The sequence below is a fragment of the Elephas maximus genome, chromosome 1, assembly GCF_024166365.1.
Source record: "Elephas maximus indicus isolate mEleMax1 chromosome 1, mEleMax1 primary haplotype, whole genome shotgun sequence".
Taxonomy (NCBI): Eukaryota; Metazoa; Chordata; class Mammalia; order Proboscidea; family Elephantidae; genus Elephas; species Elephas maximus.
This window is the reverse complement of record NC_064819.1, coordinates 189,801,088-189,945,266: the sequence shown is the minus strand read 5'-3', so window position 1 is coordinate 189,945,266 and position 144,179 is coordinate 189,801,088. Positions and strand designations below refer to the sequence as shown.

General features: G+C 38.2%; 2 protein-coding genes across 3 annotated transcripts; one reads left to right on the top strand and one right to left on the bottom strand.

Annotated features, from left to right (window-relative positions):
* The first annotated feature begins 38,550 nt into the window (after positions 1-38,550).
* On the top strand, positions 38,551-55,510 carry SERINC1 (serine incorporator 1). Its single transcript, XM_049900092.1, has 10 exons — positions 38,551-38,669; positions 43,073-43,234; positions 46,809-46,978; positions 48,036-48,115; positions 48,329-48,466; positions 50,219-50,388; positions 50,500-50,590; positions 52,033-52,177; positions 52,293-52,523; positions 53,902-55,510. The coding sequence occupies exons 1-10, from the start codon at positions 38,631-38,633 to the stop codon at positions 54,035-54,037; spliced, it is 1,362 nt and encodes a 453-aa protein (XP_049756049.1). The 5' UTR covers positions 38,551-38,630; the 3' UTR covers positions 54,038-55,510.
* Positions 55,511-70,145: 14,635 nt separating this feature from the next.
* On the bottom strand, positions 70,146-109,510 carry HSF2 (heat shock transcription factor 2). Of its 2 annotated transcripts, XM_049900067.1 has the most exons (13): positions 109,315-109,510; positions 92,449-92,557; positions 92,171-92,298; positions 91,215-91,339; positions 87,700-87,775; positions 83,476-83,537; positions 82,482-82,569; positions 81,414-81,562; positions 80,760-80,999; positions 80,020-80,125; positions 75,790-75,843; positions 72,944-73,028; positions 70,146-72,490 (listed from the first exon to the last, which is right to left on the bottom strand). In XM_049900067.1, the coding sequence occupies exons 1-13, from the start codon at positions 109,405-109,407 to the stop codon at positions 72,198-72,200; spliced, it is 1,608 nt and encodes a 535-aa protein (XP_049756024.1). In that variant the 5' UTR covers positions 109,408-109,510; the 3' UTR covers positions 70,146-72,197. The 2 variants fall into 2 exon arrangements, with proteins under 2 accessions (XP_049756024.1, XP_049756034.1); XM_049900077.1 differs by lacking the exon at positions 75,790-75,843.
* Between the last annotated feature and the right edge of the window lie 34,669 nt (positions 109,511-144,179).

Here is a 144,179-nt window from a genome sequence, read left to right as displayed (position 1 = left end):
GTATAAGATGTGGCAAAGCTATATTCTGGCAAATTTATAACCTATTATACTTAAATTATGTAATAATGATAATAATAAAAAGATGAACCCATTGCTATGGAGTCAATTTTGATTCATGAAAAAAGAACAATCACTGTAACAGTCACTGAACAATCACTGTAAAACATAAAATGTTAGAGCAATAAAAATAATAAAAGTCAAACTAGAAACTAAGGGGAAAAGGTAGTTTGATAAAAACAAAAGCTAGTTCTTTGAGGGGAAAATTTTTTGAAAGAATTTCTCTTAGATCCCTTATCTGGCCTAGGCATCAGTGGAAGAGCCATATAAATATACTCCTGGAAAAGTTACTGAGGTCATCTTTGGGTCCATATTGTTCCATGGATCCTCAAGGGTAAGGCTGATTTTAAGTACAGAGAAGCGACTCTAGGTCATACATCCAGAAGAAGCACACATTCCCCCGCAAGCCTATGGCTCCCCTATAATCTATACATATACTTATCTTCTTACTACTATCTATAAATATAAATTTTTTTTTATATTTTACTATCTATAAATATACTTATCTTCCCCATAAATAGATAAACTTAGGGAGTCAGGGATCTCCAAGTCCAGATTAGAATCACCGTCCTTCTAACTGACTTGTATCTACATATCCTGGGTACCAGGAAAGCCTCGTGGTATAGCGATTAAAAGCTAAGGCTGCTAACCAAGAGGTCCGCAGTTCGGATCCACCTGGCCCTCCTTGGAAACTATGAGGCAGTTCTACGCTGTTGTATAGGGTCGCTGTGAGTTGCGAGTTGACTCCACCTCAAGTGTAATCCAGGATGTTGCTTTAGCGGCCCTCTGCTGCCCCCTCTTGGTTCTAGGCAGTACTCTTTCAGGCAACGGTACAACTCAAGTATTCAGAAATACCATTGCACACTTGGTGGGTATTAGCTTTTATTAACATAACAGAATTGCAAAGGGGTCTTGGTACTCATAATCTTCACATACAACGGAACAAAATTTGCCATCAGCTGTATAAACAGCATATTTATTTTTTACTAGTTTTAGAAATTAACTTCAGTTCAAATCTTTCTAGATTAACACTGCTTTTTTAGGTAAAAAGTTAAAGTACTTTCTGAAGTAATGAACTTTCCTAATAATTCATAAGTTCTTGACATTTTTGAGTCATGAACAGCTTTGAAGTCTGATGAAAACTACATCCCAGAAAAAAAGCATATTCAGAGGACATCCACCAGGACACGATGATGATCCCTTTTCAAGGAAGGACTTGTTTCCCTAGCTGTGGGAATTGCTGTCTGCACACTGGCTTCAGCTGTTGGCCCCACCGGAAAGCCTTGGCTTGCTCCAGGTCTGTACACTCCTTCCGTAAGTCTACATCTGTGTCTGATCAATGCAGGGGTATAAAAACCTGGCCATCTCAGCCTCACTCAGGCAACTCTACAGGGTCATATTAGCTCAAGTTTCCCTGTGAGATCTACTGAGGCTGCAGTTGGGACTGCATCACAGCACAACTTCTCCCTCTATCCACCCCTATTTCCTTCTCCCCCCTGCTGCAGATATTCATCCCAAGGGTATTCCTTAACAAACATCCTCATGCTAAGCTCCACCTCATGGTCTCCTTCCTGGATAACTCAACATGTGATAACTATGAACGTGGCTGCCTAAAGCAGCATTTCCCTTTCTCCCGAAAATTATTCAAAAACTACAGTAAATTTTTGTAGGCTCACAAACCATTCTTGATGAATTTAGAGACAGGTATAACTCAGACTGAATTTTACATCAAACACTGCCAAAAGCAGATGACAGTCATTGAGAGCATTTTAAAAAAGAAGAAGAAAGAAAAGAAAAAGAAATGGAAAGAAGAAGCCCTAGAGAGAAATCTCAACAGCAAGGAGCCCAATGAAAACAGATCTCAAAAAGCACCAGCAAAAATATACTTCCTGAAAGTGGGGGCACACCCTGAAAAAATAAAAGTAATATTCCTTGTTCGTGATCCTTGGTGAAAGGACTGGATGAAATGAGTTGGCATGTTGTTTTCCCAAGAAAAGGTTAGGACTACAAAGTGAATTGTACAGAAAAGTCATATTTGCAGGAAGCAGCATGACTCTGTAACAGAAAAAGGAAAAAGCCTTTGCACTATAAAAATGTTAGCCTGGAACTTTACCTTGGCCCCTTCCCCCAAAAGGAACCTCTTACAAATGACTGGTCCAGGAAAACCTAACTTATCCAATGATTTGAACTATTTTAAAAAGACAGAATTGATTAAAATACAGGCAGTCCTCAGGTTGCAAATGAGATCCATTCCTAACTGTGTCTTTAAGTCGTTAAGTCAAATTTGTAGGTAAGTCAGAACAGGTGTATATGGTTCTTATTTAGCCTTGGGAAACCCTTGTGCTGTAATGGTGAAGAGTTTGGCTGCTAACCAAAAGGTTAGCGGTTTGAATCAACCAGCTCTACTCTGTCCGATAGGGTCACTGTGGGTCAGAATAGACTCTGTGGCAATGGGTTTGGTTTTTCAGGGTTTAGTGCAAGAAAAGTCTCAAAGCCTTTTCAGTGATGTGAAAGCTCACTGTGCAGCAAGTGAAGGTAATTGTGATGAAAAATTTGTTTCCAGTATGAGCTGGTTTAATCGTTTGAAATTAAGGGCAAATTTATAAAACATTAAAGCTCAAGTAAGAGTTATCCTTAAATTGGGATGTTTGTAACCTGGGGACTGCCTGTACATACCAAAAAAAAAAAAAACCCTGCTGTCGAGTCAGTTCCGACTCATAGCAATCCTATAGGACAGACTAGAACTGTCCCATAGAGATTCCAAAGAGCGCCTGGCAGATTTGAACTGCCAACCTCTTGGTTAGCAGCTGTAGCACTTAACCACTACATGTATATTTTAGAAGTTTCTTCCTCTTTCCCTTTCTTTTTCTCCCTTTAAAACATATTTATTGATTCCTTTCCCTTCCTTTCATTTGAGGCAGCCAAGGCCAGGAATCCTCTCGGGTAAAGGCTGTGGAGGTTGGCCAGGATTTAGAAGGCAACTAGCAGTCACAATATTAATTACATACAGGTGAGTGAACGAATAGGTAAATAAATTGAGAATAGTGGGAACCAGGTTTCTCACTATTGGATAAAGGAGTTGTAAATACAAAAGGAATACAGGCCAGAACCAGCCTTGTCGTGTTGAATAGCAATTTGAGTTTCAGTGTGAAAACATGATTTTTAATTTATAGAGATAGATGTAGATGTTTGTGTGTATAAATTTGTGTGTGGAGATCAGACCAGAAAGAGGGAGGTAGAAAGAGAGAGGGAATTTCCTAATTTCCTACCTCTGGCTTGTGGGATAGCCTAGAAGCAATTGCATCCCAAGATCGTAGAGCAGACTTAGCGCTCAGATCTTGATGTCTAAATACCATTCTCTGCTACATGGAACCAGAGCTCCTAGAAGGAACCAAAGAACAATATGGAAGATCTTAAGCTAAAAAGAAAGAAAGAGCTAAAAAATAATGGGGAAAAAAAAAAAAAAAAGACATGGGATCCAGCTTCGGGGTTTTCTCATTATCCAAAAGGGCAATTTGAACATCAAAATACATAATGATAACAATGGAATAAAATCTATTAAATAAAATAGACTTCCATCAGTCTGATATGATATAAATAAATAGATAGATAGATAGGAAGGTAAAACTATTACCTCCAATAGAATACAAATACAATGTAGAAAGAATGATGGAATTAGAAAAATCATGATTTGGCAACTATCATAAAAAAAAAATTTTTTTAATGTAATAATTTATTCAAGCAAGAATCTTTAATAGATACTGAAATAAGTGAGTAAATAACTACTGAGGAACAGAATATTTACAGTCTCAAAATATCTTCCTACAAAATAATTATAAATTACAAAAAGAAAAACAGAAACTATAATAGAGAGCTCTGGCAGATTCCACGTTAAACAAGTGATAAAATTTATTATCACCACAAGGGACAAATCAACATAACATGCTTAGTTGCTGTTGTTGTTGTTGTTAGGTGCCGTTGAGTTGGTTCCGACTCATAGTGACCCTACGCACAACAGAATGAAACACTACCCTGGCTACTAATATGGTACAAGAAGAAGAACAGAACTTCCCTTCCATTGTGATACATAAACTGAGCTGAATCCAATCACAAGGAATTAGATAAATTCCAACTGAGAGGCATTTTGCAGGATAACTGGCCTACATTTTTTAAAAATAACAAAGTCTTGAAAGAGAAGGAAAAGCTGAGGTCATGTTCCAAAACAATAAAGAAACATGACAATTAAATGAAATATCTAATCCTTGATCAGATTAAAAAATGTTATCTATCTAGCTAGCTATTTGTATAAAAGATATCATTGGGAAAACTGGCCAAATTTACAAAATCTATTGCCATTGAGTCAGTTCTGACTCATAACAACCCTATAGGACCGAGTAGAACTGCTCCATAGGGTTTCCAAGGCTGTAAATCTTTGTGGAAGTAGACTGCCACATCTTTCTCTCAGAGTGTCTGGTAGGTTTGAACCAATGACCTTTCAGTTAGCAGCTGGGTGCTTGAACCATTGTGCCACCAGGGCTCCTATTTATCTTAGGTGACTGAAATTTATCCTCCATTTCCTCCAAAATACTTCTTCAGAAACTCTTTAACAAAGGGCTAAAACAACACAAGAGATTTTTTGCTACAAAGCAGAAAGTGAATGCTATAAGTCTTAAAATGCAAAAATTGTGTAAAAAACAATGGGAAAAGATGGGGGCAGGTAATTTAAGTAATGTTAAGTGTGCCTATTTCCTCATCTTGCATAGTCAAAGCCAAAAAAGACAATTTAAAGTTTATAAACAAATCAGTAGGCATACACATGTAATGATAGCTACAGAAGTATTTACTGAAAAATGATATGATCTGTGAAAATCAGGAATAATCACAAATAGGAAATGAAAAGAAATATAAGAACTACTTTGTTCAACTGTATGTAAACATCTGAAAAAATTGTAAAATTGATGGTTTTCTATGAAATATTACAATTGGATATTAAAATGAAACTCTGTCTCAGTTTCAAGTGATGCACCAAGACAATAGTAACAAACGGCACGATATTCCAAAGTTGAGTGGTAAGTTTTAAGCAAGACTTCAGAAGAATTGGATTTTTTTTTTTTTTGGCTGAGCATGCATCTCAAACATGTAAATGGTTGAACTTAGAAACTTCAGAGTGAATATCTTTATAGAAATGTGTCAGTGTGCTGAGAGTACTATCCCCATGGGGAGAGAGGGGTCCTACTCCCTCAACTGAACCCTAATGAAGCGGGGCTTTAAAGAAACCACTTGCAGAGGTTGACAAGTGTATCAGGCATACCTTACATACATCTTACACGCTGTGGGCCTCATCTGACTCCTGGAACCTCAACTGCCTGCTCCACCTCAGCTGCTGCCTCCGTTAACCAAACTCTAGCAGGCTCAAGGGTTCCAGTTCCACCGCCTGAGGCGAATTGTCCTCTTTTCTGGAGATTCTGACTGCCTGCTCGTTCCAGACTTGGAAGAAAAGCCACATTTCTGGACAAGGGATTTGACTGCAAAAAAATGGTCAGATGGCACCACTTAGAAGCTCAATGGAGCTGTTATCTCTCTCTGCAAACTCTGATCAACAAAAGCAAAAGCTAAGATGGAACCAGGCAGATAAATTTCCTTTCCTCCTCCTTCCAATGGACTGTGTCAAGGCACAATTTCTCTGTATACCCCATCCAGAGAAGCCCCACAAGGTGGCTAAGACATCCTTTTTCTTTTCCTTTCATCATGACTGTTACAGCATCTTGTATGGCCTCTCATCCTTTCCTGCTTCACACTCCTCCTCCCTCCTTCTTACTGTCTGATACTGCACTTGTTAAACATACACAACTAGCAGCATATTGTCAGTTTTTAATCCTTGTTTCAGACTCTTTTCTCCCCTCCTAGGGATCTTGGCTATGACAATATGAATTCCCTAGAATTTTGAGGATGCAATGGATTAATGTCTGAGTCACACTTGAGAAATCTAAAGGTAAGAGGTTGGCTGAAGTAGCTTTTGGTGGCAGAATTGAAGTACGTTCAGCCCAGCGTAAGTGCGTTTCACATTATGCACAGGTAGGTCTTGCATAGCTATAGTGAAGAATGAAGAGAGGGAAGGAGGGAGGGAGACAGAGAGTCATATACTGCCATAGAAGAACTTTGCCCAAGAGGGACATCTAAAAGGATAAGGGGCTTCCAACAGAGAGAGTCTGTATAGAGATGGAACCTCAGAGAACCAGAAGCCAAAGAAGAAACATAAAGGCCCATCACAAAATAACAGCAAGTGGGTGATGCTTAGCAACTGGGTGGTCATGGAGAACCCATAATACAGTTGGCATGAGCATCTGCTAGCACAAAATGGAACCAGAGTCTAGATTAGTACAAGAAAAGAAAAGGAAAATTTCCCTACCCCCTTTACCTTTCCTCCTGCCCTGTGTTGCAATGCTGGATACATAAGAGTTGCAAATAGTATTTAGGGGGAGACAGGGAGAGCAAGGAGCAGGAAGGAACTGGCAGACTAAGGGGAACAGCTGAACATGACCCTTCCCCACTGCAGGTTTCCCACCAAGAGCAAATTCAAGTCAGGTAGGGAAGTGTTCATTATTATGCTGGAGTGAACATACTAATTACTGAAATGAGACTGAATTGTGGACTACAGTGACTTAGAGGAATTTTCATTATCTGGAACATAACCAGAAAAATGATGGGACCAGACCCAAGATTTCTTCCATTTCTGTAGGAAGAAATAGCCCTGCTAGTTTAAAGTAAGCCCACAAGTTTTGGCTGATGTGGTAAACAAAAATGAAGTTGTTTTATTTTGAAGTTTTACACATGTGCACTAAACAGGGGTATAATTGGCAAATCCCACTTTCATCGCCAACTCAGTGGTAAGGATCAACACGAACCCAATCCCCAAAATGTGGCTAAGAATTCAGTCCTCACCTTTCCACTTCTCCATCTTCATTGCCAGCTGCCAAGCAGCACTCTTTCTCTGACCCTAGCCACCTGGAGCTGGATTAAATTAGAGCTCACAAATTAAAAGGACACTGTCCTTCAGACTGACTGCCCATGCAGCCCTTCTACAACCCTGGCCTCCTGGAGCTAAGTCAGACCACACAAGTTAAAAGGACACAGTCTTCTAGACTCCCAAATAGACAGATGCCAGCTGTAAGCTTGGGGATTCCACCTGACACCTTAACCTTCTGCTCTGCTGGCTCCTACTGCCCCTTTTGTGTTTGATAATTCTCTGAACTGACTCAAAGAATTCACAGAGAGTATACTATACTTGTGGAGGCCTAGTGGTGCAATGGTTAAGAGCTTGGCTGCTAACCAAAAAGTCAGCAGTTCGAATCCACCAGTCGCTCCTTGGAAACCCTATGGGGCAGTTTTACTCTGCCCAAAGGGTTACTATGAGTCAGAATCAACTTGAAGGCAACAGGATTGTTTTGTTTTGTTTTGTTTTTTTAAATTCCATACTTACAGCTACCAATTTATTATAACTGAAAGGATACGAATGAAAAGATTCATAGGGCAAAACCTGGGAGGGGTCCTAGTGTGGAGCTTCTATGTCCCCAGGAGCACGCAGCCCTCTCCCACGCATGGATGTCTTTCACCAACCAGGAAGCCCAGGGAACTTATGTGTTCAGAGCCTTTTATTTGGCCTCATTGCATAGTCATGATTGGGGCCTCACTGAATATGATTCATGATTAAATCATGTCCCTGTCCCTTCTTAAGTTTAGCTGACTGGGTGGTCTGGGTAGCCTGGCCAGCACCCGACTCGTTTGCAGAAATTTTCAAGTGTTGCTTGGCGATTTTAGATTGCAAAGTCACTTTGATTACCCAGGAAATTCCAAGAATTCTCAGGAAACAAGGACAAATAGCCAACTTACTTCGGGTAAGGTAATTCATTACCCCACAGTGTGTCTATGGATTTGTTATCTCTAGGAGGAAACAATAAGGAGACTTGGTGGTGCAATGGTTAAGTGCTCCACTGCTAACTAAAAGGTTGGTGGTTTGAGCCCACCCAGCGACTCCTCAGGAGAAAAGGCTAGAGATCTGTTCCTATAAAGATTAAACCAAAAAAAAAACAAACCCATTGCCATCTAGGAAACCCTATGGGGCAGTTCTACCATCTCATAGGGTCACTATGAGTCACAATCGACTCTATGGGACACAACAGCAACAGGAGGAAACAATAAACCTCACCACAAGTTGCCTCTGGGGAAAGGAATTTGTTGGGGATCTGGGGGACAAAAGTGGAAGAAAGGCTTAGTTTTTGGTGACCAGCAGCTTGAATCATGGTGTTGGTGAAGAATATTGAATATACCATGGACTGCCAGAAGAACGAGCAAATCTGTCTCGGAGTAAGTACAGCCAGAATGCTCCTTAGAAGCAGGGATGGTAAGTCTTCGTCTCACTACCTTGGACATGTTATCAGGAGGGATCAGTCCCTGGAGAAGGACATCATGCTTGGTAAAATAGAGGGTCAGCGAAAAAGAGGAAGACCCTCAACAAGATGAATTGACACAGTAGCTGCAACAGTGGGCTCAAACACAGCAGTGATTGTGAGGACGGCAATGTTTTCATCTGTTGAACGCAAGATCACTATGAGTCAGAACTGACTTGACGGCACCTAACAACAGCAATCTTTACAGAGGCAGACTGCCACATTATCTCCCTTAGAGCGGCTGGTGGGTTCAAACTGTTGACCTTTCGATTAGCAGTGAGCACTTAACCACTGCACCACCAGGGCTCCAGGACCAACAATTACCACCATGTTAAAAGAGAAAAGGGCAATACCCAAATGTTACATTGAATCAAATCTTACTATTCCAGCACACTCATTGTAAATTCATGGTAAGGGAGACATCAACAAATGGACTTCAGTATTCATTCCTCAGGCACTTCTAAATCTGCTAACGATTTCTGTCACTACCCTTCAGGTTATAAACCCAAACTTCCTTATCTTCTACTCAAACACTACCTTTGATGCTTCTACTGTTAAACTAGCAATACTTGCCTGACTTTTGTGTCTTCTAGCTTTGACTTGAAAATGCATTTCCCACTCTCCCTTGTTGCTTAGCTTGTTCGCTGTTTGTAATGTGTGCTTCCTCTGGATCCTGGTTTCAGTATTCCAGTCACAGCCTACTGATCTCATCCTGACTTCTGGTTATCCCATCTGAGAATTTAATGTTGTTTTTATTGCTGATGTATCTGCCTTTTACCTAAAGAATGATGCTAATGTGAGACATTAATTCTAACATTTTAACACCAAAGCCCCCCAAAAAATACTTTATGGTTGACTGCCTGTTCTGTTTTTAAAATGAGAGTCTAATCGTCTTTCGGGAAATAATTTCGATGTATAAATTCTTACTTAGACTGCCTACCTATATCCCATGTAATAGATTAATTCCATTTTCTCATTTTGTCTTATTTTATTCTCAGGGGAAATGCAGACTACCTGGCTGCCACATTCTGAATAAGAATATATTTTAATAGTTCCTCAAGTGTGGGACATCTATGGAATGTGATATGTATCGATTGTTTTGTTTTGTTTCAGGGGAGAGAATGTCCTGAGTTCACATAAATTTAAGAAACACTGAATTAAACAAAGTAAATTGGTTTTTTGTTTTTCAATTACAGGTTTTCTCAGAGTCTTTAAGATGTAATGTGGTGGTGAATCTCTATAGGGAAAGTATCAAAGCTATTCAAAAACAGTTCCTTCACTTTGGAATGGCTTCTTTTGATTTCAAGATTTTCCTTCTTCTCACAGGGATAAGTGGTTCCCTTTCTGGTAGGAGTTCCTCATAGAATGTATTTCCAAAAATTAAATCACATTTATTCATTGTGGTTGTCCATGCCCCAAGAATTGATGTGAATAATTCTCAATTAAAATGCAAAATGGGCTCTGACTTCTAAGGCAAGACCCCACTTCAGATGAATGATGAGGTAATTTTGAGTGTCTCTGATGATTGGTTTGGGAAATGCTTGGCAAATAACTACCCACCAGAGAGAAGTCTTTGAATAAAATGAGAGGCCAAAGAGATCACAGAATGGTCAATGAGTCAGGTTGATTTTAGTATTATATAAAAAGCTAAGAAAGAAGGCAAAGAAAAATAGCTAAAGATTTGTGATGTCTCAGCACACATGAGTAAAATGCATGGTTTTTCTTACCTTTATTTTATGACATGTATTGAAGATATGGAAGCCCTGGTCATGTAGTGGTTAAGTGCTATGGCTGCAAACCAAGAGGTCAGCAGTTCAAATCCACCAGGCGCTCCTTGGAAACTCTATGGTGCAGTTCTACTCTGTCCTATAGGGTCGCTATGAGTCAGAATCGACTCAACGGCAGTGGGCTTGGTTTTTGGGTTTTATTAAAGATGTTGAGCCGGTCTGGCCAGAAAGAAAATCCTTGATTTTAATCGATAGAAATAAAGCATGTGCTTATAATACTATATGTTGTTCCTCTAGGTAATTCAATCAAGGGTAGGTTAGAAAGTAACTTTTATAACTTTCTCCTACTTGCCAACTCTTATTTTCTCAAAATTCTAATGCAGGCAGCGCCTTCCCTGGATCAGGGACAGAGAAGGGCATTTGGGGTGAAAGCTAGCTTTAGGGATTAAGATCTAAGGGTAAATAAAACGAGTACTATTATTATATGCAAGAATTTTCATAAAGCAAAATCAAGTTGTGTTAAACACCAAAGGCAAATTTTAGAGAGAAAAGAAACACAAAAAGGAAATGTGAGAGCTGTTCAAACCAAACGAGTAGGGGACTGCCGGAGTTGCATGACCCTCAGTTCCTTTTTGACACTCTTAGGGCACATCCTTTCTTTCCCCATTCATTGCTCAACAACTCTCTAGTTCTGTTCCTGTTAACATCATTTAGAGCCCTGTACAACAGTCAGGGTTCAGTTGTATATAACAGGAAACATTGTAGCTATTTTAAAGAAAGGAGGATTTAACACAAGAAATGTGGTGCTTTCAAAATCATTGGAAAAGTTTGGGTGGTACCTTAGGAATAGCAACCAGAGCACCATGCCATAACTAGCCTCCCAAGCAACTGCTAACCATGACACGATCAGAAAGCAGAAGGGTCGGGAAGTCCTCCCCTGCTGCTACCTCTAAGAATGTTGTTGTTGTTAGGTGCCTTCGAATCGGTTCCAACTCATAGCGACCCTATGCACAACAGAATGAAACACTGCCCAGTCCTGCACCATCCTCACAATTGTTGTTATCCTTGAGCTCATTGTTACAGCCACTGTGTCAATCCACCTCTTTGAGGGTCTTCCTCTTTTCTGCTAACCCTGTACTTTGCCAAGCATGATGTCCTTCTCCAGAGACTAATCCCTCCTGATAACATGTCCAAAGTATGTAAGACGCAGTCTCGCCATTCTTGCTTCTAAGGAGCATTCTGGCCGCACTTCTTCCAAGACAGATTTGTTCATTCTTCTGGCAGTCAATGGTATATTCAATATTCTTCGCCAACACCACAATTCAAAGGCATCAATTCTTCTTCTGTCTTCCTTATTCATTGTCCAGCTTTCACATGCATACGATGTGATTGAAAATACCATGGCTTGGGTCAGGCGCACCTTAGTCTTCAACCTGACATCTTTGCTCTTCAACACTTTAAAGAGGTCCTTTGCGGCAGATTTACCCAATTCAACGCATCTTTTGATTTCTTGACTGCTGCTTCCATGGCTGTTGATTGTAGATCCAAGTGAAATGAAATCCTTGACAACTTCAATATTTTCTCCATTTATTATGACGTTGCTCATTGGTCCAGTTGTGAGGATTTTTGTTTACTTTATGTTGAGGTGCAATCCGTACTGAAGGCTGTGGTCTTTGATCTTCATTAGTAAGTGCTTCAAGTTCTCTTCACTTTCAGCAAGCAAGGTTGTGTCATCTGCATAACACAGGTTGTTAATGAGTCTTCCTCCAATCTTGATGCCCTGTTCTTCATATAGTCCAGCTTCTTGGATTATTTGCTCAGCATACAGATTGAATAGGTATGGTGAAAGAATACAACCCTGATGCACACCTTTCCTGACTTTAAACCAATCAGTATCCCCTTGTTCTGTCCGAACAACTGCCTCTTGATCTATGTAAAGGTTCCTCATGAGCACAATTAAGTGTTCTGGAATTTCCATTCTTCGCAACGTTATCCATAGTTTTTTATGATCCACACAGTCGAATGACTTTGCATAGTCAATAAAACACAGGTAAACATCCTTCTGGTGTCCTCTGCTTTCAGCCAGGATCCATCTGACATTAGCAATGATATCCCTGCTTCCACATCCTCTTCTGAAACCAGCCCGAATTTCTGGCAGTTCCCTGTCAATACACTCCTGTAGCCGTTTTTGAATGATCAGCAAAATTTTGCTTGCATGTGATATTCATGATATTGTTCTGTAATTTCCACATTCAGTTGGATCACCTTTCTTGGGAGTAGGCATGAATATAGAATTCTTCCAGTCAGTTGGCCAGGAAGCTCTCTTCCCTATTTCTTGGCATAGACGAGTGAGCACCTCCAGTGCTGCATCCATTTGTTGAAATATCTCAATTGATATTCCGTCAATTCCTGGAGCCTTGTTTTTTGCCAATGCCTTCAGAGCAGCTTAGACTTCTTCCTTCAGTACCATCGGTTCCTGATCATATGCTACCTCTTGAAATGGTTGAACATCTACTAATTCTTTTTGGTGTAACGACTCTGTGTATTCCTTCCATCTTCTTTTGATGCTTCCTGCGTCATTTGATGTTTTCCCCATAGAATTCTTCACTATTGCAACTCGAGGCTTAAATTTTTTTTTCCAGTTCTTTCAGCTTGAGAAACACCAAGTGTGTCCTTCCCTTTTGGTTTTCCATTTCCAGCTCTTTGCACATGTCGTTATAATACTTTACTTTTTCTTCTCAAGCCACCCTTTGAAATCTTCTGTTCAGTTCTTTTACTTCCTCAATTCTTCCTTTTGCTTTAGCTGCTCGACATCCAAGAGCAAGTTTCAGAGTCTCCTCCAACATCCATCTTGGTCTTTTCTTTCTTTCCTGTCTTTTCAGTGACCTCTTGTTTTCTTCATTGATGATGTCCTCGATGTCATTCCACAATTCGCCCGGTCTTCAGTCACCAGTGTTCAGTTTGTCAAATCCATTCTTGAGTTGGTCTGTAAATTCACGTTGGATATACTCAAGGTCATGTTTTGGCTCTCGCGGACTTGCTCTGATTTTCTTCAGTTTCAGCTTGAACTTACATATGAGCAATTGATAGTCTGTTCCACTGTCAGCCCCTGGCCTTGAGCTTTTCCATCGTCTCTTTCCACAGATGTAGTCAATTTGATTTCTGTGTGTTCCATCTGGCGAGGTCCAGGTGTATAGTCGCTGTTTATGTTGGTTAAAGCAGGTATTTGCAATGAAGAAGTCATTGATCTTGCAAAGTTCTATCATTCGATCTCCAGCATTGTTTCTGTCACCAAGGCCATATTTTCCAACTACTGATCCTTCTTCTTTGTTTCCAACTTTCGCATTCCAATTGCCAGTAATTATCAGTGCATCTTGATTGCATATTCGATCAATTTCAGACTGCAGCAGCTGATAAAAATCTTCCATTTCTACTTCTTTGGCCCTAGTGGTTGGTGTGCATATTTGAATAATAGTCGTATTAACTGGTCTTCCTTGTAGGCGTATGGATATTACCCTATCACTGACAGCATTGTACTTCAGGGTAGATGTTGAAATGTTCTTTTTGACAATGAATGCAACACCATTCCTCTTCAAGTTGTCTGTCACTCCCTCATGTGTCTGTCAGTTTGTCATACTGTAGGTGCTTGCATATTGCTGTGATGCTGGAAGCTATGCCACCGGTATTCAGATACCAGCAGGGTCACCCATGGAGGACGGGTTTCAACTGAGCTTCCAGACTAAGACAGACTAGGAAGAAGGACCTGGCAGTCTACTTCTGAAAAGAATTAGCCTCTAGAAATACACTGCTTTATTTGTGATCCGGGATCAGAGAGTTCCTGTAGCAACTGTTGGCTTCAGGAATACCAAGTCTTACCTGTGATCTAGGGATCAGGAAGCTGCTAAAACTGTTAGTTCCTGGAACACAACATCTTAGCTGCAATTAGGGAATAGGATGTGGGGGCCCTATACTCACAGTGTCCTCTAATCTACAAATATGCCAAGACACAACCAGAACTCTTGGTTTCAAGGCTGTACTGCACCTGCTAGATATGCACCAATAAATGGATATCTTCCAAGCTCCACCTCTCTCCCCTCTTAAATTAGTTCTGAATTTAAGGCTCAACAGAGTGCATCAGAATGGTAGGACCTCAATCCTTTTTAGAACAACAGCTTCACTATTGTCTGGGAAACAGTTTTTAGTTTCCCAACCTTTGCAATATAGGAAGACAGACTAGAAGAAAGCTGGAATAGATGTTGAATGAAGCAATAAATAACGAATAAAGCAGAAGTGATGGTGTGGGGAAGACAACATACAATAAATAAGTAATTTTAATTATATGATTACCACTGTGACCTGCCGCCAAAGAAGAGTTCAATAAAAGTATGCATCCTAAAACAGGCAAGGAGGAAGCATTGTGTATCAAGGAGAAAAACTAGCACAAGGTAACGCCGTTAGATAGGAAAGAGCCAGCATCTCAGAAAAACTAAAAAAAAAAAAATTAATGAAAGGGAGAGCATCATGATTGGGGAAGGAGGTTTAAAACAAAGCTATAAGTCATGGCACAGTCCACCTTAATCATCGTTTTTTCTTAAATCTTAAATATTTACCTAAATCTGGCAACACTCAATAGGTCTCTTTACCTTTATGTCCTAAAACCCTTATAAGACTGGAGCTCCTTAAAGGTAGGAGCAATCTCTCACTCCTTTTAAATTCCCCCCAAGTATTTGAATCATAGGCTTTGAATATTCATGACATTGTCCCAAGCATATTCACAACCATATCCTCAATAGTCTAAGACTCACTCTTTTTGGCGTATTGTATATCAGAGGACACTGCAAGTAGAAGACACTCACGATTATGAATTTCAATGATAATAATAATAAATATGTCTGACACAAATACAGTCATCGAGAACTACTGAATCATTATGACAGCAGGGAAACACATAACACTGAATTCTCAAAATAGTAACACAAGGTTGATTGACAGGAAGTAGCTATGAGTGACTACCTAAAGTTCTGTCGCTTATTGGGTGGGTAGCCATGGGAAGTCACTCGATTTCTCCAGGCTTCAGATTCCTCATCTGTAAAACAGGAATACTAATGATATTTTCCACATAGCATTGTTCTGAGGGTTAAATGACTTAATACATCTAAATACTTGTAACAATGATTAGCACATAGTACATGACTTGGATTAACACAATAAAATTAGTAGTAGTAGCTTAGTAATAATCTTATTATTATTACTATTATTATGGTGATGGTCAGGTAGAGGAAAAGGGACTAGATGATTACTTTCACCACTCTGGAGTAAATGTCTGTGCCTCTAAATTAAAGACAAAGGGAATAACTTGGAAAATGAGCGTCAACTAAAATATTCTTATTGGTTTTGTTTCTGAAATAGAGTATCATCCAGGAGTATTGGATCTCTTAATTTGATACTCATGTTATAAAAGCAAATATAGGCTACAAAAAGATCAAAGTCGATAATGGACCCAAAAAAAAAAAAACCTCTATTAATTCAAGCACTACCTAGGTAAAGGAAACCTTAGTGGCGTAGTGGTTAAGAGCTACAGCTGCTAACCAAAGGGCCTGCAGTTCGAATCTACCAGGTGCTCCCTGGAAACTCCATGGAGCAGTTTTACTCTGTCCTTATATGGCCATCATGAGTCAAAATCCACTCGACAACAACGGGTATACCTACGTAAAGTATTAAGAAGAAAACAAATTTGGTTATAATTTTTAAAACCATGATTCATCTCACTATTGCAAGATTTTGAGAGAGCAGAGAGGAAGTATACACACTCTACACAACATAAGGAGCAACGATTAAACACCCAGCTGCTAACTGAAAGGTGGGTGGCTCAAATCCGCCAGCCATTCTGTGGGAGAAAGACGTGGCAGTCTGCTTCTGTAAAGATTTCAGCCTTGGAAACCCTATGGGGCAGTACTATCCTGTCCTGTAGGGTCACCGTGAGTTGGAATTGACCCAAAAGCAGTGGGTTTGGTTTTGGTCTACACAATCTCTGGAAGTACAGGCTATTTTGTACTCCATATATTTCTCTACTACGCCAAGATATAATCAACAATCTTATCAAATGAAATCAGGATTCTTAGACTTAAGCATTCTGACCCAAGTTCCAGGTGTTTGGAAGTAGTTTCAAGATAAAATCTGAACATTTATATAGAATAAAAACTCTTACCTGGAACTGAAATACCAATTCAAAGATAAATATATACAGATTCAACAAGCTATTTATAGAAGACAGTAAGTAGTTCTACTTTCTCTGACGAAACATTGGCTTTACTTATACAAAAAAAAAAAGCTACCATATTTATTTGTTGCCATAATTAATGCCTAACAAACCTCTCTAGCATTGTAATGCCAGCTACTTATGAAGCCTACCTTCTGACTTTAAATGTGAGAGGGAGGTCAAGCTGTGAAAGTCAAAAGAATTTATGACATTGTTCCAAGACCAGGGCCTAGAAAAGAGGGTGTTATGGAAGAAGCAATGAAGAAATATTAAAGAATCAAAAATCAGTCAATTTCCAACTAACATTTAGCTGCATTTTTTGAAGAGGTCTCAAATATACTAGAAAAAAGTCTTATTTTTACTTACAAATACATACCAAGTTAAAAATCCCCTGGGAGTTTCAGAACAACAAATGGCAAGATGCACCTGTAACAATGTAGCTATTTGCTATCGCACTATGGGTGTGGTGTTTATTTTTTTATTGTCTTATATAATATTCTTTTATTTATTGTCTTATATAATTATATATATAATATTCAAAAATAAGCTTTACCCTTTCAGTTCAGTTTATTTTTCTACTTCTGTCTTCAATGACTGAAAGCATCTTACTGGTTTTGTTGTTAAAAGCAGTCATACTTTCTATAAGACTTGCTTCTTCTGCTGTCTCTTTAGTTTCAACTTTCCAAGACAAGTCTGATTTTGAAATAGAGAATGATTTATATGCCCTGAAACTTTAAAATTAAGCTTGATACATATTTCTAAAAAGAGAAAAAAAATTAAATGCCATAAGATTGCAAGGTATTTCTTAGCTACGATTCATGGCAACTATACTTCTGCTTTTCTAAATTAAATTCTAAGACAAAACACAAATTCATGTTTCATTTCCAGGACAGTCAGTTGTTTTACTCACTTACATACAAAAGAAGGCAAATGTTTCAGGTCAATTCATTAGACAGGTAAGGTTTTGTTGAGATATTTGTGACAGAATACAACTACCAAAATAACCACACTTACCTTATTATTCTTTCTAACGTCAAGGAAGAAATAGAAAATGATATTTTGCTTTGTGAGACAGATAAATTTATTATTGTTTTGCCCCAAGCCCTTCTGTTTTGCTGGAATTTGGGGGTCAGCCACTGCCACTGCCGTCGAGTAGGAGGTAGAAAGAGTTTTCTGCAGTAGAGGAATGTCACAGATGGCTTTTCTTTAGACTTATTAATGTTATACAGTTCAGTAAGAGCTATTCATTTGGACTATCAACATACCTTCTCGGGATTTCTTTTCACAGAAAATAATAGTCAATCTAAAAAAAGAAAAACCAAACCCATTGCTGTCGAGTTGATTCTGACTCATAGTGACCCTATAGGACAGAGTAGAACTGCCCCATAGGGATTCCAAGGAGCGCCTGGTGGATTTGAACTGCTGACTTTTTGGTTAGCAGCCATAGCTCTTAATCACTATGCCACCAGGGTTTCCATAGTCAATTTAGGAAGACATAAATATGACTTTCAGATTTTTATATTTTCAATTATTTCCAAGAAAATAATTTTGAATGACATGAGAAATTTTGAGTTTCCTGAAGAAATCTCTTCATCTCTACAGGCTAGAAAGAAACTCTGGTGGTGTAGTGGTTAAGAGCTACGGCTGTTAACCAAAACTCGTCAATTTGAATCCACCAGCCATTCCTTGGAAATCCTATGGGGCATTCTACTCTGTTCTATAGGGTCGCAATGAATCAGAATCTACACAATGGGTAACAGGTAACAGTCTAGAAAAGGCAAACAGAGACACTAAGTAACTACTTAGTGTCCTCCAAAACCCTCCTTCACTTATCTCCTCTTGCCATCGAGCTCACTCTTACATTCATTCATTTATAAATATTTATTTAATGTATATTTTACGCAAAGGCATGCAAGTACTATCAGAAAATACAAAATAACCCATGACCTTATGGAATTTACACAGTAGTGGGCGATTCAAGTAGGGATGATTCAAAGAAACTGGACCAACAAGGAGAGTAAAGTTCATTACAGACTCTCTGTATAATTTATTAATCCATTTAATAAATATTTATTAATAAACATCTACTATGTAAAGCTCATGTTTTTGTTTTGCAAATATAGTAACTGCACAGGTGTGATGTGATTAGATGTTGAGTAAAGTGTTCTGGGTGTGTTGGAGACCACACATTTCCCAAGCGTGGTAGTGGTGTGCTTCTCCAAAGTAGACATTAGGGAAACAAACCATTAAAATTTTCAGGTAAGTACTTTGTAAATGAGTTTTATATTTTTGAATAATGTTAAAATATTTTTTAAATATTTTTATTTTCCACAGATAAAAATTATAGAAAGATGACAGATAATTAAAAAACCCATTAACTAAGCAATGCCAAACTCTGCAATTGTTGCCAAAATCACAGCACCTGTGATAGGCTGAATGATGGCCCTCGAAAGATGTTCACATCCTAATCCCCAGTGAGTATGCCACCTTATATGGCAAAAGAGACTTTTGCAGATTAAGTTAAGGATTTGGAGATGGGAAGATTATTTTGGATTATCCAAGTAGGCCGATGTAATCACAAGGGTCACTATAAGGTAAAGAGGGAAGAAGTCAGAGTAGGACAATCTGAAGGCAGAAGCGGAGATTGGAGTGACATGGGGCTGTGAGCCAAGGAATATAGGGAGCCTCTAGAAGTTGGAAAAGGTAAGGAAACAGATTCTCCCCAAGAATTTCCAGGAGAAAGTAACCCTGCCAACACCTTGATTTTAGCTCAGTGAGACCTACTATGAACTTCTGACATCTAGTACTGAAATATAATAAATTTGTGTTGCTTTAAGGTACTAAATTTGTGATAATTTATTGTATCAGCAATAAGAAAATAATACGGCACCTTTCCAAGCATTTACTTCGTGTCATTATACACTTAAAATGTATTATCTCATTTAATCATCATAAAAGCCCTACGAAGTAGATACTATTATTATTCCTATTTCACAAATGAGGAAACTGAACCAAAACACCTTAAGCAATGTGCTCAAGAAAGTAACCTCTTGATCATAACCAGATTTCCTCATGATCCAGCAAGTTACTGTGGACATGTGAAATAGAATGCCAACCTAGAAGCAATTTTGTTATTGGAGAGTTCCAGCAAAGTGCTCAGAGTTTTTCATGGATTTTATTTTCTAATTTGATGAAAACTTTGTAAGTTTACGCTACTGTAGATTTGAGTGATAGCTTGAATTTAGCAATAAATAAATGAAGTTGCTTTTGTTTACTCTTGATGGCTATATCCTAACAAGATGGATTGACACAGTAGCTACAACAATGTGCTCAAACACAGCAACGATTGTGAGAATGGTGGATGAACGAGCAGTGTATTATTCATTGTACATAGGGTTGTTACGACTCAGAACTGAGTCAGTGGCACCTAACAACAACAATACATCCCATTTTTAACAGTTTCCATTTGTTTTTTACTTCTGGGAATTTGATGGGATATATTCCACTGTTTCCCCCTCTCTCTGAATTATCCCAAGCCACCAACTACCACCATACACATCTCATATTTAAGCAACTTAAATTTAAGTGATTTAGTTACCAAGGGCTATTTAGGGGATGCTGGAACTGATATTATATGAAAATAACATAGAAGAGTGCTGGAGCGGAATATACACATCAATTTTATGTTACTGTAGAAGCCTTAATTGGCTTCTTTGATGAAAACTCAATCTTCCTGTAGGAGTGAAATATAGAAAAAAATATTCTACCAAATGTATTGACAAATTCCTGCTTAGGCGCACTACGTATTCAGCCAAATGTGTAAAAGACCTACATGTTTAGTTTCTATTTTTGCATGTATGAATGAAAATAAAGAAGGTGCTTGTAAGTATATTAGAACTTCTTATCATTTATAACTCATTATCATACAAACTAATTTTAATTATTCCTATTAAAAAGTAGTTCTCTGTATGATACAATTGTTTTGCATGATCAACAGGGAACTGTCAGAAATTTAAGCCAGATTCAGAAGAGGATGTGAAATCAGGGATATCATTGCTGGTGTCAGGTGGATCCTGGCTGAAAGCAGAGAATACCAGAGAGGTGTTTACGTGTATTTTATTGACTACGCAAAGGTCTTTGACTGTGTGAATCATAGCAAGTTATGAATAACATTGCAAAGAATAGGAATTCCAGAACACCAAGTTGTGCTCATGAGGAACATGTACAGGGATTAAGAGGCATTCGTTTGAACAGAGCAAGGGGATACTACATGGTTTAAAGTCAGGAAAGGTGTGCATCAGGGTTGTATCTTTCACCATACCTATTCAATCTGTATGCTGAGCAAATAAACGATGAAGCTGGACTATACAAAGAAGAACGAGGCATCAGGATTGGAGGAAGACTCATTAACAACCTGTGTTATACAGATGACACAACCTTGCTTGCTGAAAGTCAAGAGGATTTGAAGCACTTACTAATGAAGATCAAAGACCACAGCCTTCAGTATGAATTACAGCTCAACATAAAGAAAACAAAAATCCTCACAACTGGACCAATGAGCAACTTCATGATAAACAGAGAAAAGACTGAAGCTGTCAAGGATTTCATTTTACTTGGATCCACAATCAATACCCATGGAAGCAGCAGTCAAGAAATCAAAAGACACATTACATTGGGCAAATGTGCTGCAAAAGACCTCTTTAAAGTATTAAAAAGCACAGATGTCACCTGGAAGACTAAGGTGTGCCTGATTCAAGCCATGGTGTTTTAATCGCCTCATATGCATGCGAGAGCTGGAGGATGAATAAGGAAGACCAAAGAAGAACTGACACCTTTGAATTACGGTGTTGGAAAAAATATCGAATATACCATGGACTGCCAAAAGAGCAAACAAATCTGTCTTGGAAGAAGTACAACCAGAATGCTCCTTGGAGGCAAGGATGGCGAGACTGCTTCTCACATACTTTGGACACGTTATGAGGAAGGATCAGTCCCTGGAGAAGGACATCACGCTTGGTAAAGTAGAAGGTCAGCAAAAAAGAGGAAGACCTTCAACAAGATGGATTGACACAGTGGCTGCAACAATGGGCTCAAGCATAATAAGGATTGTAAGGATGGTGTAGGACCAGGCAGTGTTTTGTTCTATTGTACATAGAGTTGTTATGAGCCAGAGCAGACTGGACGGGACCTGACAAACAACAACAACAACATTAAAAAGTATGTACAGCGAAACATCTTAGAGCCGGAACTTGACAGAGTTGCCTTGATTTTCCTGGTCTTGCAAGTTTTCTGCCTTTGACAGGGTGCAGTCTTATCACTTTTCTATATCTTTCTATTAGTGGAAAACATTTGAGTTTTCCTTCTCCGACAGGTTTCTGCGTTATACGGTTTCTGGCTGTCATAGGTTTTACTGTATTTGATTTGTTTTGTTACACATTTTACTTGTTGTTGTTGTTAGGTGCCACTGAGTCGCTTCCGACTCATAGCGACCCTATGCACAACAGAACGAAACACTGCCTGGTCCTGCGTCATCCTTACAATCGTTGTTATGCTTGAGCTCATTGTTGCAGCCACTGTGTCAATCCACCTCGTTGAGGGTCTTCCTCTTTTCCGTTGACCCTGTACTCTGCCAAGCATGACGTCCTTCTCCAGGGACTGATCCCTCCTGACAACATGTCCAAAGTATGTAACATGCAGTCTCACCATCCTTGCCTCTAAGGAGCATTCTGGCCACTTCTTCCAAGACGGATTTGTTCGTTCTTTTGGCAGTCCATGGTATATTCAGTATTCTCCGCCAACACCACAATTCAAAGGCGTCAACTCTTCTTCAGTCTTCCGTATTCATTGTCCAGCTTTCACATGCATATGATGTGATTGAAAATACCGTGGCTTGGGTCAGGCGCTCCCTAGTCTTCAGGGTGACATCTTTGCTCTTCAACACTTTGAAGAGGTCCTTTGCAGCACATTTGCCCAATGCAATGCGTCTTTTGATTTCTTGACTGCTGCTTCCGTGGCTGTTGATTGTGGATCCAAGTAAAATGAAATCCTTGACAACTTCAATCTTTTCTCCATTTATCATGATGTTGCTCATTGGTCCAGTTGTGAGGATTTTTGTTTTCTTTATGTTGAGGTGCAGTCCATACTGAAGGCTGTGGTCTTTGATCTTCATTAGTAAGTGCTTCAAGTCTTCGTCACTTTCAGCAAGCAAGGTTGTGTCATCTGCATAACGCAGGTTGTTAATGAGTCTTCTTCCAACCCTGATGCCCCTTTCTTCTTCATATAGTCCAGCTTCTCAAATTATTTGTTCAGCATACAGATTAAATAGGTATGGTGAAAGAATACAACCTTGATGCACACCTTTCTTGACTTTAAACCAATCAGTATCCCTTGTTTTACTTAGTTAAACAATAAAATGTGTTTTTTTATACTTGCTGTTTTTTGAAAACAGTCCAGTTAGTAGTGCCTTCTGCTCAAAACAAAGCAAAACAAAAAAATAAAATACTATATGATGGTCTTCTTTCATCTTCTTGTTTTTATTTCCAAGAAACTTTAGATTGATTAAACAACTAAGCTCAGTGCATTTTTATTCATGCACAACTGAAGAATATATACGTCAGGGATATGTATTCTATATGTCAGGGATATATATTCTATATGTCAGGGATATATTTTCCAAGGTGTTAAAAGCAAAACATTGTACTCTTAAGCTTGATGTTAAGATATCTAGATTTTTTAATTGCTAAAAAGCTAATTTTTTTCAGTTATTTATTGCAGAAGGAATAATAGAATGTTTCTCTTACATTGCAGAGTAAGAATTGTCAGCTAAGGTCCAATTGCAATAATTATTGCTCATGAGAATGCAAAAGACAGAAATAGCACTACTTGCTGACAGATCACAGGGGTAGTGTGGATTACTGGCAGCTACAAAAATCACACGTCAACTTGAACAGCAAACAAACCTGCTTTGGAAATCTCTGAAAAATAAATAGATCTACTCATTGTAATCTTATTCACACAAACCTATTCTTTCTGAGCTGAATCATGATTTTTTATAGTTATATATAAATTATTATTTATCAAGCTTTCTGAAGACTTTAAACTATAAATTAGCATATCCTTTTATGTTTAGTAATGTGATGTTACTCATTTAAAACCAGTGTACCAATACTTTCAGTGTTTTTTTCTAGGCAATGTATTTATTATTCATTCAACTAGCTTTACGAGTCGTCTTTCACAGGCCCAACATTTTTCTAGCCTGAGAATACAAAAATGCATAAGACAATACAATGTCACTGTCCTCCACAAACCCAGACCAGTTTGAGAGGCAGAAACACAACAGAATAACAATACAATGAGGTAAGTGATGCAAACCTGTACAGGGCACACAGAAAGGGGAAAAGTAATGACACTTAATTTCAAGAGACCAAGGGGAGGCTATTAGGGAAGTTTCTTAAAGGAGATGCACCCAGGATGAGTATTAGTGGATGAATAGGTGTCAGCTAGATAAAAGCATTTATGGTGGATGGTGCTGGGAATATAGAAATGTATACATAAGCAAAGACAGGAAGAAAAAGAAAGATCATGGCATGTTGAGTAAACTCCATGCACTGTGGAATTAATTAAGCATAAAATGAAAGGCAAGTCACCACACTGGACTTCCAGCTCTAGGATGGAAATAGAAGTTGTTATTTTCCCTTTCCCGTCCTTGGAAATGTTCCAAATAGGATAAAGAGAAATAACACACACACACTATTTCATTATCAGCAAAATTAAAAAAAAAGGCAAAAACTATACCAAACATTATTGGAGAAAAAACAAAGGTACTTTCAGGAGAAAGCAAAAAGGAGATGCCTTGGCTATAGATCTCAGAAAGAACCAGCAAAATCTACCTCTTAAGGTGACAGGACACACTTTAAGGTAAAATCCTAAATTTCTCATTTGCAATGGTAAAAAACAATAGTAAGGACTAGTTACAAAGCATCTCTGGACCTGGTTTGGGTGTGAAAAGCAGAGGTGGGATTAATTCAATTATCACTCAAATAAGTCATATATAAAAGAAGGAAGCTGTCTATCTCTGTGGTAGCAGAAGAAAAGAGAAATCTTGGCAGTTAGTGTGGGATAGAGATGGGAATGATCTTGGCTGGCTAAGGAGAAATAAAATATGAATGACACCCACCTGCAAAAAATATTGTAGATCAAAATTAAAGTTTCAGATAGGATGGAACATTGTCCTGGTTATTTCTTCATATGAACTTTCTTTAATTACCAACTGCAGGAAAACTCAACAATCTAAAGATGAAAAATCAAAATATTATGAGCACAAGATCTATATAAAGATATCACAAAGAATAAATGAAAAAAACTAGAAGAAAAACAAATGGCAGATGATGATCATGTACCAAAAAAAAAAGTGCCATGAAACAGATAAAAATAGTTTACCATGACCTTAAACAAACAAATTAGTTTCTATGAAGCAAGATCAAAGCAAAGATAGTTATAAAAACATAGTGAAAAGATGAGGAAATAACAGGAAGAGAGGAAAAGTGAATTAGCAGAGGTCAGGCACTATGTGGAAGAAAATTAAGCAAAATAAGATGGAAAAAAAGAGTTAAAAAGGATTAGAAAGGAGATAATATGTATGGAAGAGAGCCAAAGGAGAGCCAACATATAAACAATTGCTGTTTCCATAAAAGAAAAGTAAAATAATGGAAAAGAACAATAATTAAAGATAAAATTCAATACAACATTCCAAAAAAACAAAACTTGAATCTAGTCATGAAAGGGTTCATTATGTTCCAGAAAAATTGTCTCAGAATGGTCAAGACCAAGATATACCCTACTAAAGTCACTGTACTTGAGGTTAAGTAAATAATCCTTTGGAGATACAGGTTAAAAAAGAAGTGGCTACTTATAAGGACAAGAAATTCAGACTGACCTCAGACTTCTCCACACAAACATTCAACATAAAAAAAAAAAAAAAAAGACAACAGAAAAACCCCTAACAAATCCTCAGGAAAAGAATCTTGTTATGGTTAGGTGCCGTCAGGTTGGTTCTGACTCATAGCAGCTCTGTGTACAACAGAACGAAACACTGCCCGGTCTTGGGCCATCCTCTTAATCAATACTGTGTTTGAGCCCATTGTTGCAGCCATTGTGACAAACCATCTCCTCAAGCATCTTCTTCTTTTTTGCTGACCTTCTACTTTACCAAGCATGATGTCCTTCTCCAGGGTCTGGTCCCTCCTGATAACATGTCCAAATTACATGAGACAGAGCCTCTCCATCCTTGCTTTAAGGAGCGTTCTTGCTCTACTTCTACCAAGACACATTTGTTTGTTCTTCTGGCAGTCCATGGTATATTCAATATTCTTTGCAAACACCATAATTGAAAGGTATCAATTCTTCTTCCGTCTTAGCTGCCATTGAGTCAGTTCTGATTCACTGCAATCTAATGTACAACAGAACAAAATGCTGAGTGGTGCTGATCCTTCTTCCTTTTTTGTCAGTATAACAGAAAACCCAACTAGACACTTGGTCACAAATTGACAAAGTAGGAGATTCTATGGCATTTCTCCAGTCATAAGCCAATAAAATTAGAAAAGTCTTTACTATTGGGAAGTTAGAAATGCACAGCTGCTAATGCTCAGATCAAAAACAGAATTTTAAAGGCAATTTTAATCTTTATAGAAAGCAATGAAAAGGAGAACTTTTCATACTAATTGCTACAGAAAATGAGAAAAGCTATTCATAGGAGAAAATCCATTGTTTAAATATCTTCTTTATTAAAATAAAATGATGAAAAATAAAGGAAGTATGTATTTGCATTAAGAAATTAAAAATATTTGTGAAAAGTGACTGAAAAACGAATAAATTGTTTATTAAGAATATCGATTGAAAAGGAGCAAACTATATACCTGAATTGTCACAGGTTTAAAACCACTTTTTACCAAAAAATTCAAAGAGTTCATGCAAAGAAAAATATGTTTGCTTGTCTGTTGAGCTTGAATCATGTGGACAATCGCCTCAATTTTCTACTTTAGCATTTAGACCCACAATGTTCAATGTGAGGGCCACTAGCCACATGTGGTTATTGTGATGTGGCTGATTTGAATTGTATTCTAAGTGTATAATACAAAGCAGATTTCAAGACTTAGTGACAAAAGAGTATAAAACATCTCATCAACAAGTTTTTATATTAATGCCATGTTGAAATGATAATAGTTAGGATACATTAAGTTAAATTAAATATAGTATTAAAACTAATTTCACCTGTTCCTCTTTTTAATGCTGTTGGGAGAAAATGTTAAATTCCATATGTGGCTCACATTGTATTTCTAATGAAAAGCACTGATTTAGATATTCCTTTATTAATGCATTTAATAAGAATTCCAAAGTCTGATGAGAGCCAACATAATAGTAGTTGGGTCCTTCCTATAGCATAAAAAATAACATTTTTGGTGAATAAGTATTTTATTTTACTAGGAGTTCATATACATATATGTGTTGTGGTATTTCCACCACATTTTATCAACTCTTGTGTCAGGTAAATAAACCTTAAACCTCAAACATATTCTAGCTAACTGCCCCTGAGATGCAAAATGTTTTAGAAATGCCATTAGCATTTCTCCAAGTCACTCCTTTATCAACTATTATAAAACAGTATACTAAATAGCAAAAACATATACAAATTTTCTACTGATTTCATTATTTTCATGGTGAATATTTGCTCTTTTTTTTTTCTAAGTTTATATGTTCTGCCTGAAAAAAATTTATGTTTTTGTAGTCATCTACTTCAGTGGTATAAACATACCTGGTTGTCATGGAAATTACTGGCTTAGACTTGGGCAAAAGAAGGAAATCTGTATGGAAATAAAATTTTTCACTTGATGTTTTATTATTAAGGTAATAATTTGTCAAAGACTTCATTTTACTTGGATCCAGAATCAATGTCTATGGAAGCAGCAGTCAAGAAATCAAACGAAGCATTGCATTGGGTAAATCTGCTGCAAAAGACTTCTTTAAAGTGGTAAAAAGCAAAGATGTTGTTTTGAGGACTAAGGTGTGCCTGAGCCAAGCCATGATGTTTTCAATTGCCTCAAATGCATGCAAAACCTGGACAACGAATAAGGAAGACCAAAGAAGAGTGACGCCTTTGAATTATGATGTTGGTGAAGAATTTTGAATGTACCATGGGCTTCCAAAAGAATGAACAAATCTGTCTTGGAAGAAGTACAGCCAGAATGCTCCTTAGAAGTGAGAATGGGGAGGCTTTGTCTCACTTGCTTTGGAGATGTTATCAGGAGGGACTGGTCCTTGGAGACAGACATCATGCTTGGTAGTGGGTCAGCGTCAGCGAAAAAGGGGAAGACCCTCAGTGAGACACAGTGGCTCCAACAGGTTCAAACATAGCAATATTTGTGAGACTGGCCCAAGACTGGGCTGTGTTTCATTCTATTGTACATAGGAACACTATGAGTCAGAACCAACTCAACAACAACAACAAATTTAGGAGATTTTTTTTGTATATTCATCTGGTATACCTTTAACCTTATATCTCATTCATGAATAACTTTTTAAAACACCAAAATCTTCACACACAAAAAAGTTTCAGTGAAACATCAGGAAATGGTCTCTTCCAATTCTAAGTTTATACTGACCCCTATGGGTTATTATATCCTAACCTATTTCTGGCTAATTCTCACAGAATATATGTTGAAAGATTTAGGCATTTTTACATTTAGGATTTAATTATTTCAGGCTTAAAGCCATATAATGCTTTTTACAGTCCCCTTTCCCTTTGGCTTGTGCAATATAAACTATGCAGAAATTTTATTCATTCTTTTAGACAATTTATCTTGGGGCCAAAAATGTTTTAACCCTCATTAGTTTCAGCATTTGTCTACTGAGACAGAGTAACCAAGCAGCCTAATTTCTAATTTCCAGCAATATGTAACCTGATTATATTCCTCAAAATCTGTTCCCTCCTCATAATGTTTCGTAGACATGGTCCATTAAAATTCACTTGAAAGTTTATACAGAAATGTGTATAAAGGTAGGAGTGACTTGGGACAGAGGATGAACCTGACTTCAGACAAGCTTGTGGTGAGACACTGATTCTGACTGGGAACCTTTTATGTGATGTACAAGATTCTAAACAATTTCCTTATGGATTTGAATGAGGAATTACAGGAGAGATGAAAGATTACAGAAGACTGACTTCTGGGCACAGGGGTCTCTAGCAACAAGTCATGGGGAAGGAATTGTCCGTGGGTGATCACTGGACAGTATAGAAAGGGACATGGCAGCAGCAACCAGCTGAGGTACCAATGAAAATTGTCCCACAGGTCATCATCAACAACCTGTAACAAGATCTCTACATATTCCATAAGCTTCCTCGACTGAATTGCCAGTCCCTTTAGGAGATACCGCACTAACTTCTTCTCAATCTATGCTTTGAAGAGATAATAAGAAAGGAAAAATTTCAGCCTCCTAAGAGTTTCAGCATTGCTAGTTCTCAGGGAGTAGAAACTGGAGAAGCTCAAGAGTAAGTCTGGGGTAACTCCAAATGCCTACAATGCCAGGAAGTTCAGAACGTTGCCTCCATATTACTCATTTAAAAACAAAACAAAAACAAAAACCCCAAACCTGCTGCCACTGAGTTGATTCCAATTCATAGCAAACCTACAGGACAGAGTAGAACTGCCCCTTAGGGTTTCCAAAGAGCACCTGGTGGATTTGAACTGTCGACCTTTTTGGTTAGCAGCTATAGCTCTTAGCCACTGTACCACCAGGGTTTCCTATTACTCATTATTAGTCTATAATTATAAAAATCAAACAAAAAAAGAAAGCCAACCTGTTGCTGAATCGATCTGACTCGTGGCAACTGCTTGCATTACAGAGCAGAACTGAGCTCTGTAGGGTTTTTCTCGGCTATAATTTTTATGAAAGCGGATCTCCAAGCCTTCCTTCTCTGCCACCGCTGGATGAGTTCAAACCACCAATCCTTAGGTTAGTAGTTGAGCACTGTGGGGTAAAGGACTTAGCTTTACCCTAAGTAAGGTGGCCTTTGTCCTTCTCTCTGGAGAAATACCCCTTGGAGTAAGTGAGTCACCTTGTTCTGGGACTTCCAGGGTGCACCTCTAAATTTGTGCGGGTGAGTGGGGGCTTATCAGACCAGAAAATACTCACTTGGGAGGCCACTATAAACTAGCCTCAGGAGAAGTGATTAAACCTATTATGCAGGACTTACCAATAAAAGTCCTGAACACGGAGGCTCAGAGAGCTTCCTGTTGATGATAATATCTGCTTTCTGGAGGGTAGTACATACCTCTTGATTTTTGGTAGATACTCTCCTTACAGAGCCCTGGTGGTGCAGTGGTTAAGAGCTTGGCTGCCAATCAAGAAGTTGGCAGTTTGAATCTACCAGGTGCTCCTTGGAAACCCTATGAAGCAGTTCTACTCTGTCCTATTGGGTCGCTATGAATCGGAATCAACTTGATGGCAACGTGTACTTTCCTTTCATTTAAATGACTGATATCCAGCAAGTCGATATTTCAGAGAAACATCTTTAGTTACATAAGGATAAATTTTGTAACTAAATCATCCTGAGGTTCATACTGGTTAAAAATTATTTTTATGAATGCATTATTAAAATTTTGACTATGACTAGGAGGAGCTTAAGGAGTCCCTGGGTGATGCAAATGTTTAAGTACTCAACTACTAGCTGAAAAGTTGGTGGTTTGATCCCACCCAGAAGTGCCTCAGAAGACAGTCCTGGCAATCTGCTTCCAAAAGACCACAGCCTTGAAAACCTTGTGGAGCAGTTCTGCTCTGCACACATGGGGTCGTCATGAGTTGGAACTGACTTGACAGCAAACAACAACAGAATGAGCTTGGTAAATTTGCCTTGCATTCTTCTTAGGCTAAGATGATCACAACCATGCTCTATTAGGGGCTTCATTTCTTCATTTATCCACGTGTTAGAATGAATCCACAGTTTTCTAAGGAAAACATTATGCCTGCCTGCAAGACTCCAGAATTCTCTCAGCCCACTTCTGTGCACGTCAATTCTGACACATATATTGATCATACTTCTGAACCTCCCTAAGAGACTATTAATTTTACATTGCATTTATTTGTTAAAGTTTATATTTTGTCCTTAATTGACAACATAGAGCATTTGTGCTTGAATTCTTACCAAGGAATATAACCTTGAGCTCTCTGAAGCCCACTCTGATCAAAAGCTCAGTTATGAAAAATCAAATTCTAGGAGGATTGCATTTTGGGTGGCTTCCTATTAATGTTTCAAAAAAATAATATTCTGTGAAACAGGATTTAGAAAATGCCCACTCATTTTCACATTGATCCCTGAATCAGATCAGCTGTAAGAGAACCAAGTAATTAGATGGTATTTTTCCTATGAACTTATTTTTACTAAGTTGTGCTTTAGCATTGTGACCTTGACTTACGTATAAAATTTAGTTTGGAGAAACAGTGCTCCTGCTGAGTAGTTGACATGTATTAGAAAAAAAACATGTTTTGGATTGTGTTTGGGTTCCAGTCTGAAAAGCCATCATTTAAATTTTCTTTCATAGTTTCATAGCTGGCAAGGAAAAACAAAACAAATAAAGTCTCCATAATTTATATATTATTGGGCCCAATTAATTCTATGTATTTTTTTTTTTTAACAACTTATGAGAACAAATTCTACTTGCTGTGGCGCAAATGGTTTGCACTTAGCTGCTAAACAAAAAGTAGGTGCTGCACCCAGCAGCACCATGAAAGAATGGCCTGGTGATCTGCTTTTGTAAAGATCACAGACAAGAAAACCCTACGGAGCAGTTCTACTTTGTAACGCATGCGGTTGCCATGGCAACAGATTCGGTTTTTTTGATTTAGTGGTTAAATTACTGGCTGCTAACCGAAAGGGGACTGATTCCAACCCACCAGCTGCTTGGTGGGGGAAAGATGTGGCAGTCTGCTTCCGTAGAGATTTACATCCTTGGAAACCCAATGGGGCAGTTATACTCTATTCTACAGGGTTGCTATGAATACAAATTGACTTGATGGCAATGAGTATTGGTTAAAATGTTTTATACGCTTCAAAGTTGAACGTAACATTCCATAGAATTAGTCATGACTTTATTATTTTTTTTTATTCACTGCATGAATATTCCATAAAAAAAATCTTCTCAAAAGGAGCCCTGGTGGCACAGTGGTTAAAGCAATCAACTGCTAATTAAAAGGTTAGAGGTTCGAAAGCACCAGTGGCTCCGTGGGAGAGAGATGTGGCAGCCTGCTTCCACAGAGATTTATCAGCCTCGGAAACCCTATGGGATCGCTATGAGTCAGAATCAACTCAGTGGCAGTGGGTTTGGTTTGATTTTACTGAATAGTGCAAGAAGAACTTCTGAATCTCTCAGGAACCATCTGAATGCAGCAAGTGACAAGATTCTATAAAAATTTAAATTTTAAAAGACCCATCGTCCATACATCTAGTTAACTTATTCCTTACCATACTAAAGTTATGAGCATATAAATGTTTTCTACTCCTCCTTATGGTATTTTGAAAATTTGAAGTATTTGACATAATAACATTCCTTTCTCCATGTTTAACAAATACCATTCATTTTAAGTTTAGCAGAACTAAATACACTGTTAGTTTTGTGTTATGGATTGAATTGTGTCCCTCCCCAAAATTGTCAATTTGGGTAGTCCATGATTTACAGTATTGTGTAATTGTCCACCATTTTGTGATCTGATATGATTTTCCTATGTGTTGTAAATCCTACTCTATGATGTTAATGAGGTGGGATTAGTGGCGGTTATGTTAACGAGGCAGAACTCAATCTACAAGATTAGGTTGCATCTTAAATCATTCTCTTTGGAGATATAAAAGAGAGAATCAGTAGAGAGACAAGGGGACCTCATACCACCAAGAAAGAAGCACCGGGAGCATAGCACATCCTTTGGACCTGGGATCCCTGCACAGAGAAGCTTCTAGTCCAGGGAAAGATTGATGACAAGGACCTTCCTCCAGAGCTGACGGAGAAAGAAAGCCTTCCCTTGGAGCTGACACCTTGGTTTTGGGCTTCTAGCCTACTATGCTGTGAGAGAATAAAATTCTGTTTATCGAAGCCATCCACTTGTGGTATTTCTATTATAGCAGCACCAGATAACTAAGAAAGTTTGTAATTTCCATTTCCATATTTTTTTTCCTTATGAACACCCTGTTAATTATAGCTAATAATTCCTTCTTCCTATGCTTTACCAGTGGTTTCTAATCAATGGTTCTTTTGTTCCATAGGAGTTACTATGGTAACTGGAAGGCGGGGGGTGATTCTGACATTTAGTGAGTGACAGATGCTAATCAATCTGCCTAGTCAGTTGTAATCCCATATAATAAAGAATTGTCCAACCTAAGATGCTAATAATGTCTTTATTGAAAAACACTGTAGCAATGAAGAAGCTTACAGTCAAATTTATGACATACCTCTAAAATCTGAATAGAGCTTTAAGGTTAGTGATCACATAATTTATTATCCAAACTTGACAATCTGACTCTAAAATACCTATGGAAGGCCAAAACACCAAGAATAGTCAACATAAGTTTGAAGAGAAGAATAAAGTAAGGAAGCTCACCCTACCAAATATCAAGGCTTATTTTAAAGCAGTTATAATTAAAACTGTGTATTAGAGATGCAAGGATAGACAATTCAATCCATAAAACAGGACGGAGTCCAGAAACAGACGCATGTGTTTATGGAAATGTGACATATGACATGATATTGCAGAGGAAAGAGAAGGATAGATTATCCTCTAATTCATCCTAGGACAATTGATTATCACATGAAAAACTAAAACACAATTGGAACAAGTGGTGTGCTGGGGCCTGGTCAAAATGTAAAATATTCAAGACTCTCACAATTGTGCTATTAAGCCATTATTGTTGTCAATTGCTGTCTAATCGATTCTGACTCATGGTGACCCCATGTGTCCAGAGTAGAACCCTTCCATTGGGCTTTCAAGGCTATGACCTTTTGGAAGCAGATCACCATGTGTTATTCCCAAGGTGCTTACCATTTGCAACACCTAGGGACTCCTGTTAAACCACTGGTAGCTTGAAATTGGCCATGATGGGAGTATTTACACATGGAAATTAACAAATGCTATGTATCATGGCTTCTCTTTTTTTCTTCTGGAGAGCCAGTTCACCAGCATATCACTGATTAGATCTCTACTTCACACAATATACAAAAATCACTTCTAGGTGGATTGAAAACCTAAGTGTGAGAAGCAAAACTGAAAACTTAAAATCTCTTTAAAAAAACACATAGAGAAAAATCTTTCAACTCTTGGGACTAGGAAAGAACTCTCATCAACAAATAAAATAATGTAACCTAAAGAATAAGTTTGCCGAGTTTGACATTATGATAATAAAACTACAGTGGCGTTTCACCAAAAACACCTTAAACAAGCAAAAGAATAAGACCAGACTGAGAGATGATAATTGCTACAAACTTAACAAGGGATTGGTATCCAAAAATATATTAAAACCATCTTCAAATCAATAAGGAAAAGATGGATAAGCCAAGAGATAAATGGGTTCTTTTATACAGATGAGGATATCCCAGTGGTCAATTGTCTTAGTTATGTAGTGCTGCTATAACAAAAAAACAACAAATGGGTGGCTTTAATGAACAGAAATTTATTTTCTCACAGTTTAGGAGACTAGAAGTCAGAATTCACAGTGCTGGCTCTAGGGAAAGGCTCTCTCTGTCCATTTTAGGGGAAAATCCTTGTCACAGCTTCTCTACTGATCTTCTCAGCTTTTCTTGGAGATCCCCATGTAACAACTATCTTTTCCCTTTTTGCCCTCTGTGCCTAATCTGCTTTTTTTTTTTTTTAGTATCTTGAAAAATGAGTAGGTTTAAGATACACACTACACTGATATGACCTCATTAACATAACAAAGAAAGCCCTAATCCCAAATGGGATTACATCCACAGGTATGTCCTTGTTGTTAGGTGCCCTTGAGTAAAGTAGGTTCCAACTCACAGCAATCCTACATATGACAGAATGAAACACTTCCAGGTTCTGTGCCATCCTCACTATTGTTGCTTTGCTTAAGTCCGTCATTATAGCCATCGTGTTAGTCCATCTCCTTGAGGGTTTTCCTCTTTTTCGCCAACCCTCTACTTTACCAAGCATGATGGCCTTCTCCTGGAAACCCTGGTGGCGTAGTGGTTAAGTGCTACAGCTGCTAACCTAAAGGTTGGCAGTTCAAATCCACCAGGCGCTCCTTGGAGACTCTATGGGGCAGTTCTACTCTGTCCTATAGGGTCGCTATGAGTCAGAATCGACTCAACAGCAATGGGTTTGGGGATGTCCTTCTCCAGGGACTTGCCCCTCCTGATAACATGTTCAAAGTAAGTGAGACGCAGTCTCACCACCCTCACTTCTAAGGAGCATCGGGCTGTACTTCTTCCAAGACAGATTGGTTTGTTCTGGCAGTCCATGGTATACGCAATATTCTCTACCAGCACCGTAATTCAAAGTCATCAATTCTTCTCTTTTTTTTTTTTTTAATTCATTGTCCAGCTTTTGCATGGATATGAGGTGCATAGGGGTTAGGTTTCCAACACACATTTTTGGAGGGCAAAAATTCAATCCATAACACCAGTAAAGAAGTTCTCAACCTTCTGGTTATCAGGGAAATGCAAACTGATGAGACATTTCATTTCTACCATGTTGGCTAAATTAAAATGTGGTAAACCCAGGAAAGGTGTGTGTCAGGGCTGCATCCTTTCACCACGCTTATTCAATCTGTATGCTGAGCAAATAATCCAAGAAGCTGTACTACATGAAGAAGAATGTGGCAACAGGATTGGTGGAAGACTAATTAACAACCTGCAATATACAGATGACACAACCTTACTCGCTGAACTTGAAGAGGACTTAATGCACTTACTGATGAAGATCAAGGACTACAGCCTTCAGTATGGATTACACCTTAACATAAAGAAAACAAAAATCCTCACAACTGGACCAATAAGCAACATCATGGTAAACAGAGAAAAGACTGAAGTTGTCAAGGATTTCATTTTTCTTGGATCCACAATCAACACCCCTGGAAGCAGCAGTCAGGAAATCAAAGGAGGCATTGCATTGGGCAAATCTGCTGCAAAAGACTTTTTAGAGTGTTAAAAAGCAAAGATGTCACTTTGAGGAATATGGTGCACCTGATCCAAGCCATTATATTTTCAAACACTTCATATGCATGTGAAAGCTGGACAGTGAATAAGGAAGACCAAAGAAGAATTGATGCCTTTCACTTAGAGTGTTGGCAGAGAATATTGAACATACATACCATGGACTGCCAGAAGAATGAACAAGTCTGTCCTGGAAGTACAGCTAGAGTCCTCCTTGAAAGCGAGGGTGGCAAAACATTGTCTCACGTACTCTGGACATGTTGTTAGGAAGGAGAAGGACATCATGTTCAGTAAGGTAGAGGGTCAGCGAAGAACTGGAGGACCCTCAACAAGATGGATTGACACACTGGCTGCAACAAGAGGCTTAAAAATAATGATTGTGAGGATGGTGCAGGACCAGGCAGTGTTTCGTTTTGTTGTACATAGGGTCGCTATGAGTTGAAATTGAGTTGACAGCACCTAACAACGACAACAAACCCAAGTGTTGACAGGATATGGAGCAACTCTCACACACTGCTGAAAAAAAGTGTACATTGGTAAAAACTACTTGAAGAGCAATTTTGGCAAGAATCAGTAATCGAAGGCCCTGTAGCACAGATTTGTTTCTAACATTCATTCACTATGATCATCTTTATGGGAGGAGGAGAAGCAATGCAATCAGGAGCATTTCGAATTGTAATGTTTCACTTCTTGATGACAGTGGAAAGTTCATGGTTATGACATTATTTGCTTCCTGTTTTTGTAGACCTAAAATATTTAAAATTTTAAAAATGTTTACAGGTTATTGGGTGATAGGTACTTCACTTTTAGACATCCTGCTTTGGACACAGGCATCCAGATGGATCCCAGTATGAAGATGAAGACATGGATCTGAATTCCTTTATTTACTCTATGCATACCACTCCTTCTTAATTGCCTTTGCTAGATTCTCTTATTTTCCTTCCTAAATCTTGTGATGGAACATACTTGTATAAAAGCTATGACCTTTATAGCTAGAATATTGTTAAATCTTAATTCAAGAGCTGGATCTCATTTCCTGCTTGAGGAAAAGACATGTCAGATCAGAAAATGTAACTGAATAGTTTGGTTTTAGATCTCTAGATGATGAACAAAACATAAAATGTTATATGGGCCTTACCAGTATCAAGGTGTCTGAGAAGCAAATATATCTTGTTGTGGGGCAGAAGATGATCCCTTCCCAAGGATGTAGACCAGGAAATGTTAGGGAACTTGGGGAAATATTCTGAGAAATTGAGTAGCCCTTTAGGTCTAGGCTATGTCTATTCTAGGCTAGCAAGTCACAGAAGCTAGTTAGTCTTGGCAGAGAAAAAGGGAAGGGAACTAACCTGTACTGATTGTCCACATCATGCATGGTGCTATGATTTATAAATGTCATACCATTTAATCCTCAAAACTTGTAAGGTAGATAAACTATGATGAGAATACTTAAGAGTCTGAAAATCCAAGTACTTTGCTGAAGTACTTATACTGACAACTCATACTGATAAAAGCAGAGTTTAAAACCTAGAGCTTGGGGTGGGGCAGGGGTGGGGGGTGGGGGGAGTGAGGAGGTTGGGGGGGATGGAGAGTGTGGAGAAGACATTAACAACCTAAGTGAGAAGGTAAAAGCTAAGTCAAATAGCTTCTCTCCATTTCACAACTCTTTGTGTGTTAAAAATTTTAGTTCCATACTAAGCCCTCTTGTAACTTTACATTTCTCTTTGGTTGCCTTCATCAATCCTGCATCTTCAACTATAACTTTAATGTAAATTACTTTAAATTTCCTATCTCATTAACTCCCAGTCTTTAAGCTTACCTTTTCAATTGCTGAGAAGTAGCATTTCAGAGACATGAAATTTAACATGTCCAAACTAAACCCCTTATCCTTTCTTTTACCCAAATCCATTCTTTCCTTTTTGTTCCCTATCAGTTAATAGTCTTAGTTTCCCCCGTTTCCTAGGCATTACTCCATCTCCACCCATTCAGTCTTCGCAGACTTTTACAAGACACTTTATTAGTATTTACGACAATGTCAGTTTTAGTCATTGAAAAAGTTACTTCTGTGTGCCAGATTTTTCTCCCACAGTATTTTCAGGGACCACTCACTATAAAAATAAAAATCATAACTTTTTTATGAACGCATTCCCAGGTGTCTGTTAGCACCTAAAAACAAGGGTTTCAAACATCTTAACATTCAATAAAAGCAATAATATGCTTCAGTTTTTATAATTAGCATGTCTTATCTACTCTAAAATTTTTGAACGTGCAAGCTTCTTGTAACATCTTAATACGACAAAAAATAAAAGCCTCTACACCAATTAGAAGTGATACAAAGAACGGAAAGCACCCACGTGAATGGAAATATCCCAATAAAACTAGGCCCGGGTATGAGACGGAGGAATCAACTGTGAATGTGGCAAAATAGATGTAAAAGGGGGAAAACGGGAAATATGTGGAGAAAGTGGGACAGACAACACCGAGAAAAAGAAAGCAATCCCCAAAGAGCTGTAAGAGAATAGAGGTTCTGATGGGGTCAAAGAAGACACCAACCACCATCTCAGCTTTATCTTCTATTAATGCCCAAATGCAAACAAATGGTGAGATGGGTTTTCCTCTGATCGTTTTCTTAATTTGTCAAACTGCGGCCAACCCGGCGGTAGCCAGACGCTTTGGGCTGGCGGTCGGCTTGGATACGATGCCCCATGGAAGGACCAGTCTAAGTGTCCTAGTACGCGCACGAGTAACCACAGCGCAACACCCTCCCCCACCCCTACCACACCCCATCCACGCCTCGAAGGAAGTGACGCGCCCACGGCGGCGGGGCGAGTTCTGCGCCGGAAGTGGCTCGCGTATAGTAAATAACCCCAAAAGGCAAGAAAGGCGCTGTCTCCATCTTGTCGGGTCCAGCTGTTGTTGCGACGTTGTGGAGATGGGGAGCGTCCTGGGGCTCTGCTCCATGGCGAGCTGGGTAAGGTTCCTTTTTGTGGCTTCCAGAGAGCTAGTTTGAGAGGAGGAAAAGAAAGGGATGCAAGGAAGATTGAGCAAGAACGGGCTCAGACCCCACCCAACAGGGAGTGCTGTTTCGTTTCTCCTACTCTCCCTTGATCACTTCGAGTCGGCTCTGGGAGTTGCGAAAAATTGGCCGGGGTGGCGGTAAGGTACAGTGAAGATGGGAAGATAACCCCGATGGAAGAGGTGAAGAGAGCTGCAGTCCCCTCCCCCCCGCCCCCGAGAGTGGCGCTCGCCATTCTCCCAGGCCCTTGTTCTTGTGTCTGACTAGGTCTTCTTTACAAATGTCTTCTGCCCCTTCCTTCTGGGGGGTAACCCATCTCTTTTCGTCGCATCTTCCCAACGGCCTCAGGCTGCAGCACTGTCATCCATGGAAGCCTGTCGGCCTCTTTGTTCTGTCGTGCTAGCAGTTTCGACTTATTTATTCATTATTTGGAAACCCTGGTGGCGTAGTGGTTAAGTGCTTTGGCTGCTAACCAAGAGATCGGCAGTTCGAATCCTCCGGGCGCTCCTTGGAAACCCTGTCGGTCAGTTCTGCTCTGCCCTATAGGGTCGCTATGAGTCGGAATCGACTCGACGGCAGTGGATTTGGTTTTTTTATTCGTTATTTGGACCAGTCTGGGAGTAATATTGATGTAGTAATACCGTTTTGAAGTAAAACATGCTTGCGTAATGTCCAATTTCATGCATATTAGTTGAATAGAGTTCTTAAAGTGAAACAATTTTTTATTACAGTGGCAAGATTTCTTGATTGGTGTAGCAGTTTATTTTAAGATAACCAGGAAACCCTGGTGGCATAGTGGTTAAGTGCTAGGGCTGCTAACCAAAAGGTCGGCGTTCAAATCCACCAGGAGCTCCTTGGAAACTATGGGGCAGTTCTACTCTGTCCTCTACAGTCGGAATAGACTTGACAGCAATAGATTTGGTTTGGTTTGGTATTCCCCCTTCCGTTATAGTTAATAAAGATATCTGTAATTTTGGGGCGAGTTATTTGGGTTCAAATCATGTTTCTTTAATCTGTGATTTCTGAATTCCATATCTAACATTTGCTTTTCTGATTTCCCAAATCCGTTATATATCTTAGCCACCGTTTTATTTTACATGCCTCCTCTTTTTTCAAAAAGATTTTGATGTAGCTTGAACTATTAATGTTAAAATTTAATAAAATAATGTGTGTAGGTTGTTATTCCAACCCCAGGCCATTCTCTCGATTATTATTATTATTATTTTGCAGCTGGGTGTGGAAACCTGATATATTTTATCTCAATAAAACATTAGTGCATCTACTTGAGTGGAACCGATAGGTCAAATTGACTGTTAATTGACTTTTTACAAAACAGGCGTCCTTAATATAAACCCTTTGCCCTTGAGTCATTTCCGACTCAGTGACCCTATATAGGACGGTGTAGAACTGCCCCATAGGGTTTCCAAGAAGAGGCTGGTAGATATAATAAATATAAAATTACCTCAAGATAATAAATGATTGTCATAAGATTAGTTTCATTGATTTTTCTGGAAGATTTTGTGTAATGGTTCATTTTTAATGTCAAGATTTTGTCCACTTATAAAGTGGACATGCTGCAGTGCTTTGTATGTAGTAGAAATTTATAAGGAGGAATACATATTTTCCATTTTATTTTCAACTTCCAGATCAGTGACGAGCAACCCTTTTTATTCCTTGACAATTACAATAAAATAGAAAATGTTTAAGGATTTTTGTTTATATGTTTTAAATCAGGAAGAAAATAGCTTTAATGAACACCATGGAGAAAATAATATCCCTACTAATGTTTTCACAACCTAAATTGCCACATTTATTGACTAGAAGAATGTTGGTGACACAGTTACCGCTGCTGTTTAGTCACTCTGTTAGTATCAAGGTATATTAGAAAATGAGAACAATCTTATGACAATCATGTGTTTTGTAATACTTGTATGTTTATTAAGGTTCCTTGGATGGTGCAAACAGTTAACAACCTCAGCTCAAGTCCGCCCAAAGGTACCTTGGAAGAAATGCCTGGTGATATGATAAAAATCAACTGTTGAAAACCCTGTGGAGCATAGTTCTACTCTTACACACGTGGGGTCACTATGAGTCGAAGGCAAGCGGTTTTTAGTAATAAGGGGCTGATCTTCTAATAATTAGACCTCTGGCAGATAGAGGCATAAGGATGGAAGGGGAAAAAGATGACCCAGATTGCATACTATGAAATCAATTCCTAGACTGGCCATAGTGATCTAGAGCAGTCATGAGCAACCTTGGCCTCCTAGCTTTTCTGTCTCTCTTTTCCTAAATTTTAGTACAGGTAGATAACAGGAGGAAGGAAAATTTGCCCTTTTGATATACAAATCAATTTCTCAAATTCTTAACAATCACTATGCTCATTTACTTAGAGGTTTCGGTGAATTTAAAATCTGTTCAAATTTTCAAAAGTAGCATTCAGATCATTAAGTTAGATCAGCCATGCTAAAATTATATATATTTAAAAAAAAAAGAACAAAAAAACTATCTCATTCTTCCCTTAGCTGAAGTGTCTACAGCTTGATCACTTATTGTAAAAGTTTTTGTTCTAATTTATAAAACAATCGTAGAAAATTTATGAACTATGAAAAAATGTAAAAGAGAAAGCAAAAATCACATGTCACACTACTGTGTAGAAATCGCAGTGTTAAATTGTCGAATTGTTTTTCTTTTTCTTTGGCTGTCAGGAGGTCCAGAATTAGGTTAATCATAATCCTTGACTTATGACACTATTGATACTGATTCTTTCATGGCTGTCTTTTTGATTGGTGATTAAACACTACCATAAACATCTGTGGCCCTCCCACCTCATGCCTGTAACTATATTTCCAGCAGCTTATATCTACTTACACGCTTTTCCCCCATTCCAGTCACAAAAATTGTTAGTGAATAGAATTGGTTTTTATTAATAATAATAATTAGATCTTTTATTAATAATGTCATGTACAATAACTATCATTTCTTTGCCCAAGATATTTAATGTAGTTAAGAAGAAAGAGTTAGTGATTACTGAGTACCTATTTTGTGCCAGCCTTTGGTAGATTTTATTTTTTAATACAATGCCTTTTTTTTTTGTAGAAGTGATTCATAGCAGCTATGAATAGTCAAGCAAGGCAGAGTGCTGAGAAAGTAAAAATGTCACACAGAATTCCACCACCAGTAACATTCTTTCTCTCTCAGTGCATGTATGTACAAATGGATGAATAAAACAAAAATACTTTTGTAGGAATGGTAAGATACTAAACGTACTTTTAAGCAAAGCCTTTAATTTTTCTTGCATTTAACAAAAGAAAAAGATAAAACTAAAAGAACTGCTAAATGTTAAATCAGTGTTTCTTCATCAGGAGAGATTCCTAAGAAGATTCCTCTAAAGAGGTGATCCCATAGCAGTGGTTGTCCACTAGGCACAGTTTTGCACCCCAGGGGATGTTTGGTAATGTCTGGAAACATTTGGGGTTGTCACTCTAGGGGTGGGAAGTGCTACTAGCATCTAATGAGTAGAGGCCAGGGATGCTGCTAAACATTCACAGTACATAGGACAGCCCCCCAATAAAGAAAAGAATTATTTGGCCCAAAATGTCGATAGTGCCACGGTTGAGATATCCTGCTCTGGATTTAAGAAAAAGATTGTATAAACATTGAAATTGGAGCAAGTTTTTAAGGGCATTTTAATTTTAGATTTACTATGAAAAATTAGGATTCACGCATCCTTTTATGTCACCCCCCCAAAAAAAATCACGGCTCTTGTTAATTTTGTAATTTTTCATTTTTTTAATAAAAAATTACATATGCGCATAGTTCTCTGTGGCTTATTATGAAAAACAGTATACCGCTCCATTTCTATTTCTGTGTCAGTGTGTCTTTAGTCCGTGTTTATTTACTTCTGTATTTCTAAACATGCTTCTACTGTTTATTATTTATTTGTTAATTATTAAAATTGACTCCATGGCAACTAATGACAGGAGTATTAGTTTTCACCATTATCACTACATCCATGTCAGAAGAGGGAAAAGATAAAGATAACAATGCACTTCTCCTCCTTGGGGGTATTTGAGAATTCTTAGTATTTTGTGGACTTGCCAATATGATTTCTGGAGGCTGGAGGTTGGCTTAGCAGCTTGCTATTCATGAATATTTTATTTCTCTTCTTAACTTTGATTGCTGCTGGTGATTTTTTTCCCCCTTTGTTTTAACTAATTTTATTTACTTTGGTTTATATAGAGCGCAAGAGCTTCTTTTTTTGACTATAATTTCAGTCCTTTTTTTTCCTTTTGTGAAAATTAAACTTTCATTGTATCATTTTAAACTGTACTGATTTTTAATAATACTGTTTTTCCTAGATACCATGTCTGTGTGGCAGTGCCCCATGTTTGCTGTGCCGATGCTGCCCTAGTGGAAACAATTCCACTGTAACTAGGTTGATCTATGCACTTTTCTTGCTGGTTGGAGTGTGTGTAGCTTGTGTAATGTTGATACCAGGAATGGAAGAACAGCTGAATAAGGTCAGTCTTTTTTCTTACTTAATGATTCCCTGAAGGTGTAGTATATATATGCATAAAATTGTATAGTTTGTATATTGGAAATAGAATAATGTGCAAAGTAAGAACATGTAAATCTCATTTTTAGTAGTTTATAATCTTTTAGGAAAAACCAGCAAAAACAGTATAAAGCAGCCTGTTAAGTTGTGTGATTTTGGTACAGAAAATGTACTATCATAGTATATGAGGAAAAAAGTAATTCTAACCAGGTAAACGTCAGAATTTCAGTGGGCTTATGGAGAAGGGGATACTAAGGGTGACTTATTAAGAATAAGTAAACTTCTCATATGTAGAGACTGAAAATGGGGAAGTAGAATGGATTGACAAAGTGGCTGCAACGATGGGCTCAAGTGTGGCAACTATTGTGAGGATGGCACAGGACTGGGCAGTGTTGCATTCGGTTGTGCATAGGGTTGCTATGAGTCAGAACTGACTCAACAGCACCTAACAATAACAATAATGGAGATAAAGCTAGAAAGTAAGGGGAGGATCAGATTGTGGAGGGCCTTGTATGTCTTGCTATGGATTTTCCCCTTTTTTAGACAATAGAGAGCTATCAGAGCTTTTTGAGCAGAGTATCAGTGCTTTAGGAAGATTGATCTGATAATTAAGAAAGACTAAAAGTCAAGTAGATAAGTATGGAGGCTGTTGCAGTGGTATACCAAGAAGTGTGGAGGGCCTGAAATAGGTTTTATGGACATAAGACTTGACTGTGTCTGACAATTAAATGTTAGCAGTAATGAAATCACAAATAAGCAGGTTCTGATCCTAGACAACTGGGGGGAGATTACTGCTGTTAACCCAGAAAGGAAAATAAGACTTTTTTTTGTTTGTTTGATTTGTTGGTTTGTTTTAATTTTTTTCCAGGGACTGAGAGGAGTGGAAGGAGATGGTGAAAATGGAATATATTTCATTTGTAGCATGTTGGCTTGGGGGGTACTGCATTACATATATACGTATCAAGCAGGAAGCAGACAATGTGAGTGTAACTCAAAAGAGATAGAGACTGTCTAGTGGGTTTATATTTAAATAAACATAAAGATGAAATTTGAAACCATGGCAGCATTTAGAGTGAGCGGAGCTGAAAGGGGTAAAGAAAGGGGAAGCTCCAAAAGCGCAGTGAGAAAAGGAGGAGAATAAAGAGAATGTTCTGTTGTGCAAGTCTTAAGAAGAGTTTTAAGAATGCCAGGAGAATGTGTATAAAAAGATACCAAGGAATATGAGGATTAAGAAGTAACCTTTGAATTTTGCAACTAGTGAATGACTGTTGTTGTTAGCTGCCATTGAGACGATTTTTGACTTATAGTAACCCCATGTGACAGTAGAACTGCCCTGTAGGGTTTTCTAGGCTGTAATCTTTATGGGAGCAGATCTCTAGATCTTTCTCCCATGGAGCCACCAACCTTTGATTTAGTAGCCAAGTGCTTAATCATTGTACCACCAGGGCTCCTTAGTATATGACTAGAGTACTGAACAAGAGGGTTTCTTTTTTTTTTTTTTTAAGAGTCCTGGGGCTGGAAGGAGTGGGAGGGAGAATCAAATGGCCATGAAGAAATGTATCCAATGGGTAAGAACTGCAAATTTGAAGAATTTTGTAATGAACATGGTAGCTTTAGAGGGAAACTGGGTTACGTAAGGAATTTTTCAGATGGGGAAGAATAAAGAGGTCTGTATTGTAAGAGTAGTCAATCAAAAAAGACAGAGATCTGATCTGTGAGAGAAGGTGATCAAGAGTAGAGAAGTTTTCCTTCAAGTAAATATGAATGATAAATACAGAGAACTTGAGGTTGGGAGAGTATTTATGTCAGATGATCTCATCTTATTAAAGTGGAAAGCATGATCATCTGCTTGTTCTTGGCCTAGGGATAAGTGGTAAAAGTTTGGGAACTGATTATTGTGATTGTGAAAGTAGTAACTTGGTACAGGGCATATGTAGGTGCTCAGTAAATGTTCTTCAAGTCCTAGGTTTAAGCAAAAGACATGCCAAAAGGTGTTAACATGGTTTTGTCATGAATCCAGTTGATCATGTTTATGAAAAATGTGATTGGTAGATGTTCTTATCATCAAGTATTTCTGCTTCTCTGCTTTCTGAGGTCATCAAAGAATTGCTGGTGATGTGTAGGGCCATGTCACTAGTTCTAGTCGGTGAGCTGTAAGTGAAATGATACACGTTAGCTTCTACTTCTGACGTAGGGCCTCTTTTTCTTTCTATCACAACCTAGACATCATCTCGAGATAGTAGCTTCTCCATCAGCCCAGATTCCTGAGTGACTACTCAGGATCAATGCTGTACATGTAACGTGCAAAAATACATCTTTACTGTCTTAAGCCATTGAAGTATGGGGTTTATTCATTACTGTACCAAGTTAACCTAACTGATACAGATGGTTGAATTAATTTAGTGTTTAGTACTGGGAGTTTGCAAGGTGGTGTGATGCCCACATACAAGCAAACAGGATAATTAAGGATGCTAGTGAGTACATGGAGACCCTGGTGGCATAGTGGTTAAGTGCCGCAGCTGCTAACCAAAGGGTCGGCGGTTTGGATCTGCCAGGCGCTCCTTGGAAACTCTATGGGGCAGTTCTACTCTGTCCTGTAGGGTCGCTATGAGTCGGAATCGACTTGACAGCACTCGGTTTGGTTTTTTGGTTTTAGTGAGTACATGTACAGGTGAGTATGGGTAAGTCCATATTGCCATGAGCTTGAAATTGGGTCAGGAAGGTAGATTTAAGTGAGATTGAGAAAGGGTTTATAGACTTTGTAGGAAGTAGCGGAAAAAAAAAAGTAACACTTAATGTTATACCTAAATACAGTTTAAATTCTTGGTTTTCAAAGAGCAAATTAAGTTATATGTTAGTATATTGGTTTGCTTCAATATTGCCTAAAAGAAATAATCCATTGTAATACATATCAAAATAATGTATGATGTTCTGACCAATACTGCCACTTACTTCACTTAAAAATAGGTTTTGCCCTCTGATTCCAGTGTGATTTTCTGAAATGTTTATCAGTCTCTTTCAAGACTGTGAGTTAAAAAACAAAACCATTGTTGGCTTGGTATGCCAAATCCATTCATGATTAAAAATAGCACTTTCAGAAGAAGGAGCTGAAACAGAAAAATGGGTTAAAGTAGCATTAGCTTTGAAAAGTCATTATTATTCTCTTTAATACTCAGGGACAGGCTTAATTACTCTGATTCTTTAAGCTTTTATTTTCGTTTTTCTCTCTTACACATGTAACTCAGTATATGACAGTAGAATGCAAGTTCTAAAAATTTAGAATAAGTTCCCAAGTCAAAATAAACATTTACATAAACAGTTTAGCAATGTCATTGGTAATTTATCATTTGCTCACATGGATGTTTAACTCTTTTTTTTTTTTTTTAGTTGATTAAAACTTACCAGACTTAACTTGATAACATATTTATTATAAAGCGAACTTCAATTTTCCAAATCTTTACTAAAAAAGATTTTATTGCACAGAATTTTAGTTTTTACTTGCTGAAAAAATTATGAATGATAAACTCTTGTTTTTCTAGATTCCTGGATTTTGTGAGAATGAGAAAGGTGTGGTCCCTTGTAATATTCTGGTTGGCTATAAAGCTGTATATCGTTTGTGCTTTGGCTTGGCTATGTTCTATCTTCTCCTCTCATTGCTAATGATCAAAGTGAAGAGCAGCAGTGATCCTAGAGCTGCAGTGCATAATGGGTAAGTTTTGAAGTCTGAGTAGCCTCTTCTCAGTAATTTTGAGTCTTATCTACAGAAACTTACAGTAAAGTAAACTTACATAATTTGCAGAATTATTTTGTCCATTAATGAATGCTAGGGTAAGAAAATCATCTTGTTTCTGCTAGAGAATGTCACACTTGGGAAATACAAATATTATTCAGTCATTTATTGGCATAATATCTGATTCAGAATGTTTTGTATTTTCATCCTAGGAAGATCTTCCACGTTTGTGACTATTAATTGTGACTGTTAATGAGGAGCTATTCCCCCTCCTCCTCCTCTCAACTTTAGGTGGACCAGCCCCACTACACAGAACTGAGTTCAGTTCCCTAGACCTTTAGTACAGCAAAATGAAAAACTGTATTACTAACCAGGGAGATTGATTTTCTAACTTGTTGGTTGTACTGGACAACCTAAAAAGAAACTTCAGGGTCCTATCGTCAGTCTCACTTAATACAAACACCACTTCTGATCCTGGTGATTGGAATGTTACCTAATTTTAAATTTTTTTCCCCACAAATAAGAAAATATTCTTAAGTTTTATCTGTTATGACTTATCTATTACATATGCTACCAAAGACGGGAAGAATGAACAAGTGGAATATAAATATCAATGAAAAAAATATCACTGGAACAGGTTGATTTCATGTGATTTTGTCCTTTCAGTCAATGATTGTTTTAAGTTTTTATCAGTTTTGAATGGAGGCATTTATCATGTGTTTTGTTTTTAAACAATATTTCAATATCTTTACATTATTCCTTATACTTTTACATATTACTCCATTTATTACGTAAAATAAACCGGCGCAATGGAATGTGTTTTTATTTTAACATCATATTGAATCAATGACAAGTCCATTTCTAAAAGTATCTCAAAAGCAGTTTACATAAGTCTTCCCGTCTTCAGGATAGATACCTTGAAAAAGAATAATCACGTAAAGTATAGCTGTCCTTTAAGATGCCCCTAAAAGATTTCATATATGAAATTGTTGAGTAATATTTATTAATTAAAAAATTGTATCTCTTTTTGTTTTAGATTCTGGTTCTTTAAATTTGCTGCAGCGATAGCGATTATTATTGGGGCATTCTTTATTCCAGAAGGAACTTTTACAACTGGTAAGAATTTTTTTTTTTTTAATTTGTGATGTTGATTTTTATAAGAAACTAAAATAATGTCTGCTTGGAATTATAACAATACTTGTTTTTTCTTTTTATTTCCTAGTTGGCAAAATTGTTTATATAAAATTTTGTTTTCCTTTTTGTGTACTGTGACTGAAAAGGAAATAAAAACTGAACCAGCCACTTGTATGTATGCCTTTTTTCTTTCAGTGTGGTTTTTTGTGGGTATGGCCGGTGCCTTTTGCTTCATCCTCATACAGCTAGTCTTACTTATTGATTTTGCCCATTCATGGAATGAATCCTGGGTTGAAAAAATGGAAGAAGGGAATTCGAGATGTTGGTATGCAGGTAAGCTTCTATCTCCCAGAATATCTTCAAGATACTTGAACTTTGAAGGTGAGAGCAGATATGTGGACTGTAGGGAAATCACTTAGAGTATGATCTAATTTCCTTTGAACAGGTTTTCAGTATAAAAGTTTGTGCGTGGCATTGTGTCACACTGTGTTAACAACTTGTTGAGAGATCTTTTGGCAGGCCTGTTAACATATTCAAGAACCAGGAAATCCAAAAAGAACCTGAATAGTTAAAATAGGTGTTCCAGAATCTATTGTTAAAAGTGTGTACATTTTATAGTTTTTCATTGCCCATTTTTATTTTGGATAAATTTCTTAAGTCTGATTACCTAGCCTAAAGTAGGTTAATTAACAGTAAAATATTAAAGGGACAAGCACTGCTAGAAATAGATAAACATGTAGTGATGTAGTTCATAAACACAAGCAGACAAAAAATATAAAAAGCAACTCTGAGACATCTTCTGTAAGTGCAAAGGATCTCTTTATGTTTATCAGTACCACCTAAGGCAATTCCTATAGTAGTATAATTATTTGTTTATAATGATAAGCTTGTGTCCTATGGTTATTTTCTAAAACAGGGATCAAAACTCAAATGTTTAATAGGGGTCAAGCACGTAACAAAAATGAGGGGAGGAGGACCAGGATTAAGTGTATATTTAGTCCTTGTGTAAGTAGTAAGGACTGTGATGAATTGGAGGGTGTGAATGGCCCATCTCAAGTGCACAGCTGCTGCTCAGCTCCACCTAATAGTTGCTTTGTGAGAATGTGGACCCTGTTTTGCTTGATTTTTCTGATTTTTTCATAAGAAGCTAGAAATCGGGACTTCATGTAAAATGTTCTGAGTTTCAGCTAAAACAAAATTTTTAAGTCAGAGTGTACTCCAAATCCAACATATCTGCTGGCCTTATATGTCTCATAAAAACCTAGTTAGTGATGTTTGGTCTCAGTGGTTGAAGTAAAAAGAGGTTGGTGCTCAGAGAAATAAGTTTCGTTGTTTAGAAAATTTACTTATATAGAATACATCATTCTTTAATGCAAGGTCTAACGCGGGGGCTTCTGTCTTGTTTTGCTTCCTGTTGTATCAACAGGGCTGGAACATTGTAGGAATTAACTATTTGTTAGATCTCCTCACTGAGGCAAGTCTAGATGTTATCAGATCTCTAAATCCAGATGTTACCACAAAGACTGAAACATATATGTTGGAATTTACATAGAAGGAGGTTAGGTTGTCTTATTAAGCAGTGATGACTTAGCCTTGCGTAATTTTAGTTGAGGAATAATAGCATTGTTTTGCAGGCTTAACATTTACCAATGAAAATCAAAATTTTATGTTTCTTAATTGCCCTTGTTTAATTGAATGATTGCTTCTTTATAAAAACCTTGAGTAATACTCCTAGTTATTTTTCCTTTTTTTAAATAATGGCTAATGTATGTGAAAGTGTTTTGTAAGCTATAACGTAGATTTTACTGGTAATGTAAGTCCTATTAGTATGTTACTAACTTACTTTTCTTGATAATACAGTAGTGAGCAATGTGTAAAGGCTATGAGATTCTTCAGTGATAAAGTTTAGAGTTAGTTTTCTTCCCTGCTTTTATAGCCTGTGTAATGCTGGTGATGTTAGTTGCTTAAAAAACATATATATATATATTTTAAATAAAATGACATTGTTTTTTAAAATAAGCTCTGTATGCCTAATTCCTAATATTTCTGACAAAGTCTAATTGTCCAATTATATTTTTTTCCCAGCGTTGTTATCAGCTACAGCTCTGAATTATCTGCTGTCTTTAGTTGCTGTAGTCCTGTTCTTTGTGTACTACACTCATCCAGACAGTTGTGCAGAGAATAAGGCATTCATCAGTGTGAACATGCTCCTCTGCATTGGTGCTTCTGTGATGTCTATCCTGCCCAAAATCCAAGTATGCTCTTTATATAGTTAGTTTTTTTTTGAAGCCTCTATGTTTGTAAATTTTTATAAATCTTAAATGATGGCAGAATATTTATCTGTGTTGCTTAATTTTTTTCTGTAGGAGTCACAACCAAGATCTGGTTTGTTACAGTCTTCGGTAATTACAGTCTACACAATGTATTTGACATGGTCTGCTATGACCAATGAACCAGGTATGCTCTTTGTTTTATTTCTTTTTCAGTGACTCCTGTGGTTTTCTTTTTCTTTTTTCAAAGATAATTGTTCATAAGGTTAAGGTATTTAAAAATTAAGCTCTTAAAAAAAAAAAAAATTTAGAGGATTAAAAAAGGTGGGAATAATACCGCTTTCATCTTTGATGTATTAACTATTTCATTTAGTGCTTTCCTTTGCTGGTAATTACAAGAAGGCTGTAAGAAGTTATTTGAAAATTACAAGAGTTATATCTGTTTTGCACACCGCATAAAATAGTTATATATAGAAAGAACTACAAGCTGTTCAAATGTTTGTTATTCAGTTATAAGCAGTATCATTTTGTCATTATTATTCTTTTTGTCTGTAACTGCCTTGCTGTTGTATAGGATAATTCGGCTTATTATAGGCCTGTTACATTGCATTCCATGGGAAGAGAAACCAAGTATGTCATTTGAGGGCAGAGAAATTCATGAGAAATTAATTACTATTTTTTAAAAATAAATTTATCTGAATCTAATATCATTGAGTTTATAAACTCTTCACATGCTGTATCACTAGTTGGAGAAAGATTTTAGTGTATTAGAGAAAGCTTCGTTAGTGTTTTTTCCCACTGAGTGTTTAGAAAAGAATTATTTTTAATTTGCTTTGGAGATTAGCTTTATCTGATTGGTTTTAAGATAAAAGGCATTTTCATTAATAAGATTGTGATTGACATATCTGCCTTTGTGGGAGGAAAAAATATTTTTTGGCCACTTTGGTGAATACCAACCCTATTTTAAGTCTTTCTTACAAATGAGTAAAGAAAACTGAATAAGCATTAGGTTTTTTTTTTTTTAATTATGCCTTACTTGGTTGTTTACAAAAAGCATTTGCTGGGATTCTGATAATTTTGGTTTTTTTGTGTGTAAGTTGTCTTGCTGCTTATAACCATGTACTTCGGCAAATTAGTAAACTTCACTAAGTATTGTAATCTCAGAATATGTAGTAGAAAAGCCAGCACATTGTGGTTTGGGGCATCTGAATTTTCATTCCTAACTCTATTAGAATTTTACCAACTTTATCTAAATTTCACCTGTTTTATCTGTTTCTGCCCACGTTTCAGTTAACTGCTGAGCACTTAACCACTGCACTATTAGGGTTCTTTCCTTATCTATGACGAGGTTATGTACTACTGCACAAGGTTGAAAATTAAATGATTTAACTTTTTCAAGCTCTGCTATAAGATTAGCACTGTAAAACTTTGAAAAGTTCTCATTATTAATAATTAAAAATTGTTTTCATATATTTTTTGTTACACTTGTGACCTTTCTTACAAAACTTTTTGGATGTGCAAGGTTATTTTTGGTAAAAAGTTAAAAAGAACTCCATTTATGCCCTGAAAAACAAATTATTTTCCATATTATTCTAACATTTTAATTTGATCTTAATTTTTTTGTCATAGAAACAACCTGCAACCCAAGTCTGCTAAGCATAATTGGCTACAATACAACAAGCACTATTCCAAAGGATGGGCAGTCTGTCCAGTGGTGGCATGCTCAAGGAATTATAGGACTAATCCTCTTTTTATTGTGTGTGTTTTATTCAAGGTAAGGAAAAGTATGAGATTTTTAAAAACTTTTAACAAGAAATCCAGCTGTTCATTTATGAATCGTTTAAGGAAATGTCTTTCTTCTTTCTTCCTAAACCCCCTCTTTCATACAGTATCCGTACTTCGAACAATAGTCAAGTTAATAAACTGACTTTGACAAGTGATGAATCAACATTAATAGAAGATGGTGGAGCTAGAAGTGATGGATCACTGGAGGATGGAGATGATGTTCACCGAGCTGTAGATAATGAAAGGGATGGTGTCACTTACAGCTACTCCTTCTTTCACTTCATGCTTTTCCTGGCTTCACTTTATATCATGATGACTCTTACCAACTGGTACAGGTACTGACATTTCATGAAAATTTGGATGCGGGAATTTTGATGACTTTTTCATCAAAACATGATGTGATACAAGTACTTTTTATTCTCTGATGAATTTCAAAACATACAGTTGAGTGAACAGTGAGGTCAGTGTGAGAAAAGGAAACTTTATTTCCTTGCTTTAATAATAACAGAAACATTGAAATAGTTCCAAATCTTGAAAAGATTAAAATAGAAAAATTTATGAAACACTTTTCTTACAGAAATGCATGTTGATCGTTTATCCAACACAACATGTTTAATTTTATGTTTTATTTATTTTTATTACCATAGCCAGTTCCTGACATAATGCTGTCAAAGATACCGCCTTTCTTCTATTTTGTTTGAACTTTGTCATTAAAGTTCTGGAGACTTTAAAATTGAGGTTTGAATACGGTAATGTAGATGTCTTCTTAGAGTTCTTCAAAACTGTAGTTGTATGCTTTTTTTTAATCACTTCAAAATTAATCTATAATCTTCTGACAAGAGGAAGGTAGCAATTTATATTTCATTTTTTAAAAACTTTGATTTTGTCCAAATGACTACTGAAAGATTTGGTTTAAGATTCACACTGAACTAAATGGTTTGGCCATTTTTGTTTTTAATAGTTTTTAATACATGATTACCCTGAAGTAAGGCTTTCAGTACTAGCAAAAGATGTAGGGGAGAAAAAAAATTATTTTTTACCTCATTTCTCTGAGATCAGCCTTTACTGATATTTGAAAACCTGTATTTTGGAAAGTCTCTACACTGGAGCATATTTAGCTATAAGAATCCAAATAGTTCTTAGTAAATTTAAGCCTCTGGCTGTTAGGTAATAGTAGATTTTAAGACTTCAGATTAAAAAGATTTTTGCCATGTTTTATTAACTAATCAGCCAAGTTTTGGGTGCATTTCTTTCCTATCTCATAAATCTGAGATGTTTGGGGAGGTGGGGTAAGGGTTATATACACTTTGAACAAGGTGGCTTTGGTAAGGGTTACATACACTTTGAACAAGTCTTTTAAACAAAGTAAGACTGGTAAGACTTAATAGTAACATTTTATTTATCCAGAGGCCACATTTCATTTCTCTGCTGTCTAGTAAATAAAAATTCATCTAGCAATACATAAAAAGCCTCTGAGTATTATGTAAAAGAGCTGTTTCAGAGGCCTGTGTACTTCATTCCAGTAAGGAAAATGATTGATTTTTTTACCTTCACATATGGAAAGCAAGGCTGCAGATTTGAATCAGGAGCTGTGTACCTGTTACCACAAATTGTATACATAGAATACTCCTGACATAATGAAGTTAAGTTTACTTAGCAGCTTGATGACAGATGACCACTACCCCTCCCCTTTTTGTTTTCCTTAAATATTAGGTATGAGCCTTCTCGTGAGATGAAAAGTCACTGGACAGCTGTCTGGGTGAAAATTTCTTCCAGTTGGATTGGCATCGTGCTCTATGTTTGGACACTGGTGGCACCACTTGTTCTTACAAATCGTGACTTTGACTGACGGGGACTTCTGGCATGAAAGTCCCACTTTGATCATTGCTTATTGGAAATTAGCAGTATTCCCAACTTTTGTAAAGAGTGTGTGTGTGTGTGCGTGCTTCCCATGCAACTTCTTCAGTGTTGGTCTGGCATGAATTAGATTTTATGGCTTGCCATTTTATTCATTATTTTCTTGCCAAGCCCATTGATATGTGTGTTTGAATGAATTGTAGGGGAGAGTTTTATGAATATGATGGTGAGTTAGGAAAGGTGTACATTCTTAGGTTTATCCACTGCTGTGTACCTCTGGAATTATACTAAAAGCGAAACTGCTTGCTTGACAGGTTGATTTTAAAACTATGTTAGAACTTAAGCTGTTTTAGAAAGTATTAGTGGAAACGTATGACTGCCTTTTGAAATTCTGATGCCTTGCCTTACAGGAGACTACAAATAACTTCGCTATTCCAAGATTGTATAACCAAGTCACTTAAATGCTGGCTGTCTGAAAATTCTTGTCAGGTTTTCCCCTTGATCTGAAGAAAAGAAACAAAGGTAGAGAATTGTTTGATGGACAGTGTAGGTTTTGCATGAAGGTTGAGGCACAGAGCCTTCAAAGAAAGTCGGATTGGCAATGGCGGGTACTAAGTTTAATACCAATTAGATTGTAATCTTCCCTGGGTAGGGCTGGCCTTTTTCCATACCTACACAGTGAACTTTGCTTTAGTCATTATAAACACATGCAAAAGGATTAGACAAAAATTTTGAAAAGGAAAATCATGGGTTAGAAGTAAGTTACTTAAAAAGACTTTGGAAGTTAGTTTTGAAAAACAAAGGTGGTAAACTTTTGACTGGGCAGGAAGAAACTGCAAAATACTGGGTTTCAGTAGGTATACTTAGGTAAAATTGAGTCCAGTTCTCTCACTTTAAAAATGAGAAAACTGAAGCAGACTTAAATAGCTAGTACAGCTAATGAGTGGTTAAGCTGGGAAATTCCAAGTCTGCCAGAAATAACTAGCATTCTTTCTGGCATTCAAAAATAATTTCTTTTCAAAACACATGCATATTAGACTTTGCACCTCATTAGTGGTGGGTAATTTATGTGATTTAGGTTGCTGGTGGCCAGCATGTTTTCTACCTGGAAACTCAGGCCAGGTGAATGATAAAGTGCTGTGGAATAAACTGCTTACAGTATGCTGTACAGTTTGAGTTTAAAATGTTTTTGTATTTGCTGCCATGTAAATGAAGTATGTGTTATTATAATCTTTCAGCCTGAAAATCAAGCAGTATGACAATTAACTTAGAAACTCTTAGTTACTTGTACGTGTTACTAGTCTTAATGAAGCTTTTAAAAACTACATTTGCCTCTTTTAAAATATTTATTATATAAGTGGAATATAACAATTGAACGTAATTCCCTAACCTTGTCTGTACTGATATTGTGTTCCAAGATTTTGAATGACTGTGTTCTATCTATAAATAAATGAATTCAGACAAAGTGTGTAGTGTGTTAATTTTTCAGCAACTCCAATTTAGGTGGCTATAATACTCAGACCTACTTTCCTCCTCAGTAAAAAAGAAGCTGGCACTAGAGGATTAACTAAGCCCATTTTCTGTCCTGAAAATTGAATTGTTTTGAAGGCAGTTTTCACCCTTTTGGTTGTTTCTAAGTGACTCCTGAGGTTAGATCCCAAAGGTAATTGAAGTGGTGTCTCTTACCCCCCCTACCCCCCCAGGCCTTCAGTCCATGGATCTTTAGCTCAGATAATGTTTTTCATGCAGTCAGTAAGGTAGTTTACACCTGCTGTGCCCTCCAAGCGTTTTTTTTTTTCTATTTCTGTTCACTGATTGATGCATTTTTTTTTCCTACCAAAATACTATATGAAAAAATTCCCTTTCTTAAAAAAATAGTAATACAATTCTGATAAAAATATTCTGCCCCATATAAGAATCACCATAGTCTTAGTACATTTTATTCAATGTTTCATTCAACGTGAGTTTCTTCAGTATTAAAGGTGGGACAATGCTAAATTTTTTTCCCATAAAATAACAAGTTCTCCAATTCCATGTTTGCTTCAAAGCAAAGGGAAAAATGAGTTCAAACACTTATATGTGTTACACAAAATATCAAGGATATTAATGCTGGGGACAATTACAGAGGCATAGGAAAAGGTTTTCTAAACGTGACTTCAGAAAAACGAACACAAATGTTTGGTTGCCTCATTCCTAGTTTCAATACTTGAGTCATACTATTTTTGCTTAGGGAAAAAAAAAGCAGCTGACCATGTTATCCTTCAAATATAGGTCAGTAGAAATGTCAGAAAGTTACTATTAAGAGGATTATGACACCTTAGGCTTCTTGAAATCTAAACTTTTGGCTTACTAGTTTATATGTCTACCTTTGTGTGGTAGTACATAAAGGGCATTTAAAATAGGGTCTGTTGCTACTCTAGCTGTAACCTTGTTTTGTCATATAAATATCTCATGGTTAAGAGTTTCTAGATTTACCTGATGAACAACTCTGAGTATATACTACATGAAAGATGAATAGTCCTATCCTTAAGAAATGTAACGGGACATAACATAACACAGTGAGAGAAATCACTTTTGGTCTGTGAAATTTTAAAATATTTCATGGAGGTACCTAAACCAGAGGGTTGGATTTTAACAGCTGCAATGAGAGGGTACTCAGTAAATGTCTGCTATAAGAAGGTACTGCGGGAGCTAAGGAGTGGAAGCAATGAGGTACTATTTAATGTCAGGTGGGGTGGGAACTATAAATTCTGGAAAAATAAAATGTTTGCTATGCTTGCAAGAAAGTAACAGACCAAGGGCAAATGGAAAGAAAAAAATCAGAGTGTGAAGTGGGTATTGGTAAGGTTGAAATCCTGGGGCCATTTTCTGGTTTTCATAATCAAAGGGCCTGGGCTCTTTTAAAAAAAAAAATGTAGGACAAGAATCAAAGTCTGTCATCCTATGAGGTGGCAAGTGCCAAGAAAATAAAGATAAGGGCTACCTCAGTGAAAGGGTACACTAGGAAGAAATATACAAAACCAGAAAAAGAGAGATGATAAGGAAATTTGTCTGGCTTTTTTTATGGTTGGAAAATAAGTCTCCACTCAAAATTTAACCAGACTTTTCCTCTCACACATTTGCGACTTGAATTTTTAATACCTGCATGATCTCCAAAGTTGAGATATTAAAGGTAATACTCTTGGAGCACAATAGTAGCATCAAAACAAATCTTTTGAACTCTGTACTCTCAACCCAAGTCACACACCATTCCCACCTCACAATCTAAAATTTTAAAAACCAACAAACAAAAAGTTACTGTGAGCAACTGCTAATAGAAATCAGAAAAAGCAGAATTGGAACCCAAAAACTTCAGACAGTAAAATTACTAGGTATAAATAAATGTAAAGTTTAAAATGATTAAGAAAGAGGAATATAAAGTGCCTGAAGCAAAAGGTTGAATATAAAATACAAAATATTTTCTTGGAAAAAGATCAAGCAGATTTGAAAAACATCCAAATAAAGCTAGAAGTAAAATGGTCACTGAAATTTAAAACTAATTAATGGAGAGGCTAAAGACCTAACTGAAGAAAGAATCAGTATAAATGACAGATCTCAGAAAATGATTAAGGATTCAAAGCATTACAAAGAATGCAAAGAATTCTTTGAGCAAAAACTACAAGGAAATAGACAGGGAAAATACGAAAGTTTTAAGAATCATGGGGGATAGAATGTAAACGTCTGCCCAGTTCTAACCAGCCAGAAGTCAGAGACAGGATGTGAGTTAATATTTTACAAAACTTCTAGAATTTAAGAAAAATATTTATTTTCAGATTTAGGAGTCACCTTGGATTGCAAGCAGATCCATACAAACAAATCCATATTTAGTCTTAAGATAGCAAACTTGAAGAACAAAGGGAAGATCTTAAAAGCAACCAGATTGCCAATTCTGGATATAGAAGGTCAAGCAGATAATTGCTCTTACTATAAAAAACAACAAAAAACAAAGAGAATAAGCCAGATAAACTGAAAAATAATTTTTTAAAAGTCAATCAAAGACTGGACGTCTAAAGGAAATTTCTAAAGAAGGAAGAACCCTTCCTAGTGAGCACAGATCAGTGACCACATTACTCCTGGAGGTGGTTTGCCTAGTCCAGGCATGGGCAGGTAGAGAATTTGACTTGCTGTAGACAACGGGACTCTGCAGGGGGCAGGAGAGACCAGCAGAGCTTTTCAGGTCATATGACCTAGAGTGATGGATTGGAGTCTGGAGGGGAGCCAAAAGCACATCTGATTTTTCTGCCCAGTTTTCCCCATTGAAATTTTGCTGAGTGATAGATAGTATGGGAAGTTGGAGACTGACTGGAAAAGCTTTTGCAATTTCAATATGTTTGATAGTGTCTTGCCAGAGGGAAGGACCAGCAGTTAACACTGGTATTGCCATCAAGATATTTGAAAGAAGAGGTGAACTGAAACTAAAGCTGGAATTCAGTTCATTTTCCAGTTGGAGCAAAATGATCAACTTCTCACCTTAGCATCCTGACAGACGATAAGGACTCAAATGTTATTGATTCCAGTTACCATGGTCCTTTCATTACAATGTCTGACACAAAATCAAAATTTACAAGATATGAGAAAAAGCAGGAAAATGTGACCCATTATTACGAGAAAAAAGTGAATAAAAAGAGTCCCGTAGAAAGCCCAGATACCAGTATTAGAAGGAAATGACCTCTTAATACCTAATATAAAATTTTTAAAGAAAATAGAAGAGGGTAAAATAAAAATACGGAAAAGTTCAACGAAGAAATTCAATAGGTAAAATAGGAACAAATGTACATTCTAGAACTGAAAAGCATATCTGAAATTAAAAACAGAAATGTAACAAGAATGTTTGCTATCACAATTTCTTTTGAATATAGTTCTGGAGGTCCTAGACAGAAGAGTAAAAAAAAAAAAAAGGGAAAATAAAGGTATAAGATTAGAAAGAAACTAATTCAAGAAAATATGCTTGCTTACACAAAAATTCAAATGCATTTACAGTCAAATTATTAATAAGTGTTCGTCAAACCGGCTGGGATAACAATAAGCCTAAAAAATAAGTAATATTAAGTATTTTACATGGATTTTCTCATTTAATCCTCAAAGCAAAATTAATATTATTACATCCATTATACAGAGAAGGAATCCAAACCACAAAATAGTGAGGTAATTTTTTTGCCCAAGGAACTGCAGGTGGGGCAGGAGGGCTGGGCAATCTGGCTTCTTTGCCAAAAATAAAATGTGTTTCTACACACCAATAGCAGAGTTAGAAAATGAATTAAAAAAAAAAAAGATAATTAAAATAGCATCAACAATAATAAATAAGGTACACAAAAATGTGGAAACCCTTTATGGGAAACAACATTGAAAGTCAGTAAGAAAAACCTTGGTAAATAGAACCCCACCATGTTCATGAATTGGAAGACGTAATATTTAGTTCTCCCCAAATTATAAATTCAGTGCAATTCCCAAAAAAATTCCATCAAAGATTTTTTTGGAAACTGAACCAGTTGAGCCTAAGATTTTGTATAAAAGACCTAACAGGCCAGGAATATTCAAGAAAATTTTGCATAAGATCTGATCAAGGTTCAGGGACTTACCACATCACGGCTTATTTCAAAGCTAAAATGGTAGGTGTAGGCATATCCTTTGCCCTTGAGTGGATTCCAACTCAGAGTGACCCTATAGCAGAGCTTCTTCCCAGTGTAGGCATAACAACAACAACAAAAATAGTTGCTGTAGAATCAAGTCTGACTCATAATCACCCTATGGGAGAAAGCAAAACTGCCCTATAGTTCCCAAGGCTGTAAATCTTTATGGAAGCAGGCTGCCACATCTTTTTCCCATGCAGCAGCTGGTGGGTTTGACCTTTCAGTTAGTAGCGAGGTTCTTAACCACTATGCCACCAAGGCTCCTTCAGTGTAGGCACGTTGCTGTTCTTAGTTGCCTTTGAGTCAGTTCCAACTCATAACAACCCTGTGTACAACAGAACCAAACACTGCCTGGTTCTGGGCCATCCTCACAATTGTTGCTATGTTAGAGCACATTGTTTTAGCCACTGTGTCAATCCATCTCCTTGAGGGTCGTCTTATTTTTTGCTGACCCTCTACTTTACCAAGCATGATGTTCTTCTCCAGGAACTTGTCCCTTATGATAATATGTCCAAAGTACATGAGATGAAGTTTTGCCATCCTCACTTCTAAGGAACACTCTGGCTGTACTTCCTCCCAGACGGATTTGTTCGGTCTTCTGGCAGTCCATGATATATTCAATATTCTTCACCAACACCATGATTCAAAGGCATCAATTCTTTGGTCTTCATTCTTCATCGTCCAACTTTCGCATGCATATGAGATTGAAAATATCATGGCTTGGGTCCTCAAACTGGTATTCTTACTTTTAACCACTTTAAAGAGATCTTTTGCAGCAGATTTGCCCAGTGCAATACATTGTTTGATTTCTTGACTGCTGCTTCCATGGGAAGTTTAGGCATAACCAATAACACCAATCCCACTGCCGTTGAGTCGATTCAGATTCACAGCGACCCTATAGGACAGAGTAGAATTGCCCCACCGAGTTTTCAAGGAGCACCTGGTGGATTTCAACTGCTGACCTGGTCAGCAGCTGCAGCTCTTAACCACTATGCCACCAGGGTAGGTAATAAAGTTATTCAGAACAATAAATTGCTGACAGATGTGGACTATTGGATTAGTAGGGAAAGGCTGTATGATTCAGGAGTGGTGTTGGCGTAACAGGTAGTTCAAGTTAAAAAAAATTGTAATTGAAGCATTTAATTCATTAAAAAAAAAATTGCCAGAGTAGACTCTGACTCACAGAGACCCCATGTACGTCAGAATAGAACTGTGCACCGTGAGGTTTTATTTTTGGTGAAAAACATATACAGTAAAACCTCCCATTCGAATTTCTAGACATAATGGTCAGTGACATTGGATACATTCTTCACATTGTGTCAACATTCTCATTGTTTTGCTTCCATTTACTTAATCTCCCTGTTCTCTCGACCTTCTCAGCTATGCTTTATCAAAGTTGTTGACACTTTGGTCTTTTATACATATATATATATATATATTTTAAACACAATACTCAAGGGTGACAATCTTTACTTTCTGGGCTGTGACTTAATTTAAAGGTGGCTTCAGGGAATAGTTTCAAGGTTTGAAGAGCAACTTAGGGCCAGTCCTGGGGGCTCTTCCAGTCTCAATAGGTCCAGTAAGTCTGGATTCTTTAAGAATTTCAAATTCTGTTCCACATTTTCCCCCCTATTTATCAGGATTCATCTATTGTGTTGCTGATCAGAACATTCAGTAGTGGTAGCTGGGCACCACCTAGTTCTTCTGGTCTCAGGGTATAGGAGGCAGTGGTTCATGCAGACAATTAGTCTTGTTGTCCAGTTCCTTCACTGATTGTTGGGTTGCCTTCTTTCTGTTTTGTTCCAGATGAATAAACACCATAGTTTTATCTCAGATGGCTGCTCATAAGCTTTAAGACCCCAGACACTAAACCTTAAACCAAAAATATCCCCTGAATTCTTCTTAAAACCAACCATTAAAAAAAAAAATAGTTTTTCTTAATTAGTAAAAAATGTCTGCCTTGAGCATTATGCTCTTTTAAGAACTATCTACATGGGTCCAAACTGACAAAAGCCAACTGGGGGGCAATGAGTTTATGTTAATGGAGAAAGAACAACTCAGAAAAGCAGGGTGAAATGTTTGCACAACTCATAGAATATAACCAACATCACTGAAGTGTACATGTAGAAACTGTTGAATTGGTGTGTTCTGCTGTGTATATTCTCAAAAAAAAAAAAAAAGACCTGGGACATTACTCACCATACCGAATGGCAGAACATAAACTTTAAGAATTATATGATGCCAGCTGACTGGACTGTCCCATAAGACCATGGTCCTAACTCCCGAAACCAAGAGAACTAATCCCACAAGGCAACGTTATGTCTCATTAATATTAGCATCTGTAGCACCTCCTTTTTTGTTGTTGTTATTGTTGTAAAACCATACACAACCTAGCGTTTGCCCATACATCCCCTTTCTCTATGTACAGCTTATTTTCATCGTTACATCAGTCATGCTGTAACTTCACCCATATTTGGTGCCACCTTTCCCATTTCTATAAAAAAGTGACCACTACAGAGACTGCTTCTCCCCTTTGCCCACTGCCCCCTAGCCCCTGAAAACCACTAATGAACATTAATTTTCTGTATATTTACCTATTCATGTCATTCAGAAAAGTGAGATCATATTTTTGGGTAGCTGACTTTTTATTTTGCTCAGCATAGTGTCCTCCTCTAGGTTTATATGTTCTGGGAACTCATTTTTCTTTATGGCTTAGTAGTATTCCATTGTATGTATGTACATTTTACTTACCCATTCATCTGCTGATGGGCACTTAAGTTGTTTCCAGTTTTTTGCTATTGTGAATACTGCTGCAAAGAAGATAGCTGTGCATATGTCTGTCTGTGTCACTTCTATTAGCTTCCTAGGGTATATACCTAGAAGTGGAACTGCTGGGTCATATGTCCATGGGGTTTTCAATGGCTGATTTTTTGGAATTAGATCTCTAGGTCTTTCTTGAAGCACCTCTGGATGGAGTCAAATCTCCACCCTTTTAGTTAGCAGCCAAGCTTGTGTTAACAGTTTGTGCCACCATCCATAGCTCTTAAAATATACTAAAATCAACTCCAAGTAGATTGAATACCTAAATGTGAAAAAGCAAACCTTAAAAACATATAGACAAAAACACAGGAGAGAATAAATGAATGACGAGATACAGAGTAAGAAATAATTGCTTCAACGACATATAAAAAAACACAAACCATAAAAGACTGATAAATTCTACCACATTAAAATAAAAAAATACATTTGTGCTTCAGAAGATACAATTAAAATATATTAAAATGCAAGCCAAATACTGGCAAAAAATATTGTGACACACATAACAAACATGTATTTTTATGGATATATATATTAGAATAATAATAATAAAAAAAAAGTTTAGGAGTAAAATGGACAAAAGATACAAACAGGGAATTCACAGAAAACACAAATTACACATAAAAAGATACTCGACCACATTGTTGTTAAGAACTGAAAATTAAAACAATGGGCCTTTTCTCTTCCTGTGTAACAATTTGTCCAAAAGCCATTAGGTGGAGCCAAGCAAGGTAGATGCCTGTACCAAAGTGGATGGAGAACTGCAGTGTCCAGAGTGAGATGCCAAAACCTGACTGGTGTGAGGAGGGTCTGATGTCCACACTGGGGAGGGGGTGGCAGCCTGGAGTGAAGTGGAGCCTGAAAAGGCTGATGAAGGTATTCGGGCATGGGGTGTTGAAAACCAAGAAGTGAAACGGATATTTGTATCAGGGGCGGGGTAATCAGGCACACGATTTCAGAGCCTGAATGAACTGAAGTCATTCGTACAGGAGAGGGTTCTTGTGGATGAAGGGGCCTGATGCAGGATGTTGGCATATAAGCAAGGTAAAGAAGGCATCACCATGGAGAGGCAGCTCAGCAAGCGGTAATGGGAGCCCAAATGAATTAAAGAGGGCAGCCACACAGGGCACAAGTGGCACTGATGGAGGATTGGCAACATACAGATTAATAACTAAAGACAATGGGATCAAGGTTTCTCACTGTCAGAAAAGGGGGTTACATATTTGGACATGGAGAAAACTACAAAGAACTGTGTGATGCTGGACTGGATTTAGAGGCATTTTGTGTGAACTGAGGAGTTTTCAAAATACACAGATGCAGAAATAAATACAGGAGTGTGTTCCCTAGTTCTGGCCTCTTTTACTCCCTCTAGGCAGAGCAGATGCAGTGAAGCTGAAGAGCAAAACATTGCATAGAGAAAAAGTACCTTTCAAGAAAGCCCTAGCCATCAAGTTTCTATTATCTTATTGGCCAGATAAGGGTCACAAGTCAACCCTATCTGCACAGAATCTGGGAAAGTTTAAGTATTTTTAACTGGGCACACAGCCACTCGAAATAAAATTAGACTCTACTAATAAAGAAGAGCGGCTATTAGGCAGGCAAAGAACCTTCTCTGCCACTGATGCAAAAAGCCAACTTTCAACAAAACTGTACTTGAAACTGTACCTCATTAACTAGAGCTTTCCAAGTAAAGAGCTAATAAGTAACTGAACACTTGGAAGTGTTTGTTAAGTATAAGTATTTTGGGAGAAATCTTTATCTCCTGGTAGTTAAAAATCTAGACCTTTAAAAGTATAAAGCTTAAAATGTGTTGTTCTTTTTCCATAGAACAGAAACATAAAGACATCCTTAACAAATGATGAGGAATTTATTAACTCAAATATAGGTATAGGAATTTCATATCTCTATTGCCAAATAGAAAATGGCATTACAAAGCCATTTTCTAAAGGCTCACTTACATTGAAATAATTTTAAGGTCACTGGAAAGTATATTTGTCTAAGAGTTATTTCTAACTTAATTTCCACCGGGATTCTTAATGAATGGCATTTGATGTCAAAGGAGCCCCATTAGTAAAAAAATAAACAAGTGGTGTTATTTTTCCTTGGAAATTATTACATTATTTCTAAGCATGCCTTCTAACAACTGAACATAATAACAATACACAGGCACAGTTAACAATCAGGGTTCCAAGATAATAGATATCTCACTGAAGGTACAGAAACTCATGGTTTTTAAAGTGAGCAGCTGACAAGCCAGCTATTAACACAAGATTTCACCTCAAACGCACTTCGGAAGTTTTTCAATGAAGTTATTACTCTAAGATTTACAACAACTTGAAAATGGCATTACTGGGATTTGTGCTTCCAAATGAGAAGGAACAGCTGCAAACATCCATTAATAATCGGAACCTGGAATGTATGAAGTATGAATCTAGGAAAAATGGAAATTGTCAAAAATGAAATGGAATGCATAAACATCGATATCCTAGGCATTAGTAAGCTGAAATGGACTGGTATTGGCCATTTTGTATCAGACAATCATATAGTCTACTATGCTGGGAATGACACCTTGAAAAGAAATGGTGTTGCAATCATTGTCAAAAAGAACATTTCAAGATCTATCTTGAAGTACAATGCTGTCAGTGATAGGATAATATCCATCCGCCTACAAGGAAGACCAGTTAATATGACTGTTATTCAAATATACACACCAACCACTACAGCCAAAGAAGAAGAAATGGAAGATTTTTATCAGCTGCTGCAGTCTGAAATTGATCGAACATGCAATCAAGATGCATTGATAATTACTGGTGATTGGAATGCAAAAGTTGGAAACAAAGAAGAAGGATCAGTAGTTGGAAAATATGGCCTTGGTGATAGAAACAATGCCGGAGATTGAATGACAGAATTTTGCAAGACCAACGACTTCTTCGATGCAAATACCTTCTTTCACCAACATAAACGGCGACTTTTTTTTTTATACACATGGACCTTGCCAGATGAACACACAGAAATCAAACTGACTACATCTGTGGAAAGAAATGACGGAAAAGCTCAATATCATCAGTCAGAACAAGGCCATGGGCGGACTATGGAAGAGACCATCAATTGCTCATAGGCAAGTTCAAGGTGAAACTGAAGAAAATCAGAGCAAGTCCACAAGAGCCAAAATACAACCTTGAGTACATTTCAACTGAAATTAGAGATCATTTGAAGAATAGATTTGACGCATTGAACACTAGTGACCGAAGACCAGACGAGTTGTGGAATGACATCAAGGACATCATACACGAACAAAGCAAGAACTCATTGAAGACAGGAAAGAAAAGACCAAGATGGATGTCAGAGGAGACTCTGAAACTTGCTCTCTAATGTCGAGTAGCTAAAGCAAAAAGAAGAATTGACTGAAGTAAAAGAACTGAACAGAAGATTTCAAAAGGCCTCTTGAGAAGACAAAGTATTATAATGACGTGTGCAAAGAGCTGGAGATGGAAAACCAAAAGGGAAGAGCACGCTTGGCGTTTCTCAAGCTGAAAGAACGGAAATAAAAATTCAAGCCTCGAGTTGCAATAGTGAAGGATTCTATGGGGAAAATATTAGACAACACAGGAAACATCAAAAGAAGATGGAAGGAATACACAGTCATTATACCAAAAAGAATTAGTTGATGTTCAACGATTTCAAGAGGTGGCATATGATCAGGAACCGATGATACTGAAGAAGAAGTCCAAGCTGCTCTGAAGGCATTGGCGAAAAACAAGGCTCCAGGAATTGATGGAATATCAATCGAGATGTTTCAACAAACAGATGCAGTGCTGGAGGTACTCATTCATCTATGCCAAGAAATATGGAAGACAGCTTCCTGGCCAACTGACTGGAAGAGATCCTTATTTATGCCTATCCCCAAGAAAGGTGAGCCAACTGAATGCTGAAATTATAGGACAATATCATGAATATCACATGCAAGCAAAATTTTGCTGAAGATCATTCAAAAATGGCTGCAGCAGTACATCAACAGGGAACTGCCAGAAATTCAGGCCGGTTTCAGAAGAGGATGTGGAAGCAGGGATATCATTCCTGATGTGAGATGGATCCTGGTGAAAGTAGAGAATACCAGAAGGATGTTTACCTGTGTTTTATTGACTATGGAAAGGCAATCGACTGTGTGGATCATAACAAATTATGGATAACAATGGGAAGAATGGGAATTCCAGAACACTTAATTGTGCTCACGAGGAACCTTTACATAGATCAAGAGGCAGTTGTTTGGACAGAACAAGGGGATACTGATTGGTTTAAAGTCAGGAAAGGTGTGCATCAGGGTTGTATCCTTTCACCATACCTATTCAATCTGTATGCTGAGCAAATAATACGAGAAGCTGGACTATATGAAGAACAGGGCATCAGGACTGGAGGAAGACATTAACTACCTGCGTTATGCCGATGACAGAACCTTGCTTGCTGAAAGTGAAGAGGACTTGAAGCACTTACTAATGAAGATCAAAGGACACAGCCTTCAGTATGGATTGCACCTCAACATAAAGAAAACAAAAATCCTCACAACTGGACCAATGAGCAACATCATGATAAACGGAGAAAAGATTGAAGTTGTCAGGGATTTCATTTTACTTGGATCCACAATCCACAGCCACGGAAGCAGCAGTCAAGAAATCAAAAGATGCGTTGCATTGGGTAAATCTGCTGCAAAGGACCTCTTCAAAGTGTTGAAGAGCAAAAATGTCACCTTGAAGACTAAGGTGTGTCTGACCCAAGCCATGGTATTTTCAATCTCATCATATGCATGTGAAAGCTGGACAATGAATAAGGAAGACTGAAGAAGAACTGATGCCTTTGAATTGCGATGTTGGCGAAGAATGTTGAATATACCATGGACTGCCAAAAGAATGAACAAACTTGTCTTAGAAGAAGTACAACCAGAATGCTCCTTAGAAGCAAGGATGGCGAGACTACATCTTACATACTTTGGACATTTTGTCAGGAGGGAGCAGTCCCTGGAGAAGGACATCATGTTTGGTAGAGTACAGAGTCAGCAGAAAAGAGGAAGACTCTCAACAAGGTGGATTGGCACAGTGGCTGCAACAATGAGCTCAAGTATAACGATTATAAGGATGGCTCAGGACCGGGCAGTGTTTCGTTCTGTTATGCATTAGGGTTGCTATGAGTCGGAACCAACTCAAGGGCACCTAACAACAACAATATTGTCTTTGATGGAACATCTGTTCATGTCTTGGTATTTTCTAATCGGATTTTTTTTTTTTTTAACTGTTGTTTTGAGGGTTCTTTAATATATTCTGTATGTTGTTATTGTGTGCCGAGAAGTCTCTTCCGACTCATAGTGACCCTATAGGACAGGGCAGAACTGCCCCACACAGTTTCCTAGACTGTAATCTTTAAGGGAATGGATTGCCAGGTCTTTTCTCCCGTGGAGCTGCTGGTGGTTTCAAACCTCCGACCTTTTGGTTAGCAGCCAAATTCTTTAACCACTGAGTCACCAACACTCCTAATCCAAACCAACCAAATCCACTGCCATTGAGTTGATTCTGACTCAGAGCAACCCTATAGGACAAAGAAGTACCTGACAGAGCTTGCAAGGCGTGCCTGCTGGATTCAAACTGCCAACAGTTTGGTTAGCAATCAAGCTTATAACCACTGTGCCACCAGGCCTCCAATACTAGTCCTTTATTGGCTGTGGTTTGCAAATATTTTCTCCCATTCTGTAGCTTGTATCTTCATCCTCCTAAGGGGGAGTATCACAGAGCAAAAGTCTTAAATTTTGCTTACCCACCCAGTACCAAATTTTGCTTAGGTCTAACTTACCAATTTTTAAAAGGTCTCGTTTCAATTAATTGTATCTCTCTCACTCTCCTTTCTCCTGTGTCCTGCTTGACAATTGGCCAGTGTTACACCCGTTTTAGTACTACCCTAGAACAGTTCTAAAATGCATCCCCATTTTCTTGGGAAAAATGTTTCAGTCCCTTTTTGGTTTTCTGTGTTCTAAGAAGCAATTTTGCTTTTTTTTTTTTTAGTGAGAATAGTATTAAAGGTTGGTGTGCAGACAGGGTGATATCACAGGTTGCTCTTGTGACAGCATGAAGGATATCTTAAGAGGCATGGGTTCAAAGAAATGTTCTAATTGACAGTCCAATCTACTACCTCCTTTCTTGTATTACTTTAATATACTTTATGCCTACTTTCTTCTCTTTTCTAAGCTATGGGCCTCTACTTTCTGTTGTATGCCACATCCTCTTATCAATTTTGATATACTGAGAGACAGTACAACACCAAACATGTGATTGAATTCCAGTGTTATTTAGTTTTAGAAACCTCAATTTAAAAAAGCATTATCATTCAAGCATCTTAAAAGGTAATGCCAATATGGCATCAGTATTTCAGCATTTTAGCTGGCTTCAAGAAGAATAACATACATGTAAAGAGTGTGGCAATTCTCTGTCTTGTCTTGTTTAGGCCCTTGGTCTAAATGCCTTGGAACAATGTATAAATTCAGATGATTCTGTCAGTATTGGCCAAAACAAACAAACAAAAAGGAACAAAACAAACTCGGTTATTTGAAAAAAGAAAAATCCAAATTTCTTCCAAGAGCTAATCTGGGGAGTACAGAGCCTTAGAGGATCTAATAAAGAGATCACATACAGGTGTTCTAAGTTAATGAATGTCTAAAATTCTCATCTAGTACTTCATCCCTGAGGACTAAAACACAGACCTTGCTATTTTTACTTTACTATTTGACTCTTATTTTTTTTCACATTTCAAGTTTTATTGGTGCCAAAAACAGGCAGTTTTAGTTTTCAATTTCAATTTGCTGTGTCCTTTACTAATCTAAATCAAGAATATTTAAAAACATAAATTATAAAGAAATGGCAAATTTATCCCTCTAAACTGAAATGCAAGAGTTGTTGAATAACCCTTATATCAATAATAGTAAAAAAAAAATTAACATTAAAAAAACCTTGAAAAGATCCAAGCCCTGTTTAGTCCATTAAAAGACATATTTCTGATAAAATTTTACTTCTTATGTTTAGTATCAGTTTATCAAAATTTGTACCACATTGTATTATTGGTAAACACTAAAAGCTCTAACAGATCAACCTACAAAACTCAGACAGAACATAATGAAAGGTTGCTCCCCATCATTTCAAGTTTAAAATAGGTGTCCAGGATTGATGGGCAGCTCTCCTCTAAGCAGTGATTCAAGAAACCACATACTAATCTGCATGAAGCCAGTAGAATGGCAAAGGGCGTAGGATTGCATGCAGGAGTTTTTTACAGACTGGGCCAGGACGTGCTGTGCATCTCTTCCCCTAATTTTATTTATTAGAACTCAGTCACATAGCTGTCCTAATTGCAAGCAGGGCCAAAATAATCTAGCTGCATGATAGGAAGAGGAAGCGGTTTCATGATCAGTGAACAGCTTCTGCCACATGTATTTATAATATTTTGATCAACTATGTATTGGAGTGAACTTTTTTAATACTTAGAATTCTAAGGTTACAGGAAACAATTTCAAATTTAGTTGCAAAGAAATGTGGTAGGATCATCAATATACAACTTTCATGCATAATAAATGTAGGATAAAATTCTTTGGGGGCACTAGAATAGATGGTGGCAGGAATCAAATTATTTTGGTATAACAACTGTATTTTAAAATGACAGTATTAACAATATCCTAAATTCTTTCCAACTATGTAAATGTAAGATGAAACATTCTAGATGCTGACTTAAAAACTAACAGGAGTATAAAGTTTTGCAAAATTATTTTTAGAGTGTTTCTCAAGCATCACAGCTACTGAGCTATAACCCTTTAGGGCTCCAAAGTGCCTTCAAGGAGAAGAAACTTGATCATATCCCATGGTGAGAAAGGGAAGGGAAAGAGAAAAAGCCTGAAAACTCTTTTCTTCTCTCAGTCTATAAACGCTTCTCACCTTAACAACCACTAGGAAAGTAATCTCTACAGCTTATACAGAAAACTGTGTTGGGGTCTCGAATTACTTCACCAAGACCTCATTGTCACAGCCAAGTTATTTCAGGATCTCCTAAGAAAGGAATGGCTTCCTACTCCTCTGTGCTTGGCCTTACTTTGAACCTTTACATCACAGTAACAGTTAATTCCAAGACATCAAGAATACAGCCAATAGCAAGCCCTTTCTTGTAATTCTTCATCATATGTTGTTGTTGGGTGTTGGTAAGTCAATTCTGACTCATAGCGACCCCATGTGGTAGAGCAGAACTGTCCCATAGGGTTATCCTGACTGTAATCTCTACGGAAGCAGACTGTCATGTCTTTCTCCTGCAGAGCCAGTAGATGAGTTTGAATTGCCAATATTTCACTGAATAGCTGAGGGCTTAACTATTGTGCCACCTTACACAACAGTATACCCTATAGAATATCAGATATTAAGTGCACTCCTTCTAGCCCTATGTCTGAAGGTGAAATTCTTCAAATGATAAACAAGGTACCCTGGCCTTGCTCATAGTCTCTGCAATCCTAGAAGCAACCGTTCCAAAAGGAGATGATTTGACTATTTCTCCTATCTTCTCTAAGGGCAAAAATTGTAGACCCTTGGTGGCATCAGGTGATAATGTTCTAACCTCATTTGTCCAACCACACTTCCCTCAGTTCTTTATTAGCAACAGAGAAAGCAAGCCAGTGTAATTTCTAAACAAAGACCACTTTAAAACACACTAAATTTAGAACCATTATATACTATTCCCTTGTAATACATACAGTCTATATTTACAGATGAGGCACAAAGATCTTGGTGTGACTCAAATTAAGAATAATAAACAACATACACAGTCTTAAGTCCATCTGCTTCCTATGAGAAGAAAAAATTGTTCCATGTGGGTGTCACCTCCAAAGAAGACAGATAGTGAACACTAGTACTCAACATTCATTATATTTATTTTACTAAATAGTATGGTTCAATAAAACACAAACAAACCAGAAAGTTTTTACTTAAAACTAGTCCAACTGAGAGGATGGGTATGACTCCATCCCATCCCTTCTTTCTTCCATGCATATGAAGCTGGAACCATTACCAGATAGTGAGCACTTATGTACACTTTGCCTTTCCTGTTGAACATGAACTTCTCTGAACATAAATGAACTTCTCTGAACCAAGAAAGACAAATGAAAGTTTACAAGATACAGGCACTTTATGTTCCCGGTTTAGAAATAAGCAAAGTGAAAAATACTTAATAAAAGTAACTAGAATAGAGAAACTTTTAAGAGTTCTACCATTAGTTCTAGTGACTTACACTCAACGCAATCAGACATATCAAACAAGTAAAACGAACAAACAAAAGTTTAACTGGGGTTAATAGGCTAACATATAAAAAAAAAAGAGAGATCCAATATACGGCAACTGGAGAAAAATGGTCATTTGAATTCAACTTAAAGATAAGCCAATAATACGCACTGAATCTTTTGTACTTATGCGGCTGAGTAACATCTGAAAGCTTTACAAGGGTGTGTGGTTAGTGAGAAAAGCAAAAGGTGCTTTAGATTCCACAGTATCTGATTAAACAAAACAAAGCAATTTACAAAAAAAGTACCAAATGATACTTCAAAATAAATAATTCATCATTTTGATGAATATATACACGTAGAGTCCACTTCTTGGGGATTTAGCTATCTAAAAGGGGCATATCACTATCCAGAGGTGCAGGAGCAAGTTCACATAAATAAAACAACGTGGCTTCACTAGCTTCAGCTTCAGTCAATGGCTCCAGGCGAACAAGCTTACTTTGGGTTGGTTCTGGATCCAGGCCGCTATCCAGAAGCTCATCAACTTCTATGGGTTTATCTACAGAAGACATAACTTCTGATGATGCTGTACTCCCCTGTTCAACAGCAGAAGCAGGATTCCCATCGAGGAATGCGAGAAGTGGAAAGGCAGTGTATTGGATAAGTTGCTTATCTACAAAGATAAGAAAAACACTCTTTTATTACCAGTTTATACGGAGTTCAAGCTGAAGGGGGCTCGGGGCGGCGGCGGGGGGGAAGGGAATGGATACAGATGTGCATGCATGGATATCCTTATATGGCAAACAAGAAACTATGAAAGTTTGTGTTAATAAATTAAAAAATATGCAAGTCAAAAGCTTAAATCTTATTTAACAATTAAGAAATTAGGGTTCTTTTAGATCTCTTAAAGTTAAATAGGAAAAGACAAATATCCATGACTTAAAGAACTGTTACCTCACTAATTCAATTTTCTCTATATGCTGGAACCTTGAGACTGTGTACAGGACTGAGGCCAGTATACTCTGTGTTTAATTTTGAAGTATGGCAAGGCTTTCCTTGGCTCACATTTGTTTCTGTGTAGGACTCTTCATAAATCTATAGAAACTAATATTATGTCTATACATACCTGGTTTGGGTTTAGATTTTCTTCCTTCTTCTGAAACCGGCTGAACTACATTGTTCTTGGTAGTTTCTAATCCTTTATTCTCTGACTAAAGAGAAAAATAATAAAAAAAATACTTGTATGTTTCCTGTTTTATAGGTTTCTGAAACATAGCAAAAAAAATAAAAAGGTACAGTATATATGCTGGTACATCATCTGAAACACATGGGAAAGGGGGAGCATCTGGAAAGATGAACTAGAGAGAGAAAGAGATTTGAGCAGAGGTAACAAGACTGGTTAAGAAACTACTGTTGTCATCAAGGAGAGGAAACAAAGACCCTGAACCATAAAGAGGAGGGGGCATTTCAATAGGAGAATACACAGAATGTGTTAAGGGTAAAAGATGAGAATGAATCAAAGACGACTGGTTTTAAAATGCTAATTAAGTGACTAACTTTTTAAGCAATCAATTTACTTTAAATGTTTTGATTAAAACGTATTTCACATTTCCCTTCATTCATAAACAAAATATGTAATGTATACGAACATATTCGGAATAGTTCGGGATTAGCAGTGGTATCTTTAAAACTAACTCTCTGGAGCCTCATAATTGAAGTAGTGTTTCTTCTTTTTCTTTTTGTGGCTCTCTCAGTTCTTTCTGTCATTTAACTTGCTTCTTTCAACTACTGTCTTCTCTCCTTACATCGGACCGTGGTAGGGTGATTAAACCTTTAATGTTGCAAAGTTCTTCAGTGTTCTTTCTAGTGATGATCAGGCTCTGAGGTTAGAAGGTTCAGAATTTTTCCTTGACAGTTCTAAGTCCCAGGTATCTGAATGCTAGTTAAGTTTGTTACACCAGTAACAAACATCTGTATACTAATTCCTACAATCCCCCTGAAATTCATCATTAACTTAAATAGTACAAGTTTCCAGGATTCAGAGAAGACAATGGTCCCAAGATATATATAATAAAACTGCTTAGACCTCAAAAAAAAAAAAAAAATTACATAAAAACATTTTCTCATTTAGCATTCATAATACATAAAATACTAATAGTGGCAACGATACCATCTTTATTCTTATATTTTTATATTCCCTAAAATAGGTAATATCCAAGGATGCCACTATTGTTCTAAAACAGATGAGAACCAAGATGATAAATGAGTTTCATCTCCCATGAAAATTCTTAACCATTAGTAGTGGCCACCTAGATTGCTGTATTCAGTAGTATAAGGCATCCTGATTTATCAGGGAAGGGCTGTATGTTATACATTTGTCAAGGGCAAGAGAGTGACAGCTGATGTGCCAATGATTTGAAAACATTAATTTCAACTACAGGAGAAGCTATACCAAAAAGTCACTCTCAAATTTAATTTTTTCATAGTATGTAGAACAATATGCAATTCTCTGTTTAGTTGCTACTTCTGAAAACTGTGTCCAAGTTCTTGGTTTTCTGGAATAAGGAGGATTATACAAGAATAAAGAATGACTTAATGTCTAGCAATAAATAAATAGGAAAGCACACTCACTAAATGAATATATGATATGGGTCCATTCAACTTAAGGCCTATAGCTTAGGAGCACTCAGTAATATGATCGTTACTCAAACACAAAGCTGAGGTGGTCCAAAGAATCTTATAATATAAATCTTGACAAACTATAGTCCACAGGCCAAATCTGGCAGGCCGCCTGTTTTTGTAAATGAAATTTTATGAGAACACAGCCACACTCATTCTTTTACCTATCATCGATTGCTGCTTCTGCACTACAAGAGAGTTGAGTCGTTGTAACAGAAAACATATGGCCCACAAAACTGGAAATATTTACTAGCTGGCCCTTTACAAAATATATGCCAACCCCTGATATAAATCATCCAAATTATGAATGTATAACCACCTTCCTAGTCCACAAATTATTTAAGCTCTAAGTTATCGGGCTATAACTTTCAAAATGTAGAAAATCTAGTCAGGCTATCTTTATACATGACAACGGTCAGAAAAGCATTCCCAACCCTAATAACTTATTGGAGATGTGCTCATTTTTAGATTACAAAGAATAAGAATCAAGATAAAATTCTGTTTCCACTAATCTGGAATTTGTACAAATTCCAGAGGACTTGATTTGCACTTTGCATTCAATGAAAAACAAGGGTCACTGAACAACTTGGCATATATACAACATAAAGAGTATACCTATTCAAGACAATAAACTGTACAAAATAATAATATAGTCATAAACATCTGCTCTAATAATTTCAAGCTGTCCTTACTACTCATTAAACACCGGTCCTAAAGAATCTCTTTGTCAATACCTCAATACTTGGTAAGTCCAAGCGGAGTTCCTATATATTTTAAAAATATAACAAAAACCATATTACTTTAAAAACAAAATCCCTAATTCACTGTTTCAACTTGCTTTACCTCCAGTTAGTACAAATTCCTGAGCTATCACTATACTGATAGATAAAAGAATATGGGCACCAGTAAACTTTTAATTAAAAAAATGCTGAGAATTTGTTTACGGAAGGAATAGGAATGTAAAATGTAGCACATAAAACACGAAGAAATCGTATTTTGATAATTAATTTCAATGATATACCTGGACACTCCCAAGTTTAGTCAGATGACCTTGCAGCACCAAAAGACGTAGGGCCAATTTCATACTGGTAGTTATTTCCATAAACATCAGTAGAATTGGGTAATGATTCATCCCACAACCAAAAGCTGGCTTTCATCTAGAATTTTACTATCTCAACCACACATATCAGATAGGAAAATAACTGGGAGTGATATTGCTCTCTATTTACTAGGGTTTTTTTTTTTTTAGATTCTTACAGCTATGGGTCCTGAGCAACATGAATTAAAACTTACTTTTGTATTATTGATGTAATCTGTGGGATTCATCTGCACAGAACTAGTGAAAAGCTGAAAGACCAAACAAGAAAGATCATAAGTTTAAAAAATATTTTAAAAGAATTGTGTGTTCACAATTTTCAAATAGCCATGTTGGGTGAAGAGATGAAGCTCCTGCACTATGGATATTTCCACACAGTAAAACAAGTTTCAAAGAGAAAAGCAGGAAAGCAGAAAGAAAAACAAACAAAACAAAAGCAGACCAAGCTAGCCTTTGCATTAGATAGAATTCCACGTTGAAAGAATCTCTCTATAAAACAGAGGGGTAAATCACCTGAGACAAATAGTGGTTCTCCCCATTTGTCCTATCTTTCATTATTCTTCATTCAATTTCATTTCCTTTTTCTCCCTAAATGTCTTTGGTTTTAAGTGGTGCCCAAAGGAGTAGCTAAGTCCCCTGCCCTGATATCAAGCCTTCACTGAATACCCACTAATGAGGGGACAAATTTATAGAATCTGTTCCATGACAGTGGTTCCTAAACTACAGCTCAAGTGGAGCCTTGACAAGATGGCACACCTACTAGTTGGTTCTTTTCACCTCACCTACCAAAAGACTTAAGTCTTTAAGTGCTAAGACCTACTGCTTACTGCACAACTCCATCCAGTTAGTTTATATATAACTTTTAAGTCATAAGCTTCATTTATTCCAGAGAGATTCACTGAGTATCTAAGAAATAAATAACATCACAAAGAATACAAGATGAAGACACTATTCCTGCTCTCCAGGAGCTTACAATCTAAAAGACAAGACCAACATTATATATCAACATACGATCAGATACAATTCAGTATTTTAACAATGGATAGTAGGGCTCATACGTACTAAGGAATAAAGAGAAGGGAGGAACACACACACACACCCCACATACAAACAGAACAGGAAGGCCTTGATGAAGCTCTTTAATGTGTCAATTCCCAAAGAATGGTCAGGAGTTAGAAAGGACAGGATGGAAGGAAAAGTACATTGGTACGGCATTAAAAACAACAGAGAAGGAATGGTGGTGGGGTATGTTAAAAAAAATAGACTAAATAATGTATAAGTTCCTAGTTGGATAGTAAGTTTTATACTTAAGGTTCAAAAAGTAGAGTGAGGTCAGTAAGTGGATGAGGCCACATCCTGTCTGGAATAAGAGCCTTGAAAATGGCCTGAGTAGTGAAATATGGTGATTAAATGAGCATTTTAGGAGAATGAACATGCCAAATGGTTCAGAGGATAGAATGAAACGCGGAGAGGCCAGAGGTAGATCCCTCTTATATCTCTTTTCCTGTATCTTCCTTTCTATGTCCTTTTTCCCTTTTCACAGCTATACAACATTACTAATCTCTGCCAGTTTGGCTTGTCACCACCTCAAAGGCCTGAACAAAAATCATCCCACTGAGGGTGGTAACCTGAGGAGGGCCAGCACTATCAGCTCTTCCCGCTTTACCCCACATCCTCTACCTACTTGAGGACACCTCGCATGTATTCCCAGCAGGCAAATGGTGAAGTAGAAAAAAGTAGATCATGTACGAGAAACTGGCACAGTTGAATTCTAAGGCCAGGCCCCTGCTGCTGACTCCACCCTGGGTCCTCCAGTACTGAGGTCTGCAGAGAGAACCCATCAACTCCTCAGCACGCTTATTCATGTCCTTACCAAATCTGCCATCTCAGAGAAAAGGCAACTCACAGGTAGATTTTTTTAGTTATGATATTATAGTAAAATTCAAAGATAAAATAATGAAGGTCTTGGATGAGAGAGGCAACAGTGGAAATAAAAAGCAGAGATGGCCTGAAGGTGCTATTTTGGAAAATACATAGGACTTGGTGAGTGATAACATAAAGAAGATGAGGAAACCAAGGTGACCCTGTGGTAACTACGCTGGGTAAGTCAAGAAAAGCATGACACCACTATAGAAAATAAGAGTAGCTAGTTTACAGACTAGCCACTAGCTACCTAAAACACAAATAATCTATAGCAAGATCTAACTGATGGTTCCAAAGGTATGAAATTAGGATTCAAGCAAAGTTTATTTAAGAAAAAAAAAAAATTTAAGAGCTGGAGATATAATTTGAGACCAATCCTACAAGCCAGAATCTCTTCAGAGAGGAAAAAGAGAAAAAGAAGAGAGGTAGAGAAAACAAAAGAGGATCAAAGACTGGGCGCTTTGGAGAATACCCACAAGTAGAAGACAGCAGGAAAAGGAAAAGCCTTTAAAGGAAAAGGAGTGCTCAGGAAGATAGGGAGAAAACAAAGAGATTCAGTGCCTCTAAAATCAACACAAAAAAGTTCTGCTGTGGAATGCTCAGTAGCATCATAATAATGTTATTTATTAATAATCCTTGCAAGAGTCATTCATGTTAGGCATTAGCCACATTTGATAAGTGAGAAACTGCACAAGATAAGCTAATTTTCCCAGTTAGTATCCCAGCTGGTAACATAAGTCAATTACAGAACCTAGATCTGTCTGATGCAAAGCAAACCTTCTTCCACTAGCCTGGTGGCCTGATTTGTTACGAGAAAAAATCATAGCCTACTTACTATGAATAACCAAGACAGTACAGGGTCAGCGTGAATAAGCAAGATGATACAGGGTTTCAAAGGAAATAACAGAGTTAAAAAAGAGGTAACAAATATAGCCACTCATTTCTAGAGTTTTGTAGTGAAAGAGAGAAGTGGGATGGTAAATGAAAAGAGCAGTGTCTCAAAAGGCTTGTTTTTAATGGGGAAGATAAGTACTTACTGAAGGCAGATGGGAAAAATCAAGGATAGAGATATAAAAACTAGAGAGGCAGAGGACAGGTGTACAAATTGGCTTTAAAGAGGAAGTATGGATCCTTCTAAGAAAGAAGAACTGGAGATTAAAGACAGCCACAGTTTATGAGAAGACCAGGGCAGGGTGAATTATCCACTGTGAAAGGGGAGGAGTTAGCTGGATAAGGTCTTGAGGACAAATAAATATGGTAAATGTTCCCGGGTTGAATTAAAAGATAGAAAAATAGAATAATGACCTAGTTGAAAACTGCAAAGATTTGTAGAGGGCCAGAATTATAGGATTTTATTTTATTCTTGATGATATAAGGGGCAGATGTTCTGAAAGGTCCCTGGATTCAGAGTGGAGACAAAGACTGATAAAATCAAGGAGAGCTGTCAAGTTACTGTTAACAAGTTGAAGTAGGTCATCAACACGGATACTGAATTCATTTAAGATGGCAACTTAGGCTGGCCTGAAAATGAAATCTTCAAAGAAGGTAAGAATCCATCCTGTGAGGTACTGATCACTTGGATACGGTGATAAAGTCACGACAGTGGCAAAGACTGAGAAAAGAAGTAGAGCAGTAACGTGGTATATCAGTGGAATGGAAATAACACTAAAGAGTATGAACAAGATTACCTTTTGGCCTCACTGAGAGGCTCTTAAAAGGGCAAAACTGTAGAATCTTTTGATGTAAGAGAAACTGCATTTTAAAGCAAGACATGCAGATAAAGGAGCAACAAAACGCATCAAGATAAAGACGGAAATTTGTTCACAACAAAAGATGAAAATGGGGGCAGAAAAAGACTCAGCTGAGGGGGACCCGGCCACACAGAAAGCTTTAGGTAAGGGAGGATGAGTGATAGGAACAAGAGGGAAGATAGCAAGAAGAGTGGGTTACTGTCAGAAATGGCAGATAAGGATTCATAGACCAGACAATATTGGCGTCAAGTTCATAGGGGGTAGTGGTGGGTATTGCAGCAGGGGAACCTTGAGACTCAGGACATAAAAATACAAATATAGAAAATATAGCAAGTCTTTTAAAAATAATACATTTGAAGGAAAAGTATTAAGTATCTCCATGTTCTTTCCTGGCTAAGTGCCTATATTGCTAATTCCCACAGATTTCTATTCAGTGACAATTTAATCTGGAGCAAAACATAAAACAGCAACAAGTCCAGACAAGACCTGGATTTAACAGTACTGTTGAATAGAGTTGATGTTATTACAGGGGGATTAACTGAACTGTTACTCAGAAGTGGGTACTGATCACCCTCCTTCAATGTCCTGAACACATCTGTTTATGATTTCTGATAAACAAACCATTAATTTAAAAAAAGAAAATACAAAAACAACAGTGTAGAATACAAGAGGAGAAAATGCTGTACTGATTTATAAATCATATACATAAACACACGAATTACCAGTACAGCAAAGATTAACCAAAGTACCTACATCAACCAGGAGATCTGGGTCTATGCTAAATTGTCTTCCCGATAGCATGGCTTGGAAGTCCTCTAAACTGCAGTCAATACTGTCAAGATAATCCAACAGCTCAACTCTAAAGAAAAAAGATTAAAAAAATCAAATATTACATTTCCTTGTTTTTATGTTTAAAATCATATAGCAAAATATTCCTAGCAACTGCTGAATCCTTACCAGTTCTTAATTTTAAGGGCTCCTATTCAAGATTTGGGATTCCTGAAAATTTCTTTAATGAAAACTCAGAGCATATAAACAAAATTTAAGTATTTACGGAAAAAAGGTGCTGCAACAGCAGTCTGGTTTACCGTTTTCCTCCATGCTGTAAGTTATAAAATGTTTACCTTTATATTACTGATTATTACAATTAATTACTGGTTTTCTTTTCTTGTACTTTAAAACAGTTAAGTCCCTTGATTAAGAAGATATCATTCCATACAAATACAGACAAGGATATATATACTTTATGGACTTTCAAAACAAGTATTTCATTAAAGAAATTTGAGGAATTACCAAGAAGATGCCCCAAACTGCTCTCGGGATGAATAAATTCCTCTCAAAATAACCACTTGCACAGCTCAATTCTGGTAAAAACGGAAGGTGGACTACATACGCTCATCACTTGAGAGACAGATAACTCAAAAAAGAAACAGAATACATGAAGTGAACAAAAAAAGTAAATCATGTTAGACAAAATTTAGATAAGCACTCACTTTCCCAAAAGATTGATGTTATCATTTAAAATAGAATCCATCATGGTCACAGGATCTTCTGTGGTCAGACTGGATGAGCCATTTAGCTGGACGGCACTAGACATGAGTGGGCTGGTGCCTTCACTGCCTGAACCTTGGGATTCTCTGGCTGGTTCACTCTGATCCCCACTCTGAATGACAGGTACATACTCATCTTCATTGTCATCTTCAACAATGACAATATCAGGGTACTGGCTACAGCTGGTGATCACCAATATGAGAAAGAAGTACATTTACATTTTCAGACAAATTCATAAATTCCTTCTGTCTACTTATTCTCCAGAAAATTATTTCCCCAAATCATATATCCCTTCTTGAGTAAGTAGCTTAATCATAAATACTGATACTTCATAGGATAAGGGAGCACAAAAAAAAATCAATTAGAGTTGTTTAACTCCAAAATTAAAAAAAAAAAAAAATCAGATTTAATTCTCACTACTTTTTCACTGGGGGTCTTTATTTGGTTGAACAACTTAGCTTACTTAATTATTCAATTTAAAAACCCAAATATGAGTTAGATATTAGTCTAGCAAAGAAGAAAGCTGTTTTGAATTCAGGTTTTTGGTAAGAAAAGTGATGAACATTTTCGTCAATTTTATCTTACTATCTCCTTACTTGGAAGGATCAGATATAACATCTTCATTTGTTTCTGGGATAACTGGGATATTTTCTTCATCTGCATTATCATCAGTAACGTCATAAATAATGATATCATCTGAAATCCGCTCCCTCTGTTTTAAACCTTCAGTCCTACTGTGTGGAACCTAAAAGATCAAGGAGAAAAATATATCAAAAAATCTAAATCATATTGATTAGCAAACAACATATTCAAAAATATTGAGCACCTATTATTTATTAATGTTGGGGATACAACGGTGAGCGAAACAGGTATGTTCCCTGCACTTATGGGACTTATATGCCAACTCCCAGAGATAATGACGTGCATTATCTGCACAGGCAACTACTACTTTTATCATAAGTGACCCTGAAAGATTAAATGCGTCAGAATCTTTCTATAGAAAGATCAACAAATTCTAGGCCACTTTTTATGTTGAAAGGGCCAAAGAAAGTCTTAAGAAGACTTGACCAGAAATTTCAAGCATAACCAGATGGCCACTGTGCTGATGAGGATTATTTTATCTCAAGCTACTCTGTTTGGGACATGTTTTATTCAGACTCATTTAACAGTTTCACTAATAGAAAGGAAACACTTCATCTATTCCATAGTTAAATGTCACTCTGGTTTTTCAGCAGTGATTTTTTTTTTTAAAGTTATAGATACATCTAGGCCATATATACTATAACAAAAAACTTTCCAATTCTCTTGAGCAAAATAAGGTCATTATCATAATTTAAAAAAACTACAAATTTCAACAATAGATAATACAGAGGCAAAAGATGTGAACTACTTTAAAATATATAAAGCCAGTGCTTAGTATTTCTAGTGGAAAAGGGGGGGAGGGGGATGACTAGCTTGGGAAGGGGCAACTGGGATAATTATATCTGTAATGGTTTATTTCTTAAAATAATCTAAAGCAAAACATGTCATGATTTAGTAAAGTTGGGGGATGAGAACTTCAATTTATTATTCACTAAACTTCTCTTTTACGCATGAAATACTGTTGTGATCAAGTTCAGTTGGAGACAATAACAAATATAAAATAGACTCTAATAAAAAATTACTTTGTGATGGTGATTATCAGCTGGTTCTTTGACTATGTGCTGAAACAGATTCTTCTTTTGGGCTCCATTAGTATTTAGAAGTAGAGGCCTGAAAATCAGAAGCAAATCCATGCAGTTCAGTGAAGCAAACATTCAAGGAATTTAAACTGCTTGAATAACTTACCCACACACAAACATACTCACTTCAATAATGAATAAAACATTCCAATAAAGATATGAGGAACACTTTAAAAATGCTGGTTTTAGGAACTGAATCTGGAGGATGACTGTGTCTAAGACTTTTATTTCTCCATTCTTCTATACTATTTTTATAATGAATATAATAAACTGCTCCCTCCAGACACACTTCACTGCTGACTTAACTACACACCTCTTTATGAACTGTAATTACATAGTAAATTAAATAGGTAATATTCTAAGAACTACTTAGCAAAAGTAGAATGAAGGCTACCAAGCTCTGATCATAATCAAGCTTTGACAAAATCTTAGCCTTACAAATAATCTTTTTCTCCTTCCAACTATTCCTTTTACCCATTATTCTTTCTAAGCTTTAGGTGTGACAATGGTAGCTACTAATATTTACAGGTATCAAAACCCATGGTCGATACATAGGTTTAAAAACACTTTTATAAGTGGATTAAACATAGGCTGCTTTCTTCAACATATAGCTTTTTTTTTTTTTAAGAATGTCCTTCTTTCAGGTCTTCTAATACTGTATTAAATGGTTAATCTGAATGAAAAATGGATTCTTGAACTCTGTGTGTCCGTAAAGTGTCCATTCAGGCCATACGCTTAGCTCTCAAAAAACATTAGCAAGATGACAACAACAGGAAATAACATAACTTTCGAGATGTTGACAGCATAACTTAATTAGGGAGGGCTGTTAAACTGGGACAATAGGCATATACACCACAAATGCAGACCAATCATGGTTAAACATTAAAGTGTTTGGTTGTCTACGTATAGGTCAAAATGTTGTAGCATAAAAACTTACCTTTTACGTTTTAAACTCACGAGTTGGTTATTCTGAACCAGTGTAACAATAAACTGGACAATCTAAAATGAAAATAAATAAATCAATATTCTTCTATTATAGACTCCTAATTCTTTAATTCACGTTACCAAGTCTTCCAATGTCTAAAGAAACATACCAGCTTTCATGCAAGAATAGGCTGTAAAAAAGTTGCTGTAATCTATGCATGGACACAGAAATGCCTATAACATCTACCTACTTATCCAGTTTTCACTTCAGTTATGTTCTGGAGATAAATACCAACCTTGCCTAGATATAGCCCCCAATTTTTTATTAAAATACTTTCAAGAAGATTACATTATGATGCAAAAGATAAAACTAATGTTTAACAGGCAACATTTTCCTTATACCAGGTTATGAAATTAGAGGTGAAAGAAACTGTCAACTCAGAATAGATCATAAAATTTTCAAGTAAGAAAAAGTTGACTGGCTGGTTCATGAGACATCATTGTTGAAGCATCAAACATTTGTCAGTCAAAGCTGTCTGCAGACATTCAAGAGTAGCTGCCTCCATCTTTAACATATGAATAAAATTAGAGGTAAAACTATTAATTAAACAGATGAAGACATGTGAACAAACCTTTGTGTTTTATGGTAATAATTGTTAAAGTGTAGTCCATGGACCAGTGGCACTGGCATAGGAATTAGTTAGACACACAAATTCTCGGTCCCACTGCTGAATTTGAAATTCTGAGGATGGGGCCCAGATGTTTTTAGCAAGCCTGCCAGGTGATACTGATGTGAGTTAAAGTGTGAAAACTGCTAGTTCAGAATATGGCTTTAAGTTATATTTTCAACTTCCTAAAGATGCTAAATGATGACATGTGCAGAGACCTAAAGATAGAAAGCCAAAAGGGAAGAACACGTTCAGCATGTCTGAAGCTGAAAGAACTGAAGAAAAAATTCAAGCATTTAGTTGCAATACTGAAGGATTCTATCGGGGAAAATATTAAATAATGCAGGAATTATCAAAAGAAGATGGAAGGAATACACAGAGTCACTAAACCAAAAAGACCTGGTCAATGTTCTACCATTTCAGGAGGTAACACATGATCAGGAACCGATGGTACTGAAGGAAGAAGTCCAAGCTGCGCTGAAGGCATAGACAAAAACAAGGCTCCAGGAATTGATGCAATACCAATTGAGATGTTTTAACAAACAGATGCAGCGCTGGAAGCGCTCACTTGTCTATGCCAAGAAATTTGGAAGACAGTTACCTGGCCAACTGACTGGAAGAGATCCATATTTATGCCTATTCCCAAGAAGGGTGATCAAAGCAAATGTGGAAATTATCAAGCAATATCATTAATATCACATGTAAAGAAAATTTTGATGAAGATCATTCAAAAGGGGCTGCAGCAGTATATTCACAAGAAACTGCCAGGAATTCCAGCCAGATTTGGAAGAGGACGTGGAGGTAGGGATATCATTGCTGCTGATGTCAGATGGATCCTGGCTGAAAGCAGAGAATACCAGAAAGATGTTTACCTGTGTTTTACTGACTAGGCAAAGGCATTCGACTGTGTGGATCATACCAAATTACGGATAACACTGCAGAGAATGGGAATTCCAGAACACTTAACTGTGCTCATGAGAAATCTGTACACAGACCAAGAGATAGTCATTCAAACAGAACAACGGGATACTGCATGATTTAAAGCCAGGAAATGTGTGTGTCAGGGTTGTATCCTTTCACCATACCTACTCAGTCGTATGCTGAGCAAATAATTTGAGAAGCTGGACTATATGAAGAAGGGGGTGTCAGGATTGGAGGAAGACTCACTAACAACCTGTGTTATGCAGATGACACAGCCTTGCTTGCTGAAAGTGAAGAGGACTTGAAGCACTTACTGATGAAGCTCAAAGACCACAGCCTTCAGTATGGATTACATCTCAACATAAAGAAAATAAAAATCCTCACAACTGGACCAATAAGCAACATCATGAGAAATGGAGAAAAGATTGAGGCTGTCAAGGATTTCATTTTACTTCGATCTACAATCAACACCCATGAAAGCAGCAGTCAAGAAATCAAAAGATGCACTGCACTGGGCAAATGTGCTGCAAAAGACCTCTTTGAAGTGTTGAAAAGCAAGGACGTCACCTTGAGGACAAAAGTGCGCCTGACACAAGCCATGGTGTTTTCAATCACTTCATATGCATGCGAAAGCTGGATAATGAATAAGAAACCAAAGAACTGATGCCTTTGAATCACGGTGTTGGAGAAAAATACTGAATATACCATAGACTGCCAAAAGAACAAACAAATCTGTCTTGGAAGAAACACAACCAGAATGCTCCTTAGAAGCATGGATGGCGAGACTACATCTAACATACTTTGGACATGTTATCAGGAGGGATCAGTCCCTGGAGAAGGGCATCACGCTTGGTAGGATAGAGGGTCAGAGAAAAAGAGGAAGACCCTTGATGAGATGGATTGACACAGTGGCTGCAACAATAGTTTCAAGCATAGCAACAATTGTGAGGATGGCGCAGGACTAGGTAGTGTTTTGTTCTGTTGTGCGTGGGGTCGCAATGAGTTACAACCAACTTGATGGCACCTAACAGCAACAACAACAAAGACACTAAAAAGGTTAGGCTCATATGGGGAACTACGAAAAGCAATATGTCACCAAGAGGCTATGAATAAATAAAGCCCAAAAGTAATCAGAGGACAAGACTTTCTTATAAACTTTGTGAAATTTAATTACATGATAAAAATAGGGTGTTGACAATTAAAAATACATATTGTATAGCTTTAATATTGTGCCTTTTCCCCAAAAGAAATTACTAAACAGCTTGCCTTACAATTCATATCAGCTTTCAATACAGGAAAATATAGACATTTTAACTGAAGAGTTATAAAACATTAGAATTTACAAAAAGTTTAGCCACTAAAGAGCTTATTCAAAAGAAAATGCTGAGAGCTGATGAAAAGGCAACATTTAAACCTAAAGACTAAAAAAATGCTATGGAAAAACTCAACTCCAAATATTTTTGTTAATTTACAATACGTGGTATGGGACTGAAACCTCAGTGTAACATACTTATTTTGCCACCTATCCTTGCTTTTAGGAAAAATAAAGTCTACACAAATTTCCTTGTACCATAAATAAATATTTAACAAAAACAATGTTTTCTGGAAAAGATCAACTTTTTTTTTTTTAATAATGTGCTTGTCAAGGCACATCATTTTAAAGCAGATGTTCTTAACAGGGTTGTAGAATGGAATCACCTATGGGAGTTCTGAAATGTATATACTTGCATTAAACACACAGAAATGAATTCTACCACATCCAAACCTAACTTGCATTCAGCTTAAAAAAAAAAGTTTATCTATTTTGACCACAGGCCAAAGACTGCAACTGCCATTCATCACTGTTCTAAGCCTGCTCTACTAGACCCAGATCCTGTCAGTCATAACCCTATTTTTAGCTCAAAGGTCTTCTGAGCAGAACGGGCTGGTGCTCTCTGTACCCCTTTCCCCACCCCCAAAAAAACCTGTTGTTTAAACTTAGACTCCAGTTTACTCATGAGCAAAAAATAGCTGGGTTAATTACTTTTATGTTTCACCTCGTATTAACATATGAAAGTTTATATGCAAAGATTAAATCACAAGGACACAAGGAAACAGAAGGATTTCCAATTCCCCCAGTAATTTTCAACTAGATACTAAATCCAGGATTCATTTTATAACACTATATTAACTGCTTTTCTGCACAGACTAATAATAACATATACTAATAAATCTTTTTTTAGTTTATAATTTGGTCACGTGATCTGAAAATATTATTTATCTGCCAAGACCTTTATTATGCCTTTTACAGTAAAAAAAAGAGTAAAAAACACAGTACAACTTTGTCTTTTATAATAAACAATGTGAAGAAATTGGTAGTGTATTAATTATGCTCTCAGGAATAAAATATTTCAAAGTTGTTGTATCAGCAGAAGGTCATTTACTCAGCTACTGAGACATTATCTGTAAAGAATGACCATCTTTAATAACTTTTTTTATTAATAAGGGTATATATAACACTCGACTTAATTTGACTTTGCAGTTTTTTACTTCTGTGTATCCAAAATACTAGAAACTGAGATCAATCAGTGGCTAACCAATAGAGACTTTTTTGGGTCACTGATGGTCTCATTATAACACAGATTATGGTCACGCGAAAAAAAGCATACCTTTCGAATAACTTGTTGCTGTTGTGCATGTTTTGCTCGTAATTCTGATACCTCCTTCCAAAGGGACTCGTTCTCACTGTGTTGTCATTTATAAAAACAAGAAACACAACAACTCAGTCAGAAAACCAGGCCTCAATATCTCTAGTTAAGAACACAGTAAGTCCCCAAGTTATGAACAACTCAGGAGAACTTCACCTTGCCCTTTAATGTTATATAAATTTGCCCTCCCCTTGAAATGACTGAACCAACCCCTACTCATAACAAATTCATCACAATCACCTTCACTTGCACATGCAGCTTGAACTCACTGAAAAGGCTTTGAGCCTTTTCCTGAGCTAAAACCAAACAAAACCACAGCTGTCTGGTAGATTCTGACTTAGTGACCCTACAGGTCAGAGGAGAACTGCCCCTAGGGTTTACAAGGCCATAATCTTTACGGAAGCAGGCTGCCACATCTTTTTTCCGCAGGGCGACTTGTGGAGTGGTTGGTGCAGGGACGAACGAACCAGTAAGCACAGAATGCGCCGGCTTACAGTAAGTTAGGTACACACAGGCTTAATTGTGTTTTCTTAATCGTCTGTGGTGTACAGTTTCACCACATCAACGATGTGAAACTGTGCAGCACAGATTAGTAAGTAAACGATTAAGCCTGTGTGTACCTGGATTATTGAGTAATCTGTCCCTGCAGTGGCGTGTTCTAACCACTGACTTTTCCATTAGTAGTCTAGTGCCTTATTCTTGTACTAAAGTAAGGATAAATAAAAACCATATGTACCTGTTTCGATTTATGTACAAATTCGACTTAGAAGGCAGACTCAGCAACAGATCTCATTCATAACCTGGGTACTGCCTATACACTTATTTTTACTATATATTTTTAGCAGGAATACTTTGGTTCAATACTTTGGTTCAATTACTTCGTAACGGTAGCTATCTAGACACACTCCAGAATCACACCTTTATAACTGTAACACCTGCTACTCACGGTAACACATACACAAAGACTTAAGAGTCATACCTATATCCATATAGTAGTAAGCAATTGTCTTCTTTGACCACCTTGTTCATTTCTTTTTACTTAAAAAACAAAATAAGCTGTCCTTTCAACTGTGGCTACCAAGTGAATTAGGAAACAATTTTTTTTCCGTTTTATTAATTTTTATTGTTCTTTAAGTGAAGGTTTACAGCTCAAGTTAATTTCTCATTCAAAAATTTAAGCACATATTGTTTTGTGACATTAGTTGCAATCCCCACAATGTAGAAGCACACTCCCCCTTCCTACCCTGGGTTCCCTATGTCCATTCGACCAGTTCCTGTCCCTGCCTGCCTTCTCATCCTGCTTTTGGACAGGAGCTGCCCATCTGGTCTCATACATCTGACTGAACTAGGAAGCACGTTCCTCATGTGTATTATTTTTTGTTTTATAGTCCTGTCCAATCTTTGCCTGAAGAGGGGGCTTCGGGAATGGTTTCAGTTCCGGGTTAAAAGTGTGTCTGGGAGCCAGAGTTTCAAAGAAGGAAACAATTTTTTTAAGGGAAGTAACATTTACCCAACACTTGCTATGCTCCAGGCACCATGCTTAATACTTTATGTGTATTACCTTATTTAAACTTCTGTAAAATCCATCAAAAGAGGAATTACTATCTCTATGTTATAGGTAAGGTTACTGAGGCTCAGAAAATGAGAGGACTTGTCTAAGATCATAAAGACAATTTGGTAAGAGCTGAAGTCAAACTGAAGTCTGTCTGACACTAAAACTGCATGTCTTAAGATCTGTCTCTCACACATGCACACAGTAAATGTGTTTATTTTTTAAAAAGCATAATCAATAATATGACAAACCAATACCTTGTATAACAGCAATACTATCTTTTCATTCACTCATTTTTTAATTGAAACTGCATGTTGAAAGGCAGCAAATATAATTAGCATACTAAACGCTTTAATTTTCACTTTCGTTCATCTCCCAAAGTCGTCTTCCTTAATCCAAACCATTATAACAGAGTCTGTGGGTTTACATTAAAAAAACAAAACACCAAACCAGTTGCAGACCAGGCGATTCCAACTCAGGATGACCCCATGTGTTTCAGAGTAGAACTGCAGTCCACAGGGTTTTCAATGGCTGTGATCTTTGAGAAGTAGATCACCAGTCCTCCTTTCTTCCAAGGCGCCTCTGGGTGGGTTCTAAATGCCAACCTTTCAGTTAGCAGCCAAGCGCTTAACTGTCTGCACCACCTAGGGACTCATGGGTTTACACAGAGCTATTGAAAGGGAGACTAATACTTACTGAACAACTACTATACTTTTCCTGATTCAGAATTTTAATGATGCAGTCTTCTATCTACTAAAGTAGGATAACGGCTATCTCTAAGACATAAAAGATGATTTTGAGATCCCTTTCTTTAAAGGCTAAACCTGAGCTCCTGAAAATTGGAGCAAAGGGCACCTTAGTTGACACAAGATACATAAAATAAACAGTACTGGTTAATATTACAATGTGAAAAATGGAACAATTTAAGGCTTTTTCATTAAAAAGGGAATCAAAGTTCAATGTTACTTTTTCAATGAAGGTGAGTTAAGAATAGCTAAACAAATGTTCCACATTTGAAGGGGAGAGAGAATGCATGAATAACTATATTCTTAAGTTCTTGGTCACTGATTAGGATAAGGAAAAATCCCAGCTACTTATTAAGAAGGAAGTACACAACTATTCTATAGATAAGTAATTACTGTGGCAGGTTAGGATAATGGTGCTGCCCAGACTTGTAGTGAAACAAAATAAAGCATCTTTTTGTAGGTAAAAGGTTTGAATAATACTTTCCCAAGTTTATGTAAAAAAAGTATCAAGTAGGGCAAGTCTCTTGTGGAACAGTCCTATTTTTTTCTACAAGGTAAGTCACATAGAGAAGTCTTAAGAAATCTTCATGAAAGAAAGAATGAGTAATATACACAGAATTTGTTATGGCTTATTCATTTGTGTGTGAAGAGCCCATGAAAATTAACTTAGTAGAACCATATTTTTGACACCTCTTCACAGATCTCTGGTTTTGATTAGTAAAATTTGTCCATCGAATTGTTTTGATGTGCCTGGCTTTACATATTCTTTTGACCACCATCATGAAAATGTTAATATTTGGAAAAGTTTATTGCCGCAAATCAAAATAAAGGGAATCGGTCCTTGCAGAGAAACAACCTTTGATCTTGGCTTCGGCAAAGTGATCTCCAACAGTAAGAATCAGTTGCTGTCAAGTCAATTCTGACTCACAGAGACTCCATGCGTATCTGACTAGAACTGTGCTCCCTAGGGTTACCAGTGGCTAAATTTTTGGAAATTTCTTCTCAGGTGCCTACAAGTGGACTCAAACTTCCAAACTTTCAGTTAGCAGCCAAGTGTATTAACCATTTGCACCACCCAGCGACCTAGATACTTACAACGACAGACAACTTCCAACCTCCAACACACATATACACACCTGAAATCCCCTATAGGATTATATATGGAAATAGTACTTTACCTTTTTAATTCAGAAAGCCTGGACTCAATAGTTTCTTGTTTTATTTGAACCTTCTGAGCACTACTCATAATTTTTGTTAAATCTTCCTGACGTATTTTATTTTCTTCTGGTTTTGTAGATGAAACCTTTTCAAAAAGCAAATTTAGAAAATAAAACAAATACCAAATACCATGATTGCAATCATAGCTTCCTGATTATAAGAGGTTTCTATAGCCTGTTCAGGAAGAGAGATCTATCTGGTTCCAAAAAGGCCAGGATATGATTCTAGAGAAAGAATAAACTTCATAGCTTACAGGAGGAGGAAGCAAGGAATAAACAATCAAATACACACACACATACATATACAAATATATACGTAGACATATAAACACACAAATACATACATACATATACACACATACATATATACACATTAAAAAAAACCAAAACCAAACCCGTTGCCGTTGAGTCAATTCTGATTCATAGTTACCCTACAGCATAGAATAGAACTGCCACATAGGGTTTCCAAGGAGCCCCTGGTGGATTCAAACTGCCAACTTTCTGGTTAGCAGCTGTAGCTCTTAACCACTATGCCACCGGGGTTTCCATATATGTTTGTGTGTGTATATATATATATATATACGTATATACATGTACATATATATGTATATGGGTGTATATATATATATGTATGTATTAATGTGGAGAGTTTTCCATGAGCAGGAACATCTTATGGGCTTTTTTCCCCTTTCTACCAAACTTGTAAATCCCCAAGTTTTGGATCCCCTTTTTACCTCCGCTCCTTTTATGAATTTAGTAAAAAGATCTTATTTTAGCAAAATAAAGCATTCGTTCAAAAGTGTACTAGTGAGTGCCTACTATGTGCCAGGAACTTGACTGTACAGCAAGGGGCTATAGACTTCAAGGGATCTGCTGACATTCTAGCAATGCCTTAGTTCACGTTAACAATCACTCACCTTTCTTTTAATATTCTCTAACAAGTCGTCTTGGCCTTGTTTAAAATAAGGATGTTGAAATTCTACAGGACCATCTCGTTCCTGCTTTATAATTCCAGAGTCAATGTGTACCACTTTACGAAAACCATCTGAAAAAGAATCAAAGTCAAACAACTGGAATAGACTAAATTAAAAATGATTAGTGCTAATATGGAAGAAATTTTGTCATCCTAGCAGAAAAAAATGGTTTAATCTGTGGTTGACAGCGGCACTCCAGATAAACTGCTGTCCATACTCACACATATTCAGTTGCCTCACAAAGCTTGCCATGTTATTATGCTTGAAGTATTTGGGAAGAATTTCTTTTGCAAATCTTTGTTCATCCAAAACCAAAAAACTCTGGCCATTCTGAAACAAAACCAGAAAAAGTCAATTAGTTAAGGCACTCTGACAATGGTGATATGAACTCAAAAAGTGCCCTGGGCAGTCCTGCCATGATACTTTTAGACCAACATTCTATTCCTGTTAATGGCAACAAGAAACTGCCAAACTATAGTTAAGTTTTTTGGTCAACTTCAAAAGTTTAGGAGTATGTCTCAGACCAAAAGCTAGCACTATACTCCATGATGAAATGATTTCTGTAAATCAGAAAGAGAGAGAAATAAATTATGCAGTCAGCATAATCATTTAACACTGTTTTATAGTCAATGCAATCAGACAAAATTAAATAATACAGATTTTGAAAGGATGCATTTTATCATAACTTGCAATAGACATAATTGTATCTCTTTGTACAATCAACTGAAAAACTGTAAAAGAATTCAGTAAGATAGCTGGTTGCTAAATTAATATGAAATCACTAGTGTTCCTTCATACAATGTAAACAATTTGAAACTAAAATGAATTAAAAGATACCATTCATAATAGAAAAATATTAGGTATCTAAAAATAAATTTTAAAAATTTAAAGGACCTTAAAGAAAATATTAAAACAACAGAGGGATATAAGGAAGACAAATGCAGTTTTATAAAGTTGTCAATTTTCTCCTTAAATTAACTGTTTTGGATTGAATTGTGGTCCTCAAAAAGATATGTTAAAGTCCTAATCCCCTACTTGTTTGGGAATAGGGGTTTCTTTTGTTATGTTAATGATGTCATGTAAGAGTAGGGTGGGTCCTAAACCTAATCCCTTCTGAGTGTTCTCTTATAAAAAGGGGAAACAGCAGGCATGGAAAGACACATACACACAGGAGAGATGCCACATCATGACGAAGGCATACGCATCTATAAGCAGCAAAGGAACACCAAGGAGTGCCAGCAGCCATCAGAAACCAGGGGGGAGGCCCACAGAAGGAACAGACATGGCTGATACCCTGATTTGGAATTCTGGCTTTCAGAACTGTGAGAAAATAAATTTCTGTTCTTTAAAGGCACCTACTTTGCTATAATTTTGTTATGCAGCCCTAGGAAACTAAGACATTAGCCAATACATTCAATTCTCTCAACTGGAGAAAAAAAAAAAAAGATTTTTGGAGAGGAAATGAAGAGATAATAAAGGTATTAGGTATTTAAGTTCATTTGTAAAAAGAATTATCTACTTATTGCCCAGAAACTAATGAAAATGATGGGGTTGGAGATTAACTCTACCCTACACCAAAAAAAAACCCGTTGTCATTGAGTCAATTACGACAAGCAGGTGACAAAATCAGTGTTTAGAGGAGTTTGGTACTAAATAACAGAGTCAAACATGAATGGATATACCACAAAGGACAGAAAAGGAAGAAAATCTCTTTGAGAATTTAACAGGTTATAAGAAAAGATGGCATTTGCAATCGGGGCGGGGGGGGGAGGCAAGCCAAGAGGAAAAATAATTATTTAATAAACTTCCCATTTGGGAGAAAAAAAGAATCAAAAGCTCAATAACTCACTGCTACCTCACTTTCTACAATTAAGTTCTTGGAAACATGAAGCCATATAGGTAAAAACTTGTAAATTTGTTCATGCAATCTGTTAGTCGCCTATCATGTCTCCAGTCTCCTCCACTCCTTTATTAACAAAAACCATTTTGTTTGGTGCTATATTTCCCAGTCTCCCTTGCAAACAAAAAAACAGCTGCCTTTGTGTTGACTCTGACTCATTGTGAACCCATGTGTGTCGGAGTAGACCCTGTATGTGTCTCCAAAGGGTTTTCAACGATGACTTTTTGAAAGTAGAATGCCAAGCCTTTTTTCCAAAGTGTCCCTGGGTAGCCTCAAACCTCCAACCTTTTGGTTAGCGGTCAAGCACATTAGCTGTTTGTACCACCTAGGGACATCCCTGGGCAAATAAAACTAAACCAAACCCATTGCAGATTCCGACTCATAGTGACCCTAAAGGACAGAGCAGAACTGCCCCAAATGGTTTCCAAGGCTGAAATCTTTACAGAAGCAGACTACCACATCTTTCCTTGCAGAGTGGCTAGTAGGTTCAAACTGCTGACCTTTTGGTTAAGCTGAGCACTTAACCACTGTACCCACCTCCCTCCCCGCCCCTCACCACCCACCCTCACCCGTGTGAACAGAGGTGGCCAAATAACACGTCTGGCAAATAAGATATAAGCAGAATGTATTGGGTAGGGCTTCCAGAAAAGCTGCTAAAATGCGTGTGTGTCGGGGAGCGGGGGAAGTAAAAGCATGAAGTCCCCACTCCAAATGTCTCTGCTTGGAACTAGCTAATGACTAGAACTCTAGCTTCCATTATGTGAGGTGGAGGACCTATCTCTGGCTGAACAAGCCAGAAGGTGCCTGGGTATCTTCAGGCTTAAGTGGGAGAAAAATATACTTCTGTCTTCTTTTAGCCACTGTTATTTGGATTTCTATCACCTGTGTCTGCATCTAATCCTACCTGTTAATAAAGTATTTAAAAAAAAAAAATTCAATGACTTTGAGACTATTAGTATAATGGAAAAATAGGGTGAGAAAGGGTTAATCGCATTAATTAAAAACTTTCAACAACTCAGTAAGATGAAAAACCAATGGAAAATTCAGAAAAGATTCCATCTCGTTCACAATTGAATAAATGTACACCAAAACAAATAATGGCAATTAGGTAAGAACTATCAAAATTTAAAATATACACATTTTTCAGTCAGGTAATTCCACTGCAAGGAACTTAATTCAAAGGACAGATTTGCACAAATGTTTAAAAAAAAAAAAAGAAATTCATTTTAGCTGTTTATAACAGTAACAAAACCAAACAAAAAACAACGTATCTCAGTGAGTTAAAATGACTGTGAGTATGTACATATATTCCCTTACTATGCTTACATCTATGCTTGTGTACACACACAAAATTCCCAGAAATAATTCACCAAAAAAAAAAAAAAAAAAGGCCCAATTTCTCTGACAAGTAGGTCACGGATTGAAATGTGTCCCCTAAAAACATGTATCAACATGATTAGGCCATGATTCCCAGTACTGTGTAGTCATCCATTTTGTGATCTGATGTGATTATCCTGTATGTTATAAATTTAAGAGCTCGGCTGCTAACCAAAAGGTTGGCAGTTCAAATCCACCAGCTGCTTCTTGGAAACCATATAGGGCAGTTCTGCTCTGTCCTACAGGGTTGCCATGAGTTGGAACCGACTCAACAATACCAAACAACAACATGGTGTTACTGAGGCAGGATAAGAAGCAGTTAAGTTAATGAGGCAGGATTCAAACTACAAAATGAGGTTGTATCTTGAGTCAATCTCTTCTGAGACATAAAACAGAGAAGCGAGCAGAAAGGTGTGGGACCTCACACCACCAAGAAAGAAGTACTGGGAGTAGAGTGTGCCCCTTGGACCCGGGGTCCCTGTGCTGAGAAGCTCCTAGACAGGGGGAAGACTGATAACAATAACCTTCCCCAAGAGCTGACAGAGACAGAAAGCCTTCCCTGGGAGTTGGTGTCCTGACTTTGAACTTCAGCTTCCTAGATTGTGAGAGAATAAACTCCTGTTTGTTAAAGCTGTCCACTTGTGGTAGAATTTAGTGGAATAGTGAGGTGCTGCTGTAACAGATAGCTAAAATGTGGAAGCGGTTTTGAAACTATGAATGGGTAAAGACTGCAAGAGTTTTAAAATGTCTAATAGTAAAAGCCTAGATTGCCTTGAAGAGAACGTTGGTAGAATTATGGACATCAAAGACAATTCTGGTGACGGCTCAGAAGGAAGTGAGGAGATTTGTAACACTGGAGATGGCACGCCGAGAGTGAGCAGCAGCGGAACCAGGAGAATGGCATGAGACGGCTTCGAAGCCAACCCACGGAGTGAGACAGCTGAGTGCCTTCAGGCTGAGGCTTCCTGGCAGAGTAGGGTGCCTCTAGGCACTTATCAGTGGAGCTAGACTTGCTGACCTACAGTGGAAGAGAGCTGAGTGCCTTCGTGCTGAGGCTTACTGGTGGAGTGGTGTACCTCCAGACACATATTTGTAGTGCTAAAGAGCCTTGGAACACTGGCCCAAGCAGGACAGGTGCCAGGCCGGCCAAAGGACCCGATGGGCCAAGAGGCCAAGGAACCAGGAAGTAGAAGCTGAAGGGACAAGGAGCACTGGAAGTAGAGCTATCTCAGTCTCAATGGGGGAAACACAGCCTGATGGGTCTCAAAGGGTGGGGCCATGGACTCCTAGGTTTCAAAAAGTCAGATCTTCACCAATTCGATTCTGGAGTGTGGGGCTGCCTTTCGTAAGTGTCAGTGGGATGGAACTGGATCCACTGTCCAAAGCTGAGGGGTGGAGCTGCCATGCCCAAGAGCCAGAAGGAGGGAAGCGAGGGGGTATGGTCACCACTCAGATGGACTAGGAGAATGTGGCCACTCAAGCCGAGGGAGCAGAGCTGCTTTTCCAGTGAGCTTGGAAAGTGGAGCTGAAGCCCAGGGCTGAGGGGCCTCCACCTAGAATCTGGAGGGTGTGATCAACACCCGGAGTCTGGAGAGCAGGCCGTTGACTAAATGGTCTCAGAGAACAGTGGATTATTTTCAAGCCTTGAAACCTTATATAATATGTTCTGCTGACTTGCTTGGTGCCTGTTATCCCTTCCTTCCCTCCAATTTCTCCCATTTGTAATAGAAATGTCTACTTTGTGCCTGTTTCATCATTGTACTTTGGAAGCAGGTAACTTGTATTCTAGATTTCACAGATGAAGAGAAATTTCCCCCCAGGATGAAATTTGCACTTGGAGTTAAGACTTTTGGGATGATATGGTGGGGTGAATGTGTTTTACATGTGGCAAGGACATGAATTTTGGGGGGCCAAAGGGTGGAATGTTATGGATTGAATTGTGTCCCTCAAAATCGTGTATCAACATGGCTAGGCCATGATTCCCAGTATTGTGTGGTTGTTCACCATTTTGTGATCTGATGTGATTATTCCATGTGGTATAAATCCCAACCGCTATGATATTAATGAGGCAGAATAAGAGGCAGTTATGTTAATGAGGCAGGACTTGATGTATAGGATTAGGCTGTATCTTGACTTAATCTCTTTTGAAATACAAAGAGAGAAGCAAGCAGAGAGGGGTGGGACCTCATACTACCAAGAAAGAAGCACCAGGAGTGGAGTGCATCCTTTGGACCCTGGGTCCTTGCACTCAGAAGCACTTAGACTGGGGGAAGATTGATGACAAGGACCTTCCCCCAGAACCAACAGAAAGAAAGCCTTTCTTGGGAGCTGGTGCCGTGAATTCGGACTTCTAGCTCCTAGATTGTGAGAGAATAAATTTCTGTGTGTTAAAGCCATCCACTTGTGTTATTTCTGTTATAGCAATACTAGATAACTAAGACAATTGGGAATGACAAATAAAGGAAAAGGGAAGGGGCATTTTTACATTCTTCCTTATATCCTATTATGTTATTTGAATGGTTACCCATAAGAACAAATTACTCATTTGATTTCTTATTTCTTACTTAATTAGGGATATACATGATAACACATTACCAGCAACAGCTAGAAAATGTACCTTTAAAAAACGACACCACTTAAAACATCTGTAAAATACCTAAGAAGAAAGCTAACAAAGACCTGCAAGACCTCTTACAAAATACTATAAAATGTGTCTTATCTATGGAAATATTCAATATTTTTTAAAAATATGCATTCTCCCTATAGTTTGAATGCAAATCTCAACAGGGTTACTTATTCTTTTTTAAAATGGAACTTAATTTGAAAACATACACAGAAAAGCAAAGACAACAATAGTCAAGGCACTCCTGAAGAATAAGTTGCCCTAACAAAACAGACATTTTATAAAGCTACAATAACTAATTATAGGTTCCTCATGAGCTCAACTGATTGTTCTGGAATTCTCATTCTTTGCAATATTATTCATAATTTGTTATGATCCACATAATTGGATACCTTTGCAGAGTCAATAAAGCACAGGTAAATTATCTTTCTGGTATTCTCTGCTTTTAGCCAGGATGCATCTGACATTAGCAATGATAATCCTTCATTGCATGTCCTCTTCTGAATCTGGCTTGAGTTTCTAGCAGCTCCCTGTCGATATATTGCTGCAACCTCTTTTGAATGATCTTCAACAACATTTTACTTGTGTGTTATATTAATACTGCTCAATAAGTTCTACATTCTGTTGGATCACCTTTCTTTGGAATAGGCACAAATACGGATCTGTTTCAGTCAGTTGGCCAGGTAGCTGTCTTCCAAATTTCTTGGCATAGATGAATGAGCACCTCCAGCTCTGTATCCGTTTGCTGAAACATCTCAATTGGTATTCTGTCAATTCCTGGAGCCTTGTTTTTCACCAACGCCTTCAGTGCAGCTTGGACTCCTTCCTTCAGTACCACTGGTTCTTGATCATATGCTAGAGCCTGAAATGGTTGAATGTTACCAATTCCTTTCAGTACAGTGACTCTGTGTATTCCTTCCATCTTTTGATACTTCCTGCATCCTTCAATATTTTTCCCACAGAATCCTTCAATATTATAGCTCATGGTTTGAATTTTTTCCTCAGTACTTTCAGTTTGAGAAATGCCAAGCGTGTTCTTCCCTTTGGTTTTTCTAAATCCAAGTCTTTGCACATTTCATTGTAACACAAGAAGCAGTGGTTCAAACAGAGCGAGAGGATACCACGTTGTTTAAAATCAGGAAAGATGTACGTCAGGGTTGTATCCTTTCACCATACTTATTCAATCTGTATGCTAAGCAAATAATCCGAGAAGCTGGATTATATGAAGAATGCAGCACCAGGATTGGAAGAAGGCTCCTTAACAACCAGCAATATGAAGATGACACAACCTTGCTTGCTGAAGGGAAAGAGGAGTTGAAACACTGATGATCAGAGACTACTACAGCCTTCAGTGTGGACTGCACTTCAACAGAAAGAAAACAAAAATCCTCACAACTGGACCAATAAGCAGCATCATGATAAATGGAGAAAATGTTGAAGTTGTCAAGAATTTCATTTTACTTGGATTCACAATCAACACCTACGAAAGCAGCAGTCGAGAAATCAAACGACATATTGCACTGGACAAATCCACTGCAAAAGATCTCTTTAAAGTGGTAAAAAAGCAAAGATGTCACTTTGAGGACCATAGTGTGCCTGAACAAGCTATGGTATTCTCAATCACCTTGTAAGTATGTGAGAGCTAGACAATGAATAAAGAAGACCAAAGAATTATTGATGCCTTTGAATTATGGTATTGGCAAAGAATACTGAATATACCATAAACTGCCAGAAGAAATGAACAAATCTGTCTTGGAGGAAGAACAACCAGCATGCTCCTTAGAAGCAAGACAGTGAGACTTTGTCTCATGTACTTTGGACATGTTATCAGGAGGGACCAGTCCCTGGAGGATATCATGCGTGGTAAAGTAGAGGGTCATTGAAAAAGAGGAAGACCTTCAATGAGATGGACTGACACAGCAGCTGCAACAAGGGACTCATGCATAACAATTGTGGGGATGGCACATGACTGAGCAGTGTTTCGTTCTGTTGTGCACAGGGTTGCTATGAGTCCAAACCAACTCAATGGCACCTAATAGCAACATAGTAATAATGGAGTCCTTGGGTGGCGTAAACGGTTAAGTGCTTGACTATTAGCTGAAAGGTTGGCGGTTCAAACCTACTCAGAGGCGCCTCGGAAGACAGTCCTGATGATTTGCTTCTGAAAGGTCTCAGCACTGAAAACCCTACAGAGCAGTTCTACTCTGCACACACGGGGTCACTGTGAGTCGGAATCAAATCAACGGCAACTAACAACAACACAATAATTACGACAGTAAGATACTGGCACAAAGATAAACTGTCCAGTGGAACGGAATAAGAAACAAAAAAACAAAACCACAATATCTATGTGAAATTTTGATATAAGACAATGGTAGCAATACACTTCACTGAGGAAAGGAAGAACTATTCAGCAAAGGAGGTAAGACAACTAAGTATTTTATGGAACACATGAAACTGGACCTCTCTTCCTACATACAAAAATCAATTCTAGACAGATCAAAAACCTACATATGGAGTATAAACTTTAAAAATTTTCAGAAGAAAAGGAGAGATGGAAAAGTATCTTTCTGTCCTTGAATAATGAAAAATATCTTGTAGAAACAAAAAACACGCATCACAAAAAAGAGTGATGTATTAAGCAATACTAAAATTAAGTACTACTACTTTTCAAAAGTGAAGTAAAAAGATAAGACACGAACTGGAAGAAGATATATGCAACACATATAATAAAAAGAATATTCAGAATATGTAAGGAATTCCTACAAATAATACAAGATAAACCACCCAATAGAAAAATGGGCAAAAGACAAACATTTCACAGAATGGCCAATAAACATGAGAAGTTGTTTTTACACATTAGTAATCAGGGAAACAGAAATTAAGACCTTACTGAGATAACACTTTACATCCATTAGACTGGTAAAAATTAAGAAGAATGTCATAATATCAAAATTTGAAGATGCGGATTAATGAAAAATCTCATGTGTGACTAAGAGGAGTATAAACCGGTTTGATCTCTTTTGAAAACAATTTGCACTATCTTGAGGTTGAACACTTCATACTCTTTTTCTTCCAGCAATTCCACTTTTGTATGTGGGGATATACATCTTACATAGATAAGGAGGTATGTGCAGGAAGTTTGTACCAGCAGTGTTTACATTTGCAAAAAAAAAAAAAACCACTAAACCACCAAAATATCAACAGAGAAGAATGTTCTAGACTTGGGAGGTGAAAAGATATTTGTTGTATCACACTTCATAACATACACACATGTGACATTATTCCTTTGTAGCTATCATATTTTTAAAAATAATAAAGGAAAATTATTTCATAATTTTTTTTTTATAATAGTCATGTTTAATGGACGCTTTATGAATCTTACTTCATTTGATTACGGTGCCTTTAAAAATGTTGGTTACTTCGTCCATAAGATGTCCCATGACATTGATTTCTGGTAGTTTTTTGTTTTCCCCTCTTCTACCACTGTTATGAGTCAGAATCGACTCGACAGCACTGGTTTTTTTTTTTTTTTTTTTTTTTTTACCACTGTCTACCCCTTAAATGTTGGTATTTTCCAAGGTTCTATTACAATACTAAAACCTGTTGCCACTGAGTCAATTCTGACTCATAGTGACCCTCCCTATAGGACAGAAAAGTACTGCCCCACAGTTTCCAGGGCTATAATCTTCACAGGAACAGGCTGTCACATCTTTCTCCTGAAGAGTGGCTGATGGGTTAGAACTACTGACTTTTGGTTAGCAGTCCAGCACTTAAGCAGTGTGCCGTCAGGGCTCCTATTACAATACTACCCTTGGGAAAATTTTTTATGGGCTTATTGGGACCTCATATTCAACTTGCCCCAAACCGAACTCAACTTCACTTTTAAATTTTATTCTTTAACTCTATAAATAGCTTCGACTTCTTTCCTCCTCCCCAATTTACTCAAGTCAAACACTTTAGGACCATCCCTGATTCCTCTCTTCCCTTTCTCCACAATACTCAACTGATCATTAAAGCCCTGTTTGCCATCTGTTCTTACTATTTCCACTGTCACTGGTAAAGTTCAGATAACCACCACTGTTTACCTGGACATGTCAAAGCCTCCTAAGTAGACTGCTGGATATCAATGTCTCATGTCTGCAATCTGGACAGGGGTACCTCGTGAAAAATCAGGTTGGATAAAATCCCTCTCTTCCTCACAACTGCAGTGGTTCCCCAAAGCCTATATATTACAGTTCAAATTCCTTGGTATGGAATTCTAGACGATCCATGGTTTCACCTTAATTGAGATTGCTCTCCACCATATATAGTCAATTCTCTGACCCCATCACACTTAAGCACTCAGCAGCATCATCCTCTATTCCATTTTCTTCCATTAACTTCTTTTACCTCAGTCCCTTGATTTTCATCCTTTCTCAGTATTCCTTCTCAGTCTCCTTTCCTGGCTTTTCCTTCTCTTCATCATAACGTCTAAATGTTGGAATATCTCATTATCTCTCAGTTCCTTCTATCTTCATTTGTCTCTCCAGATGATCTCATCCCATCCCACAGCTTTGCTACTCACAAATTTTTGTTTCTAGCTCCAAATGCCACCCTTAATGCCAGAGTCTTATATCCAACAGCCTATTCAACGTTTTCACTTGGGCATTTTAGAGTGTAGAAGTCATTCGGGCTGTCCAGTAATATTCCTGTTCTTCTTAGCATTGCACTTCCCTACCCACTTGCAAGCTAGGTGTGGCCGTATGACTACGTGTGGTCAAAAAAATGTAAGCAGAACAAAACAATTTTAAAATAATACTAGTAACCTACTTTTTTAATCTCAAAGTTAATATGACCAAAATAGAACTCCAACCTGCATTTCTCCTAATCTCCTATCTCAGCAAATGGTACCATCGTTCATCATATTGCTCAGGTCAGATCTATGAGTCATCCTTAATTCTTCTCTGTGCCCCCAGCTACAGCCAATTTATCAGCAAGTCCTGATAAAGTAGGTATCAACTCCGACTACTATTCACCACTCCACTGCTACTACCCCAGTCCCAGCCACCACCATATTCAGTACTATTTGGAAAACTGCAATAGTCCTCTGGTTCCCCCTTTTCCAGTCCTCTTATCACAATCCCAAGGCTGTATGCCATCTGCCCCTAACCTCACTGAAATAGTACTTCTTCTACTCTCTAAAAACAGTCCAACCACATGGGCCTTCTTGCTTCCTTGAACATGCACCATTAGAGGCATTTATATTCATAATCCCTGTTTGTCTGGGCCATTCTTTCTAATTCAGGTCTCTGCTCAGATGTTACTTCTTCAGAGAAACTTTCCTTGTTACCCGACCCAAAATATCCTCAAATTCCACTCAATGTATGTGCCACTTATCAATTTACTGCTCTAAATTCACTCTTCATTGTTCTTCTATAAAAGTGGAGCTGGGTCCTTTACATATATTTCCTTTTCTAGCTGGCATAATGTTAAACTTTGTCAGTGGAGGATATGAGAAATATTGCAAGAAGAAGGGGCCTTCCTTCCTGGTTTCAGGGTGTCTTTGGCAGGCTTCTGCGGTGCAGGCAGCTTCTCCAGTACCTAGCTCCTGCAGTGTATGGTGGTCAGCAGCTTCCCTTGGTATCCCCTCACTCCTCAGGGAGGTTTCAAATCGAGTGTCTCTGGCAAGACACCTCCCCATGAACAGCTTCCTATGGCATAGCACTCTACAGCAGGGGTGGACAAGCTTTTTCTTAAATGGCCAGATAATAAATATTCTAGGCTTGTGAATAAGGTCATAATTCTACCTTTATAGTATGAAAGCTGTTATAGACAATATATAAACAAATGTGCATGGCTGTGTTCCAATTAAACTTTTATTTACAAAACAGACAGCTGGCCCCTGGGTTGCAGTTTGCCAATCCTTGCTCTAGAGGGCATATTTCCTGGGAAGTTCCAAAGGATGAATTTCCAGTTAGTTCCACAAGCTCAGCACCACAGTGACCTCTGCCATTCAGTGAGTCACGGACATACCTTCTCAAGCAAGAAACTTTCCCTTGGAGGGAAGGGCTCTTACTTGGGCACACTATCTCAGCCCCAGCAGTAGTGGCTGTTCCTTATATGTGCTATCCTTATATTCTTTAAAAAATAATCCGTTCCCATTGAGTCAATTCTAAGACATGGCAAGCCCATGTGTTTCAGCATAAAACTAAGCTCCATAAGGTTTTCAATGGCTGTGATCATTCAGAAGTAGACTGCCAGGGCTTTTCTCTGAGGCTTCTCTGAGGGGATTCGAACTGCCAATTTTTCAGTTAAATAACCAAGTGCTTAACCATCTGCACCACCCAGAGACTCCTTCTTGTATTCTTTAGTGTCTTCTATATTCCAATTTCCCTGTTACAGTCAGTAATTCTATTAAACTTTTTCTGCTCAAAATACTGTGTGGTTTGTCTCCTGATTGGACCCTGACAGATATACTTTCTCTTTATTCTGCCTTATTTTCTTTGTGGTGATGGTTCTTAGGTGCCATCAAGTCAGTTCCAAATCATAGCAGCCCTATGTATAACAAAACGAAATGCTGCCCAGTCCTGTGTCATCCTCACAAATTGTTGCTATGTTTGAGCCCACTGTTGCAGCCACTGTGTCAATCCATCTTGTTGAGGGTCTTTTTTATCATTAACTGAAATCACATTACTTGTATTTGATTACTTTTTAATTATCAGTATCCTCCATTAGATGTAAGCTCCACGAAGGCAGAGACTTTGGTTTACTACTGAATGAATTTCCAGTACCTGGCACAATAACTAGTCATGACAGATTGACAACAACAAATATTTGCAACTCACCAAATAAATAAAACGATTTTTGGTCACAATGGACCAAATTATATTTTTAGAATTTCAACTCTTGGATTATATCAAATGAAGAGATACGTGTCTTGCAAATCTGTTCTCTAGCACATTGACCTACCCCCTCATTCACTCATACCATTCAATGTCTCTGCTCATGGTATTCCTTAAGGCTGTACGCCAAAATTAATAAATGACTTTATGAGTGTGAAAACTCCACCTTACTGCCATTTAAACCTGTAAGGCTCAAGTAACACAAGACAGAACTCTTCCTATTCCACAAACATTTTACAAGGGGCAGATAGCCACTACTGAGTAGGGTGAGAAAGATGGGTAGCTTTCCTCATGCCTTGCCCACAAATGCTGGCAAGCTTCCAAAAGCAGTAACAGTTGTTACTGCCGAAATTAAACTTTTGGCACTTGTGGTCTAAAACACCCAAAATATTCTTCAATACTAATAATCTAATACTTCAGACCCATTAATACAAAACACATTTGGAACAGAAAATTGTAACACTTTCTGTAACAACCAATCTATAACTTTTCAGTATTCATCAACCATCCCATCTGAGTCTCTAGCTCATTCTCTCTCCGATATACATATATATAAAAATATCTCCCACTGAATCTCTTTAAACTTTTGTGTAGGCCCACTTAAGTCGGATTTTGCCCCATTTTGCCACATGTTGTGGCCTTTCTTATTTTCACTTGGGAATACTACAATAATGCAGTGGTTCCTGGGAAGTTAAAAAAGATACCAGTACACTGGAAAGTCTAAGGGCCTTTTGCTTAAATTCATACAAAACTGCTAGAAAACAGTCAAATTCTGTTTTGGTTCCCTCTTCCTACCTATTTTCTGATTTGTCTCTGCTGATTTGACAGAGAGGAAAGTAGAGAATGCCAAAGGGCACAAGAAGATGAGCATGAGGCTTTTAGGGGAAATTATTTGGTCTTCTGAAGCAATCCAAGACAAAAGTAATAAAACTGAAGAACAGAGACAAAGGTAAGAAAACTGGAAAAACAATGACCTTTCCATTATTCCCTCTTTTATACTGCTTAACTTGAACATACACCGAGCATCAAATTTCAGTATCAGTAAAGACTGTTCTTGACTACCAATGGCAAGAACTTCCATTTAACCTCCACAACCTCTTGTCCTTGAATATCAAGTTTCCCCAGTTGCTTCAAAGCTAAACTGTGCCCTGTCTTTAGGACCTTATTACATTTAAAACACCTTTAGGTTAACTGGCAATACTACCTTTGTCCTAGCATCAGGCTGCCTACCAGAGCCAAGAGTAGCTACACAAAATTTTGAAGCCATAGGAAATGCCACCCCAAAGGCAATTTCATGGGGGAGAATAGGGGAAAAACTGAAATACGTACATGTTTTCTTAAAGATACTCGGACTACAGGTGTTTCTTTCTTTCTTTCTTTTAGAGTCAATAACATGTTTAGTATAGTTTTGGTTGCTTAGCTTACTATATTTCTATATTTAATGAGAATGATGTTTTCACTTTCCAATTTTGTTGTATTACAAGCTTCACGGATAACTTAAGTTACATATGTCTTCAGGAATATTAAACCAAGTTTTCCAAACTGCAGTCGGTAAGAATCTCCTCCCCTTAACTTATACCTAACTAGTGGAGTAAATTATTTTCCACAAGTGAAAAGAAAAAAAAAAAAAAAAAAAAGCATAAAAGATTGCCTGGTTTCCAAAACATCTGCTGCTTCTAAAAGGCCTTAATATGATTTTAGCTAAGATGGTATAAATGTTAAATTACCTCAACAGTAAATTCAGCAAAACAAATTTGAACGAAACCAGAAACCACCATAATAGAAACTTTCAAAAGATGAGAGTAATTTATTTTTTCTGTCTAACATTGTTGTTTTAATTAAAGTTTTACCTTTCAGTGTTAACAACGCTTTTAGAAAAATCTGTGGAAGAGGAAGAGAGACAGCTGCCCTAGACAATTAGGCTTAGCCCTATACAGCTTTTATCCAGAACTGAATATATAAGAGGGCAATATTTTGGCATAAATGTAAATGTACTGCCAACCTGCATTAATTTAGTACTGTTGATGGAAGGCTGATTTAGGAGCTTGGAAATGTATGTTAGGGTCCCACCTCCAATTCTAACTGGCTGTGTAATTACTAATACGGAACCTAAAGCTCAAATCCTCATCTATATAAGGATGATGCTAAACTAGCTGATCTCTAAGGTTCTTTTTCAGGCATGATTCTATCTTTATCATTCCTACCACTTCCATTAAGTCTTCCAGGGATTTCATTGACTCATGCAACATTTATTAAGCACCTACTGTGTCCCTGGCACAGACACTGTCTTCTGCCCTCACTGGGTTTACATTTTAATTTACCCTTTGGTGTATTAGAAAATGAGTGCTGTACTACTTAAAACATAAGCTTAGACTTAATAATGGGATAAAAACAAGAATTACTTTTAAGTAGTTTGCTTATTTGGCTTAAGATTCATAAAATGATGCATTCATGAATTAGTATGAAACTCTCCACATTCGATATTGCCCATAAAATAAGAATGCTATTAAAATATTTTGGCTAGTAAAGATATATTAGGCCCTGCACTGACATAATGGCCTTTAATTAAAATCAATTACCAACATATTTAGGTACTTTTTCTGGGCAGTAAAAATAAGAAAGCCCACCCAAACCAAAAAGGGTTGATAAAATCAGGCTGGGGAGACAGATCTCAGTCCAGGCTCTAACATGAACACACGGCTGAGTAACAGCAGTTTGTAATGATCCATTCTTGTCAACTTTTAATCCTTCTGACTGATGAAAAGCATGACACATATGTTTATTTTTAAGTATATGCTGGCTTCCTTATTTTCATTTTTCTTTGTATAATTGTACAGAATTCATCAGATGCTTATGAATATGCACAACATAAAGCTAGCCCCCCCCCGAAAGATGACTCAGTTAATAACACTGACCTCCAAAAAAATTAAATCCTAGAAAAGAGATAAACAAATGACAATAATGCAAGGCAGAAAATGGTCTTACAGTAGCCAAAACTTCATACACTCAATATGGTGCTTCCTGTTAGTAAAAGTAAATAAAACCAGGAGTTCCTATTAACAGGAAAGGAACAGAAGGAAGAGAGAAGAAGGCTAGGTAACAATTACTCAGCAGCCAACAGGTGCCAGGCACTGTGCAGGTAGCTTTCCCTTATTCTTATCAAGAACTCTGCACATGTAAATATCCCAACTAGGGTGCTCATCTACAATAAGACAACTTCACTCCCCTTCACAAAATGATTCCAGCAGCCTAGGAGTGTATTCTAAGACGAATGCACTGTTGACGTAAATATCTGATCATTCTGCTTAGAATCTTAGTATCTGGAGCTAGAAGGGGTTTTGGTCACCTAGGCAACCCGTTCACCTTATGGATGATGAAACTCAGGCCAGATAAGTGCGTCGACTAAGATCATCCCTGTTTAATGGCAGATCAGGGAACAAACCAATAATCAAGAGATCCATATACCTCCCTGCTGGTAAATGTTTAGTGAAATGTAGTGATTAATTTTAATTTTAGCTCCTCACGAAGTTACTGAATACTAGCATTTTTATATAAATAATTATAAAACACCAATTACACAAATGCCCCAGAATCCCCAAATTATTTGCTATTTTCTTTGTGATAATCTAAAAACCTAGCGATAAGCAGTAACCTGGGTTTGAACATTTGCCTACTTCCCTAACTGCTGTCCCCATAAAGATCCCAGACGCAAAGCAGGGGTGTGTGTGGTGTGTGGTGTGTGTGTGCCTGTGTGCGTGCAGTGAGGGAATCAAGTCGGCAAGGTAAAGATTTCCGCTGATAAATCCCCGCGCGGACGATCCGGACACGGGGCTCCCTGTCCCCTCAGCGATTCGTAACCCGCGAGCCCGGCGGGAGAACGAAGGATGAGTGTGCACTAATGTCGCTCCCGCACCCTCGGCGAGTCGGCTGCCCTCATGCCGCCGCCCCGTGCCACTGCGACCGGGCCAGTTCGGAACGCGGGCTGGGTCGGTCCGTTACGGGGCAGCGGGCCCCGCGCGGGCCGCCCCTCCCCCACCGCGGCCTGCCGGGCCGCCGCGGCTCCCCGCGCGAACAATACAGGGGGTCCCCGCGAGGCCGAACGCCGACACCATGCGCCGCACCGCCTCCCCGCGCCGCGGGCCTCTCAGAGCAGCGTTGAGCCGCAGGCCGAGGGAGACAACCCCGCGTGAGGCAGAGAGGGGGGAGAGAAAGAAAGAAAGAGAGCGACAGGGAGAGAGAGACACAGAGAGAGAGGAGACGGTTAGTGTCCAGGGGTTGGAGGCCGCCGTCCCCTGACCTGTACCTGGCTCCAGGTGATGAACTCGTTGGTGTGGGCCTCCTCCACAAGAGTCCACAGCTTGCTGAGGAAAGCCGGCACGTTCGAACTCTGCTTCATTGTTAATGAGGCGCAGGGATTCCAAATTCTACACCCGAAAGAGGTGGTAGCAGCGGCGGTGGCAGCTGCTCCCCGAAAGCGTCCACAACGCAGGCGCAGCAGCTCTCGGGCCCCGCCCCCCCGCCCCGCCAGGCGCGCAGCGAGGCTGGGAGGCCCGGCCGCCGCACGTGACGGACGAGTCTCTGCGCTGGGCCCGCGCGCGCGGCTCCCGCGCCGGTCCCTTTTCTGGCCAATCCCAGGCGCGGATCACATCGACAGAGAAAAGCGATTGGATGCTGCCGAGGTGGGGAGGTGGGAGCATAAGGGGGCGCTGCCTTCTCATTCGTCTTTTATGCAGGGCCTTCTGTGTAGCGGACCTTGGGTTTAGGGGACAGTGTTTGGTTGTTTCAAGTGGAAGCCGCGTTATGTTTCTGAGTTGTGGTTGAGAGGCTGCAAGAAGCCCTCCGAGGCCCTTGAGTCATGAGTTTGGCAGGCAGAGTGTGGTGTGCACCAATCTAAAGGTAGGCGTGGAATACAATAATTCATAGGGATAAAAAGCAGCAGCTTTAAGTGTGATATGCTAGACCCAGGTTGAAACTGCCTTAAGAATAATGAACCTTGTTTTCATGCTGAATTTTCCATTAGGAGAAAATGGCCCCTTTAAGATACGCTTATCAAAAAGAGGAATTTAAATAGTAACTAACTCCTTATTAAGGACCTTTTATAGAGTTGCAATGAGTCGCAATCGACTCGATGGCAGTGTTTTTTTTTTTTTTTAATTGTGAGCCAGGAACTGTAATAGGCAAGTGACATGCTTGTTCTCATTCAGTAAACATGGAGTGACCATTATATGCCCAGCATTAAAAAAAAAATCATTCAAATGGTTGTAGTCGAATAAAAACTGTTCCTGCACATATTTTGCAGTTATGGTCTTGTTTTCCTGAGAGTTTGCTATAGTGGAAAAAAATGTTGGATGAGAAGGAGTCAGCAGATGTGAGTTTAGACCCAGCTTTGTGTACACTTTAGTTTGTACTTATTTACACTGGTACTGTGGAATTTAGAGCAGTCCATTCATCTGTGTGTGCCAGTCTTCCTCATCTCTTCATTGAGAATAAGAATATTTGTCTTCTCAACCATGTAAGAGTAGCCTTAATAACATGGTAGTTATGAAATGCTTTGAAAATATATTCTACAAAATTAAACTTTCAGCCAGTGAGCGATGAAAGTAGGCGACACTTCCCCCAGACACTACCCCTCTGACCTTCCGATCTGTTTCCGTCCATAGACAGACCATGCTTATTCGAGCCCCTAAATCTTTGCTCATCTGTTGTCTTCCTTTTAATTATCCAAATGCATTTGTACTTCAAGACCAAGCTTAAGGTCCCCATCCTTCATGAAGCCTTCCATTACCACCTGAACTCACAAACTGCTGTCTCTTCAAACTTTTCTAGACCTTGTTTTATACCATAAAATTTAGCTCTCTCTTTTTTTATACATTAATGTATTAATTTCCATCTAAAAAAAACCGTCTTGGTTAGATGCAAGCAGAAACCCCCTTTGTAGAGCTTCCAGGAGAGTCTAGTGGCTTGGGTATTCAACCTGTGCAGTCCAAGGGGCCTCCTACTTGGTAGGTCCTACACTTGGCTTAATGCTCTGCTATATCACTGTCTTGAAATTTTAAATAACTTTTTTAACAAGGGACCCGGCATTTGCGCTGGGCCCAGCAATTTGTGTAGCCAGCCTTGCTTCTAATGTTATACACCCTATAGGCCAGTGGTTCTCAAACTTCAAGGAGGAGGAAGTAAACAAATGAACATAAATCATTTATCAGGCAGTAATGATACTCATAAAACCAGCCAAAGTGATATGTAATTAACCAGAGAAGGAAACCAGGGCACCTGGAAATTAAATGACATGTCCAAAATTACACAGCTGCTGTTGAAATTGAAACTATGTCTTCTTAGTCTGAAGTGTATGGCTTTTATCTTTACAACAATGGGTCTTAAACTTTAGCCTACATCAGGATCACCTATAGGGCTTGTTAACAACCAGATTGCTGATACCCTCCTACCATATCTCCTTCTATCTGCTCCCTCCCTCTGTCCCAAGTTTCTGATTAAGTAGGTCTGGCATGCAGCCTGAGAATTTGCATTTCTAACAAATTCCCAGATGATGCAAATGCTGCTGCAAAGTGGGACCACACTTTGAGAACTATTAAAAAAAAAAAAAAGATTTTTTTTTTAACAGAGGAAAAATTAGTAAACTGACCTTCCCTTCTAACTTGTACAGACTTGTTACCCCTCACCTTTTTAACAAAATCCAGCCATTCCAGGAATAATTTAAACTACTCTTTTCTTTGTCAATGAATGTAATCCTTAATGTTTATTCTAATTAGTAACACTGTCTCAAAACTTTGAGTATTGACTAGAATTTTTAGACTGCACTCATTTATAAAACTGAGAGGGGAAGAAAAACAAATCAAGCTTTTGGTCTCACAATTATTTGCCACTTATACTATTCCACAAATATCAGAAGAAACAGATTTGAGCCAGTATCAACAGTTTTATTTACAATATTAGAGGATAATAATGTCAGTTTCTTAAAGTGAGTTGCCTCCCTGTTTACTCCAAGTGTAAAAAGTTGGACTATTTCCATGGGTCATTTGCAGCCTGGAGTGTAAGATTTAGAAGCTTTAGAATAACATTAGAAAATATGAGTGACTCAGGCCTTTGCCTAGGGAATAGAAAAACATACTGCAGAGAAATTGGGTGCTTCAAAGCAGCTGATTCAGATTGCTACAAATTCTATCCAGCCACTCACGTAAAACTTAGTTGGAATCAGCAGTGCAAACAGAATTAATTTAAAGATTATTTTCAAGGATAGGATGACTGAAGCCAAAGATGGACTGCTTTGAGGTTTCCACCTACGTTTGTATATGGACCAAGAGGTGATTTTCTTTGCTTTTGGAATGACCTAAGAGACCTTAGGTAAATCACTTAACATCTCCGAGCCCTAGGTCCTTACATATGTTTTTGTTGTTGTTGGGTGCCATACAGTTGATTTTGACTTATAGCCACTCCATGTAACAGAGTAGAACTGCCTCATAGGGTTTTCTAGGCTGTAGTCTTTACGGAAGCAGATTGCCAGGTCTTTGTCCCACAGAGTCTCTAGATGGGTTCAAATTGCCAGTCTTTCAGTTACCAGCTGAGCACTTAACCATTCGCACCACCAGGGCTCCTTTTTTCCTTAGATATAAAACTGTGAATAAAAATATGTGCTGTCTGTTTACAATAGCAAAAAGATGAAAGCAACTAAGGTGCCCATCAATGGATGAATGAATAAATAAATTATGGTATATTCACACAATGGAATACTACGCATTGATAAAGAGCAGTGATGAATCTGTGAAACATTTCATAACGTGGAGGAATCTGGAAGGCATGCCAAGTGAAATTAGTCAGTTGCAAAAGGACAACTATTGTATGAGACCAATATTATAAGAACTCCAGGAATAGTTTAAACAGAGAAGAAAATATTCTTTGATGGTTATCGGGGAGGGGGGAGGGAAGGAGGGTGGGAGGAGGTATTCACTAATTCGATAGTAGATAAGAACTACTTTAGGTGACGAGAAAGACAACACAATACAGGCGAGGTCAGCACAACCGTACTAAACCAAAAGCAAAGAAGTTTCCAGAATAAACTGAATGCTTTGAAGGCCAGCATAGCAGGGGTCGGGGTTTGGCACCATAGTTTCAGGGGACATCTAACTCAATTGGCATAATAAAATCTTTTAAGAAAACATTCTGCATCCCACCTTGGAGTGAGGCGCCTGGGGCCCTAAATGCTAGCAAGCGGCCGTCTAAGATGCATCAATTGGTCTCAACCCACCTGGATCAAAGGAGAATGAAGAACACCAAGGACACAAGGCAATTACGAGCCCAAGAGACAGAAAGGGCCACATAAACCAGAGACTACATCAGCCTGAGACCAGAAGAACTAGATGGTGCCCAGCTACAACCGATGACTGCCCTGACAGGGAACACAACAGAGAACCCCTGAGGGAGCAGGAGAGCAGTGGGATGCAGACCCCAAATTCTCATAAAAAGACCAAACTTAATGGTCTGACTGAGACTAGAAGGACCCCGGTGGCCATGGCCCCCAGACCTTCTGTTGGCCCAGGACAACTCTTCAGACAGAGATTGGACTGGACAATGGGTTGGAGAGGGATGCTGGTGAGGAGTGAGCTTCTTGGATCAGGTGGACACTTGAGACTATGTTTGCATCTCCTCCCTGGAGGGGAGATGAGAGGGTAGAGGGGGTTAGAAGCTGGTGAAATGGACGCAAAAAGAGAGAGTGGAGGGAGGGAGCGGGCTGTCTCATTAGGTGGAGAGCGATTGGGAGTATGTAGCAAGGTGTATATAAGTTTTTGTGTGAGAGACTGACTTGATTTGTAAAGTTTCACTTAAAGCACAATAAAAACTAAAAAAAAAAAAGTACCTGCTGTACTATGCAGAGTGATTGTGAAGATCAAATAAATCCTAGTCCCCTGTCACCATCGTTATAGACATCTTTCTAAAACACAAATCTGAAAAGGTCACTTCCTGACTAAAAACCCTTCAGTGGGGTCCCACAATGTCCGTGATAAATCCAAGCCCGTGAGGTGGCATAAAAGGTGTATTTTTTTTTTTTAAGTTGTGAAAATGTAGACACCAAAGTTTTGTCAATATAGCAATTTCTGCATCTGCAATTCAGTGACATTGATTACTTTTTTCATGGTGTGTCACCATTATCACTGTCCTTTTCTAAAAGATTCCATCACCATTAATATAAAGGAGTGAAACAAACGATTCTTTGGTGACAGTTGCAAAGTGCTTAGGAACCCTGGGTAGGCTTTTGAATAGTAGAGGGCTAGAAGACTGTGAGAATTTCTTACATTCCTTCAAGAAGATCAAAGAAGAACCTTCTTTGTTCTAAGGCTAGAATTTGGGTGTAAAAGGCACTGCCCAGGAAAGCTTTATATTTGGGAAATGAGTCAATACATGAACTCTCCAGTCTATACTAAATTTGCTAGAATATAACCAGCTACCCAACTAGGGTGACCAACTCGCCCACGTGTGCACAAGTCTTTCTCAGTTTTAGAACCAGAAGTCTTATGCTCCAGCTGTTCCCTCCATCTCAGAGAATCTGGTCTGGTTGGTCACCCTAACTCCAGCCTCCTCCAGTTGTTGGATATGGAGCAAGGGCTCAGTAAATTAAACTGGGTAGTTGCGAAGCTGATAGTCTAGATGGGGGATCTAAAAACTTGAATGCAGTTTTTAGCCTTTCTGGAAGCAGAGTGGAGGTACTCTTTCATAGGCACCCTAACAACTGGCTGATGAATAAAGGGAATCTATGTTCCCCACAAATCAAGTGGAGGAGGAGGCCCATACACATGCAAAAAGATGTTGATTAGGGAAAAAAAAAAACCTCAAAGTCAGGAAACTTAAAGGACTGGAAGCATTAAAAGAATGTAGATCAGTGATATGGCCTGAGGTATAAAACGTCTTTTATTTCCACCAGAATAGCATCATGTTAGGGCTCCAGTTTCCATCCTCCAAGTGAAGGTGGCCCAGCCAGAAGATGTGTAGAATTCATCTTTCTAGATAGCGAGCTCTAAGTGATCATTTTATTCAGATCATATGATAATGGAGATTTTAGCTCAAAGATTAAATGAGCTGGGTTGTACATTAGTTTGAGTACATTAGTCTGCCCATACCTTGAATACGAGATTAGGCTGGAGAAATCAGTTTCAGTGAGGAAGTAACCACTGTCACAATTGTGGCAATGATTGGATTACTTCTAACCTCTTTAAAGTTCAGCCAAGTACCATGAACAGTATCCAGGAATCAGCTGTGTGCTCATAGCGTAGGGTTATATTAAAAAACAAACAAACCCATTGCTGTCGAGTTGGTTTTGACTCATAGCGACCCTATAGACAGAGTAGAGCTGCCCCACAGGGTTTCCAAAAAGCAGCTGGCGGATTCAAACTGCTAACCTTTTAGTTAGCAGCCAAGCTCTTAACTACCGCACCATGAGGGAGCTCTGGCTGCTAAACAAAAGGTCAGCAGTTTGAGTCCACTAGGCGTTCCTTGGAAACCCTACGGGGCAGTTCTACTCTGTCCTGTTGGGTCACTATGAGTCAAATCTACTAGACAGAAGTGTTTTTTGGTTTGGAAGGAGTTTTCTTATTATTAAGCAAAGGATATTTTATTCTAAGGTCTAAGGGTTTCAAAAAACTGAAATTATTCATTCAACAAATACTTATTGAGCAGAGCCTATGTCATTAGTACTGTGTTTAGTGCTAAGGATACAAGAGTGAACAGTGTAAGCTCAACCTGCCAGGCTAGTGAGGGTTGCCTGAAGTAAATGAGCAAGAGTGGTGTGGTAAATACTATGAAAAGTCAAATTCCACAAGCCAAGCTATGGGAGCATATGGAAGGAACAGCTAATTTAGATTTGGAGAGTCATGGAAAACTCAGTGGATGGTTCAGTGTTGATTGATTAATTTGACAAATATTTATTGAGGGTCTAATGTATACCAGGAGTCCTTGGGTGGTGCAGACAGTTAAGTGCTCCATCATTAGCTGAAAAGTTGGTTGTTCAAACCTACCTAGAGGCTCCTTGGAAAAGAGGTCTGGTGATCTGCTTCTGAAAGGTCACAGCCTTGAAAATTCTATGTAGCAGTTCTACTTTGCACACACTGGGGTCACCATGAGTCAGAATTGACTCAACCACAACGTTACATACTAGGCACTGTGAGGCATTGTAGATGGGAATGAACATCAGTATGACATAGGGGAGGGGCCGCCAAGCCAGTGGTGTCCCTAGGGTTGCTGTTAAACGTCCCCAGGTGCAGTAGGTTGTCACTTTCCCCCACCTGCCAGTCACAAGGATTGGTATCACCCAGTGGTGTACCTTGTCACCACCACCACCCTGCCCCCATGCCGGTCACCTGCCAGTCAGGGAGCTGGCGGCCAGGCTGCTTTTTGGGCCACTGGGCTGAGAGGAGAGTCTCTGCCTTGGCCGGTGGGAGAGGGGAGGACCTGCGGGGAGCCACAGTGGGCAGGGCTGGGGGGGCTCCACCCACACTAGGAAGGGTGCTGCGATGAGTTACCTCCCTGGGTAACACCAACCCTAGTGACCGCTAGTCACCAGGGAAAGTTTCACAAAAGAGATGATCTCTGTATGGAACTGTACTTGACTTTGAAAGTTACGGAGAAATTTGGGGCTGAGGCAATGGGGAAGAGGAAAGGCTCTCCAGGCAGAGACAATTGTAGAATTACATAATGTGTGAAAGAATACCGCAAGCAATTGTGTGTGACTGACTGTAAGGTGCTTGTGAGTGGTGGCAGACGATGACTAGAATGGTAGGTGGCATCAGATAAAAATAGGTGGAGTAAATCAGGATCTGTGCCTCACAGTATACACAAAAAAATAATTCAGAATGGATCAAGGGGCTGCTTAGACATATCCAGACAACTTTCGGGGTTAGTTTACTGGGTCAAAGGTTTGGAACCGTAGTCTCAGAAGACAACTTAGTCAATGGGCATAACATAGTTCACAAAGATAGTGTTCTACATCCGAGTTTGGTGAGTAACATCTAGGGCCTTAAAAGCAAGTTTCCACCTACGACGTAACTATTAGTCTCTACTCATGTGGAGCAAAAGAGAATGAAGGAAATCAGAGGCTCAAGAAACTAGTCTGCAGGACTAAGGGCTCACAAGAACCACAACGTCTTCAAACCTGAGACCCGAAGAATTAGCTGATGCCCAGCTACCACTATCGACCGTTCTGAACGGAAACACGATAGAAGGTCCTGGATAGAGTGGTAGAAAAATATAGAGTAAAACTCAAATTCCTAAAAGAGGCCAGACCTACTGGACCAAAAGAAACAACAGGCATTCCTGAGACTGTCGGCCTAAAATACGCTTTGAACTTGGAATTGAAGCTATTTCTGCAGGTCATCTTTCAGCAAATAGACTGGCCTGTAAAATAAACAATATCGTTGTGAGTAATGTGTTCCCTTAAACAATTAACTATATGAGACCAAATGGTCAACAGTTACCCAAAAACAAAGATGGGGCAGCAAGGAGGGGAAGGGCAGCTATATCAATGGAAACAGTACAAACAGAATGGGAATAATAATAATGCTAACACATTGTAGAAACTTGTAAGCAATGGCATGGAACAATTTGTATAAAAATTGTTAAAAAGGGAACCTAATTTGTTATATAAACTTTCACCTAAAACAAAATAAAATTTTATTTAAAAAAAATGGATCAAAGACCTAAATGAAAACTAAAACCATCAAATTCTTAGAAGAACATGTAGAGGTGAGGTACTACCTAGTGTTTAATGACAGATTATTAGATATAAAAGCAAAAGCTTGAGCGGCAAAAGGCGAGATAGATAAATGGGACCTCATAAAAATTCCTTTTGCACATCAAAAGACTTTACCAACAAAAGAAACGGGTAGTCTACAGATTGGGAGAAAAATTGTGGGAATCACTTGACAAATGTTGGTTGCCGCTGATTCCAACTCATAAAAAAAAAACAGTGCCATTGAAAGCAATTGTAAAATAATAACAAAACAGAACTAACCCACAGGGTTTCCTAGGCTGTAATCGTTACTAATCTTTACTAGAGCAGATAGCTAGATCTTCTTTTCCAGGGAGCAACTGAAGGGTTTGAACCGCCAACCTTTCAGTTGGCAACCAAACACCTAACTGTACATAAACTGTACATATATTAAAAAAACCCACTCCCACTGCCGCATACATATATACACACGTGTGTAAATTTGAATAATAGTCGTATTAACTGGTCTTCCTTGTAGGCGTACTGACAGCATTGTACTTCAGGATAGATCTTGAAATGTTCTTTTTGACGATGAATACAACACCATTGCTCTTTGAGGTGTCATTCCCGGAATAGTAGACTATATGATTGTCCGATTCAAAATGGCCAATACCAGTCCATTTCAGCTCACTAATGCCTAGGATATCGATGTTTATGTGTTCCATTTCATTTTTGATGATTTCCATTTTCCTAGATTCATACTTCGTACATTCCAGCTTCCGATTATTAATGGATGTTTGCAGCTGTTTCTTCTCATTTTGAGTCGTGCCACATCAGCACATGAAGGTCCTGAAAGCTTTACTCCATCCATGTCATTAAGGTCGACTCTACTTTGAGGAGGCAGCTCTTCCCCAGCCATCTTTTGAGTGCCTTCCAACCTGGGGGGCTCATCTTCCAGCACTATATCAGACAGTGTTCCCCTGCTATTCATAAGGTTTTCACTGGCCGATGCTTTTCAGAAGTAGACTGCCGGGTCCTTCTTCCTAGTCTATCTTAGTCTGGAAGCTCAACTGAAACCTGTCCTCTATGGGTGACCCTGCTGGTATTGAATACTGGTGGCATAGCTTCCAGAATCACAGCAACACACAAGTCCCCACAGTATGACAAACTGACATTTACATACCAACCACTAGGACCAAAGATGAAGAAATAGAAGATTTTTATCAGCTGCTACACTCTGAAATTGATCGAACATGCAATCAAGATGCGTTGATAATTACTGGCAATTGGAATGCGAAAGTTGGAAACAAAGAAGAAGGATCAATAGTTGGAAAATATGGCCTTGGTGATAGAAACAATGCCGGAGATCGAATGATAGAATTTTGCAAGACCAACGACTTCTTCGTTGCAAATACCTTCTTTCACCAACATAAACGGTGACTATACACATGGACCTCGCCAGATGGAACACACAGAAATCAAATTGACTATATCTGTGGAAAGAGATGGTGGAAAAGCTCAATATCATCAGTCAGAACAAGGCCAGGGGCCGACTGTGGAACAGACCATCAATTGCTCATATGCAAGTTCAAGCTGAAACTGAAGAAAATTAGAGCAAACCCATGAGAGCCAAAATATGACCTTGAGTATATCCCACCTGAATTTAGAAACCATCTCAAGAGTAGATTTGACACATTGAACACTAGTGACCGAAGACCGGACGAGTTGTGGAATGACATCAAGGACATCATCCATGAAGAAAGCAAGAGGTCACTGAAAAGACAGGAAAGAAAGAAAAGACCAAGATGGATGTAAGAGGAGACTCTGAAACTTGCTCTTGAGCATCAAGCAGCTAAACCAAAAGAATTGATAAAGAAGACAAAGTAAAGTATCATAATGACACGCGAAAAGAGCTGGAGATGGAAAACCAAAAGGGAAGAATACGCTCTGCGTTTCTCAAGCTGAAAGAATTGAAGAAAAAATTCAAGCCTCCAGTTGCAGTAGTGAAGGATTCCATGGGGAAAATATTAAATAACACAGGAAGCATCAAAAGAAGGTGGGGGGAATACACAGAGTCATTATACCAAAAAGAATTAGTCGATATTCAACCATTTCAAGACGTGGCATATGATCAGGAACCGATGGTACTGAAGGAAGAAGTCCAAGCTGCTCTGAAGGCATTGGCGAAAAACAAGGCTCCAGGAATTGATGGAGTATCAGTTGAGATGTTTCAACAAACAGATGCAGCGCTAGAGGTGCTCACTCGTCTATGCCAAGAAATATGGAAGACAGCTTCCTGGCCAACTGACTGGAAGAGATCCATATTTATGCCTATTCCCAAGAACGGTGATCCAACCAAATGTGGAAATTATAGAACAATATCATTAATATCACATGCAAGCACAATTTTGCTGAAGATCGTTCAAAAACGGCTGCAGCAGTATATCGACAGGGAACTGCCAGAAATTCAGGCCGGTTTCAGAAGAGGACGTGGAAGCAGGGATATCATTGCTGATGTCAGATGGATCCTGGCTGAAAGCAGAGAATACCAGAAGGATGTTTACCTGTGTTTTACTGACTATGCAAAGGCATTTGACTGTGTGGATCATAACAAACTATGGATAACACTGCGAAGAGTGGGAATTCCAGAACACTTAATTGTGCTCATAAAGAACCTTTACATAGATCAAGAGGCAGTTGTTTGGACAGAACAAGGGGATACTGATGGTTTAAAGTCAGGAAAGGTGTGCATCAGAGTTGTATTATTTCACCATACCTATTTAATCTGTGTGCTGAACAAATAATATGAGAAGCTGGACCATATGAAGAAGAATGGGGCATTGGTATTGGAGGAAGACTTATTAACAGCCTGCGTTATACAGATGACACAACCTTGCTTGCTGAAAGTGAAGAGGACTTGAAGTACTTACTAATGAAGATCAAAGACCACAGCCTTCAGTATGGATTACACCTCAACATAAAGAGAATAAAAATCCTCACAACTGGACCAATGAGTGACATCATGATAAATGGAGAAAAGATTGAAGTTGTGGAGGATTTCATTTTACTTGGATCCACAATCAACAGCCATGGAAGGAGCAGTCAAGAAATCAAAAGACCCATTGCATTGGGCAGATCTGCTGCAAAGGACCTCTTCAAAGTGTTGAAGAGCAAAGATGTCACCCTGAAGACTAAGGTGGGCTTGACCCAAGCCATGGTATTTTCAATCACATCATATGCATGTGAAAGCTGGACAATGAATAAGGAAGACTGAAGAAGAGTTGACGCCTTTGAATTGTGGTGTTGGCGAAGAATATGGAATATACCACGGACTGCCAAAAGAACAAACAAATCTGTCGTGGAGGAAGTGCGGCCAGAATGCTCCTTAGAGGCAAGGATGGCAAGACTGTGTCTTACATACTTTGGACATTTTGTCAGGAGGGATCAGTCCCTGGAGAAGGACATCATGCTTGGCAGAGTACAGGGTAAGCGTAAAAGAGGAAGACCCTCAACAAGGTGGATTGAGACAGTGGCTGTAACAGTGAGCTCAAGCGTAACAATGATTGTAAGGATGGCGCAGGACCGGGCAGTGTTTTGTTCTGTTGTGCATAGGATCGCTATGAGTCGGAACCAGCTCGACAGCACCTAAGAATGACAACAACATACACACATGTGTATATATCATGTATACATATAACTTCTATAACTTAACAACAAAGAAACAAACAACCCGTTCAAAAAATGGGCAAAGGTCTTGAACAGGCAGTTCATCAAAGAGGCTATCCATATGGACAACAAGTACATGAAAAGGTGCTCAACATCATTAGCCATTAAAAATTCCCCAAACCCATTGCTATCAAGTTGATTCCGAGTCACAGTGGTCCTATAGGCCAGGGTAGAACTACCCCGTAAGGTTTTCGAGAGTGTAATTTTTATGGAAGCAGACTGCCGCATCTTTCTCCTGTGACGCAGCTGCGTGTTCGAACCACCTACCTTTTGGTTAGCAGCCAAGCACTTAACCACTGCACTACCAAAACCACAATGAGATAACACCTCCCCCCATTAGGATGGCAGTGATCAAAGAGATGGAAAACTGGTGTTGGCAAGGTTGTGGAGAAACTGGAACCCTCATCTAGTACTGGTGGGGATGTAAAATGGCACAGCCACTGTGGAATATACTATGGTGGTTCCTGTAAAAGTTGAACACAGAATTACCTTATGACCCAGCAATCCCCATCCTGGGTATATTACCCATAAGAAGTGAAGGGAAGAACATGAACAGAAACCTGTATACCAGTGTTCCTTGCCACACAATAGGCAGAAGGTAGAAATAACTGAAATGTCCATCAACAGATGGATGGATAAACAAAATGAGGTGTAGACGTACAATGGAATATTACACAGCCATAAAGAGAATTGAAGTTCTGATGCATGCCACAACATGGGGGTGCACTTTGAAAACATTGTGCTGAGCAAAGTAAGTCACTCACAAAAAAGAAAATCATGTAAGATCTCACTTACATGAAATAAAGAAACATATAGAAACCAAAGGTTATTAATGGTTATCAGAGGTAAGAAGGAGGGGAAAAGGGGAAGTTTTTATTTGGGTGACACTGAGTTTATGTTAATGGTGGTGGAATCTTTTGAAAAAGGATAGTGATAATGATGACACATCATGAAAAAAGTAATCAATGTCACTGAATTGCAAATGCAGAAGTTGCTGTATTGACAAAACTTTCGTGTGTACATTTTCACCACAATTAAAAAAAAAAAAAAGGTCTTTTATGCTATCCAAAGGGGTTTGGATTTATCATGGAAATTATGGGAATCCACTGAAGGGCTTTAAGTCAAGAAGTGACCTGTTCAGATTTGTGTTTTGGAAAGATGTCTATAAAGATAGTGATGGTGGGATTAGAATTTATTTGATCTTCAAAATCACTCTGCATAGTACAGCAGGTATTTTTATTCACAGTTTTATATCTAAGGAAAAAAGGAACCCTGGTGGCGCAAATGGATAAGTGCTCATCTGTTAACTGAAGGACTGGCAGTTTGAACCCATCCAGCGACTCTGAGGGACAAAGACCTGGCAATCTCCTTCCATAAAGACTACAGCCTAGAAAATTCTATGAGGCAGTTCTTCTCTGTTATATGGAGTGGCTATAAGTCAAAATCAACTGTATGGCACCCAACAACAACAAAAACATATGTAAGGACCTAGGGCTCAGAGATGTTAAGTGACTTACCTAAGGTCATTCCAAAAGCAAAGAAAATCACCTCTTGGTCCATACAGAAACGTAGGTGGAAACCTCAAAGCAGTTCATCTTTGGCTTCAGTCATCCTATTCTTGAAAATAATCTTTAAATTAATTCTGTTTGCACTGCTGATTCCAACTAAGTTTTTTGTGAGTGGCTGGATAGAATTTGTAGCAATCTGAATCAGCTGCTTTGAAGCACCCAATTTCTCCGCAGTATGTTTTTCTATTTAGGCAAAGGCCTGAGTCACTCATCTAATGTTATTCTAAAGCTTCTAAATCTTACACTCCAGGCTGCAAATGACCCATGGAAATAGTCCAACTTTTTACACTTGGAGTAAACAGGGAGGCAACTCACTTTAAGAAACTGACATTATTATCCTCTAATATTGTAAATAAAACTGTTGATACTGGCTCAAATCTGTTTCTTCTGATATTTGTGGAATAGTATAAGTGGCAAATAATTGTGAGACCAAAAGCTTGATTTGTTTTTCTTCCCCTCTCAGTTTTATAAATGAGTGCAGTCTAAAAATTCTAGACAATACTTAAAGTTTTGAGATAGCGTTACTAATTAGAATAAATGTTAAGGTTATATTCATTGACAAGGAAAACAGAGTAGTTTAAGTTATTCCTGGAATGGCTGGATTTCGTTACAAAGGTGAAGGGTAACAACAAGTCTGTACGTGTTAGTAAGGGAGGGTCAGTTTCCTAGTTTTTTCTCTGTAACTATAGAATCCACTGGAGGGCAAAGGGCAGTATTGTATCGTAGAGATCAAACAGAGACTAAAGCTGCCACTTCCTGTCTACTTTCTTGAAAAGGCACCTGGGACAGAATTGAATAACCTCTCACCTTTCATTGTCTGAATCAAGGACTTGATAGACGACATTACAGAATTTCTAATTAATGGCCAATCTCTGGATTTATAAAGCCCTCATGCATGATGGAAACCCTGGTGACATAGTAGTTAAGAGCTACGTCTACTAACTAAAAGGTTGGCAGTTCGAATCCTTCAGGCATTCCTTGAGAACTCTATGGGGCAGTTCTTCTCTGTCCTGTGGGATTGCTGTGAGTCTGAATCAACTTGATGGCAATGGGTTTAGTTGTTGTATTTCCCAACAAGGTCACATTTGCAGGTACTGGGGATTAGGGCTTCAACATACCTGTCTGGAAGACACAATTCAATCCAAAAGAGTAATATTTAAGGATAGCACACTTTAAGAATAGCTTTGCTTGGTATAGGTAGGTTCTCTTTGATTTCCTTACCTGATTGGTTTGGTTTGTTTATAGAGTGTGTTGGGGCCCTGGTGGTGCAATGATTAAGTGTTTGGCTGCTAACCAAAAGGTCGACAGTTCGAATCTACCAACCGCCCCTTGGAATCCCTATGGGGCAGTTCTACTCTCTCCTAAAGGATTGCTATGAGTTGGAATTGACGGCAATGGGTTTGGTTTGTTTTTTTTTTTAATAGAGTGTGTTAAGGATTACTGATGGCACAATGGTTAAGTGCTTGGCTGCTAATCAAAAGGTTGGCGATTGGAACGCACCAGCCATTCCGCAGGAGAAAGATTTAACAGTCTACTTCCATAGATTATAGCCTTGAAAACCCTATGGGGCCATTCTGCCCTGTGCTACAGGATTGCTATGAGTTGGAATTTATTTGACGGCAACAGGTATAGAGTGTTACAGCGCAGTGATGGGTTCAGTAGTAGAATCCCCGCTTTCCATGCGGGAAAATGAGTGCTCCATCCCTGCCCAGTGCACCTCATAGGCAACCAGCACCTGTCTGTCAGTGGAGACTTGTGTGTTGCTGTGATGCTGAAGCGGTTTCAGTGGAGCTTCCGGACTAAGATGGACTAGGAAAAAAGGCCTGGCAACTTACTTCCAAAAATCAGTCAATGAAAACTTTGTTCTGAAGTGCATGGGCTCCCCATGAGTTGGGGCTGAGGGCAGTTAACAACAAAAATATACGTAGTGTTTTAGTTAATTGTAATGTAAACCCATGGGGCAGTTAGTTAACACTTGAAATACTCTAATCAGTAATGCATACTACTGGTGCAGTTAGCATTTGAAAGACTTACCAAAGCCTATTCTTTCTGATGCTTTATCTTAATTTTCTAATCAACACCTGAAGTTTTGTTAATTAGGATAATGGACTTGGAAATGATTTTTCGTTGATCAGAAGAATGGTTCAAGATATGCAGATTGACCAGAAACAGGGTATTGGCTTCCCTGCTCTTTGTAAAAAAAATTTTTTGCGTTTTAGGTGAGCACTTACGGTGCAAATTAGTTTTTCGTTCAATTGAATTTATACACGAATTGTTTTGTGACATTGGTTGCAGTCCCAGCAATGTGTCAGCACTCTTCCCCTTTCCCTTTTCACCCTCGGTTCTCCATGTCCGTTTGTCCAGTTTTCCTGTTCCTGCTTTCTTGTCTTTGTTTTTCGGCAGGTGTGGCCCACTTGTTCTCCTGTATTTGATTGAACTAAGAAGCAGGTTCTTCATGTGTGTTATTGTTTGTTTCATAGGCCTGTTGAACCACTGCTGAAAGGTGCACTTAGGGAGTGGCTTCAGTTCTGGGTTAGCAGGGTGTCCAGGGGCCATAGTCTCAAGGATTGTTTCAGGCTCTGTCAGATCAGTAAGTCTGGTCTTTTTTTTGGTGAATTTGAATTTTGTCAAATTTTCTCCCCCTCTATCCTGGACCCTCTATTGTGATCCCTGTCAGAGCTGTCAGTGGTGGTAGCCAGGCACTATCTAGTTCTGGGCTCAGGCTGCTGGAGGCTGTGGTTCATGTGATCCATTAGTCCTTTGGACTAATATTTAACTTGTGTCTTTGGTTTTCTTCATTCTCCTTTGCTCTGAACATGATGGGGACAGTAGATGTATCTTAGATGGCCGCTTGCAAGCTTTTAAGACCCCAGATGCTACTCATCAAAACAGAATGTAGAATATTTTCTTTGTGAACTGTGTCATGCCAATTGACCTAGATGTCCCTTGAGACCATCGTCTCCAGCCCTCAGGCCCAGTAACTTGGTCCTGGAAGGTATTTGGACGTGTCTAGGAAGCTTGCATGACTTTGCCTTGGTCAAGTTGTGCTGATTTCCCCTATATTGAGTGTTGCCTTTCCCTTCACCGAAGTTAACACCTATTATCTATTTAGTGATTTCTCCCTCCCATCCCTCTCCCCCTCATAACCATCAAAGATTGTTTTTTTTTCTGTGTGTAAACCTTTCTTGGGTTTTTATAATAGTGGTTTCATACAATATTTGTCTTTTTGTGATTAACTTACTTCACTCAGCATAATGCTGCCCAGATTCATCCACGTCGTGAGATGTTTTGAGGATTCATCGTTGTTCTTTATCGTTGTGAAATATTCCATTGTGTGTATGTACCATAGTTTATTTATCCATTCATCTGCTGATAGGCACATAGATTGTTCCATCTTTTTGCTGTTGTGGATAATGCTGCAGTGCACATGGGTATCCATATGTCTGTTCATGTGATAGCTCTTATTTCTCTATGATATGTTCCTAGGAGTGGGGGTGCTGGATGATATAGTATTTCTATTTCTACTTTTCAAGGAGGCACCATATCGTTTTCCAAGTGGTTGTACCATTTTGCATTCCCGCCAGCAGGGCGTAAGAGTTCCAGTCTCCTAATAACTTCTCCCCTATCCAACATTTGTTATTTTCTGTTTTTTGATTAGTGCCAGTAATGTTGGGGTGAGATGGTATCTCATTGTAGTTTTGATTTGCATTTCTCCAATGACTAGCGATAGCAAGCATTTCCTCATGTGTCTCTTAGCTGCCTGAATGTCTTTATTGATGGATTGTCTGTTTGTATCCTTTGATCACTTTTTAATTGGCTTATTTGTCTTTTTGTTATTGAGATGTTGAAGTATTCTATAGAGATTAGACCCTTGTTGGATATGTCATAGCCAAATTTTTTTTTTTCCCAAGCCCGTAGGTTCTCTTTTTACTCTTTTGGTGAAGTCTTTTGACTCCTTTTTAGGAGCTCCCAGTTATCTAGTTTCTTTTCTGGCGTTTGTGCATTGTTAGTAGTGTTTATGCACTGTTAGTAGTGTTTATGCACTGTTAGTAGTGTTTATGCCATACCTTAGAGCCCCTAGCCTTGTCCCTATTTTTTCTTCTGTGATCTTTATCATTTTAGGTTTTATGTTTAGGTCTTTGATCCATTTTGAGTTAGTTTTTGTGTGTGGTATGAGATATAGGTCCTGTTGTGTTTTTTTTTTTTTTACAGATGGACATCCCATTTTGCCAGCATCATTTGTTGAAAAGACTGTCTTTTCCCCATTTAATGGACTTTGATCCTTTGTCAAAGATCAGATGACTATAAGTGGACAGATTTACATCGGGGTCCTTGATTCTGTTCCATTGGTCTGTGTATCTGGTATTGTACCAATACCAGGCTGTTTTGACTACCATGGCTGTATAGTAGGTTATGAGACCAGGTGTTGTGAGGCTTCCTACTTTATTCTTTTTCTTCAGTAATGCTTTGCTTATTGAGGGCCTCTTTCCTTTCCATATAAAGTTGATAATTTTTCCATCTCATTAAAAAATGCTATTGGTATTTAGATTGGAATTGCATTATGTCTGTAGATCACTGTGGGTAGGATTAACATGCTCACATTGTTGAGTCTTTCTATCCATGAGCATGATGTTTTTTTATTTATGTAGCTCTCCTTTGGTTTCTTGCTGTAGTGTTTTGTAGTTTTCTTTGTATAAGTCTTTTACATCCCTGGTTAGATTTATGCCTAAATATTTTACCTTTTTAGGGGCTATTATAAATGGTATTGTTTTCCCGATTTCCTTTTCAAAGTTCACTTTCTTGTTGTGTAGGAATCCAACTGATTTTTGTATGTTGATCTTGTATCCTGCTACTCTGCTGTATCTTTTTATTAGTTCTAGTAGTTTTCTTGTGGAACCTTTATGGTTCTCTGTGTATAGAATCATATCATCTGTGAATAGGGATAGTTTTACTTCTTTCTTTCCAATTTGGATGCCATTAATTTATTTTTCTTGTCTTTTTGCTCTAGCTAGGACTTCAGCGCAGTGTTAAATAGGAGTGGTGATAAAGGGCATTCTTATCTTGTTCCTGTTATCAGGGAGAATGTTTACAAACACTCTCCATTGAGAATGACGTTGGCTGTTGGTTTTGTATAGATGCTCTTTGTTATGCTGAGGACTATCCCTTCTATTCCTATGTTATTGAGAGTTTTTTTTTTTTTTAAATCAGGAGTGGGTGTTGGACTTTATCAAATGGCTTTTCTGTGTCAATTGAGATGATAATGTGATTCTCTTTTGTTCCATTTATGTGGCTCATTACATTGATTGATTTTCTACTGTTGAACCATCGTTGCACACTTGGTATGAATCTCACTTGGTTGTGGTCTATTATTATTTTTTGATATGATGCTGAATTCTATTGGTTAGAATTTTATTGAGAATTTTTGCATTTATAGTCATGAGGCATATTGGACTATAACTTTCTTTTTTTGTGGTATCCTCGCCTGGCTTTGGTATCAGGGTTTTGCTGGCTTCATGCAATAAATTTGGGAGTATCTTCCTTTTCTATGCTCTGAAATAGTTTGAGTAGTACTGGTGTGAGCTCTTCTCTGAATGTTTGATATAGTTCTATGACGCTGTCTATGTCAGGGTTTTTTTTGTTGTTGGAAGTTTTGTTTTTATTACCTCTTCAATCTGTTCTCTTGTCATCCGTCTGTTCAGATTTTTTACCTCAGTTTGTGTTAGTTCAGGTAGGTAATGTGTTTCTAGAAATTTGTCCATTTCTTCTAGGTTCTCAAAGTTGTTGGAGTACAGTTTTTCACAGTATTCTGTTATGATCCTTTTTATTTCATTTGGATCTGTTGTAATGTCTCCTATCTCATTTCTTATTTGTTTTATTTGCATCCTCCCCTGTTTTTCTTTTGTTGGTTTGGCCAATGGTTTGTTGATTTTGTTAATCTTTTTGAAAAGGCAACTTTTGGCCTTGTTGATCCTTTCTGTCATTTTTCAGTTCTTTATTTCATTTGTTTCTACTCTAATCTTTTTTATTTCCTTTCTTCTTGTGTCTGTTGGCTTCTTTTGTTATCCTGTTTCTGTTTACCAAAGTTGTAGGACTAATGTTTTGATTTTTATCCATTCTTCTTTTTGATGTGTGTGTTTATTGCTATGAATTGACCTGTAAGCACTACCTTTGCTGTGTCCCAAAAGTTTTGGTATGATGTGTTTTCATTTTCATTTGATTCTAGGAATTTTTTTATTCCCTCTTTCATTTCTTCTATTACCCAGTTGTTTCTAGGCAAGGTGTTATTTCAGCTTCCATGTATTTGATTCTTTTCCCTTGCTCTTCCGTTGTTGATTTCTGCTTTTATGGTGTTGTGATCATAGAGAATGCTTTGTATTATTTCGATATTTTGGATTTTACTGAGGATTGCTTTGCAGCATAGAATGTGGTCTATTCTTGAGAATGTTCCATGTGTGTTGGAAAAAAAATGTATATTTTGCTGCTGTTGGGTGGAGTGTTCTATATATGTCTATGAGGTCCAGTTGATTGATTTAACTCTTCTGTATCTCTGTTAAGTTTCTTTCTAGATGTTCTGTCTTTTATTGAGAGTGGTGTACTGAAGCCTCCTACTATTATTGTGGAACTGTTTATTTCCTTTTTCAGTGCTAGTAGAGTTTGTTTTTGTATTTTGGAGCCCTGCCTTTGGGTGTATAGATATTTATTAAGCTTACCACTTCTTAGTGGATTTTCTCTTTAATCATTATATAATGCCTTCCTTGTCTTTTATGGTTGATTTTGCATTAAGGTCTATTTTATCCAAGATTACTGTTGCCACTTCTGCCCTTTGTGATTACTGTTTGTTTGATATGTTTTTTCCTATCTTTTGATTTTTAATATATTTATGTTTTTGTGTCTAAGGCGTTTCTCTTGAAGACAGTGTACTGATGGGTCATGCTTTTTTATCATTCTGTCACTCTGTCTCTTTACAGGTGCATTTAAGCCATTTACATTTGCTGTGATTATCGATAGATATGAGTTTATTGCTGTTATATTGTGCTGTTTTTTGTGGTGCTGACGTTTTCTTTGTTCCTCTTACTTCCCTGTGCTGAGTTCCTTTTGTTTATGAATTTTCTTTTCTCTTCTTTAGTTATTACAGATTTTGTGTTTACTGAGACTTTATGTTTTTCTTCTTTTTTATTCTGGTGAATAGGTTTGTTGTTACCTTGAAATTTACCATTATCTTCCTATGTTTGAGCCAGTCTTTTATTGCTTGGTATCACTTTGAGTTCTCCATTAGAAAATTTTCACCTACACTGTTTATTCCCCTTTTATTGTTTTGACGTTGTCATTTACAGATTGATGTCTCTGTTTCCCTATTATAAGTCTTTTAGTTTTGTTTTATTTATTGAGAGTTATTTACGTAAGTTGGTATCTGGCTGATGCTGTCCTGTGTTCTAGATTCTGGTTGCTGTCTGGTGTTGTTGGTTCTCTAGTGGAAGGACTCCCTTTAATATTTCTTTTAAGTTTGGTTTATGAAGTCCCTTAATTCTGTTTATCTTGAAATGTCCTAATTTCGCCATCGTATCTGAGAGTTTTACAGGATGTATTATACTTGGCATTTTTTTTTTCTTTCAAGATTTTATGTATGTCATTCCGTTGCCTTCTTGCCTGAATAGTTCCTGCTGAGTAATCAGAGCTTAGTCTTATTGTTTCCCCTTTGTATGTGACTTTCATTTTTCTTGAGCTGCTCTTAGGATTTTTCATTGTCTTTGGTTTTGTCAATTGTGATTATGTCTTGGCGACTTTTTTTAAAAATTTTTATTGTGCTTTAAGTGAAAGTTTACAAATCAAGTCAGTCTCTCACACAAAAACTCACATATACCCTGCTACATACTCCCAGTTGCTCTCCCCCAATGAGACAGCCCACTCCCTCCCTCCACTCTCTCTTTTCGTGTCCGTTTCACCAGCTTCTAACCCCAGTGACTTTCTTTTGGCGTCTATCCTATATGGGGTTTCTTGAGCTTTTTCGATAGTTGGCTTTTCATCTTTCATGATATTAGGGAGGTTTTTTTTGTCCGCAAATCTGTAATGATCCTCTCTGTGTTTTGCGTTTGCTCCCCTTCCTGGAACTTTGATCATGCACAAATTTTTGCTCTTGATGGTGTCCCACATAATTCTTAGGTTTTCTTCATTCTTTCCTCTGGTTTTTCCTCAAAGAAAGTGGCATCAGTAGATTTGTCTTCAATCTTGCTGATTCTGTCTTCCCTTGTTTCAAATTTGCTCCTAAAACCTTCTATTACGCTATCCATTTCTGAAATCTGTTGTTATATCTTTTGGATTTCCAGTTGCTGTCTTTGTATGATTTCTAATTGTTTATATATTTTGATTTTTGTTCTTGTTTTATTTCCCTGAATTCTTCTATTGCTGTGTCTGTTTTCCTTGCTTTTGGCTATGTTTTCATTGGTTTTGTCTGTGTTTGCCATGATTTTGTCTATTTTTTTCTTGGTTTTATCTTCGCTTGCCTTGACCTCTTTCCTAGTCTCTTGGAGAGTTCTAAATATTAGTCTTTTGAATTCCGTATCTGGTAGTTCCACTGTTTTTTCTTGTACCAGAAGGTCAGCTACTTCTTTATTTTGTTCACTGGCTGGAGCCATCTTGTCCTGCTTTTTTATATGTTTTGCTATTGTCTACTGTCTCTAAGACATTAAGGTATTATTTTCTTTATCGATAGTATGTTCGTTTGTTTCATCCTGTTCCTTTGTTTTGTTTTGATATATCAGGATGGACAGATCAGGTGTGCTTTGCTGCTTGTTCATCTGTGGGCACAACAGCCCTCACAGCCTTGTCCAGGTGGGCAGGCAGCAGTAGGCAGTGCAAGCCTGCTTCACTGTATACTCGTTTGGTGGTGTGGCTGAGGAAAGACTGGGTGGCTGCTTTCTGCTTCCTAATGTTGTTCCCAACATTTCAGGAGCATCCACTGCCCCTCTCAGATAGGCAGGGGTGTTGGACATGGAGTGGTGTAGGCTCACGTCCTACTGTTCAGCACCTGGCTGATTGGTGGGTGTGGAAGGGTAGTGCAGGCCTGGTGCAGCAGCAGGTCTGAGCCAGTGACACTGTAGCCACGCTGGCACAGTGAGAGTCTGTGGAGCTGGAGGAATGGTGTACAGGGCTAGGTGGGGGGAGAAAAAGGAGAGAAAGAGGAAAAAAAAGTATCTGGCAGGTGGGTGCTGGGCAGATCTGGGGGCTGGCGGAAAGGGGGGAGGTGGTGTACAGTGCTAGAAAAGGGAGAAAGGGAAAAAAAGAAAAAAAAAAGGTGTAATGGGAGCCTGGGGGTGGGGGTGGGGCTATCTGGGGGGCAGCGGGCTGGTGGCTCTGTAGCTTGTGGCAGTGTGGTGTTTCCCAGAGGGAAGGTATAGAGGTTGCATACGGGGCTAGGGGGGAGGAAGAAATAAAAGGACAAAATGGAAAAAGAAAAGAATAAAATATGGTGTGGTAGGAGCTGGCAGGTAGGGGCAGGGCAGACCTGGGCTGGCAGTGGGCTGGTGGCTCCCTATCCAAGGCATGTCCATGACCTGGTGGGAAGGGGTAGAGGTGGCATACAGGCTAGGTGGGAGAAAGAAAAGGAAAAAAGGAAAAAAATGGCATAGCAGGAGCTGGTGGGTAGGGTAGAGTAGACCTAGGGTGACAGTGGGCCGGCAACTCTCTAGCTGAGTGGCGCAGTGTGACCTGTCAGGAAGGGGTAGGGTGGCGTACAGGGCTAGGTGGGAGAGAGAAAGAAAAAGAAGAAAGGGAAAAAAAAATGGCATGGCAAGAGCCATGGTAGAGGCGGAGCAGGTCTGGGCTGATGGCAGGCCAGTGACTTTCTTGCAGAGTGGCATGGTCTGGCCTGTCTGGAATGGGTGTGGATAGGTGATGTATGGGGCAAAATGATGAGGTGTGGGAAACTGTGTTTCTCTGGTTACCAGGTGCTCAGTCTCCTGTTGCGAGCTCTGTGAATCTACCTTCCCATAAATTGCTGGCTGTGTGCGGTATGATTGATTACTTCTGTGTGGCCTTTATAGCCATGGTCTTGCAACTCCCACCCAGGTGATTGAGTGGGACTGTGTGATAGGGTAATTGTGGCCCACCAAGGGGATTGGTCAATTTTGCCTTAAAACGGAGCTAATTCCAAAGCAGAGAGGAGGAGCCTACCAGTACAAAGGAAGAACAGCCAGGAGCGGAGAGCATGTCCTTTGGACCCGGGATCCCTGCACTGAGAAGCTCCTGGAAGCAGGAAACCAAGAGAGACAGAACAAGATGTAACCCTGAAGATGATGAGGAGCAGTGGCAGGAGAGACCCGGCAGCAGAGACCTGGTAGTAGGAGATGGAGCAGTAGGCTTCCCGGCCTATGGAGAGAAAAAGCTGAGTGCCTTTGGGGAGAGGCCTAAGGCCAGGGAGCGGCATGCCTGTGAGCATGGCTGCGGAGAGGCTGTCCTGATGTAAGACTATCCTGAGTTTTGCAGGGCCTGAATTGTAACTATTACTTCCCTAATAAACCCCATAATCGTGACTATGGTCTGTGAGTTCTGTGTGGCCATTGCAATGAATTATCAGACCCAGCAGAGAAGTAGAGAGTGCTGTTGATCTTGGTTCTCCTTCCCCCTTATGAAGTCAGAGGAGCTCAGGCACCACCCCCACACTGATTTTACACTGTACTCTAAGATGGCGATGACTCTGTTAGTTGGCAGGGGACCTCCACTCTGTATCTCTCCTTTTTCTCTGTTTTCTTTCAGTTTCTTCTATCCTTTGGTGTTTGATTTAGTTCTTTATCCCTTCATTTGATGCATAGGGTTCCAGAATTGACATTTGTATCTGTTTTACTTAATTGGGTCTTTGCTGCAGAGGGACAGCACGATGCGTTTTCCCGGGTGCCATGTTGGCTCCACCTCTGGCTTTCCTGTTCGTGACTAAACTTGCATCAAGGTCTCCTGAGCCAGTTGTCTGTGCCCTTTTGAAGGTTCCCTAACCTTAAGATTCTTATAGGTCGTGTGTTCAGAGTGCTTTCCAGGCCAGTTCTGGCTTGGACAGTCCGGGGAAAATGTATGAATGAAGGCTCATATACCATATCTCAGAACATTCACAGATTACAGATCAAATTAATAAACTGTTAAAGTATGTTCTATCCTCCGACCTTGATAAGTATCCCTTCGTAATAACAAAATCAAAAGTCATGGTTTTTATAAGATCCTTTTTTAAGTTGGTAAAATATCCAAGAAGACCAAATTTAATTATTATTGTCTAGGCGTTTTGTTGAAGAGACAAATCTGTTGCCATAGAGTTGATTCTGATTCATATCAACCTTGTGGGACAAAGTAAAATTTCCCCATAGGGTTTCCAAGGAGTTGATGGTGGATTCAAACTGCTGACCTTTATGTAACAGTGGTTAAGAGCAGCCAAGTTCTTACCCACTGTTACATAATTCACAAATCATGATATATTTATTCCATAAAATTATTTTTTCTTACTCTTCTTCAGCAGAACCACTAGTTCTGTTGTCATAATGAAGATTTTCACATAATACGTGTTCTATTAATGGTAAGGAAACCCTGGTGGTGTAGTGGTTAAGTGCTACAGCTGTGAACCAAAGAGTTGGCAGTTCACATCCACCAGGTGCTCCTTGGAAACTCTATGGGGCAGTTCTACTCTGTCCTGTAGGGTTGCTATGAGTCGGAATCGACTCGACGGCACTGGGTATTAATGGTAATGATCAGAGGTTTAAACATGTAATTGAATTCAAAGCGCAATTGTATTAAAAACTAAATTTGAGTATATTTTATGAAAATGTTATTTAAAATAAATGTAAAAATTAAGGTTATGTTCATGTTTTTAAGTTATAAAATATTCAGAATTATATAGTAAAATTAAAAATTGAATTATAAATTATAATTAATAAAATTTCAAAATTTTAAAACAATTACATAAATTTGACATTTTAAATTTAAAGCTTTAAAAATTTAATCAAATCTTGTTAAATATGTTTAGAAAAATTAATTCTTATCTCACTCTGAAGCAGCTTCTATCTCTGACATGGACAGTAGCACAACCTATGGACTGTGTTTCAAGGATATAGGAGACGTATTTTTCTGGAGGCCACAGTCACTCAAGTGGTATTTAGGGTTATGTGTTGCACTATGTTAGCTCTGAATGCTGTATCCCAAGTGATGGAGAGGCCTGCTGGTCCCTTAATCAATGTATTTCTTTGTATGTGTTTATTGTATGCAGGGCCCTCTAAAATGGCAGGCTCAAGGCAGAGGCCCCTCTGATAGAGTATAAAGAAAATACTGCTACTTACAGTAGATTTTGTCACCTCTTTCGATCTTGAAAGTTAGTTGAAACCTGCTGTTAGAACACCATAACATCTTCTATTTCATCGAGTTTATAGAACTTTTTGTGTCTTCTTACTAGTACAGTAAAACCTACAAAAGTTGGAAGGTGTATAAGGCAAAAACCTGTCAGAGAAGGAAAACTCAAATATCTTTCAGTGGTAAGACTGCACGCTGTCAAAGGCAGAAAACATACAAGACCTGGAAAAAACAAGGTGGTACCATTGAGTTCTGTCTCTCACAGGTTTCACTGTACATGTTTATATGTATAGCAGAATTGGAACTGAGACTGACTTTCATTGTACCATTATGCCTGGTGGTGAGGTTGTGGAGGAAGATATCTATAACTTTCACTTGGCTGTATCTCTTTAAAGCTACCAAAATAACTCAATCATTTTGAATAATTACATTGGTTTATGTTAGTTCTCAAGAGTGTAAATCTGGTAAAAATCTCTGAATTGATGCAATAAAATAGATCCATACATTGAACTCCGTGTTCAGGGTGACTTGGACTGTTGGGTAGGAAGCTAATATTCAGTGCTGGGATATAGGTCTTATTGCACATGATCTTGCAGGTGTTTGTGACTGAGTCTGAGATATATTACCAAACATTTTGGCTAATAAGGACTCCCCTCCCATTATTCTGTGGCAAACTCTCTTTGCCTACATATAAGGTCTATACCATTTATTCTTTTGATCTACTTGACCCACACAAAAGTAAAGCATTTTGACAACCTGGTGGCATCTTTCCAGATTTTCTCTATAATTGATAATTCTACACTAGATCACAAGTGAGTCGGAATCAACTCTACGGTACTGGGTTTGGCTTTGGTTTTAGATCACAAGGAGCCCTGGTGGCATGATGGCTAAGCAATCAGCTGGTAACCACAAGGTTGGTGATTTGAAACCACCTAGTGGATCTGCGGGAGAAAAACTTAAAGATCTGCTCCTATAAAGTTGATAGCCAGAAAACCCTATTCTGTCATATGGGGTCACTGTGAGTTGAAATCAACTCAGTGGCACCTAACAACAACACTGGATCATATATATACTCATATACATATGGAAAGTTTATTGGCATTATTTTTATACTTTTACGCATTTTGCTTTTCTCATTTGCTAATACCAAAAACTAAACCAAACCTATTGCCATTGAGTCTATTCCAACGCATAGCTACCCTATAGGACAGAGTAGAACTGCATTTGCTAATACATAATGGAAATTCTTTCAAGCCAGCTGGCAAAGCTATAATTTACTCCTTTTAAGGGCTCCATGGTATTCTGTGATGCATATGCATTATAATATATTCAGCCATCTGCTACTGATGGGCATCCGCTTTGTTTCAAGGCTTTTATTTTTTCTCACTCTGAATGATGCTGCGAAAAACAAAGCAAAACAAAACAAAACAAAAAATACCTGTAAACATAAGTCTTTAGATACCAGTGCTTTTATTTCTCTGGGTAAATGAATTCAGATTTTCACATGTAATTTGCATGGTAAATCTATAGTTCTATTATTGTACTGACATATAAAAAGAAAGCCTTGCTGATTAAAAAGCCCTACATTTGAGCTAACAGGAAGCTCTTGTATACATATCCAACACTATGATGCCTCTGGCAACCAGAAATGTCAACATCATGCTTTCATGGCAATAGCAAATGTTTAAGCTTGACAGAGAAGAGTCTAATATATGATGCTTAGGGGGATTTTGACCAGTAGGTAGAAATAAAAGGAGGTATGTTTTTGTTTGCTCTTTTCATAACACATTAATGCAAAGCTAGTACACTGTAGATTTTATTACATGTGACCTTACAGGTATTAGTAGCTGAATATATATTTCGTGTTGCTTTTGGTTCTGTTTCATTCTGGTTTTACCTTTCACTGGGTTTAAACTTATTGTCAGTAACTATCTCCTTCAGTTCTACTCAGTTGTGTGAAAAGAAAAAGAACTAGTATTTACTAAAATATTTATTGAAATTGAGGCCCAGAGAGGTTTGATCATGTTCTCATAAATTCACAATTAGTATATTATATGTAAATAGTGTTTTAATTCAGAATGTTTCTACTTTAAAACCTATGTCTTTTCACACTTTGTTCAGGACTGATCCTATTAGGCCTCTGAAGGAATCCTAACCAAAGGTGGCATCCATAGTATTGTATCTGATAGGGTGAGTGTTGGGTATTCCCACGTCCTGTCAGCCTTCTTTTTTTAACTATTTCTACAGTCATAGTTTTCTGATTTGCACTCCAATTCCCGTGCTAAATCCAGAATCCTGCCTTGACTACTTATCCACTTGGCTGGGCTGCACCCATCATCCCCCGCCTGAGGCGCATGCCTCCGGCCATTAGCTCTGGTCTGCCACAGGTTAAGGCCTTTAGGGACCAGTAAACGATATTCTGTTATAAGAAAGTGCATTGAAGTTCTGCTTTTTCTATGATGTCTGCTTTGATGCTTTTTGGAAATAGCAAAATCTGCAATTAACAACAGAAGCAACAACAGCACACACACACAAACATACAGAACATACTGGTTCTTTTGCTTTGCCAGTGCTTAGTTAGGTAATTGGGCATTCTGGCTCTGAGTCTTGCTTCAACCAGATAGGTAATTTGGCTCCTGATGCTGGGTGAGCATTGCAGCAGCTCAGCTATTCCTTGACTTACCTTTCTTGAGTATCAGTGCTGGTTCAGGTAGGAAAGAAGTTCACTGTACCTCTCGAATACCACTGCTGGCCATACCACTCCCATCACGTTTATAGCTGGGCTCCTCCTTACAGCCCAGGTTCTACATGTTTATGCTTCTTCCACTGCAAACTGGCATTGCTGGAAGCCCTGCAGCTGAGTCTGCTAATGCACTCTCTGTAGGAGGTTTATAACCTTCAACTACACCAAAACCTTGGTCATCCAAAAACCCCAACGACTCTGTATATTAAAGCAACCTTACTTAATCTAAGTGTTTATTAACCTGGCTGATTTAAACTGATAAGCACATTTTTGTTTTGTTCTAATAGTTGTTAGTTGCTGCTGAGTCGATTCTGACTCATAGAGACCCCATGTGTTTTCAGAGTAGACCGGCTCCACAGAGTTTTCAAGGCTGTGACCTTTTGGAAGCAGATTGCCAGGCCCGTCTTGTGAGGCACCTCTGGGTGAGTTTGAACCACCAGCCTTTTGGCTAGTAGTCAAATGCTTAATTGTTTATGCCACCCAAGGACATCTTGATAAACATATTTTAATTGCTATTAAGAGCTTTATTTTAATAACCCAAAGTCAATGATGAGGCTCTAAGGCATTATTCTAAGCCTAGGTGAATAGAGAATTATTTCTTTATATTAAAATTAAAATTATACCTGTGATATTTGTCGTTAACTATCATGAAGATGCTCAAATATTTGATGATGACGTTGTTTCCAAAATATTTTAAAAATGAACTGACAATATGATCCTTTCCTAGTTACATTTGCCCAAGAAATATTTGGCAAGAATGGGCTCCAATAAGGAGTTTGACATTTTCGTAGTACTTCTAAGAATAAAAAAATTTGCGAGTAATTCGATTGATCTGCTTTACACACCTTCACCATGAGGAGTTTTGCATATCCATGCCTCAAAGTCCAAGCATGGTAGGGCTGCAGAGAAATCTTAGCCTTGGTGAAATTCACCGGCTGGCCTTCTCCTCTGCCTCCCTCTGCTGTTCATGTTCTGTTACTGCTGTGACGTGTAAATGCATACATGTGTTTTGGCTGTAGATTTAAACACAAACAAAAAAGTGGTAGAAAAAGATCACATATAAGAGAAGTGTCTATTATAGAAACTTGAGTCTTGTTTTCAGAGACCCTTAAATGGTGTTTAATATGATTAATTTCCTAGGTTCCACTCTCCCAGCACTCTTAACTATAACTACTCATTTTCAGCAAAATTACATCATTGCGTATACTTTAGAGAGGATTATAAAGATCAGATTTTTTTCCCCTTAGTTAATATTGGTTTTATTTTAATTTGTGATAAGACATGAATGCACACCTAGTAAGTGCCTCTCTTGGTAGGTGTGACTTTTAAAAAGCATCTAGATAATGTTAAAGGAATATAATTTCTTTGAGTTATTTCAATAATTCATTAGGACAAGGGAATTTTAGAATATTCTTGAAGCATGGTTCACATCTATTTGACTAGAAGGTGTTTTCTTAAATTTAATTATTTCTCAAGTCTTTGAAAACCATTTCAGTATTATAACATTTAATAAGTTACACTTATAATGTGTATTACAATAATGATTTTGTCATAGAAATCAACAAACTTTAATTTCTGAATGCTAATATTTTTCTGAATGTAGTAAACATCTATTTCCATAGTCACAAATCCACTGAGCATTAAATATCCACAACAGGCATAAGCAAAGACTATAAGGGCCACCAGCATACTAAAGCGTGGAGCAGGGTAACTACAGGGAGAGAAGACAGTAAGAGAGAAAAGGGACAGGTGGCAATGAAAGAAAGTGAAGAAGAAAAAGAAAGGAAAAATTGATGTACGTGGTGAAGAGGAGTCAAGTACCCAAACATTTTTGCCTAGTAGATCATAGAAGGATAAACATTTGGGTTCGTTACACTCACATTACTCCTTTAATTCAGTTTGACTTTTTATAGATTTTACTAGTTTTATAGAAGAGTTCAAAATTAGTTGTATAAATTTAATTTGACATCTTCAGGCTTGGAAATTATAAAACATGATTTTAAAATTATTTTAAACAAGGATTTTTTCGTTTGTTATCAAACCAATAAAAAAACAAACTCATTGAGATCGAGTCATGGCGACCCTGTGTGTTACAGAGTAGAATTGTGCCATAGGGTTTTTTGCCCGTAATCTTCACTGAAGCAGATCTCCAGGCCCGTCTTCCATGGTGCTGCTGGAGAGGTTTGAACCTACAGCTTTTTGGTTAGTGGTCAAGCACCACCCACAGATCTATCTAAAAATACTTACCCCTTTTTAGAAGAGATAAAAAGGGTTTGTTGTTATTAGGTGGAGCTGAATGGGCTGCAACTCATCGCGACCTTATGAAACCTTATGTATGACAGCAAGACATTACCTGGTCCTGTGCTATGTTCATGACAGCTGATATGTTTGAGTCCATTGTTGTAGCTTTTGTGCCAATCCATCTTATAGAGGGTGTCCCTCATTTTCCCTAACCCTCTATTTATTTATTTTTATTGTGATTTAGGTGAAAGTTTACAGAGCAAATTAGTTTCTCATTCAAAAATTTACAGACAAATTGTTTCATGGCACTGGCTACAATCCCACATTGTGTCAGTACTCTCCCCCTTTCCTTTTCTACCCCAGGTTCATCATGTCCATTGGTCTAGTTTTCCTGTTCCCTCCCGCCTTCTTGTCTTTGTTCCTGGGCAGGTGTTGCCCATTTGATCTTTTATATTTGATTGATCTAAGGCACGTTCCTCACATGTGTTATTGTTTGTCTTACAGGCTTGCCTAATCTTTGGCTGAAAGGTGAACTTTGGAAGTGGGTTAGAACCCTGAGTTAGAAGGGTGTCTGGGGGCCATAGTCTCCAGAGTTCCTCCAGTCTCTGTTAGACCAGTAAATGAATTTGGTCATTTGTTCTACGGTTTTCTCCCACTCTATCTGGAACCCTCTGTTGTAATCCCAATCCAAAGGGTTGGCAGTGGTAGCCAGGCACCATCTAGTTTTTCTGGTCTTGGGGTTGTATAGGCTGTGGTTCACGTGGTCTATTAGTCCTTTGGACTAATTGCCTCCTTGGGTCTTAAATATTTTTCCTTCTCCTTTGCTCCGGAACTAGAAGAGATCGATTGTTGCAAGCTTTAAAGACTCCAGATGCTACTCGCTAAAGTAGGATGTAGAATATTGTCTTTAAGAACTATGTTGTGCCAAATGACCCAGATGTCCCCTGAGTCTACGATCCTTTGCCTTTGAGCCTGGGAACTTCATCCCATGAGGTGTTTAGATATGTCTAGGAGGTTTCACATACTGTGCCACTGTGTGTTCTACTGTCTGTGTTAACATATGAGGAACACCTACAGTCATGTATTTAGAAATTCCTACCTCTGAACTGTATCTGCTAATGGGTGTGTTCCCTTACCCCTTCTCTGACCTCTTGGCATATCTATCTCTATTTCTCTGTGTATCAATTCATAGATTATTGCTCGTTGATTCTGTTGTTGCAGGATTGGCTATGATATAGTAGTTACTATAGTTGTCCTTTATTCCTGCACTCTTCTCAGTGTCCTCTCTTGCCTTGGTCATATTGTCCTGACTTCTCCCATATTTTGTATTGCCTTTCCCTTCACCAATATTAACTCGTGCCTACTATCTCTTTGGCAATTTTCCTTTCCACCCCGTCCCATCCCTTGTAAGCATCAGAGTCTTTTTTTTTTTTTCTTTTTTCTGTGTGTAAACCTTTTGTTGTCACGTTATGAAAGCAGTCTCCTACAATATTTGTCTTTTTGTGGTTGACTTATTTCACTCAGTATAATGCCCTCCAGATTCATCCATGTTGTGAGATGTTTTGTGGCATCATTATTCTTTATCGTTTTGTAGTTTTCCATTATGTACCACAGTTTGTTAATCTGTTCATCTGTTGTTGGCCACTTAGATTGCATCCACCTTTTTGCTATTGTGAGTAATGTTGCAATGACCGTGGCGTACATGTCTGTTCGTGTGATGGCTCTTATTTCATTAGGTTATATATCTAGGAGTGGGATTGCTGGATCATATGGTGTTTCTATTTCTAGCTTTTTTTTTTTTAAATAATTTTTATTGTGCTTAAAGTAAAAGTTTACAAATCAAGTCAGTTTGTCACATATAAGCTTATATATACCTTACACCATACTCCCACTTACTCTCCCCCTAATGAGTCAGCTTGCTCCCTCCTTCCAGTCTCTCCTTTTGTGACTGTTTTGCCAGTTTCTAACCCTCTCTACCCTCCCATCTCCCCTCCAGACAGGAGATGCCAACACAGTTTCAAGTGTCCACCTGATACAAGTAGCTCACTCTTCATCAGCATCTCTCTCCAACCCATTGTCCAGTCCCTTCCATGTCTGATGAGTTGTCTTCGGGAATGGTTCCTATCCTTGGCCAACAGAAGGTTTGGGGACCATGACTGCAGGGATTCTTCTAGTCTCAGTCAGACCATTAAGTCTGGTCTTTTTATGAGAATTTGGGGTCTGCATCCCACTGTTCTCCTGCTCCCTCAGGGGTTCTCTGTTGTGCTCCCTGTCAGGGCAGTCATCGGTTGTGGCTGGGCGCCGTCTAGTTCTTCTGGTCTCAGGATGATGTAAGTCTCTGGTTCATGTGGCCCTTTCTGTCTCTTGGGCTCATAGTTATTGTGTGACCTTAGTGTTCTTCATTCTCCTTTGATCCAGGTGGGTTGAGACCAATTGATGCATCTTAGATGGCCGCTTGTTAGCATTTAAGACCCCAGACGCCACATTTCAAAGTGGGATGCAGAATGTTTTCATAATAGAATTATTTTGCCAATTGACTTAGAAGTCCCCTTAAGCCATAGTCCCCTCTATTTCTAGCTTTTTGAGGAAGCACAGCACCACTTTCCACAGTAGTTGTACCACTTTATAGTCCTACCAGCAGTGTATAAGAGTTCCAGTCTCCTCACATCCTTGCCAACATTTGCTATTTTATGTTTTTTTGATTAGTGCCAGTAATGTTGGTGTAAGATGGTATCTCATGTAAATGATTTGCATTTCTCTAATTGCTGGTGATTGTGAGCATTTCTCCATATGTTTGTTAGCAGCCTGAATGTCTTCTTTGGTGAAGTGTCTGTTCATTTCCTTTTGCCCATTTTTTAATTGAATTATTTGTCTTTTTGTTGTTGTTGTTGTTGAGGTATTGAAGTTTTCTGTAAGTTTTATCTTGTCAGATATATTGTAGCCAAAATTTTTTCCCAGTCTGTAGGTTCTCTTTTTACTCTTTGGAGAAGCTTTTTGTTGAACGTGTTTAATTTTTTGGTCCCATTTATCTAGTTCATTTTCTTCTGTGTGTGCATTTTTAGTTATGTTTGGTAATTTCTTGATGCCAAATATTAGGGCCCCTAGCATTGTTGTAATTTTTGTTCTATGATATTTATAGTTTTAGGTTTTATATTTAGGTCTTTGATCCATTTTGAGTTAATTTTTGTATATTGTATAATGTATGGATGCTGTTCGTTTTTCTACGGATACATATCCAATTTTGCCAGCACCATTTGTTGAAGAGACTGTCTCTTCCCCACCCAGTAACCTTTGGTCCTTTGTCAAAGATCAGGTGTCCATAGGTGGATGGATTTATATCTGGATTCTCAATTCTGTTCCATTGGTCTGTGTGTTGTCGTTGTACCAGTATCAGGTTGTTTTGATGACCGTGGCTGTATAGTAGTTTCTGAGATCAGGTAGTGTGAGGCCTCCTACTTTGTTCTTCTTTTTTTAATAAGGCTTTACTTATTTGGGACCTCTTTCCCTTCCATATAAAGTTGATGTTGTTAGGTGCTGTTGAATCGATTAACTCATAGTGACCCTATGCACAACAGAATGAAACATTGCCTGGTCCTGTGCCATGCTCACAATCATTGTTATGCTTGAGCCCATTTAGTTTTTCCATTTCGGTGAAGAATGCTGTTGGAATTTGGATCGAGATTGCATTATGTCTCTATATCGCTTTAGATAGTATTGATAGTTTCACAATGTTAAGTCTTCCTATCCAAGAGTATGGTATGTTTTTCCATTTATGTAGGTCTCTTTTGGCTTCTTGCAGTAGTGTTTTGTAGTTTTCTTTATATAAGTCTTTTATGTCCCTGGTTAGATTTATTCCT

Coding starts and splice junctions, on each gene's coding strand:
- SERINC1 (XM_049900092.1), top strand. CDS start 38,631: ATGGGGAGCGTCCTGGGGCTCTGCTCCATGGCGAGCTGG. Junction 50,591..52,032: donor TGCTATGACCAATGAACCAG/GTATGCTCTTTG, acceptor TTTTTGTCATAG/AAACAACCTGCAACCCAAGT. Junction 52,524..53,901: donor ACTCTTACCAACTGGTACAG/GTACTGACATTT, acceptor CTTAAATATTAG/GTATGAGCCTTCTCGTGAGA.
- HSF2 (XM_049900067.1), bottom strand. CDS start 109,407: ATGAAGCAGAGTTCGAACGTGCCGGCTTTCCTCAGCAAGCTGTGGACT. Junction 92,558..109,314: donor AGTTCATCACCTGGAGCCAG/GTACAGGTCAGG, acceptor GTTTTGTTTCAG/AATGGCCAGAGTTTTTTGGT. Junction 82,570..83,475: donor GTGAGTTTAAAACGTAAAAG/GTAAGTTTTTAT, acceptor TCTGATTTTCAG/GCCTCTACTTCTAAATACTA.